General features: G+C 42.2%; 2 protein-coding genes and 1 long non-coding RNA gene across 5 annotated transcripts; 1 reads left to right on the forward strand and 2 right to left on the reverse strand.

The window, feature by feature from the left end:
• Positions 1-12,858: 12,858 nt before the first annotated feature.
• On the reverse strand, positions 12,859-21,169 carry LOC130874204 (uncharacterized). The gene is made up of 4 exons (XR_009057117.1): positions 21,087-21,169; positions 20,548-20,709; positions 13,177-13,357; positions 12,859-12,995 (listed from the first exon to the last, which is right to left on the reverse strand). It is a non-coding gene; the product is annotated as an uncharacterized LOC130874204 (long non-coding RNA).
• Positions 21,170-66,016: 44,847 nt separating this feature from the next.
• On the forward strand, positions 66,017-111,869 carry Lin9 (lin-9 DREAM MuvB core complex component). 2 transcript variants are annotated; one of them, XM_057769765.1, is made up of 15 exons: positions 66,017-66,250; positions 73,620-73,652; positions 76,273-76,367; positions 77,277-77,381; positions 83,855-83,988; positions 85,700-85,825; positions 89,485-89,642; positions 90,670-90,803; positions 92,040-92,159; positions 92,428-92,529; positions 96,753-96,833; positions 102,422-102,547; positions 109,081-109,260; positions 109,386-109,483; positions 110,462-111,869. In XM_057769765.1, exons 1-15 carry the CDS (start codon positions 66,172-66,174, stop codon positions 110,565-110,567), a joined length of 1,677 nt encoding a protein of 558 aa, XP_057625748.1. In that variant the 5' UTR covers positions 66,017-66,171; the 3' UTR covers positions 110,568-111,869. The 2 variants fall into 2 exon arrangements, with proteins under 2 accessions (XP_057625748.1, XP_057625749.1); XM_057769766.1 differs by lacking the exons at positions 66,017-66,250; positions 76,273-76,367 and having other exon boundaries at positions 73,630-73,652.
• Positions 111,870-116,643: 4,774 nt separating this feature from the next.
• Positions 116,644-119,918, reverse strand: Mixl1 (Mix paired-like homeobox). 2 transcript variants are annotated; one of them, XM_057770982.1, is made up of 2 exons: positions 119,526-119,918; positions 116,644-116,952 (listed from the first exon to the last, which is right to left on the reverse strand). In XM_057770982.1, the coding sequence occupies exons 1-2, from the start codon at positions 119,916-119,918 to the stop codon at positions 116,644-116,646; spliced, it is 702 nt and encodes a 233-aa protein (XP_057626965.1). The 2 variants fall into 2 exon arrangements, with proteins under 2 accessions (XP_057626965.1, XP_057626964.1); XM_057770981.1 differs by having other exon boundaries at positions 116,644-116,976.
• Between the last annotated feature and the right edge of the window lie 1,978 nt (positions 119,919-121,896).

Raw genomic sequence — 121,896 nt, forward strand, 5'->3', positions numbered from 1 at the left:
TTCAAATGGAAATCCGAAAACTACAAAAATAATTATGAATGTGTCCCCCCAAACCCTATAGCACAGACAAGAAAAGGAACTCACCCAGACTAAGCCGCTGTAGCCCAGAAGCCGGTATTGAACATGGCATACACAGCTGAAATTGCAGGCTAGGGGCCTTTCAACACGAGGCCTGCCACGTGGAAAGGACTTGCCCTAGCTTGGTGGGAAACTCCAAATATTAGGAATATTTCCTAAATGAGCTCTCTGGCGACACAAAAATTCCCCATCAAGCGAAATCAAAACCATACAAATTAATAAAGATACAGGTTTAAAGGTAGATATGCACTCTCAGGTGTCCCCGAATGGGAAACAGGAAGCCTCAGGAATGCAACCCGAGAGGAAGAAAGGGAGACAACGTGTTTCTGTTTGAGAGGGGGGGAATGACTCAAGGACCCTGGGGAGGGGTTAGGACCTGGCATTCTGGGATTTGAAGTACATAAAAAACGTGGTGGCTGGGATAGATGCTAAGGACTGGGGCCTAGGCTCCCAACATAACACTTTGGGTGACTTATTGTCTCCTAAGAACTAATAAATCATTACATCATTAATTCTATTATCAATTCTACTCTTCCACATCACAGTTTAGGAGCGGAGTGATACTATACACAGGAGAAACCATTTACAAGCCACACAAAATTAACTACACATGAATCCTAAACATAAATGTTAAAAGTGCAGAACTTCTTAAGACCCAGGAGAGACCTCAAGTCTCCGAGTTTGGCTCTGTGTATGTCATTTTTTTTTTTATTTGGTTTTTCAAGACAGGGTTTCTCTGAGGCTTTGGAGCCTGTCCTGAAACCAGCTCTGTAGACCAGGCTGGTCTCGAACTCACAGAGATCCGCCTGCGTCTGCCTCCCGAGTGCTGGGATTAAAGGCATGCTCTACCATCGCACGGCAATTATTTATTTATTTATTTATTATGTGTGCAATATTCTGTCTGTGTGTATGCCTGCAGGCCAGCAGAGGGAACCAGACCCCATTACAGATGGTTGTGAGCCACCATGTGGTTGCTGGGAATTGAACTCAGGACATTTGGATGAGCAGGCAATACTCTTAACCTATGAGCCATCTCTCCAGCCCATGTATGTCATTTTTTTAAGAGTCGGGTGGAGGCCCCACAAAAAGAAAAAACAACAACAGGTTTTATACTCACAGCTTCATGGCATGAAATCTCACAATCTCTTCACTGGGTTTCTGACTGTGCCAATCATGGATAACAGTAAAATACTGACTTGTAACCACAAACTAAGAGCCCAATACCTTAAATTTTGATTTTTTCTTGTTTCCAGGACCAGCCCATGATGAGTGTGGTCCTGAAAAGTTTAACTTCTTAATTGATAGACACTAACACACTTGCACCACAGGCATAACAGGTTTTGTATAAAGTCCCTTCCTAGGACTAGGAAGCACTGTGCTTACTACTTACATAAATTGAAGGTTTATGTGGATAGAGTCTTTCTCCTGGAGCATCTTGCCAGACTTCCATTCCATGGCAAGGCCCTTCTCTATAATAGTAATAAACTCCTTGAAAATCCCTGTTTATCCTAGTAATTGTTTGCCAACTGAAACTAACTTTTCATTTTCACTTATTTCTTTTTACTGTAGACCTGAATGAATCATCAGTCATAACCATCCAATAAATCCAATATTTCAATAGGAAGGAGAATGTGGATATGACATAATATCAAAAAAATTTTTTTGAGAAAAAATTATATTTTAGAGAAAAAGTTCAGGCATGAGCAGAGTAGAGCTTCTGGCCGCCTGATCTAAAAGACCACATTTCCCAGAAGCACCCAGAGTTAGACAAAGAGGCCATGCATGTGGCGAGTAGAACATCTGACCACCTGATTTAAGGGACCACATTTCCAAGAATCACCCAGAGTTACTCTAAAAGGACACACATGCGCAGTAGACCTCATTAGGCAAGTCAGGTCTATCCCTGTCTCTATCTTTAGCCAGCCTGACATGTGTATCCCTGCCTGGGACCAGACACTACCAGGGAACCAGCAGCCATCTATGCCTGAGAATGGCTGCTATCAGGGCCCACTGCCTGACACCACATGGCCTGACACCACCACTCAGGGACTGTCAGCCATTTTTTCCTGGGACTGGCTGCTCCCAAGGACCTCTGCCTGCCACCAGATGTCCTGCCACAACCGCTCAGGCCACCACTCTGGGAGCAGCAGCCATTTCTGCCTATGACTGGCTGTCATAGGGCCCGCTGTCTGCCACCACATGGCCTGCTACCACCATTTTGGGAACTACAGCTGCACACTGCCGCCAGGAATCTTGCAACATTTTTTTAAAAATTATTAAAAAAGCAAAGAACTTCTGAAAATACTGGAGAGACCAGTAGTCTCTGAGTCTGGCAAATTTGGTAATAGCTCTCCCCGTACGACAACAGAAGCGTGACAACATAAGGCACCACCGTTCATGTATCTTAGAATAGCCTTATTCTTGCCAGTCAGACAATAATTGGGGATTGATGAGATGGAGACTAAAGAGCTTTACATTCCTGGGGAGACTGCAAAATGGGGGCTGTAGAATACTGTCACTGACAGTTACATGAGAAGTGTAGACCCAGCAAACATTCAATCACCATCAATGGAAAAGATGAGATATTCCATGACAAAACCACATTTAAACAACATATAGCCACAAACACAGACTTACAGAAAAAGCTAGAAGGAAAACCCAAAACCAAGAAAGCTAACAAAACCCACAAAATCTCATAAAACAGATAAACCCGCATCAGCAAAACCAACCTGCAAAGACATTGTGTCCAAAAAACAAAAAGTTTTTCAAAGATTAACAGCAACAAAAAAATAAAAATAAGTAAATAAAGAAGCATAACTAATTTTGGGAAACGTAATAACTCAAAACAAATATGCTGTGTAAAGTTGAAGAATAAAATGAAAAGAATTCAATCACAATTTCCATAAATTTGTAACAGAAAAGCTGATTGCAAAGCTACATTCATAGTGGAAACAATAAGAGTGATCAATAAGATTATAAAAAAGTAGTAAACAGACTGACATAATATGACTTATGGCAGGAAAGTAGCGGTGTACATCTTTAATCACAGTGTTTGTGAGACAGACACAGGCAGAAACAGAGAAACCCAAACATCAAACAACAAATTATATCCATGCTATAATAATCGGGAAAGTGAATAATATTTAAGATAAATATTTAGAAACATATTTAGAAAAAAATACTTAAATTCTACTTTGTGTTACGAATATTTCCCAAGTGAGCTCTTCGACGAAGCAAAAATTACCAATCAAGCCCAATGTAAAAGATTTTTTTTTGTAAGAGGTTTACAGAGGAAAAAACAGACCTGGATTTTTTTTGGTAAGTGCCCAGTGTCCAGATAGGAACAGAACTCCGCCTAAGCCAACCTCTATCCCGCCAGACTGAACACAACCTGACTCGAATTCCCAGCATGAGCTCACGACTTCAATTAGAAAATCTAAAACGGAAAAAATAAGTACAAATGGGTCCCCCAAAACCCTATAGCATAGACAAGAAAAGGGACTCACCAAGAAGCCGGTTTTAAGCATGGTGTAGAGACCTCAAAATGCAGACTAGGGGCCTTTCAACACGAGGCCTGCCACGTGGAAAAGACCTGCCCTAGCTAAGTGGGAACCTCCAAATGTTAGGAACATTTCCTGAACAAGCTTTCTGACGACGCAAATTTCCCAATGAAGCAAAATAAAAACAATAAAAATTAAGAAATATCCAGGTTTAATGGGAGATCTATGCTCTCGGGTAGTCTCAAGGAAAGTGCCCAAAAGCCAGGAAGCCACATGGAAGACAAACCCAGGTAAGAAGAAAGGGAAACCACGTGCTTCTCTTTTGGGGCATCAATTAAGTACCTGAGGGAGGAGTCAGGACCTGGCATGCTGGGATTTGAAGTCCAGACCAAACATGGTGGCTAGGATAGAAGCAAAAGAATTGGGGAATGAATGTAGCTCAAACGAAAGAGGTAGGGAGTGTAGGCACGAAGGGGTAAGGGAGGGGCCAATGCCTCATGGAATATTGTGATGACTCTGGCTAAGGTGGGGGTGGACCTAGAGAACAAGAGACCAAAACACCGTGGAAAACCATATATATGTAAGTTTGGATCATTTGTATCAGGCAGGCTCAATTTAAATGATTTTTTTAAGAGCCTTACAAGGGCAAAAAAAAGACCTGGCTTTGAACTGTATGTGGCCATTTAGAGAATTTGAACAACCACGTGGCCTAAGTTCATTTCAGAGCATCCTCCAAAGTTGCTCTTAGGTAAAGAAGGGGTAGCAGAGATTGAATAACCGGCGTCCCAATACAAACAGATCTCCGCCTCAGCAAACCCAGATCCCGCAGGATTGGCCGCAACCTGACTCTAATTCCCAGCGTGAGCACATGATTTCAAATGGAAATCAGAAAACGACAAAAATAAGAACGAATGGGTCCCCACAAACACTATAGCATAGAAAAGGGACTCACCAGGACACAGCAGCTGTAGCCCAGAAGCAGTTTTTAAGCTTGGCATAGAGAGCTGAAACTGAAGACTAGGGGCCTTTCAACATGAGGCCTGCCACGTGGAAAGGACCTGCCCTAGCTAGGTGGGAACCTCCAAATGTTAGAAATATTTCCTAAGCGAGCTCTCTGAGGAAGCAAAAATTGACAGTCAAGCCAAATCAAAACCATACAAATTAACAAATATACAGGTTTAAAGAGAGATCTGTGCTCTCAGGTGGCCACAAGAGGGAAATGGGAAACCTCAGGAATGCAATACCTGGGAGGAAAAAAGGAAGACCACATGTTTCTCTTTGGGGAGTGGGGGTTGACTTAAGTATCCAGGGGAGGGGTCAGGACCTGGCATGCTGGGATTTGAAGTCAAGAACAGGCCTGTAACTGGGATAGATGCTAAGGTCTTGGGCCTAAGCTCCCAACCTAAATCTTTCTGTGTCTTAATGTCTCCTAAGAACTGGTACATCCTTATACCATTAATTCTATAATCAATTATACTCTTCTACATCACTGTTTAGCAGTGGAGTGCTACTCTACACAGGAGAAACATTTTACAGGCCCATGTAATAAATATTTTCTCAGCATATATATGACATATCAGCATATATAGCACAATATGCTACCATAACAGGACTGCAGAGTCTCCCTCTCCCCAGGAAATACATACACAGGGAGGCATGGTGGCTGGGACAGAAGCAAAGGACTAGGGAACAAATGTAGCTCGACTGGAAGAGGTAGGGAGTGTAGGCTTGAGGGGGTAGGGGAGGGGTCAGTGCCTCAGGCAGCATGGTGCTGACACTGGCTAAGGTGGGGGTCTACAGAGAGCACAGAGACCAAAAAACCCTGCACAGAAAACCATATATATGTAAGTTTTGCTCATTTGTATCAGACAGGCTCAATTTAAAAGATTTTTTTAAGAGGCTTACAGGGGCAAAAACAGACCTGGGCTTAAACTGTACGTGCCCATTTAGAAAATATGAACAACCACGTGACCTAAGTCCATTTCAGAGCATTGACAAAAGTGGCTCTTAGGTAAAAAAGTGATATCAGAGATTGAATGACCTGAAGATTGCTGGACCTGAAGACTAGGGGCCTTTCAACACGAGGGCTTCCACGTGGAAAGGACCTGTCCTAGCTAGGTGTGAAACTCCAAATGTTAGAAATATTTCCAAAGCGAGCTCTCTGACTATGCAAAAATTCCCAATCAAGCAAAATCAAAACCATGCCAATTTAGAAATATCCTGGCTTAAAGGGAGATTTGTGCTATCAGGTGGCCCCAAGAGGGAAACAGGAAGCTCCAGGAAAGCAACAAGCAGGAGGAAAAGAGGAAGACCACGTGTTTCTCTTTGGGAAGGGGATGACTTAAGTACCCTGGGTAGGGGTGCCAGCACCACCCCCAGGGAGGGGTCAGAAACTGGCATGATGGGATTTGAAGTCCACACCAGGCCTGGTGGCTGGGATAGATGCTAAGGATTAGGGCCTAAGCTCACAACCTAACTCTTTGTGTGATTTAATGTCTCCTAAGAACTGGTACATCCTTATACCATCAATTCTATTATCAATTATACTCTTCTACATCACAGTTTAGCAGTGGAGTGCTATTCTACACAGGATAAACCTTTTACAAGACCCACAAAATTAACTACAGACGAATCGTAAACATGAATGTTAAAAATGCAGAAGTTCAGAAAACCAAGGAGAGACCACAAGTCTCCAAGTTTGGCTCAGTGTATGTCGTTTTTTTGAGAACCAGGTGAAGGCCCTCCAAAAAGTAAAAACAACAAATACAGGTTTTATCGTCACAGCTTCATGGCATGAACTCTCACAATCTCTTCACTGGGTTTCTGACTCTGCCAATCATGGATACCAGTAACAATGAATGCTGAGTTGTAACCACAAACTCAAAACATAGTACCTTAAATTTTGATTTTTTTCTTGTTTGCAGGACCAGCACATGATGAGTGGTCCTGAAAAGTTTAACTTCTTAATTGAAAAACAATAACACACTTGGACCACAGGCATAGCAGGTTTTGTATGAAGTTGCTTCCTAGGACTAGGAATCATCTTGCTTACTATTTACATAAATGGAAGGTTTAAGTGGATGGAGTCTTACTCCTGGAGCATCTTGCTAGACTTCCATTCCATGGCAAGGGCCTTCTCTATAACAGTAATAAACTCCTTGAAAATCCCTGCTTATCCTAGTAATTGGTTGTCACCTGTAACTACCTTTCATTTTCATTTATTTCAGGCCTTGTTTTCTGCTTACTGTAGACATGAATGAATCATCAGTAATAAACATAAAACAGTTCCAATATTTAAATAGGAAAGAGAAAATGAATGTTATAATCTCAAAAAATTATTTTAAAAAGTTGAAACAGGATGGATGGTCATGTGCTTCAGTAACTAGGGATTTATATTAGAGAATATCAAAGATTTCTAAAACATTTTATCTAAAAGTGTATATTTAAAACCAGTGATAACAGTCCTGTTAGGCAGGGCCACATTTTACTCAGATCTATTTTGGTTGAACTACTGTAACTATAGCAATTTGGCTTTAAGACAAGATCAGTTTTTTACCCAGATTCTTGATTATACTGGCATGTTGACAAGAAATGGCCACCTGGGACATTTATGGAGCATCAAAAATTGATTACCTAATTACTAAGTATGTAATTAATACGTAGCTAATCACTGCCAATCTCAACTACTGCTGAAGTAGGAACCTTTTCCACCAATGTCCTGTCTCTCCCTTTCTGCACTGTGAATCTACTACCAGCTTCAAGCTGAACCTAAGTACTCAGTTCTTGCACAGATCAATCTTCATTTATGATAAACAATAACAGACAGACATACTGGAGGTCAATCATTAGCTGGTCTATTTTTCCTTCTCAAAAAACCAACAAGGTCCCGTCATGAAGGAGTTGCAGGACTACCTAACCAGCACTGGACAGCAGTGTTTAAAGCAATTTTCAATTACATAGCATGAGGAAACAACATTTTAAGTTCATGGTCTCCCATGCTAGTATGGCAAAGCCTCACCCTTGCCCAGGGAATTCAAACTCAACAAAGATCAGAGGACAAGGGCCACTAACAAGGTCACCACACAAACTAACAGAACATCTCTGGTTCATGGTCCATTGGTTTATAAGCAGCTAATAACTCAGCCAACCTGAACTTCCTGGTGATCCCTACAGCAGAAAAAGGGAATCCTTTAAAAAAAAACCAATAAGGTATCGGTAATCCTGATTGGCAAGTAAAGTCCTTCATTACCTAGGGTCACCCATCTGGGCTTCAAGACATTACCAGTTAACCTACTGGGTGAACAGAGATCAAATATCTCAGAAAGCAAAAGTCCTCCAGGTTTGTCCTTCCACGCTATGGTGAGATAAGACCCTAATTTGTAGTTTAATAAAATCTTCTATTCTACAGACAGCCACTGGAAGAATTGGACCAACAGAATAGAAAAGATGGAAGAGAGAATCTCAGGGGTTGAAGATATATGAAATAAATTCATCAGCCAATGAAAACATTATATCTAACAAATTGTTAACACAAAACATCCAGGAAATCTGGGAAAACATCAAAAGAAAAAAAAACTAAGAATGATAGGGATAGAAGGAAAATCTAGATAAATGAACAGAAACTATACAGAGGGAGGTATAAACCACCATAATAAAAGAGATGGAAGAGAGAATATCAGGAGTTGAAAAAAGATAGATAAAATAAATTCATCAGTCACAGAAAACATTAAATGTAACTAATTCTTAACACAAAACATCCGTGAAATCTGGAAAAACATAAAAATACAAAACCTAAGAATAATAGGAATGGAAGAAGAACAACTCCAGCTCAAAGGCAAAGAAACTATATTCAACAAAATCATACAAAAAAACTTTCCCAATTTAAAGACAAATATTCATACAAAGGGAGAAGCTTAAAATAGACAGGATCAAAAAAGTACTCTCACAATGACTCTAAATATGAATGAACTCAATCCACCTATAAAGAGACACAGGCTAAGAGAATGGATAGGAAACCAAGATCCAGACTTCTGTTGTATACAAGAAACACACCTCAACCTCAAAGACAGACATTACTTCAGAGTAAAGGGTTGGGAAAAGGTTTTCCAATCAAATGGACCTAAGAGACAAGCGGGTGTATCTATCATACTATCTAACATTAAATTTCAAACTAAAATTAGAAGGAGGACACTTTAGACTCATAGAAAGATGAATCTATCAAAATAAAATCTCAATCCTTAACATCTATGCATCTAATACAAGAGCACTCAAATATGTAAAAGAAACATTACTAAAGCTTAAAACACAAAACAAAAATCCACACACTAAGAGTAGGAGACTTCTACACTCCACTGTCCACAATGGACAGGTCAACCAGACAGAAACTTAACAGAGAAATAAGGAAACTAACAGATGCCATGAATAAAATGGACTTAACAGAGATGTACAGAACACTACACCTAAACTAAAAGGAATGTACCTTCTTCTCAACACATCATGGAACATCCTCGACAATCAAGCACATACTGAACAAAGCAAACATCCAGAGATACAAAAAAATTGGAGTAACCCTATGTATCTTAGTGGATCGCCAAAGTTTAAAGTTAGAACATAAGACAACAATACTCTAAGAAATCCTAAAAAATCATGGAAATTGAACAGTAACCTACTGTACCACCCATGGGTCAAGATAGAAATAAATTAAAGACTTCCTAAAATTAACAATGTTCCCAAACCTATGGGACACTATGAAAGGAGTACTAAGAGGAAAGTTCGTAGCACATACAGAAAGCTCACGCAAGTGACTTAACACCACATATGAAAGCTCTAGAACAAAAAAGCAAACATGCCCAGAAGGAGCAGAAAACAGAAAACAATCAAATTGAGGACTGAAATTAATTACATAGAAACAATTTACAAAATACAAAGAATCAATGAGACAAAGACCAGGTTCATTGAGAAAAATCAACAAGATAGACGAACCATTATCGGAACTAATAAAAAAGCAATGAAAGAAAATCAAAAATAATACAATTGAATGAAAAGGGGAACATAACAACATACACTAAGGAAATCCAGATAATCCTTACATAATACTACAAAAAATTGTACTCCACAAAATTAGAAAACATAAAAGAAATGGACAATTTTCTGGATAAGTACCATATAACAAAATTAAATCAAGAACAGGTGAGCAATTTAAATAGATGTTTAAACTGTAAGGAAATAGAAGCTCTCATCAAAAGCCTCACAAACAAAAATATCCCAGGGAAAAATGGTTTTAATGCAGAATTCTATACCAACTTCCTATTATCCTCAAAGTGTTCACCATAATAGAACCAGAAGGAACATTGCCAAACTCTTTTTATGAGACTACAATTAACGTGATACAAAAACCACACAAAGACTCAAACAAGAAAGAGAATTACAAACTAATCACACTTATGAACAAAGATGCAAAAATACTCAACAAAATGCATAACACAGAATCCAAGAACACATCAAAAAATCCACCATGATGAATTCAGCTTCATCCCAGAGATGCAGGGATGGTACAACATAAAAAAAATCTATGTAATCCATCATATAAATAAACTGAAAGAAAAAATCCCTATAACCAACTCATTAGATACTGTAAACGCATTTGACAAAACATAATACCTATTCATGACAAAGATCTTGGAGACAACAGGGATACAAGGAATATATCTAAACATAATTAAAGCAATATACATCAAACTGACAGTCAGCATCTAATTAAATGGGGAGAAAAAGTGATTCCCCTAAAATCAGGAAGAAGATGAGGCTGTCCACTACCTCCATATCTATTATACATTGTTCTTGAAGTTCTACCTAGAGTAATATAAAAACAAAAAAAGGAATCAAGGGAATTCAAATTGGAAAGGAAAAAGTCAAACATTTGTTATTTGCAGACACTATGATAGTATGTATAAGTGACCTTAAAAACACTACAGGGGAACTTCTACAGGTGATAAATACCTACGATAATAAGGCAGGATAGATACAAGATAAAATCAAAAAAAAAAAACAGTAGGCCTCCTATATACAAATGATAAAGGAGCTGAGAAAGAAATCAGAGAAACATTACCTTTCAAAATAGCCACAAATTAAATATCTTGGGGTACCACTAACCAAATAATTTAAGAACCTTTATGAAATGAAATTTAAGTTTTCGTAGAAAGAAATTGAAGAAAACACAAGGAAATGGAAAGATCTCCCATGTACTTGGATAGATAGGATTACAGTAATAAAAATGTCAATCTTACCAAAAGCATTCTATAGATTACAAGCAATTCACATCAAAATAACAACAAAATTCATCATGGACATTTAGAGAACAATAATAAACTTAATGCAGAAAAACTAAAAACCCGGGATACCAAAAAAAATCCGGTATGAGAATGGAACTTCCAGAGGCATCACAATCCATCAACATCAATTACAAAGCTACACTAATGAAAACAGCTTGGTATTGGCATAAAAACAGAGACGTTGAACATTGAAATAAAATCAAAGACCCAGATACTAATCCACAAACCTATGAACACCTGATTTTTGTCAAAGAAGCTAAAATTATACAATGGGGATAAAAGCATCTTCAAAAAAATAGTGTTGGCATAACTGGATGGCAACAGGTGGAAGAATAAAAATAGATCCATATCTATCCCCATGCACAGAACTTAAGTCCAAAAGGATTAGAGACCTCAATATAAATCTGACTACTGTAAACCTGATAAAAGAGATAGTGGGAAGTAGCCTTCAATGCATGGGGACAAGAGAACACTTTTTAAATATAACACCAGTAGCATAGACACTGAGAGCAACAATAAATAATAGAACGCCCTGTATTAGAGCACACCAAGTACAACTCACATTATTTCTCTCAGGGTATACAGTCATGTTAGGCAGGACCTACCACACCCTTTTACTTAGTTCTTCTAGTTTGCTTGAAATATTGTAATTACAGTAATTTAGTTTAATTATAAGTTTTTATATAGATTCTTGAATGCAAAGTTTGTGGTGTGTCACTACTCATTGCTAATGTCAACTACTGTCCCAGCAGGAAAACTTTCATACTCTTTCCTGCCCATCCATTTTTCCATTGTGACTATGTTTGCTTTACATTTGCTCAGTAAACTAAATTCTTACATCGGTCCTACTACACTTGTAAATTCACAATAAAATCTAGAGAAGTTGGAGTGTACTCATTCATTGATCTATTTCTCCTTTCCACAGACCAGTCAAGGTGCATCCTGGTTGGAGTTGCAGGACTATCTTTCCAGCACTGGGTAGCAGAGGCAGGATTAGGTGTTCAAAGAAATTCCCAATTAGATACTGTGAGGTAAGCCTGAGTTACAGGAGACACTGATATAAACCAGTTGTTGTCGATCTTCCTAATGTTGTGACCATTTAAAAGAGTTCATCCTGATGTGTTGAAACTCAACTAAAAACTTATTTTCATTGCTACTTCATAACTATATTTTTGCTACTGTTATGAATTATAATATAAAATATCCGTGCTTTCTGATGGTCTTAGGCCAGTCCTGTGATAGGATCATTTGATCCCCCATAAGAAGCTGTGACCACAAAAGTTAAGAAACCCTGCTCTAAACTGATATAAATAAACAAACAGCACTTAAGAAAAAATGGAATGAAATTCTTAAACTAGAAAACATCAAAAAATATACCAGTAATGCATCTAAATTAAATAAATGCTAAAAATGACACCAATAAATGATGCTTTAAAATTATAAAAAAATTTATAATAGAACACTTATCTATCCTAAATTTGAAATGGAGTAGTCCCTTCCCTGAGAGAAAGAATGACATTAATAAGAGACTATGACTTTGTTCCACTAAACAGCACTGAATCATGTCATTGTGGCTGGTGATAGCAAAAAGTTAGAAGCATTATAATTATGTATTGCTAAAAAGACAATAAACATCACCATAATACTACCAGCTTTGAAACATTTATAAGACAAACTTGAAAGTGAATGCAATATTCAAAAATTCTAGAAACCACACCATCATTTTCAAATCTCTCTTCCCACTGCACACCAAGAGCATGACTCTGTTTGTACACTGGACTGTGGTATTACAAGCATAATATCCAGGCTTACAGAGTCTCCCCTTCCTCTCCCCACGGTCGTCCAGGACACCGTGGGCATGGGCTCTGGCGCCCCCCCCCCCCCAGCAGCACCATCAGCACATACCTGAAGCCTCTCTGGGCACGGCCCAGGCCCCCGGTGGAGTCCTGGTCGCTATCTGGGCAGAGTCTGTGGACACTGGGGTGCACTGTGGCCCTATGTGCCCTATGTGGCCCTCTGGGAATCTTCCTGCAGCCTCCAGCGCAGCATCCCGGGGTCCGGGGTCGTCCTGAGTCCAGTCAGGGGCCTGCGGAGGGCACGGGGGAGACGTGGGGTCAGCGTCTGGGACGGGCAGAGGGGCCTGGCGGACTCTGGTCTCTGTCTGTGCAGAGTCTGGAGGCCTCCTGAGTGTCCTGTGTCTGCACAGGGGCGACCAGGACACCGTGGGCATGGGCTCTGCCCCCCACCCCAGCACCATCAGCACGTACCTGAAGCCTCTCTGGGCATGGCCCAGGCCCCCGGTGGAGTAATGGTCGCTGTCTGGGCAGAGTCTGTGGACACTGGGGCGCACTGTGGCCCTCTGTGCCCTATGTGGCCCTCTGGGAATCTTCCTGCAGCCTCCAGCGCGGCATCCCGGGGTCCGGGGGCATCCTGAGTTCAGTCAGGGGCCTGCGGAGGGCACGGGGGAGACGTGGGGTCAGCGTCTGGGACGGGCGGACTCTGGCCAGAGTCCGGGGGCCTCCCGAGTGTCCTGTGTCCTCCGGCCGCCACTGCTGGAGGGAAGCCGCGCGGATGGCTCGCTCCCTCCCCACTCCCTTCTCGCTCCCTCTGTTCGCCCGCCCGCACCGGTTCTGGCGGGAAGCCTCGCAGCGCGCTCCTTCCCACCCCACCCCCACCCGCGGCGACGGCTGGAGGCGGCGGAGGGGGGGGAGCGGTTTTTCTTCTTTTTTCTCCTTTCTCTGCTTCTCCCGCGTGACAGGAAGGAAGGAAGGAAGGAAGGAAGGAAGGAAGGAAGGAAGGAAGGAAGGAAGGAAGGAAGGAAGGAAGGACGGACGGACGGACCCCGGGATAAGGGGATCCTGGGAGACCGAGTCCGTCACAGACTGGTACCGGACTACAGGAAAAATGGCCGCCGAGAGGAATCATGGTAGACGTAGTCCTGGACCGGGAATCGGGTCCCGGAGCCCCGGGGGCCACGGAGAGCGGCGGGGCCGTCCACGCACGGCTCGGGGGAGTGTCCACGGTCCCGGACACGCACCGCGGGGACCCCACACCCCGCCCCCGGCACCCCAGTCAACACGAGTCCCCAGGGCCCCTCCCCGGCCCTGGCAACGCCCAACCCCCCGGCGCCACCAAACACTAGCGACGCCCCACCCCTAGCCAAGCCTCAGCCCTAGCCAGGCCATAACCACAGCCCCCCAGTCCCCCTAAGGGCCCGCTGACCCAGAGTGCCCGGTCACCCGGCCCCCACCCTGGGCCGTGGCAACGCCCCACCTACCCATAGCGCCGACCACCTCTACCAACGCCCCACCCCTAGCCCATTACAGAATTAGTGACCAGTATAATAAACCCTTTCCCTAATAGTGCAGGTAAGTTGAAGGACAATCATCTATTTTCCTTCTCACTGACCACTTAAGACCCAGCCTTGCAGCGGTTACAAGAATTTCTTTCGAGCACTGAGCAACAGAAGCAGGACTAAGTGTTCAAAACAATTCTAAACTACATAGTGTGAGAAAAGTTGGTCTATATAAACTCAAGGTCAGCCTGGTCTACAAAGCTAGTTTCAGGACAGCAAAAGCTACACAAAGAAACCTTGTCTTAAACAACAAAAATGTATTAATTTATTTGTCTGTGATGTGCCCAACTATAATTCAGGTACATTGGAGATAAGGTGGGCAAATAACGCTGATTTTCTACAAGATTCTAGTCTATACAGTGAGTTCAAGGACAGCCAGAGATTCATAATGAGGCTATTTTTTAAGATAAAAAGAAAAAATTATAAATAAAAGTAATAAACATGATATTTTTGGTATGACTAATTTGGAACACTGATGAAGATATAAGGTGATTAATTTATCCTTGAGGTCCTAACAGGTTTAGATAGATGGCAAGGGATATACACAACTAAGTTAACCCAGCCTTACAGAAAGTACTAGAAGAAAAACCCGAACAAAGTAAGCTCACTTCACCAACAAAAACTAAAGCAACAGATAACCTCACATCAGCAAAACCAAAGGAAGGGAAACACACAACAACTCCCACTGAAAAAGAACAGGAATTAACAACCACTGGTCATTAATAGCACTTGATATCAATGGTGTCAACTCACCTATAAAAGGACACAAACTAAGAAAATGGATAGGAATACAAGATCCAGACTTCTGTTGTATACAAGAAACACACCTCAACATCAAAGACAGACATTACATCAGAGTACAGGATAAGTTTTTCCGATTAAACGCACCTAAGAAAAAAGTAGGTGTAGCTATCCTAATATCTAACATAAAATAAATCAGAAGAGATGAAGAAAGACAGTTTATATTCATAACAAGATAAATCTATAAAACTGGAGTCTCAATCCTTAACATTTATGCCCCAAATACAAGAGCATTCACATATGTAAAAGAAACATTAAGAAAGCTTAAAATATACACAAAAATCCACACACTAATAGTAGGAGACTTCTATATTCCACTAACCACAATATTAGTTTGTTCTACAAGACAAAAAATTAATAGAGAAATAAGGAAACTAACAGATGTCATGAATGAAAAGGAGTTAACAGACATATACAGAACATTTCACCTAAACACAAATGAATAAACCTTCTTCTCAGCACCTCAGAACCTTCTCTGAAACTGACCACATACTGCATAGCAACGCAAATATCCACAGAAAAAAAAAACTGGAGTAACCCTATGTATCTTAGTGGATCAACAAGGTTTAAAGTTAGAACTTAAAAACAACAATACTATCAGAAATCATAGAAATTCATGGAAATAAAAGAGTAAACTATTGAACCACCCCTAGGTCAAGGAAAAAATAAAAAAAGAAATTAAAGAATTCCTAAAATTAAGCAAAAATGAAGCCACAAAGTACCCAAACATATGGGACACTATGAAAGCAATGATACGGGGAAAGTTCATAGCACATAAAGAAAGTGGAGGGGCTAGAGACAAGGCTCAGAGGTTAAGAGCATTGCCTGCTCTCCCAAAGGTCCTGAGTTCAATTCCCAGCATCCACATGGTGGCTCACAGGTATCTGTAATGGGGTCTGGTGCCCTCTTCTGGCCTGCAGGCATACACACAGACAGAATATTGTATACATAACAAATAAATAAATGTTTAAAAAAAGTGGAGGAAGGTCACTAGATAAACTCTTATCCAAACTAATAAAAAAAAAAGATAGAACATCCAAATTAACACAATCAGAAATGAAAAGGGATACCTAACAACAGACACTAAGAGAATTCTTAGATCATACTACAAAAACCTGTACTCCACAAAATTAGAAAACATAAAAGAAATGGACATTTTTCTGGTTAGGTACCATATACCAAAAATAAATAAAGACCAGGTGAACAATTTAAATAGACCTATAAACTATAAGGAAATAGAAGCTATCATCAAAAGCCTCACAAACAAAAATATCCCAGGGACAAACAGTTTTAATGCTGAATTATATCATATACTCCTCAAAGTGTTCCCCATCATAGAACAAGAAGGAACATTGCCAAAATCTTTTTTTATGAGACTAGTTACCATGATCCCCAAACCACACAAAGACTAAACCAAGAAAGAGAGTTAAAAAATAATCTCACTTGTGAACATAGATATCCAAAAATAATCAAGAAAATACTAGCAGACTGAATCGAAGAAAAAAATCAAAAAAATGCTTCATTTTCAAGTCAGCTTCATCCCAGAGATGAAAGAATGGTACAAAATAAAAAAATCTATTAATATAATATATCATGTAATAAAATGAAAGAAAAAAACATATGACAAACTCATTAGATGCTGAAAGAGCATTTGACAAAATATGATACCACATCATGATAAAGGTCTTGGAGAGATCAGGGGTACAAGAAAGATATGTAAAAAATATAAAAGCACATGTCAGAATGGCTAAGTCCAAAAACACCAATGATAACATAAGCTGAAGAGGATGTGAAGTAACTGTTGGGAATGCAAACTTGTGCAACCACTTTATAAATCACTATGGCTGTTTCACAGAAAACTGGCAATCAAAGTACCCCAAAATCCAAAAATGCCACTATTGGAATTATAACAAAAAGACGTGCAATCATACTACAAAGATATATGTTCAACTATGTTCATAGAAGCATTTTTTTGTAATAGTCAGAACCTGGTAACACACTGAATACCCCTCAACTGAAGAATGGATAAAGAAAATGTGGAACATTCACATAGATTACTACTCAGTGGTAAAACAAAAAGATATGTTAAATTCTACATGCAAATGGATGGAACTAGAAAACACCATCCTGAGTCAGGTAACTCTGACCCAAAAAGATGAATATGGTATTATGTACTCAATGATAAGTAGATATTAGCTATAAAAAGAGGATATTGACCCTATAGTTCATGATCATAGAAGTAACAATGTGAACCCTAAGAAAAACATATAAATCCACTTGGAAATTCAAAATATAAAAGATCAGCTGAAATAAAATGGGAACACAAGGATGGGGAAAAAGAAAGGTAGAAGAGAAGGGGGAAAGGGGAGGGGTGAAGAGAACTTGAGGAAATGGGATCATTGAGATAGAGGAAGGTCAGAGATGAGAGCAAGGAAAGAGATATCTTAATTGAGGGAGCCATTATGAGGTTAGCAAGAAACATGACTTTAGTAAATTCCTAGGAATCCACAAAGATGACCCAGATAAGACCCTAAGCAATAGAGAAGGGGGGACATGAGCTGGCCTTGTCTTGTAGTCAGAATGATGAATAACTTAAATATCACCAAAGTAAATACATCCAGCAACTGATGGAAGCAGAGGCAGAGACACACATCACAGCTCTGTACTGATCTTTCAAAGTTCAATTGAAGAGTGGAAGGAGTGAGAATATGAGCAAAGAGGTCAAGACCATGATGGGCTCACCCACTGAAACAGTTTAACTGAGCTAATGGGAGCTAACCAACACCAGTAAGACTGGGAAGGAACCAGCATAGGTACAAATTAATCATTTGGAATGTGGTTGATAGTGATATATGGCTCAGGAAGACTGATGGGTCACTGGGAGTGGAACCAGAATTTATCTCTACTGCTTGTACTGGCTTTTTGGGAAACTATTCTCTTTGGATGGATACCTTGTTCCATCCTACCTAGTAGAGAAGGCCTTGGACCTTCCACAAAGCAATGTGCCTTGCCTTCTGTAAGGATTGGATGGGTGGATGCTTGTTTGTTCCCAAGTGCTCAGACCTGAAATAATGACAAAGAAACCATATTATTTGTAATGCTGTTTTGTAACATGAACGGCCAGCATTGAAACAATTCAAAGAGAGCATAATAACATTTAGTAACAATATTCCCTGTGTATTTTCCATCTTTATGTGGCTTTACTGAACCTGTATTTCTTCTATTTTTACTTTTACTTATTAAGACAGGTTCTCTGTGTATCTTTGTCCTGGAATAACTCTGTGGTTGTCCTTGAACTCAAAGAGATCTGCCTTAGCAGTGCTGAGATTAAAGGTGTGTGCTACCTCACCTGGAACTCATGGAGACCTGTCTGTCCAAGCCTCCCAGGCACTGGGATTAAAGGTGTGTCCTGCCACACCTTGAAGTCACAAAGGTCAATCTTGCTCTGCCCCAAGTGAGACTGAAGTCTCACAGCCAATCTACTTCTGGCTCCCAAGTGTTGGGATTAAAGGTCTGTACCACCACAACCAACTAATCTTTTTTTTCCACTTTAAAAACTTTGAGCCGGGCAATGGTGGCGCACGCCTTTAATCCCAGCACTCGGGAGGCAGAGACAGGTGGATCTCTGGGAGTTCGAGACCAGCCTGGTGTACAGAGCTAGTTCCAGGACAGGCTCCAAAGCCACAGAGAAACCCTGTGTCGAAAAACCAAAAAAAAAAAAAAAAAATTTGACCTTTGCCCTGCATATATTTTAAACACACCATAAACCATTTAGTGGTTTTCTTCAGCTTTGAATCTCTCTTTACTGTATATATCTCTTTTTCTGACCACATGAGGATTTATGGAGCGAATTAGAGCAGTGGATTTGACAGCTGGATCTAGCACATTCCTTAGCTTTCTGTGATTCTAGCCTTGTGGCTGAGGTACCAGCCAGAGCAGCCTTCATTGCCACAACTCTACAGTGTTTCAAATTTCCAGACAGCAAGAAAGCAGCAGCATTCTGCTCAAAGACCATACTCAGGTGCTTTCCTGGCAGGAAGGCATAGAAAGCCAGCATTTTAAAATGGTGCAGCTTTTTTTCAGCTGCAGCTGAAAACAGAAAAGCACATGTTCAGCTTTTCATCAACACCATTTAAGTGTTTCAAAGTAGGACCTCTTAAAGAGCTGCAGGGTTTTGCAGCTAAAGCTGAGTCAGGAAGCTTCTCTCAGATGAGAGAGCTTGCTTGCCTCTAGGAAACAGACACAAGGAATTGCTGCTACCAAGAAAACATGCTAACTATATTCGTTCCAAACTTTCTCAAGCTTTCTGTAGATGCAGTTTACACCATAGACGCCATTCTGTAACATGACAGGGACCTGCATGTTGGGATTTCTTCAATGCCCGGTTCCCCACAACTGGCAAACCCTAAAGAAAATCACACAAAGATCTCCATAAAATATAAAACTGATTGGTAAATTAGCTCAGGCTACTTATTAGCTCTTGAGGCTTATATTAACCGATTACTCTGATCTATGTTAGCCACGTGGCTCAGTACCTTTCACAGCTGGGCAGATCACATGTTGCTTCTTAGGAGTCTGGACAGGAGTATGGGAAGAGCTTCCTTGTTCCCAGAATACTCCTGTCCTCATCACCCCACCTCTACTTCCTGTCTGGTTGACCCGCCTATACTTCATGCCTGGTCAATCAGCATTTATTTAAAATATGGTTGACAGAATACAGACAATTCTCCTGCACCACTGTTTGGCCAATAGCATAAGCGTGTTTCTGGCTAACTCACATCAAAGTGGTACTCCGCATCTTTAATCCCAGCACTTAAGAGGCAGACACCGGGAGATCTCTGTGAGTTCAAAGCCAGAGAAACCCAAAACTCAAACAAAAAAAAAAACTTACAACAAAGGTATAACAATCAAGAACGGGATAAATGTTAAGGATAAATATTTATAAAATTATTTAGGATGAATATTTATAAAAATATTTAGAAAATGGAATAATTAATTATGCTTCCTGTCACAAGGACTATAGCACAAGATATAGATTCTGCCCTATCTACCTCACCAACACCATGCACACCTGAGAAACCTTGGTAGCGGCTTTTGTCTACTGGAACTAAACAGCACTGAATCATGTCATTGTGGCTGATGATAGCAGAAAGTTAGAAGCATTCTAATTATGTATTGCTAAAAGACAATAAACATCACCATAATACTACCAGCTTTGAAACTATTTGAAACATTTATAAGACAAACTTGAAAGTGGAATGAAATTTTCAAAAATTCTAGAAACCACACCATCAATTTTCAAATCTCTCTTCCCATTGCACACCAGGAACATGACTCTGTTTGTACACTGGACAGTGGTATTACAAGCATAATATCCTACCATGCCAGGCCTGTAGAGTCTCCTCTTCCTCTCCCCATGGGGCGACCTGGACACCGTGGGCATGAGCTCTGCCGCCCCCCCCAGAGCACCGTCAGCGCGTACCTGAAGCCTCTCTGGGCACGGCCCAGGCCCCCGGTGGAGTCCTGGTCGCCGTCTGAGCAGAGTCTGTGGACACTGGGGCCCTCTGTGACCCTCTGGGAATCTTCCTGCAGCCTCCAGCGAGGGAGCTCGGGGTCTGGGGGCGTCCTGAGTCCGGTCAGGGGCCTACAGAGGGCACAGGGGAGACGTGGGGTCAGCGTCTGGGCCGGGCAGAGGGGCCTGGCGGACTCTGGGGCCTTCCGAGTGTCCTGTGTCCGCCCGGGTGGGGGAAGGGGGGCCGGACACCGTGGACGTCTGTCTAGACCTGGGCTGCTGGCTGCTCCCACTCCCGCCGCCGCCACCGCTGGAGGGAAGCCGCGCGGCTGGCTCGCTCCCTCCCCCCTCCCTCCTCGCTCCCCCCTCCTGCCCGCCCCCCCCCAAGCCCCACACACACCCCCGCGCCGGCCCGGGAGCCCCGGTCACCCCGGTTCCGGTGCCGGGAACCGGCGGGAAGCGGCCCCGGAGCTCCGCCCCCTCCCCCCTCCCCCGCTCCGAACAGGCACCTCGGATTCCCCCACGGCGATAGCTGCTCCATAAGCGGCGGTGGCGGCTGCAGGCGGCGGGGGCGAAAAGCGGCGGGTTTTCTTCTTTTTCCTTCTTTTTTCTCCTTTCTCTGCTTCTCCCGCGCGCTGGGAGCCGGCTCCCAGCGTGGCGGGAGCGGCGGACAGGCAGGAAGGAAAAAAGGAGCCCGGGCTTCCAACCCGGGGATCCTGGGAGACCGAGTCCGTCCCGGAACGGTCCGTGACTACAGGCAAAATGGCCGCCACGGGGAATCATGGGAGACGTAGTCCCTGACCGGGAACCGAGTCCTGGAGCCCCGGGGGAAGGGGGGGGGCCCGGGGAGCAGCGGGGCAGCCACCCTACCACCGGGGGGAGTGTCCACGGGCCCGGACACGCCCCGCGGGGACCCCACGCCCCACCCCTGGCCCCCCAGCAACCCCGAGTCCCCGTGTGCCAGGTCACCGAGGCCCCTCCCCGGCCCTGCCAACGCCCCAACCCTACAAAGGCCCCACCCCTAGCCCATTACAGAGTTAGTGACCAGTGTAATCAACCCTTTCCCTTATAGCTCAGATATTCTGAAGCCAAACCTAAGATTAAAACAGCAACTCTTGATAAAGCAAAATTAATGATTTTTATAATTTCTAGAAAGTCTTAGAGGCAAGAAGGTGATGATGTAAATGATGTAATTATAATCCACAAAAATTAATCTAAAAAGCTGAAACAGGTTTATGGTCATGTGCTCCAAAGTTTAGTGATTTATATTAGAGCACACCAAGGATTAGTAACACATTTTATCTCAGACTGTACATCTTAAATATGTAAAATAACAGTTCTTTTAGGAACGGGAACACCATTTTATCCAGTTCTATTTTGGTCAGACTAGTACAACTACTGTAATTTGGTTTCATAAGTTCAGTTCTTTATCCCGGTTCTTGATTCCTTACTCTGTGGATGCAAGAAATGGCCAGTCAGAACATTTAGCAATCATCTAAAATTGATTGACTCACTACCTACTTCTTATGTGAGCTATGGTCTAAGGGGGAATGCTTTCATGTTCCTTCATAACCTATATATGACAAAGAGGTAGTTTAAACACAGGCAATATGACCCAATTGTATAATTTAAATAAATTGTTTCTTTTCCATACATTTTAATATCCCATCATTAATTCCTGTTTCAGTCTGAGAGATGGCCTACCTTTATACTATTATTATAAGTCTGTTATGCATAGTTCATACAAATATCACTGTAAAATATTAACTGGTTTCATTACAATCTTTAAAACATATTTCCCTCTGAAAATTGGAATCTTATTACTATATTTTAATTTTTTTATATTTAATTATATATATATAATTTCTGCATATGTATTTTGCCTACGTGTATGTATGCATACTGATGATCCCTGAGTGAAGAAGAGAGCATCAAATACTATGAATCTGGAGTTATACTTGTAGGTGAGCTACCAAGTTGGTGCTGGAATCAAACCTCTGTTTTCTGTAAGAGAAACACATGTTTCAAATTGCTGAGACATTTCTTTAGCTCCTTTATTCACTTAATTATGTGGATTATTCTATTAACATCAAGTTATCATGTATATTTTCTCTTAATTTACCTTAACTAATATATAATTTATCCTTAATGCTTCTTCACAGAAAGATGCTATTTTGGCTTGCTACTGGATATCAAAATTCCCTTAAAATCCTCTAAATTGAAAAATGGAGACATCTTGATAGTAATATAAATTCATAGGTTCATGTGTTTCTAAGTAAGTTTGCATGCTAGGGAGGAATTTTATTTATTATTGTTCAACATGGAAGATAGAGTGACCATGATCTTGGCTAGATACCAGTGCTTGGTTATAAACAAGTTCAAGTCAATGGCTTGAAGTAACCTTGCCTCTTTGGTCTTTCTTGCAGATTGTATATCTAGTGAAAGAACCCTAGAGATTTGCAGGTAAGTAGCTTTGTACTTTTGTTGAGTTTTACTGTCTATTAAAAGGGCAATCAAAGTATCTTGTTTCTGTTTGTACATCATGATTTGGGCCCGAGTAATTTCTTTTTCAATTAATTATTGCCAGAAGTCTTGTTCTAGAACATCTTTTATTTATAAGCCCTTCTGATATTGTTGCCTCAGGAGGGAGATTTATTAGAAAAAGATTCAGCAAGGTATCTCTTTGAGGTGTTTGACAGATTGTGATATCTTTATTGAAATTTCATCCTGGTTGCCTTATATTTTAAAACATGTCTTCAGTGACATGGGGCTCTTAATAATGATGGAGATATTTTTAAATTTTTTGCTAATTAGTCTTGTTAAAAAACTGAGGCCAAAATGCAACTTAATGTAAAATGAGTTTGTGTCTCTGATGTGGTTCATTAGCTTATGCATTGATAAATAGGAGACTAGCAATAATCATAGATAGTGTTCTATATTCAAATATTACTTACTTATTTCTATTATTTATATTATATACATATTATGCACATGCTCCACATCAGTTCCCTAGCCCAAGAAACAAAGATCTGACATGCAATTTAATTTTCCTGACTTGAGCTACTATTTAATTACAATAATTCTAAATCATGGATTTAATGATGAGACTGCTTCATAAAAAATACTTAAAATTTAAGTAATATTTAAGTAATTTAATAAATAGAGCAATGTAGAAATGTGTTTGACACATAATAACCACACTGAGAATGTTGGTTCAACATACTATTAAATAACTCCTATCAATTTTTTTATTTACCAACATATTTCTTTTTTTCATTTTTATTGGTTATTTAAGGATTTCACATCATGCATTCTGATCCATTCATCTCCCCATCCCTCAACATCTGCCCTCTATCACTGCAATCTCCCTCTCTCTCTCGTGGGTGTATGTGTGTGATTCTAAATTACCAACTTTTACTTTCCTTCTATCTCTCTCTCTCTCTCTCTCTCTCGCTCGCTCGCTCACTCGCGCGTGTGTGTATGTGTGTGATTTTTTTATATTTCTAATGACATATGGATGAAAAATACCTGCAGTTTGGGCTACCCATACAGGGAACTCAATATATGAGGTTTTTTGTTTGCTTGTTTGTTTGTTTGTTTTTATTAAGGATTTCCTAAAGTCAAACAAATACTCTCATTTATCCAATGTGATTTATATTCCTGTGTCTTTACCTTTATATCTGTATGAATAGATCTTCAACTGAGATATACTTCAGTGTCACGCCTTACCTAACGTCCCCAGAATCACACAAGATAAACACAATAGGAATTAGTCCAAAGTAAAAACACCTCAGAGGCCTGTTTGCACAATTTCTCTTTATTTTAAACACAGTGCAACAAAGCTATGAAATATACATTGAGGTTAGTTTGTTACAATAAATAAAAACATGTGGAACAACAAAAATATTAAGTTGGTCCGATATGTTAACTAAGCATGCTATGTATCTTACTATATGCTTGAACCTCAAGATATTCACAAAAATATGTTAAAATAGTTACAGAAGCACATGAGGATACTAAAAGTCTTCATGTTTGTATGTTATGCTAGTTTAACTGGATGGGATGGCTGAAAAACTGAAAATTCTTCTAGTATTTCAGATTTTTTATTGCACCCATTTGTGTGCTGTCACTAATTTTTTACGAGTATTTCTTCTAGAGAAGATTTATGGTCCAAATGAGCAGCTGTGCCTGCCTACTCCTATAGCCTATACCGTATCACATCTTGACATCTAAAATCAGCAAATATGAAGTAAGGTAGAATTTCCTTTGAAGCTATTAGTGAAATGTTCTGTATCTTTTATTACCTTCTACTTCATATGTTTCAAATAACCAGAAACTACATAGTACATGAAAAGTAATTAAGGTACTTGCAATGTCACTGATATTTTAATATTGAGAGAAATTTAAAAATTAAAATTGCTACAGTGTTACTCCAAGTTTTTAATAAAATCTATTATGTTGTCTAGGAGGGTAGGTTTTAGATTTTTCTGAAATATAAGTATTAAATGCTGAACATGTGCTAATTTTACCAAATTGTACAAGTTAAGCTATCCAATAGCAAAAGTATACTTCAGTATAAACTGTTTTCAAAGAACTTACAATCTTTCTGCTTTTTTCTCTGCACACTAGTTGCCAGATTTTCATCCCCATGTTTTTACATTGATTCTTAATGCACTTTGAATTGTCCAGTGTCTTCTCTTCACATGGAAAGGATTTCTAGTTATTAATCTTGTCTGACTTAAGAGAACTATATCCCAGAAACATTTTCAGATGTTTCACGTGTTGGGTGGTATTTCTAAGCATTGCTTGAAACATTTTATAATTCCTAATATAACAGGACCCACGGAACTCTACAGCAGTTTCTTGCTTAATTTTCTACATTTCTATAATTTAAGAACATTGAAAGACACATGTTTACAATATGTGCTTATTCTGGGCACAATGCATAGTATACAAGTGTAAAATAAGGGTCTGAAATGAAACATAGGTAAATTCAAAGTTAAAATTACTTACAAAGTCATCAACAGATATGAACATGAAATTGCCCTTGTGTGTGCCACAAGATTTTTGAAAACTCAGTTCTTTAATTTTATGTTGCTCTAGGAAGAAATGTATCCTTTCACATGTGACTCTTGGAGTTTGAGTGATGCAGTAAATACAAGGAAGGTATAAGAGCTGCACTAGTTCCTGAGAGGAAATATTTCTGGATACTAACAGTAAAGCAACATGTTGACTCTTTCTTGCCATTATAGTAAAATCCTGTCACCAAATTGCCCCAGAATCATTTCTTCTTGGAAAAAAATTGTCCTGGAACTAGCTCTTATAAACCAGGCTCGCCTGGACCTCATTGAGATTCGCCTGCCTCTGACCGCTGGGATTATACGTGTGCACCACCACAGCTAAAAATATTGTTCTTAAGAATGATTTTGCCATTAGTGGTTGCCAAGAATTGAACTTTGGACCTTTGGTAGGGCAGACAGTGCTCTTAACCACTGAGCTATCTCTCCAGTTCTTCTTTCTGTAGCCAAAAGAGGGCACATGACCTCATTGGCGATGGGCGTGAGCCATTATGTGGTTGCCTGGAATTGAATTCAGGATGTTGCAAGAGCAGGCAATGCTCTTAATCACTGAGCCATCTCTCCAGCCCGCTTTTCCACTTTTTTAACTAAACCAGTTTGTTTTTTTTTTTTTTTTTTTTTTTTTTGGTTTTTCGAGATAGGGTTTCTCTGTGGTTTTGGAGCCTGTCCTGGAACTAGCTCTTGTAGACCAGGCTGGTCTCGAACTCACAGAGATCCGCCTGCCTCTGCCTCCCAAGTGCTGGGATTAAAGGCGTGCGCCACCACGCCCGGCTCTAACTAAACCAGTTTTACAGGATGTCATGTGTGGATCAAATCTGCATTCCCCTAATGTTGAGTACAGGGGTCTCCATGGACATATTGGTCGTTCGTGTACCTCATGGAGGAGGTCTAGATAAATTTTTTCTCTGGCTTTAAATTGGTTAACCTTTTGCTGGTGTTTGTAGTCTTTTGTATGTCTTGGATGTGAGTTCTTCTTCAGGCACATGAACATGCCAGTTTTTTCTACTTCTGGCCATTTTGCCTTATACTCTTTGGTGGTGTCTCTGAAGCACGCTGGCTCATGGTGATGGAGCTGTTAGGCTTTAATCTTCTAACACAAAGTTTTGCCTGATCCAGTCAAAACAACGTGTGCCCATGTCCTTTTCCTAGAATTTGCGCATCTCATTTCATACTTTTAATGTTGCATTCTGAGTGTATTTTATTGGTGGTGTTTCATAGTCACCAGCACTTGTGTTTTTCACGTGGGGATACCAAATTGCCCCAGAATCATTACTTGTTGGAAAAAAAATGTCCTGGAACTAGCTCTTATAAACCAGGCTCACCACGACCTTATTGAGATTCACCTGCCTCTGAGTGCTAGGATTATAAGTGTGCACCACCAGAGCAAAAAAAGGTTCTTAAAAATGATTTTGCCATTACATTGTTGCCAGGAATCGAACTTTTGACCTTTGGAAGGAATGACAGTGCTCTTACCCACTGAGCTATCTCTCCATCTCTTCTTTCTGTAGCCTAAAGAGGGCACAAGACCTCATTGCAGATGGTTGTGAGCCATTATATGGTTGCCTGGAATAGAATTCATGAAGTTGCAAGGCCAGGCAATGCTCTTAACCACTGAGCCAACTCTCCAGCTCCTTTTTCCACTTTTTTAACTAAACCAGGTTTACTAGATGTGGTATGGGGATCACATCTGCATTAGCCTAACATGTGGAGTACAGGGGTCTCCATGGACCTATTGGCCATTCATGTACCTCATAGAGGAGGTCTAGATAAATTTTTTCTCTGGCAATAAATTGGTTAACCTTTTGCTGGTGTTTGTAGTCTTTTGTATGTCTTGGATGTGAGTTCTTCTTCAGGCACATGAACATGCCAGGATTTTCTCCTTCTAGCCATCTTGCCTTATTCTCCTTGTTGGTGTCTCTGAAGCACGCTGGCTCATGGTGATGGAGCTGTTAGGCTTTAATCTTCTAACACAAAGTTTTGGCTGATCCAGTCAAAACAATGTGTGCCCATGTCCTTTTCCTAGAATTTGCGCATCTCATTTCATACTTTTAATGTTGCATACTGAATGTATTTTATTGGTGGTGTTTCATAGTCACCAGCACTTGTGTTTTTCACGTGGGGATACCAAATTGCCCCAGAATCATTTCTTGTTGGAAAAAAATGTCCTGGAACTAGCTCTTATAAACCAGGCTCGCCACGACCTTATTGAGATTCACCTGCCTCTGAGTGCTAGGATTATAAGTGTGCACCGCCACAGCAAAAAAAAGGTTCTTAAAAATGATTTTGCCACTATGTGGTTACCAGGAATCTAACTTTTGACCTTTGGAAGGGCAGACAGTGCCCTTAACCACTGAGCTATCTCTCCAGCTCTTCTTTATGTAGTCAAAAGAGGGCACAAGACCTCATTGCTGATGGTTATGTGCAATTATGTGGTTGCCTGGAATTGAATTCAGGATGTTGCACTGAGTCATCTCTCCAGCGCCCATTTCCTCTTCTTTAAACCAGGTTTACTACATGTGGTGTGTGCATCACATCTGTATTCCCCTAACAAGTGGAGTACAGGGGTCTCCAAGGACCTACTGGCTGTTCGTGTACCTCATACAGGACGTCTACGTAAATATTTTCTCTGGCTTTAAATTGCTTAACCTTTTGTTGGTGTTTGCAGTCCTTTGTATGTCTTGGATGTGAGTTCTTCTTCAGGCACGTGAACGTGCCAGTATTTTCTGCTTCTAGCCATCTTGCCTTACTCTCCTTGGGGGTGTCTCTAAAGCACGCTGGCTCATGGTGATTGAGCTGTTAGACTTTAATCTTCCAAAACAAAGATTTGCGTGGTCCAGTCACAATAACTTGTGCCCATGTCCTCTTCCTAGAATTTGCACATCTCATTGCATACTTTTAATGTTGCATTCTGAGTGAATTTTATTGGAGGTGTTTCATAGTTACCAGCACTTGTTTCTTTCACTTGGAGATAACAAATTGCCCCAGAATCATTTCCTATTGGAAAAAAAAGGCCTGGCCCTGGCCCTGGCCCATGTCTGCATTTGGCCTCATAGATCTCAGCAGGCAATGCTATTAACAACTGAGCCATTTCTCCTGCCTTTTCCTTCTCTTGCCAGTAGAGGGCAGCAGACCTCACTGCAGATGCTTGTGAGTCATTATGTGCTTGCCAGGAATCGAACTGCTGACCTTTGGCACGTCAGGCAATGCTCTTAAACACTGAGCTATCTCTCCAGCTCTTCTTTCTGGAGCCAAAAGAGGGCACAAGACCTCATTACACATGGTTGTGAGCCATTATCTGGTTGTCTGGAATTGAATTCATGAAGTAGCAAGGGCAGGCAATGCTCTTAACCACTGAGGCATCTCTCCAGCCCCCTTTTCCACTTCTTTAACTAAACCAGGTTTACTCGATGTGGTGTGTGCATCGCATCTGCCTTCCCCTAACATGTGGAGCACAGAGGTCTCCATGGACATACTGGCCATTCTTGTACCTCATAGAGGAAGTCTAGAGAATTTTTTCTCTGGCTTTAAATTGGTTAACCTTTTGCTTGTGTTTGTAGTCCTTTTTATGTCTTGCATGTGAGTTTGTCTTTAGGCACATGAACGTGTCGTTATTTTTTTCTTCTACCCATCTTACCTTACTTTCCTTGGTGGTTTATCTGAAGCACGATGGCTCATAGTGATGATTCTGTTAGGCTTTAATCTCCTAACACAACGTTTTGCCTGATCCAGTCACAACAACGTGTGCCCATGTCCTTTTCCTAGAATTTGCACATCTCATTTCATACTTTGAATGCTGAATTCTGAGTGAATTTTATTAGTGCTGGTTCATAGTCACCAGCACTTGTTCTTTTTTCACGAGGGGATACCAAATTGCCCCAGAACCATTTCTTCTTGGAAAAAATTGTCCTGGAACTAGTTCTTATAAACCAGGCTCGCATGGACCTCATTGAGATTCGCCTGCCTCTGAGTGCTGGGATTAAAAGTGTGCACCACCACAGCTAAAAATATTGTTCTTAAAAACGTTTTTGCCATTAGTGGTTGCCAAGAATTGAACTTCTGACCTTTGGTAGGGCAGACAGTACTCTTAACCACTGAGCTATCTCTCCAGCTTTTCTTTCTGTAGCCAAAAGAGAGCACAAGACCTCATTGCAGATAGCTGTGAGCCATTATGTGGTTGCTTGGAATTGAATTCAGGAGGTTGTAAGAGCAGGCAATGCTCTTAACCACTGAGCCATTTCTCCAGCCGCTTTTTCCACTTCATTCATTAAACCACGTTTACTCTTGTTTAGGTTTTTGTTGCTGTGAAATCACCATGAGCAGGGCAATTTAGAGAAAAGAAAGTCTAGTAGGGGCTGGCTTACTTCCAGAATAGGAAATGTTATAGGTCAGTCCCACTCCTCACCTACTTGCATTAGTCATCTACTTCTACTGCTTCCATTTGACTGATCACACTCCTAAACTGACCTAGTAGGACAGAGCCCAGCTCTTCTCAACCGCACAGACTGGAAAAAGGTCAGCAACAGACAGGCATCCAATTTGGGCTTTAATGTTTTAAAACTAGATTTCATTTCCCACAGAGGTTTTCAGAGTGGGAATTAGGGAGACCCGCGAGGGGTGAAGGGTTGAGAGATCACTTTGGCTGACCTCTAGTGGACTCTACACAACACTGCAGAGAAGGCTGTGATTATTCCTCCAGCTCAGATGCTGCAAGGGGGTAAACTGTTTCTGGCCAGAGTAAATACTCTCACTGGAAACTGAGGAACCCTGCTGAGAGCCTGCAATCAGCAGGAGTGTGCTGCATTCTAATAATATGAAGAATAGAAATTCCTCTCTAAATGTGATATTCTTGAAGGAAAATAAAGAGGCAGAGAACACCCTGTCCTTCACAATTGACCTCCCACTTCTAGGTTTGGGGATACCATGGGAATATTATGTGGGGAGACATAACCTAAGGAATGAGATACTTAGACTACACTAGAGATCCCTCGAAGACTAATAACCAAGCATATTGTTGCCTGGGCAATTCCTAGTGATTAACTAACTCGATACTCTGAACTTTCTTTCCCTGGCTGTGGTTGGGAGCCTTGCCAAATGAACAAAAATCCAAAGAGTTCAGAGATCCAGTTACTGGGGATCCACTAGACTGCTGTTCCCTTTCTTGGCTCCTACCTTATATGGGACATAGGCAAGTGATGCTATAGTTTGATTTCTATGTCCTTTGGCAGTTTCTTCAGCTTCAGTAGGGTCTGACGATATTCCTCCCGTCTTTGATGTTCCTAGTCATTAGAAGTGTTGTCTGCACCCATGTGCACGTGTGTGTATGCATGTACACAGATGATATAGATATGAATAATTTGCATTGGTGTGGATTTGAAGGTCAATTTTGGTATATGTATATGCATATTTCAGATCTTGATTAAGGTATTGTGATTGTGTAGTCCATTTAAAATGTAATGTATAATAGGAAATATAGGTTTCTAATGGATAATCATCGATAATAGTAAAGCTTATAGTCATGTTAGTTAGATTTTTTAGATATATAGAGATATATTTCAGTTAGATAGGCATTCTTCATATCTTTCAAAGACTACAGAATATGGCATTTAAATATTTTAATAACTTAGGGCTTTTCATGGCAATGAGACACGTCTGCTCCTAGCAGCACCAATCTACTTCAAGAGGAAGATGGGCATTGAAGAGGCTCCTTATGGAGTTTGATAGCCATTTGGGCAAGAAACTGCTCTTGCCTGGACTGTTGCATAAACTGGACACAGAGAACCCACAGAGAGAGGACTGCTGAACTTGCCTAAAGATGAGATGATCTTTTGGGGTTCCTGATTCATGAAAGAGTCTGCGAGACATTCTGCAGGACACAGCAAAAAGTGACTGAACTGTCTTTGGAATTTCCTGCTTGATAAAAATGTCTGCTGGATACTATGGGCCTGTAGGCTGAAGATGGATGCCCCAACAGTACAGAGGAACTTTGAGTGACTGTCCAGGCAGTGAGATGTCTCTGTCATTTCTAGAGTTTTGGATCTCTTGTTTACTTAGGTAATATTATATCCTTCTGGAGTCTTTGATGGAGTTGAAGAATGGTTAGTTATAGTTTTCCTTAATTATGATAAAAGATAAAATAGATATAAATATTGTAACTGTAATTCTTGCTTGATAACTATTTTGTTATATGTAATCTTACTATGTTAAAGTGAAAGCCATTTTTTGTTTAAACAGAAAAAGGGGAAATGATGGAGGTGGGTCATCTTTCTATCTGTTGTTTCATTGGTTAAGTAATAAAGAAACTGCCTTGGCCCCTTTAATAGGCCAGCCCTTAGGTGGGTGGAGTAAACAGACAGAATGCTGGGAGAAAGAAGCCGAGTAAGGGAGTCGCCATGATTCTCCCACTCCAGACAGACGCAGGTTAAGATCTTTCCTGGTAAGCCAGCTCGTGGTACTACACAGAATATTAGAAATGGGTTAGATCAATATGTAAGAGCTAGCCAATAAGAGGCTGGAGCTAATGGGCCAGGCAGTGATTAAAAGAATGCAGTTTCCGTGTAATTATTTCGGGGCATAAGTAAGCCATGCGGGCGGCCGGGTGCTGGGGACGCAGCCCCGCCATTCATATTACAACAGAGTGGCGCTCTTATTACAACACACAGACACACCCAAACACACACACAAGTACATGGATGCACACATACCAGCACAGTGCATTGCATCCACGTGTTTAGTTCCTAGCTAAACTAATTTAAGAAGAGATCTCCTGGGATACTATAGAGGAGAGGGTTAACTTTCATTTGCCCACACCCTCTCTACCCACATTCCAACCCAGGCAGAATGATGTGGTGAGGATTGTGCTTTTTTGGTCTCTTTTGATAAGTTTTCAACTTATTTCTTCTTTATATGTGCGGTATAATGTATTTAGCCTGCCTGTATTTCTATGAACCACATGCATGCCTGGTAATGTGGGAGAAGATCAGAGTGGACAGATCAGTCAATGTAGTGCTTGCCTTATAAACCCAAGATGCAAATTGTGGTTGCCAGGGTTCCTTGACAAGTTATCCCAGCTTGCATAGCAAGTTTTCCAGGCTGTACATTAAAGGCTTAGTTTCCTGGTACAAGACCACTGCATGATGGTAGACCAGCCCCTTGCTCTCACTCAGTGCTTCCCAGTGGCTCCAAGGAGGGCAGTGTCCCCTAAAAGGAGCTCTCTAAACCACAGGTTACCTCAATTTCAGCCTAATGTGCTCAAGCAATGAGCACAGAAAATCTCTACAATCAGGAATAAAATTTAAACCTTTCCATGCATTAGATGAATGTCTCAGAGATTTCTCTAAGTATCAGCAGGCTGACTAACACATGGTCAAATGAGTACATGTACTTCATGCTTAACAATATTCCATGGAAGGGCTGGACGTCATTGATTTTTTTACTCATGAGTGATGGGAATTTGAATATTTGCTGTTTTGGGGGTGCTCTTAGGAATGCTTCTATATTCTCTGTGGACACTTCTCATTCTGGGATCACTAGGTCATCTGGGAGCTGCTATTCAAGTTTCTGAAAGTTATACATAGCTTCTAACGGGGCTAGACAATGTTACACCATAGAAATATCTGAGGGTCCTCATTTCTTCCAATCCTCCATCAGGCCAATTTTAACTCAGTATAAAGAAGTTTGGAAAGAAAGCAGTTTCTGAGTGCTGCAGACACAACATGCAGTGAGTGCTTTAGACTAGGATGAGCCTAAGTGGGCTGCAAGAAGACAGCCTGTTCTCACACCTCAGCATGACTATGGAACTTCTGCTGGCTTGAGACACCTCTGCAGTTCAGAATATCTTAAAGGATAAAATCCAGGCTAAGATCCAAGGTCAAAGTTAACTGAGCCAAGGTTAAACAAAGGTTAAAGAATAAATGGCAGTTGGCAATGATGGCCACTATCAGCTGCTTCTCTTGGACAATAAATTTTTAGATCTCACAAAAGAACAACTGCTCCACAGTAAGGAATGGCATAGTAAGGAACACCAGGGCCCATTATTAGTAGGAGCAGCCCTATCAGGAAAGTACAAATGGCCTGCCACCCTTCCCCAACCTCAAAATTCAGCTGGAAAAAGTAAGAAAAATTTTGTTATGTTAAAATGCCGAAACGTGGCTAGTAAATATTTATTTTTAAATGTATCTAAATGTATATATTGACTTGGTTTGATGTGTCCTGTCTGCAACCATTACTGACCGCCCAACCTTAAAATTTACTACTGGATGTTCTGGTTATTGTGTCTGATATAATAAGCATTAAAATAGTATAATAATAATAATAATATCTTTAAACAATACTTTAAATTCTTATCTTAGGACTTACAGATTGTCCATGAGATATGGGTTAAAATCTATATAATTTATAACAAAATTTGACTTTCAGCAAATGAATAAAGACTTATACTAAAATTTCCATACGTGGGGATGGTTCAACTCCCATTTAAAATGCATATACACATGTATGATTTAAATTTAACTATATAAGAGCTTGATTTAATTACTCATATATGTGCTTATAATTAAGATGCAAATATTATTTTCCGTTTCTCTGATTTTTCATATCCACCTTTAATTTCAAATTCTCTCACAGTTAGCCACTCTCCATTGTTGGTCTTTATACTTTTCATATGGGTGTCAGTAAGATCAAGGTCAGCTAAAGAGCCAGCTATGAAAAAACATGCTCTTGCTCATAATATCCTGGATCTGGGGCTGAGAGTTAGGCTCAGGAGGATGTGCATTTCCTTCTCAGTTGTCAGAGGCCACACACCCATCCTAATAGGCAAGGACAGAGAATGACTACCACTGATGTTATCCTTTATGCTTTTCTTAAAAATAATTCGTCTATTTTCTGTGTATTGTTGTTTTGTCTGTCAGAGTGTCTGGTTAAACAATCTTTTCTTATTGTCCACACAATCCAGAAAAATGGCACTGAATCTCCTGGAACTGTAGGAATAGATGGTTGTGAGCCAAGTGTAGTTGCTGAAAATTGAACCTGGGTCCTCTGTCGTTAAGCACCCGGACTGTTCTTCCAAAGTGTTCTCTCCAGCATTTGACATTACCTTTAAAAGCATTCTACTGTAATGTTAAAAGATTGTCAAAAGGAATGACTCTAAAATGTGACCAGGATTCGTACTCTTTCTTTTACTGTGACCCAGTGTTGATCTACTTTGCATTTCAGAAATGTGAGTGAGGGCAGAAAAGTTCCTGCTGGAGTTACCAGTTTTAAGATCACTTTTGTTACAGATTTTTAATCATACTCGATTTTTTAAAGAATAGTTTGAAAAATATTTAAATTTGTGAGGCTGTGTGACTTTTGTGCTAATAAAATGTTTCATGTAGTAATGATAATAGATTTAAGTATTAATTTAAATTCTCATCTCAGGACTTACAGATTGTTCATGAGATATGGGTTAAAATCTCTATAATTTATAACAAAATTTGGCTTGAAGCAAATGAATAAAGACTTATACTAAAATTTCTATACATCATTGGTATATATATATATATTTCAACTCCTACTTAAAATGCATACACATATATGACTTAAATTTAACTATATAAGAGCTTATTTAATTACACATATATGTGGTTATAATTAAGATGCAAATATTTTTACAATTATATTTGTAAAGTATAAAGGGTCTGGGTACACCATCTGTGGGGGGGGTTGCAAGGATTGAGACATGGAGGGAGGCTGGAATGCTGAAGGAAGAACAACCTTTATGTTGCCCCAAGCTAGAGCCTTTTTATACCTTTAGGCTGGCCAGACATGCTGAGCAGCCACAAGTCAAGATCAGGGCAGAAGGCCAGAAGAACACAAACATCCTTGTTTATTTCAAGGAAGCTTAGCCATAGCTCAGGGGGAGGAGGGCAGCCAGATCACAACCTGTGTGTCCCATGAATCCTCAGTGTCTGTCCTCCTCAGCCGCACAGCCTTTACCTCATAGTCCCAAGGCATGTTTGGGCATCATTCAGCTGTGTCAGGGGCCCCCATGCTGCCAAAACATAGATGAAGAGAAACAGGTTACATTATAAGAGCTCGTGAGAAATGAGCCTAAGCTTAGGCTCAGTTACAACCAATCAGAAGGCATTTTGCGAGAGCAGTATTCATTTCCTGCTATATTCTAAATCTTACCGTCATCTTGTTTATGTTTTTGTTGCCATTAAAACACCATGAGCAGGGCAACTTAGAGACGAGAAAGTCTAGTAGGGGCTGGCTTACTTCCAGAATAGGAAATGTTAAAGGCCAGACCCAATCCTCACCTACTTGCATTAGTCATCTACTTCTACTGCTTCCATTTGATTGATCACACTCCTAAACTGACCTAGTAGGACAGAGCCCAGCTCTTCTCAACCGTACAGACTGGGAAAAGGTCAGCAACAGACAGGCATCCAATTTGGGCTTTAATGATTTAAAACTAGATTTCATTTCCCACAGAGGTTTTCAGAGTGGGAATTAGGGAGACCTGGGAGGGGTGAAGGGATGAGAGATCACTTTGGCTGACCTCTAGTGGACTCTACACAACACTGCAGAGAAGGCTGTGATTATTCCTCCAGCTCAGATGCTGCAAGGGGGTAAACTGTTTCTGGCCAGAGTGAATACTCTCACTGGAAACTGAGGAACCCTGCTGAGAGCCTGCAATCAGCAGGAGTGTGCTGCATTCTAATAATATGAAGAATAGAAATTCATCTCTAAATGTGATGTTCTTGAAGGAAAATAAAGAGGCAGAGAACACCCTGTCCTTCACAATTGACCTCCCACTTCTAGGTTTGGGGATACCATGGGAATATTATGTGGGGAGACATAACCTAAGGAATGAGATACTTAGACTACACTAGAGATCCCCAGAAGACTAATAACCAAGCATATTGTTGCCTGGACAATTCCTAGTGATTAACTAACTCGATACTCTGAACTTTCTTTCCCTGGCTGTGGTTGGGAGCCTTGCCAAATGAACAAAAACCCAAAGAGTTCAGAGATCCTGAACTTGTGGTTGCCAGGAATCAAACTTCTGACCTTTGGAAGGGTAGCCAATGCTCTTAACCACTGAGCATTCTCTCCAGCTCTTCTTTCTGTAGCCAAAAGAGGGCACAAGACCTCATTACACATGGTTGTGAGCTGTTGTGTGGTTACCTGGAATTAAATTCAGGACGTTGGAGGAGCAGGCAATGCTCTTAAACACTGATCCATCTATCCAGCCCCTTTTTCCACTTCTTTAACTAAACCAGGTTTACTCGATGTGGTGTGTGGATCACATCTATATTCCCCTAACATGTGGAGTACCGGGGTCTCCATGGACCTATTGACCATTTGTGTACCTCATAGAGGAGGTCTAGATAAATTTTTTTCTCCGGCTTTAAATTGGTTAACGTTTTGCTGGTGTTTGTAGTCCTTTGTATGTCTTGGATGTGAGTTCTTTTTCAGGCACATGAACATGCCAGTATTTTCTTCTTCTAGCCATCTTGCCTTATTCTCCTTGGTGGTGTCTCTGAAGCACACTGGCTCATGGAGATGGAGCTCTTAGGTTTTAATCTCCTAACACAAAATTTTGCCTGATCCAGTCACAACAACGTGTGCCCATGTCCTTTTCCTAGTATTTGCACATCTCATTTTATACTTTAATGTTGCATTCTGAGTGAATTTTATTGGAGGTGTTTCATAGTCACCAGCACTTGTTATTTTCACAAGTGGATACCAAATTGCCTCAGAGCCATTTCTTGTTGGAAAAAAATTGTCCTGGAACTAGCTCTTATGAACGAGGCTCGCCTGGACCTCATTGAGATTCGCCTGCCTCTGTGTGCTGGGATTAAAGGTGTGCACCAACACAGCTAAAAATATTGTTCTTAAAAATGGTTTTGCCATTATGTGGTTGCCAGGAATCAAACCTTTGACCTTTGGAAGGGCAGACAGTGGTCTTAACCACTGAGCTATCTCTCCAGCTCTTCTTTCTGTAGCCAAAAGAGGGCACAAGACCTCATTGCTGATGGTTGTGTGCAATTATGTGGTTTCCTGGAATTGAATTCAGGACGTTGGAGGAGCAGGCAATGCTCTTAAACACTGAGCCTTCTCTCCAGGCCCTTTTTCCTCTTCTTTAACTAAACCAGGTTTACACGATGTGGTGTGTGGATCACATCTCTATTCCCCTAACATGTGGAGTACCGGGGTCTCCATGGACCTATTGACCGTTTGTGTACCTCATAGAAGAAGTCTAGATAAATTTTTTCTCTGGCATTAAATTGGTTAACCTTTTGCTGGTGTTTGTAGTCTTTTGTATGTCTTGGATGTGAGTTCTTCTTCAGGCACATGAACATGCCAGTATTTTCTTCTTCTAGCCATCTTGCCTTATTCTCCTTGGTGGTGTCTCTAAAGCACGCTGGCTCATGATGATGGAGCTGTTAGACTTTAATCTTCTAACACAAAGTTTTGCGTGGTCCTGTCACAACAACATGTGCCCATGTCCTTTTCCTAGAATTTGCACATCTCATTGCATACTTTTAATGTTGCATTTTGAGTGAATTTTATTGGAGGTGTTTCATAGTCACCAGCACTTGTTTTTTTCACTTGGAGATAATCACATCTGTCTTTTTTTTTAAGAAAGAATCTATATTGGTACTGGGAGTGTGACTCAGTGCAGAGTGCTTGCCTAGCTTGTGTGACATCCTGATTTTTATTCCCAGTACAAAAATAAAAATAAAAATTTGCCCGGCGGTGGTGGCACAGGCCTTTTATCCCAGCACTAGGGAGGTAGAGGCAGGTGGATCTCTGTGAGTTCGAGACCAGCCTGGTCTACAAGAGCTAGTTCCAGGACAGGCTCCAAAACCACAGAGAAACTCTGTCTCGAAAAACCAAAAAAAAAAAAAAAAAAGAACTAAAAATAAAATAAAAATCTCATTGGGGAGACTGAGGCAGAAAGAGTATCTATTCAAAACCAACCTAGGCTACATAATAAAAAAAACTGTACTATATAGCACAATAAAAATCTGTGAGAGAAAAAAATATAGAAATGCACAGAAAGAAAACCCCAGGAGGTAAAGCTGCAATCTCACCTCTACATTAATTGAAAAAGGATTATTCTTTTCTGCTTGTTTGTTTTCAAGGCAGGGTGTCACTTGTAGCTCTGACTGTCCTGGAACTCCCTGTGTAGACCAGGATGACCTTGAACTCACAGACGTCCTCTGTCTCCCCAGTGCTGGGATTAAAGGCACGCACCACTACACTTGGCCAAGACGGTTGTCCTTTAGATGCTGGAATGGGATCCACAGCCTTGGATGCGCATGCTCACTCTCTGAGCTGCCCTCCCTCCCATCTTCTGAGCAATTCTCATTCTTTGGGTTTTTGTATTTTTCCACAATAAGCCCAAATAAGTGGGTGATGAAACAATAAATCTGCGGTGCGACAGAGAGGTTTCCTGTCACGCTCCCTGTGCTGCCACTGCAGAGAGGCATTGCCCTTGGGTTCCTCTACTGCTTCTGCCGTCTTCCCTGGTTATCCCCAGGAACAGGCATGTGGTAGGAAAAGCCTCCTCAGCCGGCTCTGGGCTGAGGTGGGCAAGCCTGGTGGGTCCCAGTCATCCTCAAGAAGTTCAAAACCTCTCCCCAAAGACAGAACTCTTTGCCTGAGAGAATCCTGTTAGCCTCAGTTTCTAAGGACATCGTGAGCGCCTTTTTCCTGGTCTGGTGTAATTACTTTTGTCGAGACAAAGGGATACTCACTTTTCTGCCTGAATCCCTTGCAGAAGACAGTATCATTCCCGACTGGGAAGCTGTGTTTTCTAGGGTGAAGTCGGAGGTGGTCAGAGCTGGACTCCTCGGAGGGAATGGTGAGCCCCGCGGCCGATTAAAGATCGACGTGGAGGAACCCTGCGAGGGCTGAAGAGGCTGCTGCGGGTTCGGGAATGCCCAGACTCTGACTTTGCTGCCTGCTCTCTGTGACAACTAGCAGGAAAACCTATTTATTTGCTTTTCATAGCAGAAAGAAAGAGAAAAGGGTGTGGGGGGAGGTGGACCATCCTCCCCAGTCTTCCAGACGCAGAACCAAGAGAGGCCATGCTCAGAGGCCTCTCCAGTACACTGAGGGCTCAGCTTGAGCAGGGGAGAATCTAGGGTGGTGTCCCAAATCTTTCATCTTACATGAGCCCCGAGATGGTTCGCTTACAGCCCAGATCTGTTGTTAAATGCTGTTTACTTGGCCTGTTGCATGGCCCTGCACCCGGCCCTGCCAGCCTAGCCCTGGCCTTTCTCAGGATACTGCAGGATGCGTGTAGGGTAAAGGTTCCTAACCCACTGCTGCGCTTGAAAACTTACCAAACCAACCAATCCCTAAACTCAAAATACCAATCCCTGGGCTTTTTTGAAATCTCATCAATCCCCACCCTGGAAATCTCCTCCCCCAAGAAACTCTATATAGGCCTGTCACTGGCTTAATTACTGTGGCTTCCCACCCAAGCAAGGTGAGAAGCCATCATCTTGTGTCTTTCCCAAATCTCTTGTGTGAGGCTTGTTGTGCAGTGTGACTTTGTGGTATGTGGTATTCCTTGGCTCTCGAATGCCAGGAGCCTTTCCTTTCAGAGCTGTAACATTTACACAGGGAAAACCTCTCCCCGCAGAGCTGTAACACTTAAAATAGCTACACTGCGTTTCAGGATTGGGGTGGAGGTGGGGACTTCCTGCCACACGCTCTGTCATCACATTCTGAGGTGGTGTCAGGAGGGAGACCCCTAGGACTGACCAACTGGCAGACCACCCAACAAACTCATGCCTTGGAGAACAGCATTGGCCCAGCCTAGAAGCTGCTTGCCAACCCCAGCTGTTTCCTAAGGGGATCAAAGAGCCCAAGAAGGCAGCCTGTCCACTGTGGGATAGGAAAAGCCAGGTTAGAAGACCTTTGCCCCATGGTATTTCACCTCAAGTCCTTGGAACACTCAGAAGTCAGATAAGCAAAGACGTTCATATATATATATATATATATATATATAATTATAATATGCAGCCTTCTGCCTCCATGTGTCTCTGCAGGCCAGAAGAGGGCGCCAGATCTCATTACAGATGGTTGTGAGCCACCATGTGGTTGGTAGAATTGAACTCTGGAGTTCTGAAAGAGCAGCCAGTGCTCTTAACCTCTAAGCCATTTCTCCAGTCCCAGCAAAGACATTCTTTTCCTCTTTCCTTTGAGCCAGCAGAGCCCTGGGTTGGGAACCATTTCACCTGCAGAAGCCTTCCATGCATTTCCTTGTCTCTGTGTAGCTTGGGCTGGCCACCAGTCACACACAGCTCTTCTGATCCTACCTCCTGAATGCTCGATTAAAGTCATTCACCACCACACCTGACCTCTCGCTGTGTGTTTCCTGGAGCTGCGAGCCAAACCCAGCGCCTGCTCTCACTAAGCAAAACTTCTACCACTGAACTAAATCCCTTACCCCTAAATCCCTTACCCCTCTTTTATTTTATTTTACTTTATTTTATTTATTTATTTTTTTTTGAGATGGATTTTCTCTGTGTAGCAGCCCTGGCTGTCCGGGAACTCACCGTGCAGACCAGGCTGGCCTTGAACTTGTAGAGATCCACCTGCCTGTTTTGTTTAGTATGAACCTGCATGTGCATCACATGCATGCAGGAGCACAGGGAGACCAGAAGAGGGTGTCATAATCCCTAGAACTGGAGTGACAGGTGGTTGTGAGCCTCCATGTAGGTGCTGGGAACTGAACCCAGAACCTCTGCAAGAGCAGTAAGTACTCTTACGTGTTGAGCCATGTCTCTAGTCCCTAATTTTTGTTTTCATTTTTATTTACTTTATTTATTTAGTTTTAATGTGCATTAGTGTTTTGCCATGGTGTCTGATCTCCTGGAACTAGAGTTACATACAGCTGTGAGTTGCCATGTGGGTGATGGGAATTGAACCTAGGTCCTTTGGAAATGTAGCTAGTGCTCTTAACCACTGAGCCATCTCTCCAGCCTCATTTTTGTTTTGAGACAGGATCTCACTATGTAGTTGTGACTGTCCTGGAACCCGCTATGTAGACGAGGCTGGCCTCACACTCACAGAGCTCCACCTGCCCCTACTGGGATTAAAGGCGTGTATCATCATACCCTGCCTGGACACTCTCTTTTGCTTTATTTTATTTAGATTTACTTATGTGTATGAATATATGTTTTGCCTGCATGTATGTAGTGTGTATGTGTGTGTGCATATGCACCATGTATGTGCCCCATGTCAAGTGAAGGTCAGAAGAGGCCATCAAGCTGAGAGGTGGTGGCACATGCCTTTAATCCCAGCACTTGGTAGACAGAGGCAGGTGACTCTCTGAGAGTTTGAAGCCAGACTGGTCAACATCATGAGTTCCCAGACAGCCAGGGCTATGTAGAGACCCAGCAGCAAAAAACAAAAACAAACCCTACAACAACAACAACGTATCTGGAACAGCCTTTCTCCCTTTCCAATCTGGAGAGATGGCTCCACAGTAAAGGTGCTTGATGACCTGAGTTCAACCCCTGGACCCACAGTGAAAAAGGGAGCAAGATCCTGAAAGGTGTCCTCTGTGGCACACACACACACATGCACACACATCTGCAAGTGCACACCCCGCCCCCCCGCACACACACGAGCAGAATTCTACCAATCTAGGGAGTCCTTCGCTCAGTACCTGAGCACTGACTAAATAGACACAGCTTGAATGTCTTCACCACACAGGACACCGACTCTGCTGTGAGAAAGAAAACTGGGGTGTCGTAATCCAAAATCTTCTGCCTGAGCCCCCGTCTGTGTGACAATTACTCTCCCTCCCCCCCAGAGAATTGAGTTATATCCTTGGTCCCCAGATGAGCATTTCTTTGCCCCCACCCCTGTGCTTCTACTTCTAAGCACTAAACAGAACGCCAACTGTTGCTTGCTGGCTCACACTTTCAAAGCCTTTGACAATCAGCTCTGTCAGGCCCCAGCTTGTTCACCGTGGCTCCCCCTCAGCCTCTCTCCCCAGGTTCTCAGAGGCCACAGCATGCTTGAGAACAGTTCTGCCTTGTGGTGCTATTGGGAGGTGCTAGACCCATGAAGGGGATCCTTCTCCTACACAGACACACTGCAGGCAAGAAACTCAAACAGACAATTTTTTTTGTTGTTGTTGTTTGTTTGCTTGCTTTTCTGAAACAGGGTTTCTCTATATAGATGCCCTGGCTGTCATGTAACTCACTCCGTAGACCAGGTTGGCCTCAGACTCACAGATCTGTCTGCTTCTGTCTCCCTAGTGCTGAGATTAAACCATGACTGGTTGCAAACACATAATTAAAAAAAAATGATTGGGAACCCTGGGGTTGAAGAGATGGTTCAGTGGTTAAGCACACTGACTGCTCTTCCAGAGGACCTGGGTTCAATTACCAGCACTCACAAGGCAGCTCACAACTGTCTGTAAGTCCAGGGGATCCAACACCCTCACACAGACATACAAGTAGGCAAAACACCAGTGTGCATAAAATAAAAATAAACTACATTTTTACGAAGGATGATGACCAGTTAGCAGTGGGACCTCAGGGAAGGTTCTTTGCAAACTGAGAGGCTTGCCCCAAGAGAATGTAGGGACTCTGGCCTTTCTGCTCTGGTTTGAGTTGTGAACAGTGTGTTCTGATACTTCCCTGTCGTAGCAGTAGAAATGCAAACTAATAGGACCATCTGATCTTGGATTTGAACCTCCAAACTATGAGTCAAATAATCTCCTCTTTACTTCCTAAATAGCTTTTGTCAGGTATTTCGTTATAGTGACAGAAAGCTAACATACTGAGGCTGAGGAAATGCTTGAGATATCCTTCACGGAGTTAGAGGAATTTCACCCATCCCCATGGACCATTTCCTTGAAAAGCTCTTACAGCCCTGCTGAAATTCAGCATCTTTTCCTTGCCTCTGGAAACATGCCCAGCTGTATTCCTCTAAAATTAGCCTTTGTGGGTCTTAACCATTTGCCAGACATAAAATAAGTGCAAAAGAAGGGCCACAACATGTGGAACCGTTATCTTTGGCAGAACTTCACCGAGGAGCATGAGTGAAACACGGAATGGCTGTTAGGTCTGTCTCACAGGAGACACCCGTGTGTGCACAGTGACTAGGGAGCGTTTCTGCTCTCACCTGTGACAGTGTGTGCTAACACTGTGGTGAGACGAGGGTAAAGAAAGATATTTAGATACCTAGGAAGAACTGTGTATTCATGCTGGGGCGGTGGTGGTGCACACCTTTAATCCAAGCACTCCGGAGGCAGAGAAGGAGGATCTTGAGATCAGTCTAGTCTGCAGAGAGAGAGTTCCGTGACTGGCTCTATAGCTACTAAGAAATCCTGCCTCGTAAAACAAAACAAGGAAGAAAGAAAGACAAAAAGAAAGAAAGAACATATGCTGTATATTTAAGTTTTTCTTGAATTGTCTTTATGTGTGTGCATATGTATGTACACTCATGTGCCACAGCATGTAGAAATTGCTCTCTATTAAGTAGGTCTCTGAGCTCAATCAGGTCATCAGGCTTGACAGGCAACAGGAGCCTTTACCCAATGAGTCATCATCTCACTAGCCAAAAAACAAAACCTGTATGACTTCTTAAAATAAATGTTTAGAGGGGGCTGGAGAGATGGCTCAGTGGTTAAGAGCATTGCCTGCTCTTCCAAAGGTCCTGAGTTTTCCCAGCAACCACATGGTGGCTCACAACCATCTGCAAAGAGGTCTGGCGCCCTCTTCTGGCCTTCAGGCATACAGACAGAATATTGTATACATAATAAATAAATAAATATTTAAAAATAAATAAATAAATGTTTAGAAACAATCTCATAGAGCATAGCTATGCTGGATGCCAATATATATGTGTGTATAATCTGCTCATTTGCTTAGAAAATAGCTACCAAAATAAAACTATTTGCTTTTTGCTTTCTGAGAAGTGGTAAAAATGTAATTTTCATAATTAGGTTTCATTTCTGTGATAAAACTCCATAACCAAAAGCAACTTGGGGAAGAAAGGGTTCATGTGCCTTCCATGCCCCGAATCAGATCACTGAAGGAAGCAGTGCAGCAACTGAGGCAGAGCATACAGATGAGCTCTGCTTGCTGCCTTGCCCCCATGGCGTCCCCAGCCTGCTTTATTGTACACCATTCAGGATCCACCTGCCCATGGGTGACACAGCCTATGGTTGCCTGGGCCCTTAACATCATTCGTTAACCAAGAAAATGCCCTACAGGCTTGCCTACAGGCCAATCTGAGAGAGGCATTTTCTCTATTAATATTCCCTCTTCCAAGATATATCTAGGTTGTGTCAACCAGAACAGTAATCTAGTGGTATAACTTGCCAGTGGTTATCACCCTTACAACAGGTTTTAAACAGCCCCAAACAGCTGTGCATTTCTTTGTCATTCTTTTGTCCTTTGTTCAGAGTATGGCGTCCTGACAGGCACAATTTTGTCTATTTTTGAATTCTTCCAGCTTCTGTGTCCAGTTAATGCATTTGTGCATTGTAAAAATAATGTCCAGCCAAGGGCTAAAATCTGGTCTGCCCTCCCATCATGCCCTGGGCCTGGCTGCCATGTATGCTTTTCCTGTTTCCCAACTCTCATTTCCATCTGGACCCTATGGAGCCCCACACATTTATTTTATTTTTTTCAAGACAACATTTCTCTGTGTAGTCTTGGCTATTCTGGAACTTGCTCTGTAGCCCAGGCTGGCCTCAAACTCAGAGCTCCACCTGCCTGCTGGGATTAAAGGCACGAGCCACAGAACAATGTTCTAATTTTATCTCTGCTGTGGTGATAAAATATCCTGGCGTGTCCACAGGCCAACATGATCTAGAAAACACTTTCCAAACTATGAGACAAATACTCTCCTCTTTACTTCCTACATAGCTTTTGTCAGGTATTTCATTATAGGAGATTCTAGGCTGTATTAAGTTGATGATTAAAACTAACCAACATGGGGCTAGAAAGATGGCTCCGTGGTTAAGAACACTGGTTGTTCTTCTAGAGGGCCCAGGTTTGAGTCCTAGCACCCACATGGGAGCTAATAACTATCTATAATTCATGTTTCAGGGAATCTGACATCCTCACACAAACATACTGTATGTATGGCAGAACACTAATGTACATAAAATACAAATAAAAACAATTTTAAACATTTAAAAAAACTAGCCAATGCAAACATGCAAGTGTGCTGTACAATAAAAGAACTTCTGGAGGCATCACAATCCCTGACTTCAAGCTCTACTATAGAGCTACAGTACTGAAAACAGCCTGGTACTGGCATAAAAACAGACAGGAGGACCAATGAACCAAATAAAAGACCTGGATATCAATCCACACATCTTCGAACACCTGATCTTTGATAAAAAAAAAAAAAGCAAAAAAAAATATCAAATGGAAAAAAGAAAGCATATTTAATAAATGATGCTGGCATAACTGGATATCAACATGTAGAAAAATGAAAATAGACCCATATCTATCACCATGCACAAAACTCAAGGCCAAATGGATCAAAGACCTCAACATAAAGCCAGCCATACTGAACCTTATAGAAGAGAAAGTGGGAAGTACACTTGAACGCATTGGTACAGGGAACCACTTCCTAAATAGAACGCCAGCAGCACAGACACTGAGAGAAACAATTAATAAATGGGACCTCCTGAAACTGTAAAGCAAAGGACATGGTCATCAAGACAAAACGACAGCCTACAGAATGGGAAAAGATCTTCACTGACCCCACATCAGACAGAGGTCTGATCTCTAAAATATACAAAGAACTCAAGATATTGGACACCAAAAGATCACATAATCCAATAAAAAATGGAGTACAGACCTAAACAGAGAACTCTCAACAGAGGAATCTAAAATGGCTGGCTGAAAGACACTTAAGGAAATTTTCAACATCCTTAGTCATCAGAGAAATGCAAATCAAAACAACTCTTAGATTCCATCTCACACCTGAAAGAATGGACGAGATCAAAAACACTAATGACAACTTATGCTGGAGAGGTTATGGGTGAAAGGGAACACTTCTGCATTGCTGGTGGGAATGCAAGCTGGTACAACCCCTTGGAAGTCAGTGGTGATTTTTCAGAAAATTAGGAAACAACCTTCCTCAAGACCCAGTAATACCACTTTTGGGTATATATCCAAAGGATGCTCAATTGTGCCACAAGGACATGTGTTCAACTATGTTCATAGCAGCTTTGTTTGTCATAGCCAGAACCTGGAAACAACCTAGATGCCCCTGGACCGAAGAAAGGATAAGGAAAATGTGGTACATTTACACAATGGAGTACTACACAGCAGAAAAAATAACGACATCTTGAATTTTTCAGGAAAATGGATAGAGCTAGAAAACATTGTTTTGAGTGAGGTAACCCAAACACAGAAAGACAATGATCACATGTACTCACTCATAGGTGGTTTTTAAACCTAAAGCAAAGAAAGTCAGCCTACAAACCACAATCCCAGAGACCTTAGACCACAATGAGGACACTAAGAGAGACTTACATAGATCTAATCTACATGAGAAGTAGAAAGTATAAAAAGACAAGATCTCCTGAGTAAATTGGGAGCATGGGGCCCTTGGGGGAGGATTGAAGGGTGGAGGAGAGAGGCAGGGAGGGGAGCAGAGAAAAATGTAGGCTCAATAAATATCAAGAAAAAATGTATACAAAAAATAAAGGGAAAAATGCTAAAAAAAAAAAAAAAAAAAAACCCAAAAAGCAAAAAACCTAACCAACATGGGGCTAGCGAGATGGCTCCGTGGTTAAGAACACTGGTTGTTCTTCTAGGGGGCCCAGGTTCAAGACCCAGCACCCACATGGGAGATCATAATTATCTATAATTTATGTTCCAGGGGATCTGACATCCTCACACAAACATACTGTATGTATGGCAGAACACTAATGTACATAAAACACAAATAAAAACTATTTTAAAATTTTTTTAAAAACTAACCAATGCAAATATGTGTGACTGATTGTACAATTTCACAAGTGGTAAGAAACTTGTGTAAATCAAATCATATTCTGAACAGAAGATGAGAGCTGCCATTAAAGACTTACAAGATAGGGCTAGAGAGATGGTTCAGGGGTTAAGAGCACTGTCTGTTCTTCCAAAGGCCCTGTGTTCAGTTCCCAGCATACATGCAGACAGAACATTATACATAATAAATAATCTAAAAGATGTCCTCTCAGATTTGATTTTTTTTTTCAAGACAGGGTTTCTCTGTGTAGCCCTGACTGTCATAGAACTTACTCTGTAGACCAGGCTGACCTGCAACTCACAGAGATATGTCTGCCTCTGCCTCCTGAGTGCTGGGATTAAAGGTGTGTGCTACTAACGCCTGGCATTCTGCCTCCCAAGTGCTCTCATCTTCCGTTCAGAATATGATCTGATTTTTTTTTGTTGTTCAAGGTCTTATTATCTATCCCCGGCTGAATTCCAACTCATTGGTCTCCTGCCTCAGCCTCCTGACTGGGATTGCAGACATGCATCACCGTGCTCAGCTTTTGATTGTTATTTATGTCTCTGGGGACAAAGGACAAGTTCCAGTGACTTCCATTTGCTCTTTAACCTTCTTGCAGTAGCTCTAGCCCACAGGTCCTTGGAGGAAATTAGTCCAAACGCCGAGGTCCACCTTAGGGAATCAGGAAGTGACTCTCAAGTATGTCAACAGACCCACAGTGAACCAGACTTTGGTCAAGATCCCATTCGTTGTCTTCCTCCTCCACCCCACTTGCTCCAACGCTAATGGGAGCCTGTGGTGGCTCCAGGCTTATGACTATTAGTGCCGACTCAGGCCCCATGTCCACAGCTCTTCATACATCTTACATTTCCCTTTGCTCCAAGTGGGTCCCTCTGGGGAATAACACGGAACAATTCCAGCAGACACTTGTCCTAGTGGCACAGTCTTTCCTTCTGGAGTCCTGGCTAGTTCTTCAGTAAGTTCCAGATCCAAAAGTTGGCTCAGGTCCCAGAACTGGACAGGGATCATGACTTTTTATTGGGGTGACTGCCCTCGGCCTCCTGCTCCTCCACTTTTGTCTCCCGTTGATGACAGATGTGACAACAGCCTTGTGGCTGCTCCTGTTTTGCTCCCCAGAGACTTCCTTATTCTATTAACCACTTCTATCTTCAAATGCTTCTGGGGATCAGTTTCCACTGGCTTTCCTAAAAGCCTGATGATTTTTATTTAAAAAAAACTAAAAAACAAAAGCTATAGCTGGTCTTAGTGGCACATACCTTTAATTCCAGCACTTGGGAGGCAGTGACAGCCAGAGCTCTGTGAGTTTGAGGCCAGCCTGGTCTATATAGTAAGTTTCAGCACAGCCTGAGCTACAGAGTGAGACCCTGTCTTGAAAATCAACAACAAGCTTGATAGTGGTGGCACATACCCTTAATCCCAGCACTCAGAAGGCAGAGGCAGGCAAATCTCTATGAGTTTGAGGCCAGCCTGGTCTACAGAGTGAATTCCAGGGCTGACTCCATAGCTACTGGAAAACTGTCTCGAAAACAAACAAACAAACAAACAAAGATAACAAAAAGATACCCCCGTCTTGTCATGCTACTTGGCCTCTAGTCCATTCAGGGACCCCTGCCATCCCCTCTCCCTGAAAGAGTCCAGCCTGTTAGTCCTCTCCCACCATCACTCTTTAACCTCAGGGAGGCACCATTGCAATGTCCCTTGACACTGCCTTCTCAAATGACCTTCTTGCTGGCCTTAGTGAATGCTATGGCTCTTTTTAAAAAATTACTATTATGGCTGGCTATGGTGGTGCACACCTTTAGTCCCAGCACTCAGGAGCAGAGGCAGGCAGATTTTTGTGAGTTCTAGGCCAGCCTGGTCTACAGAGTGAATTCCAGGACAATCAGGGCTACACACAGAAACCCTGTCTGAAGACGGCTTTCTAGGTGGTCAAGATCACAATCGACTTTTCCAGAGGACTTGGGTTTGGTTCCCAGCACATTTGACTGCTCACATCTGTCTGAACTCCAGTTTCAGAGGATCTGATGCCCTCTTCTGTCCTCTGTGGACATTGAAAGCGCTGTTGCACAGACATACATGCAGGCAAAACCTCAGACACATATAGTATTATTATCATCATCACCATTTATTATTAGTACTATTGTTTACTATTGTTATTATTGATATTATTGGCATACTCATGCCATGACATACAAGTAGAGATCAGAGCAGAACTTTTGTGGAGTCCAAATACATGTCTTGTAATTGTCCCTAGGTAACAAGTTAACACCCTCTCCCTTAGGAAGTCTTCTGCATCATAGTGTATATCCACAGCAGCCTGTCCATCTCCCAGAGTCTTTTTATTCTTTCTTTTACCATCTTTGTTGGGGAATATTTTTTTTTTTTTTTTTGGTTTTTCGAGACAGGGTTTCTCTGTGGTTTTGGAGCCTGTCCTGGAACTAGCTCTTGTAGACCAGGCTGGTCTCGAACTCACAGAGATCCGCCTGCCTCTGCCTCCCAAGTGCTGGGATTAAAGGCGCGCGCCACCACCGCCCGGCCTTTTGTTGGGGAATATTCTTTGAAGGTGTGTGACTTTTGTTTATGCTGCATTTGTTTAAATCTGTGAAGCTGTGATTCTTCTAAAACACCCGATGGTTTTAATTAAGAGCTGAATGACCAATAGTGGGGCAAGAGCAAGGATAGGCGGTGCTGGCAGGCAGAGTATAAAGAGGAGAAATGATAAACAAGGAGCAATAAGAGAACAAGGGGAGGAAGATGTTAAGGGCCACCCAGCCAGCCACGGAGTAAGATAAAAGTAAGATATACAGAAGGAAGAAAAGGAAAAAGGCCAGAGGCAGGCAAAAGGTAGCCAGGATAATTTAGGAAAAGCTGGCAAGAAACAAGACAAGCTAAGGCGGGGCCTTTTTTAAATTTATATATAAAACATATATATAAATATATATTAAAAACAAACTATATATATATATATATATATATATATAGTTTGTTTTTTGTGAGACAGGGTTTCTCTTTAGCTTTGGGACCTGTCCTGGACCTAGCTTTTGTAGACCAGGCTGGCCTCGAACTCACAGAGATCTGCTTGCCTCTGCCTTCTGAGTGTTGGGATTAAAGGTGTGTGCCACCTTCACCCAGCTTTTTTTTTCCGGGTTTTTATAATTAAAAATAAGCCTCCGTGTCATGATTTGGAAGCTGGGTGGATGGCCTGCCAAAAAACCTAACAACCTGCATGAGAAATTCAAGAATTTCCACTTAACCCAGTGCTGTGGCTCACACCTGTGATTTCAGCACCTGGGAGTCAGAAGTCAGCAGGGGACTGCTTCAAGTCCAAGGCTATTGTGGACAACAAACTGAAAACTCGTTTTTAATTTTTTTCTAGTTTTATTCATTGACTGTGGCTTCCTGTAAGCTTTGAGGATTCCCTTGATACCCTTATTGGGGCACAGAATCCTATTCCCCAAGGAAAAAGCACAGGCCAGGGAGTTCATCCAGTTTATACTCTGTCTTCTTGATCAACCGTCCTGAAGATCTAATTCCAAGTGTGTACTCCTGGTCCTGCCAGTACTTTCTAGGTGTGTATGTGTGTGTGTGTGTATACATGTGTACACGTATAGGGGCAGAGGTCAACCTAGAGCATTGTTCCTCAGGTTGTCAGGTGCTTTCTACCTTGTTTTTTGAGACAGAATCTCTCACTGGCCTGGAGTTCACCAGCTGGGGTAGATGGGCTGGCCAGTGAGCCCAGGAATTCACTTGTTTCTGCCTCCAGGGTGCTGGAGATTGAATTCAGGTTCTTGCTTGCATTGGAATCATTTTTATCAGCAGAGCAATCTCCTTAGCCCTCCTAGGGAAACCTTTTTATATATCTATTTATTTTGACTCAATTATAGTAATTGCACATGTTTATGGTATACATTGTGACATTGCAATGCATGGATACAATGTGCAATGATTGGCTCAGGGTCATTGGCATATCTGTCACCCCAGACAGTGTCATTTCTTTATGTTAGGAGCTGTCTTGTTAACTTTCCTACTGCTGTGATAAAACACCATGCTGCTTATAGAAGGAAAGGCTTATTGGGGGCTCACAGTTCTAGGGGGATAGGAGTCCATCTCTACCTTGACAGGGAGCCTGGCAGCAGGCAGGCATGGCTCTGGAGCAGCAGCTGAGAGCTCACAACTTGATTCACAAGCAGGAGGCCAAGAGGGGGTGGGGCTTTTGAAGCCTCAAAGCTCACCCCTATGACTCACTTTTCCCAGCAAGGCCACACCTCCTAATCCTTCCCAAGCAGTTCTACTGATGAGGACCAAGTATTTAAACATATAGCCCTATGGGGGACATTTTCATTTAAACCACCGCAGGACTGCTTGAGATTCCCCTCTACTAGTCAACTGTTATCAACTACAGATACTACCTATGGATCTGCAGCCCTGAGCCCATTAGCCAGCCCCCTCCCCCGCGTCTTCCTTACAGCTTTCCTTGTCTTTGATAACAACCATCCTCTTCTCTTCTATGAGAACAATTTATTGTTCTTACATATACGTGAGAACGTGTGGCATTTATCTGTTTGTACCCAACTACTTCACATAACACAAAGTCCAGTTCTTTTTGTTTTGAGATGGTGTCTCATTTTGTAGCTTATGTTTTCCTGGAACTCTCTGCAATTCAACTGAGATTACATATATGCATCACACCCTTAGGCCATAAGGTAATTCTTGAAGCTGCACAAGGGTGTAATACATCTTCTATTACTTTATTTTATTTTTGGTTTCAGAGACAGGGTTTCTCTGTGTAACAGCTCTAACTGTTCTGGAACTCACTCTGTAGACCAGGCTGACCTCAAACTCAGAGAGATCCACCTGCCTCTGCCTCCTGAGTGCTAGAATTAAAGGTGTGCGCCACCACTGCCCAGCGGTGCAATACGTCTTATTTTTCAGGCCCAATACATCTTCCAGGCAGGTTGTACTGCTATATAATCCTGGTCATTGGTCTAGTGGCCAAGAGAAGGTCTCCTGAAGGGGACCCCTGCCTGTTTTTAGAGAGCCACCACTGCAGGCCCTCTTGCATGGGAAAATGTTGGGCATCACTCCAACCTCCAGTTCTGCAGAGCTGAATCTATTGGGGGGATTTCCCACCCCCAGACACTTCCTTCCCATGAGTTAAGTCCTTAGGACTTCAAAGCAGGACTCTAGATAGCTGACTTAACTTGACTGAGCACTTGCTCTGGTTCTAGATCTCAGTACTGAGTTTGCTGCTCAGTGGGGACCACTCTTCACGGAGGTAGTAAGGGCCTCTTCATAAGCTAACAAAGGGACCTTGGCTCTGCACTCAGTTTTCAGGTGCATTCCTTGTTTACACACAGAATGTGGATGTGCTGCTGAGAATGACCTGCCCACTTCTCTGCCCTTTCATCATGATCATCTTCATCTTCTTCTTCATCATAATCATCTTCTTCATCATCATTATTTTTAGGAAAGGATTTCTCTGTGCAGTCCTGAAACTCACCAGGCTGGCCTTGAATTCAGGTTTCTGCCTGCCCCTCCCCCAGCCCTCAGTGCTAGGATTAAAGGCGTGTGTCACCAGGTTCTGATATTTTTCTTAATTTATTAATTTTATTAATTTGTATTATAAGTGTTCTGCCTTGCATGTCTGTCTTGCATGTACTATGTGTGTGGCTGGTGCCTATGGAGGTAAGAAGACAGTGTTAGATCCTCTGGGACTAGAGTTACAGACAATCATGGGCCTCCATGTGGGTGCTGGGAATAAACCCCAGTTCCTCTGCAAGAGCAGCAAGTGCTCTTAACCACTGTATAAACTCTCCAGCCCTCTCCATTGTCCTTTGAAGCACTGTTTCTCTATCTTGCAATACCTTCTCTTCCCAGGAAACCACTCTGGAGTATTAGGCAATCTGTACTACGCATCCTCAATACTCCACATCCTTGCTGGCCAGAGAAAGAGTTATCAGTCTGTAATCAACCATATTTCCAGCACTCCTGATCCCAAGTGCTTGGGTCAGTTTCTCTGAGGTACGAACTGTGAAGGAAACAGACATGTAGACAAGTGTAGGCAACACTTCTGAAGGACAGAGCAGAGGGAAGTCAGACTAGAAAGCAGCCTGACACCTGCCGAGGTGACACTGGCTTTGAGGTGCTTCCCAGGGAAGTCCTGGCCAGGCTGCTGAGGCGACCAACCACACCTTACTCACCTCTGTGTTTGCCGAAAGAGCTCACTGCTTTAAATTCCCAGTGCACCTTCTCCAGGCAGAGGATACAGTACTGACAGCAGAGCTGCAGTAGTAGTAGAGACTGAGGTCTCAGGCACAGACTCCTTGGTCCCCCCTATGACTAGGTTCCACATGGTGCACAGTAGTTGCACGTCTTGAACCACCATGGGCAAACATTTAAAACCTTGTTTATACCCCTTAAGTTGAGCTACGGAATATGTGGGCATATCCCATCTCCTGAGAAAAAGCCTTAGTTGTTCATTATCTCTAGGCTTCACTAAAGAAACAAGTGTTAGGGGACTGGAGAGAAGGCTCAGGAGTTAAAAGCAACTGATTGCTCTTCCAGAGGACCCGGGTTCAGTTCCCAGCACCCACTGGCTGCTCACACCTGTCTGTGACTCCAGTTCCAGGAGATCTGACACCTTCACACCAAGGCACATAAAATAAAGTTAAATAAATTAAAAAAAGAAGCAAGTGTAAACAATTCTGATTCATCCTGACCCCAAATGATCCACAGAGTGATGGCCACCGAGCATCATTTGACGTATTCCATGGTGATGGCCAAAAGAGCCATAGATTAGTGTACAGCCAGTCCAGATCACAACCTATAGAAATCCCATAGCACAGAGTACCTGTCACAGCTGTCACAAGAAGCAGGCCTAGCTCCATTAGCCCTGCCCTGATCAGTTACTGGCTTCAGGCAGCCAGGAAGAGCATGGCAGGGAGTGGACACTATGGCAGATTTGGCCAGGGTAGGGTGCTGGGCAGCTAAATGCATCCCTCACAGCTGACAACCTCCATGGCTATGGAAGCCTATTTCATCAAAGGCTTTTTGAAAGACCTGCCTCCCATGCTGGGCATGGCAGTGGTTCATACCTGTTAATCCCAGCTCTTGGGAGTAGAAGAGGGTCAGGCATTCAAGGCCAAGCCTGAGCTACATGAGACCCTGTCTCAAAAACAAATCAACACACAGGCTGGGGGATGGCTCTGGGAGTGAAGTGCCTGCTGCACAAGCATAAAAACCTAAATCTGGGGGCTGCAGAGATGGCTCAGAGGTTAAGAGCATTGCCTGCTCTTCCAAAGGTCCTGAGTTCAATTCCCAGCAACAACTATTTCTAGTGGGATCTCTTCTGACATGTAGGCATACATGGAGAGAGAGAGAGAGAGAGAGAGAGAGAGAGAGAGAGAGAGAGAGAGAGAGAGAAGAAGAAGGAGGAGGAGGAGGAGGAGGAGGAGGAGGAGGAGGGGGAAGGGAAGGGAAGGGAAGGGAAGGGAAGGGAAGGGAAGGGAAGGGAAGGGAAGGGAAGGAAAGGAAAGGAAAGGAAAGGAAAGGAAAGGAAAGGAAAGGAAAGGAAAGGAAAGAAGAAAAGATCTGGGCACAGTGCCACACACTTATTCCTGGGGCCCTGGGGCCAGTCAGGCTCACCTAATCATTGAGGTGCAGTCTTGTCGCGGTCCCCCTCGGCCAGCAAGAAGGACGCGCAACACCGGAGCTCTTCTTGCTAAGCAGTTTATTCAGGACCTTGTTAACAATTGTAAAATCTCTCTCTCTCTTTTCCTCTCTCTCCCTCTCTCTCCTCCTCTCTCATTCATTCATTCATTCGCTCACTCACTCACTCTCCCTCTCTCACTCTCTCCCTCTCTCTCTTCCTCTCTCCTCGGGCAAAACCTCCCAGCCCTTAAGTAGGCATGGGCAACCAACCCCGGATTGCCAGGTGGGCACTGCCCATAGGTCCACGCATATGCAAGCAGCTGACAATCATTGCGTGATAAGTCAGGGCTAGTTGATATTAGGAGTTGATTATCACAGAGAGCACTCGCTTTCAGGATCGCAGAGGGCGGGAGCCAGCACCATCAGGTGCGACTCCACGCAGCTCTCTACACATAGCCATCAGGTATGACTCCACACAGCTCTCTACACAGTCTAATGAGAGACCCTGTCTCAAAACAGAAAACAAAGACACCAAAGTGGATAGCGCCAAAAAAGGACACCTGAAGTGCTCCGCACACACATGAATACAAGAACACACACATGTGTACACACACACACACAACACACTATAGACTTGTGTGGATCTCGTTGCTCCTTCTAGTCTTACCTCTTACCTCATTTTCAACTCTCTAGCCACACCCTGACCTTAAATTGCCTGGAATGAGAGGCATGTCCTTCTCTCTTCTGGGCCTTTACACGTGACCCTCTGCCGGTCACACTTCTTAGTCTACTTGTCGTTTGTGGCTCAGTTAGCGACCACGCCTCTGGAAAGTCTTACTTACCCTTCCCCTACCACTAATGGGGGTCAGGTCATGTGACATCTTTGGCATTCGAGAGTATCGTAGGAACCCCCTCACCTGAAGCTGACAAGAAAGGTTTCCCTGTCCCCACAGAGAAGGTGTGTCCTCATCGCTGAAGACAGAGGACCCAAAGAGGAGTCTGAACGCGATGGTTTTGAGCATCCCTGCCTAGAGTACCATTGGGTCATAACTGTTTAGTCCAATCCAATTTTTTCATGTTGGTCCTCTTTCTCCATCAAACCTTACATAAAATCTACATGGGCTGCCTGTTTCCTTGGGTCTTCATTTCCTTATGAAGACTTATTACATAAAGCTTGAATAAATTCTCTCTTTGTCTTACTGATCTGTTTTTCTCATAGAAGGAACTCTTGTGTTACAGGTCCAGCCAGAAACCCTGAAAAAGTGTGAGAACAATTTATTATTTCCACTCCCTGGTGATAGGACTTGAACTACCACTTTGTACATGCCAAGCACATCCCCACTACTGAGCTATGCTTACAGACCCAGAATAAAATTTTTCCCTTATATCACCTATTCTATGCTACGATGGCATCTTGTCCTCAGCCTGGGGTGGTACTGCAATTGCACATAGTGTGTGTCTGTCTCAATTGGGCTACAATGGGCAGGCGCTACTTCACATGGGACTTTACAGCCCTAGTGCCTGCTGCATAGTAGATTTTTAATGAACACTTGCCAACCAACTCCTGGGTAATTGCCTTGAACACTGGGGTTAAAAAAGAGACTAAAATTCAGCCAGGCAGTGGTGGCGCATGCCTTTAATCCCGGCACCCGGGATGCAGAGGCAAGCGGATCTCTGTGAGTTAGAGGCCCAGCCTGGTCTAAAAGAGCTAGTTCCAAATAAGAGAGAGAGACTAAAATTCATGGTTATCCAACTCTTTATTATTTCTATAAATGTGCGTATGTATAGATGCCACAGCACACACGTGGAGGTCAGAGGACAGCTGTGGGGGTCAGTTCTCTACTTCTGTGCAGGCTCCAGGCCAGAGATTGAACTCAGGTCATCAGGATTGGCCGCAAGCACTTTTACAGGTTGAACTTTCTTGCTGGCCCCATGACTATCCAACTTTCTTTTTCTGTTTGCTTTTTTGAGATTCGGATTTTTCTGAATGCATTTTTATGTTCTTACCCAGCTTCTGGCCCAGTCTCTCCCTCTGTTTCCTGGTCCACTAAGATGTGAGAAGTCTGAAGCCACACACAGCTGCTGTCATGACTGGCAAGAGTTTTGCCATGTCTTCCCAGCCATATTAGACTGTACCCTCAAATCTTTCTTTCCCTAAGTTGCTAATGTAGCCATGGCTATCCTGGGAATCACTCTGTAGACCAGATTGGCCTCAAACTCAGAGATCCTCCCACCTCTGCCTCCAGAGTGCTGGTAAAGGCGTGCGCCCCCACGCCCAGTGATTATCCCACTCTAAATGTTTCCTTCCAGGATACTTTTCTCATCGCTGTGACCAAGTATCTGAGAAGAAGCAAAAAGCAAAAAAGAAGAGGCAGAAAGGATTTGGAGTACAACCCGTCATAGCTGGGAAGCCATGACAAAATTCTTGCCAGTCACGGCAGAAGCAGTGTATGACTTTGAACTTCTCAGATCTTGGTGGACCAGGAAACAGAGGGAGCTCCTGGACCAGAAGTTGGGTAGGAATGTAAGAACAAAAACCCATTTTCTGGGAATCCACTTCTCCAGCTAGGCTTTACCTCCTGAAGCTACCATAGTCTCCTAAAATGGTGCAGTCAGTCAGGGATCATGTGTTCAAATACATGAGCTTTACACCCCACAGCACATACATATCCTGAAGGCAATACCTCAGATGGGTCCAGTCTACCATGAACTGTCCAGTCTTTTGCTTGGATGAAGACTCTGCCTTCGGTGTCTATCCTGGCATGCTGTCTTCACTGATATTCTTTGATGTGTTTAGAAATTGACTCAGTGTGTTTTCCCCTCTCTGTTCTTTCATATAGAACATCTAACTTTTCAGACTATTACACGGGATGTCCTGGAGAAAGAGGTTGTGGCTATTATTCCCTGTCTTGGCTCCATTGCGAGTAGAGGAAAACATCCACCATTAACTAAGATGCACCAATAAATTTTGCTAAGAATAATGTTTTTTAGAAGCAGTGTCTTTAAAAAAGGGTATTTAGTACCTTCTGGACACAGTTAAGAAAGCAAGACAGAGCCAGCGATGGTGGCACATATCTTTAATCCCAGCACTCAGGAGGCAGAGACAGGCAGATTTCTGTGAGTTTGAGGCTGGCCTGGTCTACAGAGTGAGTTCCAGAACAGCCAGGGCTACACAGAGATACCCTGTCTCAAAAAAAAAAAAAAAAAAACAAAAAACAAACAAAAAAAAACCACATAGGAAAGAGTAGGAGGAGGCTGGGGTTTATGAGCTGGGGTGTGAGCTGAGAGTTTTAGATCTCCTTTAATTCTCACTATGGCCCTAGGAGATAGGCTAACTCTCTCTCTCTCCTTTTCCCTCTCCCTCCCCCCGTCTCTCTTTCCCCCTCCTTTGCTCTTTTAAGAAGCAGGTATCTAGATAATCTCCTAGAGTCATTTTTTAAATTACACTAATTAATTATGTACCACAGCACTCCGTGGAAATAAGAGGACAGCTTTTGGGAGTTGGTTCTCTCCTCCCACCATTTGGGTCCTAGGTATTGAACTTTGGTCGAGGTATGGATGCAAGCACCTTTTCCCTATGAGTCATTTTACCAGCATTCCTGGAATCATAATCATTAAAAAAAATAGATGTTATGAATCCAGTTTGCCTTTTCTTGTAGCCACTTGGCTCCAACAAGAAAAGCAGCTTCTCCAAAAAATATCAAATGGAAAAAAGAAAACATATTTAACAAGTGGTGCTGGCCTAACTGGATATCAACATGTAGAAAAATGAAAATAGACCCATATCTATCACCATGCACAAAACTCAAGGCCAAATGGATCAAAGACCTCAACATAAAGCCAGCCATACTGAACCTTAAAGAAGAGAAAGTGAACACATTGGTACAGGGAACCACTTCCTAAATAGAACGCCAGCAGCACAGACACTGAGAGAAACAATTAATAAATGGGACCTCCTGAAACTGAAAAGCTTCTGTAAAGCAAAGGACACGGTCAACAAAACAAAACAAAAGCCTACAGAATGGGAAACATTCTTCACTAACCCCACATCAGACAGAGTTCTGATCTCCAAAATATACAAAGAACTCAAGAAATTGGACACCAAAAGATCACATAATCCAATAAAAAATGGAGTACAGACCTAAACAGAGAACTCTCAACAGAGGAATCTAAAATGGCTGGCTGAAAGACACTTAAGGAAATGTTCAACATCCTTAGTCATCAGAGAAATGCAAATCAAAACAACTCTTAGATTCCATCTCACACCTGAAAGAATGGACGAGATCAAAAACACTGATGACAACTTATGTTGGAGAGGTTGTGGGGAAAAGGGAACACTCCTGCATTGCTGGTGGGAATGCAAGCTGGTACAACCCCTTTGGAAGTCAGTGTTGTGATTTCTCAGAAAATTAGGAAACAACCTTCCTCAAGACCTAGTAATACCACTTTTGGGTATATATCCAAAGGATGATCAACCATGCCACAAGGACATGTGCTCAACTATGTTCATAGCAGCTTTGTTTGTCATAGCCAGAACCTGGAAACAACCTAAGTGCCCCTTGATCAAAGAATGGATAAGGAAAATGTGGTACATTTACACAGTGGAGTACTACATAGCAGAAAAAAATATCAACAGCTTAAATTTTGCAGGAAAATGGATAGAGCTATAAAACATTATTTTGAGTGAGGTAACCCAGACACAGAGAGACAATGATCACATGTACTCACTCATAGGTGGTTTTTAAACCTAAAGCAGAGCAAGCCAGCCTACAAACCACAATCCCAGAGAACTTAGACAACAATACAGACACTAAGAGAGACATAAATGGATCTAATCTACATGGGAAGTAGAAAGTTTAAAAAGACAAGATCTCCTGAGTAAATTGGGAGCATGGGGACATTGTGGGAGGGTTGAAGGGTGGAGGGGAGAGGCAGGGAGGGGAGCAGAGAAAAATGTAGAGCTCAATAAATATCAATAAAAAAAAACCCTGATAGACATCAAGAGAAATGCCACCTCAAGAAGAAGAAGAAGAAGAAGAAGAAGAAGAAGAAGAAGAAGAAGAAGAAGAAGAAGAAGAAGAAGAAGAAGAAGAAGAAGAAGAAGAAGAAGACTGCTAGGGGAGATGCTTGACAGAGGGACAGGGTGGAAAGGGGAGCAGCCAGGCTTTCGTTTGCAGCTGTCATCCTACGGGGCCCTGAAGAACATCTCCTTGGCCTTTGGTTTAAAAGAAGAAATTTGGTACAACTGACTACCAGAGATTTGAAATTGAGATGTATCTTAAGTTCTGTGCCACTGGATCTTGAGTCTCTCCCAAAGAAAGGTCTATTTTGTTAAAGGCTTGATCCTCAAAGTTGCAATACAGCACTGGTTCTCAACATGTGGGTTGCAACCCCTCAGGACATCAAATGACAGCTGATTAACATAGTGTGGGAAAAACTTTCCAGTGACGGTTTTATTACTATATAACCCATATACGTAGCATACATGTCACCTATTTAAACCGTCTACTAAGTGGTTTTTAGTAGATGCGCAGTTCTGCAGCTGTCACTACCATTTCAGAACTTTTTGTCGCCCCACAAGAAATCCTATACCTTTCACTGGTTACTCATTTCCCACTCAGCCCAAGCAGCTGCTGGCCTCTTTTAATCTACTCTTTTTATAGATGTGCCTGTTCTGGACATTTCTCACTGATAGAAGCACACAATTCGTTCTTTTGGGACAGGCTGTAGTATAAGTTCATCCACACTGTGGTCATTATCAGAACATTTCTCTTACGGCTGAACGTTATTCTATTTCGTAGATATACTATTTTTGTTTGCTTTATTTTTTTTTTTTGAGACAGGGTTTTATTATGTAGCCCTGACTTGCCTGGAGCTTGCTATGTAGACCAAGCTATCCTAAAACTCAAAAATCTGCCTGCCTCTGCCCCTACCCCAACCCCCAAAGCTGGGAAGGTGTGTACTACCATGCCCAGCATTGTTGCCTTTTTAATAACTGTTTTTTTTTCTAATTATGTGTATGTGTGAAGGGAAGTCTGTGCATGAGTACAGTTTCCCTTGAGGCCAGAAGAGAGTGTCAAAGTCTCCATAACTGGCGGTAGAGGCAGTTGAGCTGATAAGGATGCTGGGAAATGAACTTGGGTTTTCTGCAATGCTACTATGTACTCTTAACTTCTGAGCTGTTCCTTCAGCACCTCTTATTATTCCAGAGGGTCTCAAGCAACCCAGCCAACCTTGCACTTGCTGTGAAGATTGGCCCTCAGTTCCTGACACTCATTTTCCCCTTTTAACTGCTAGGATGTATATTCCCCCACACCTGGCCAAGAGAGACTGGCTTGTCATGCTTGCTTATATTTTAAAATTATCTTTTTCTATAGAAAGGTTACATATACAGATATGAAGAAAATAAAAAAATCATCCATGATTCTACTATCTAAAGGGAGCTACTACTATCTAGAAGTAGCCACTATTAACATGAGTGTCTTTTCATTCTGGATATAATCTGTGTGTATATATTGGGAAATGGATTTTATTTTATGTGAAGGACAGAGAACAATTTGTGGGGGTCAGTTTTCTTTGCTACTATGTGGGTTCTAGAGAGCTGATTCAAGTCATTAGGTTTGGCAGCAAGCACACTCACCTGATGAGCCGTCCTCTCTGTTCTGTGATATAGTCTTGTGGGGGGGGGGAGAAGCCAGGGGACACCTACAATACCCCAGCTTATATCTAGGTGTTTTGTTTTTTAATGATTTAGTGTTCTTATCCAAATTTTAGTGGTTTTGTTGTTGTTTGAGACAGGGTCTCACTATCTAGCCATGATTGGCCTGAAACTCACTATGTAGTCCAGGCTGGTCTCAAACTCACAAAGATCTGCCTTTTCTGCCTCCCTGATTGTTGGTGACAGATTTTTTCCTGAGAAGTCATGAACAAATATCTATTCACCCTAAAGAGGGAATAAATGACAGACCAAAGCATGATACTACCAAAGTTCAACTTGGTAAACCAATACCTTTCATTGAAGTTACTTAGAAGAGCTTAAATGACTCAAAGACAGCTGTATCACTAAAGGTGACCCCTGCATGCATGATATTTGTGAGAGTTGGAAACCTTTACACTGTGTAAAGATGTATCACTGTGATTGGTTTAATAAAAAGCTAAACAGCCAATAGCTAGGCAGGATGTATAGGTGTGACTTCTGGACAGACAGAGCTCTGAGAAGGAGGGCAGAGTCACCAGCCAGATGTTGAGGAAGCAGAATGGGCTGTACAGAGTAAAGGTAACCGAGCCACGTAAAAGAACATAGAATAAAAGATATGAGTTGATTTGAGTTAAAAGAATTAATGGGAAGCCGGGTGGTGGTGGCACATGCCTTTAATCCCAGCACTTGGGAGGCAGAGGCAGGCGGATCTCTGGGAGTTCGAGGCCAGCCTGGTCTACAAGAGCTAGTTCTGGGACAGGCACCAAAGCTACAGAGAAACCTTGTCTCGAAAAACCAAAAAAAAAAAAAAAGAAAAAAAAAAGAAAAAAAAGAAAAAAAAAAGAATTAATGGGGTAAGCCTAAGCTAAGACCAAGCTTTCATAATTAATGATAAGTCTCCATGCCATTCACTATTTTGTGAGCTGGCAGCCCAAACAAAAATCCATCTACAGCACATTGCCGTCTGCAGGCAACTCAATAGGTTGCAGAGTCCTTTCCAAGTAGCTCAGTCGGTTTGAGCCTCTTCCAGGCAGCACAGCTGCCTTTGTTTCTTTTATCCAGTTTGGTAGGCCTCTTCTTTCAGGCTGCTTTGGTTGGTCTGTTTCAGGGGGACTTATCCCTGCTTGTACTCTCAGAGGAGGGAGTGGTCAAGAGAATCTAGTCAGTTTCAGAAACTTCCTGAAACTTTCTCTATAGCCCTGGCTGTCCTGGAACTAGCTCTGTAGACCAGGCTGGCTTCAAACTCACAGAGATCCACCTACTTCTGCCTCCCTAGTGCTGGGATTAAAGGCAGTGGCCACCACCATCTAACTCTGAAACTATTTGAGTTGTTAACTTTTTAAAGGAGCTTTTCCACAGTATTTCACCTCACCTCCCTATAGAATATCCTGTTATTTCACCTCCCTGAAAACATCACAAGACACATCCCTCTAAAATGAAGGTTTTAATCTCAGGAAACTGCTACACAACATGGAGTGTTGGGATTAAAGGAGTATACCATCAAACCCAATGTGTGTGTGTGTGTGTGTGTGTGTGTGTTTTAAAGCAAACAAGATAACTTACAAAATCATGTCATTTAAGTTGAATACACAATTGAAGGTAATTTATCCTATGGTTCATTTTCTATGGGTAGAATGATGGTATTCCCTTCAAAACTCATTTTGAAATTTAATCCCTCGTGCAATACTATTAAGAAGCTCTGGCTCGGGGCTGGAGAGATGGCTCAGCGGTTAAGAGCATTGATTGCTCTTCCAAAGGTCCTGAGTTCAATCCCCAGCAACCACATGGTGGCTCACAACCATCTGTAATAAGGTCTGATGCCCTCTTCTGGCCTGCAGGCATACACACAGAATATTGTATACATAATAAATAAACAAACAAACAAATAAATAAATAGAAGCTCTGGCTCAAGAGATTAGCATGCTTTTAGAATTCAGTATTGAAGGGGCACTCTTGTTCTTTTTCCTTCACCCCTGGAGATGTAGCAGCAAGATGGGCATTGTGGAAGAAGGAAGTCGTCCTCATCAACATTAGCACAACCACCTTGAAATTTCTAGAATCCAGAACCATGAGAAATGAATTTCTGTTGTTTAGAAATTACCAAGGCACAAGGGACTTTGTCATACCAGCATAAATGGATTAAGTTTGACCTCATTCTCAAATTGATGAGGACACCCAAGCCCCAAGAAGGATGAATTTATTCCACCTGTTAAAGACTGGCTGGTTAGAATGTGTTCAGAAGGTTCAGGAGGGGTCAGATGAACTAGAAGGCAAGGTTACTTTGTTAAAACAGGCCTTTTGGGGACTGGAGAGTTTGCTCAATGGTTAACAGAACTGGCTGCTCTTCCAGAGGACCTGGATTCAATTCCCAGTACCCACAAGGCAGCTCACAATTGTCTGGGACTCCAGTTCCAGGGGTTCCTACACCCTTTGACAGACACAAATGCTGACAAAACATCATACACATAAAAATAAATTTAACGGTGGTGGCGCACGCCTTTAATCCCAGCACTCCAGGAGGTAGAGGCAGGCAGATCTTTGTGAGTTTGAGGCCAGCCTGGTTTACAAGAGCTAGTTCCAGGACAGGCTCCAAAGATACAGAGAAATCCTGCCTCGAAAAACCAAGAAAAGAAAAAAAGAGAGAAAACTGGCCTTTCACTTTTTCCCCTCTCCTCACTCAGTCACCATAGGCCCAAAGCTGCTGTCACCAACGATGGTTCCTCTTCCTAAGCCTTTTTCCCTTACCTCTTGAGAGGCAGGATTCCACTGCCCCGCCCTTCACCCCATTCGGTGGTTGGTACGGTCGTAAGGGGTGGCAGGAGCAGCTAACCTAACCTCTGGGTGAAGGAGCCGTTTTAAGGTCCTTTGACTCATTGTTTTGTCCTGCATTTTACAGCTGAAAGTTAAACCACAAGAATTTACTTGCCTGGGATGATACAAAGAGCAGCCCAACTTCTACAGCCAGTAGAGCAGGCACCTGCTGCCTTTTTCCTTACCCCAGAAGTTGTTCTCTCTACCGATTCTCCTAGATTCTCATCCTGTCTTTCTCCAATATGTGTCTCACATTTTTGTTCTAGAACAGAAATGAAAACCTGTCATTCCTACTACTTAAAACTCCATTTATTGCTCTTTCCATGTCCAACTTAGCCCTGGCAGGCCCGTCTAGACCTGTTCTCGCCTCACTGCGCCATTTTTTAACTTTTTAGCTCTTGGAATTCACCCATCCACTCGGTTTTTTTTTTCTTTCCACTGCTTAACTGCTGGATCCTCCGACCACCCCCTCCTCCTAAAGTCTTGCAGAAAAGACCCGGGAGATCGACCACGCTTGTAAAAGGAACTGTTGAAAAGCAACCATGGTTTAATTCTGTAAAGTGTTACAGCCTGGAACCGTGACACCTTCCCCCGGGCTTCTTTCGGTATGGGAGGGATTCTCATCCAGTTTCATTACATTTGGTGAGTGTCCCTTGTATCTTCCCCGAGCATCCTTAGTCACTGCGAAGCTCCCAGCTCACTGCCGGCCTGGGGTGGAAGGCAGGAGAGAAAGATCGCAGGACAGTTCGCTAGCTGTCGGCCTACACCAACTTGGTGACCTCTCAAGGTCTCATCCCGGCCGCTCGCAGCTCAGGTTCCGGCCAGGCCGGCTCGGGACCCCGCATCTGTGACCTGCAGGCGCCGCGGCCGCCGCGGCCTGGGCACTTGGGGGTGGGGGGGCAGGGACGGACGGATGCGCCGGAGAAACGCGGTCCGGGGAGCCGAGCACACGTTACTTCGGGCACAGCACCCTCCGTGCAAAGCGACCAGACACCCAGGACTCGTCCGCCACGCCACCGGCCCGGGCCTCCCTCCCGCTCCCCTCAGGAAACAAACAGCCTGCAGTTCCCGCAGCCGCAGCGCGGGCCGTGCGCCGGGAGCGAGCGCAGGCAGGCGAGGGGGGTGGCGCGGGCGGGCGGGCGCATCGGGGCTGGCGCCGCGCCCCCCGCGCTCGGCCCCTACCGGGCCTCTCGGCGCGGCCTCCCCTGCCCTCCTTCCAGCCCGGTCCCGGGTGGAGGAGCATCCCCGGAGGCCCCCTCCGGGCAGGCTCGGGCGGAGCCGGACGGCCTGGCGGGAGCAGGCGCCGCGGGCCGCGAGCTCCTCATTCGAACCTCCCTCGCAGACAGTCTCCGCCCCACAATGCACCGGGGCGGGCAGCCTTTGAAAAAGCGGCGCGGCTCGTTCAAGATGGCGGAGCTCGACCAGTTGCCTGACGAGAGTAAGTAGCGTCTCGGAGCAGCCCTCCTTCCCGCCGGTTGCCTGTCCCGAGGTCGCACCGGCCGAGTCCGGTGACCGGGCAGGTGGGATGGCCGCCAGCCCACCGCGGTCCCCGCTCTTCCTACTCAGGCGCTGCCGCCGCGTCGCCGCCTTTGTTATGGTGTCTGTGTGTCTGTTTCTGGGGTTGGTGCGAGCGCCAGCGCCGGAAACCGAAAGCCCGGGAGTCCAGCCTGTCCTGACGGAGTCGGCGGCCGCTCTCCCGGAGCGACTGCGGGCCCCGGCTGAGGTGGGCGAAGAGCGGCCCCCAGTTGCGAGCGCCGTCCTCCCTGCCCGCCCGGTTATGTAACTCGCCGGTCGGGGGCCGGGAGGGCTCGGGCTGGGCACCTCGGACACAGCCCCTCTTCACTCCCGGGCCTCCGATCTGCTCCGGTGACAGCTCCTGCTTCTGCAGGCACCGGGGATCGCTGCCCCCCTCCCCCCCGCACCCCCGTGTCCATCCTGGAAGTGTTTCCTTCCGTGTCACAACGGGTTGGCCCCTTCCCTTGGGACTACAGGTGGCCGTGAACCTTTCCGGAGCCGATCCGGCTTGGCTACGGTGTTGAGGTAGCTCCATTCCCAGACTTCCTTCTTAGGGGATGTGTCTTAAGGATATGGGGTGTCACCCAAGGATGTGAGCACCGCGACATAGATGTTTGTTACCCGGCCTGACACCCACTCCCGTGCATTGCCTTACTTAAGCTTCCTTACTCAACCTCCAAAGCAGGATGCTCACCTGTCCACAGCCAGTAAAAGCACCAGTTCTGCGACTTAAGGGCAAGGGAACAGTTTTGTTATTTTCATATTGCACAAACTATTAAAAAGACAGATATTGTCATTACAAAATGGTCTGGAGTCAACACGCACTGCTTGGTACGTAGCAGAGTTTACAACAAAAGACTGGCGGGCGTGGTGGTGCACACCTTTGATCCCAGCACTCGGGAGGCAGAGGCAGGTGGATCTCCCAGTTCGATGCCAGCCAGATTTTCAGAACTAGTTCCAGGACAGCCAGGCCACATAGGAAAAACCCTTCTCTGAAAAACAAACAAACGAAACAAAATGAACAGTCAGTATTTAGAACGACTGTATTTTGTTTTTAACCATTTGGAGTTCCCCCGTAGGAAGTCAGGACAGAGGAAACCCGTCTCAAAAAGCCGAAAAAGTTCTATCGGTGGTCAGTGTATCTGTGCACAAGGCAGATACACCTTTAAAGGAGAGATTCAAGGTACTCCTGATTCTATTTCCTTGTATTCCTTGATATATTCTTGTCAAAAGTTGCGGTTGCCAAGCTGATGAAGACTTGTTTTCAAAGTGTCTTTTAACTCTGGTTTAGACCAGTGCTGTCTCAAAAGAACTTTCTCAGTGATGGAATGTTCCCTTTTCTGGTGTTCAATAGAAAGAGTAACCACTGGTCTCATGTCACTATGGAACACTTCACATGTGGCTGGAATGGTTGAGGTGCTGGCTTTTATTTTTATTTAATCTTGACATTAAATAGTTTGTGATTGCTGTATTGGCAGGGCATGTCTGTAGACCAGCTATGAGTTTTATTGTTTCTGTCTGGAGAATATGGTTGATTGTGACTTAGGATGCTTGCAACGAAGATAAGCCTAAGGAGCGGAATGTCACCTGCTGTCTGAAGAAAGTCTTCCAAATCCCAGCACAGGGACCTGGTTGTCAGTCTCACACTTCTGCTGAGACAAATGGATAGCTCTAAGTTTGAGGCCAGCCTAGGCTGTAATGTAAGATTTTTTTATCCTCTTTGAGTATGTTTCCATACCACCTTGTAACTTCTCAGGGGCTGTCTCAGGGGCCGTCACGCATTCATTGGTGTGATTGTTTGGTCAGCACCCACCAGAGCTGAGCCACCTAATGCTTTTCCTCACTCCTGCTGTGATGGTTGATTTTGGTAGCTTGACTGGATTGAGAAATACCTAGGAGATCAGTAAAGCACACCTCTAGTTATGTCTGTGAGCACACCTTTTGGAAAAAGGTTTTTCTTACTGTTGTTCTTTGAGGTTTATATTGAGGTTCAGATATCAGCTACACTGTTAAAATATGTATAACCTAATTGTTTATATTACCATGTAATGTCTCTGGTACTTTGATTGGGGGAGGTGTGTGTGTGTGTCTTTAGCTAATCTACAGCTTTGTCAAAAGCAGGAATTGCACTGGCTTTTTGGGATCCTGTTCTATTTGGATGCATACTTTCCTAAGCCTGGATGTAGTGGGGGAGGGCTTTGGACTTCCTACAGGGCAGGGTACCTTGCTCTCTTTCAGGACTGGAGGGGGAAGGAGGGAGAGTGTGTGGGGAATGGGAGGGGGGGAAGTGGAAATTTTGATTAGTATTATTTATAAAATAATAAAAAAAGCAGGAATTGCATATTTGATATGTTACACAATGACACAAACAAACTTAAAGACTTGGCTAAGATGGAACTGAATGCAGAATAATATTAATTAAATTTGATATGAAAAACACAAAGATTTTTGTTTTTCTTAAACCCGGTTAAGTTAGGGGAGCTATGTAGTTTATATTAGTTAATAGCCCCTGTAACACCAGTAATAAAAACTATCATTTCCTGAATACTTAATATGACAGGTGTAAAAAAAAAAGCTCCTGCTCCCCCATATATTTATTGTTGCTTTCTGCTCATTTGATCTTTATTTCAGTTGATATAAGTACATGATTTATTATTATTATTATTATTAATTATTTTTGTTTTTTGAGACAGGGTTTCTCTGTGTAGCTTTGGAACCTGTCCTGGAGTTCACTCTGTAGACCAGGCTGGCCTCGAACTCACAGAGATCCATCTGCCTCTGCCTCCCTAGTGCTGGTATTAAAGGCGTGCGCCACCACTGCCCGGCTAGCTATACCATGATTTTTATATGTGGGCAGATTCTTTCTTTGCTCGAAACCTCTATTCTTGAACTCTTGCTATTTCGCATCTCCTCTTAGATGTTGCAGAGAGATGTTGTATATCTTAGTAGATTCAAAATTTATTTCAGAAATTCCATCCTAGCAAGTAGGTGCTTCCAGTAGCTCCTGTCTTAATGAATGGTTACATTGTGTATTTCTGTGACTGAGCAGAAACCTAGTTACCTTTGGCACTTCTCACTTCCCATATTTGAGCATTTACTAAGTCTTGGAGCATTTCCCTTCTGTATTGTATGTGTTTCAAGTCTTACTTTTTACCATCACCTAGCCAAGGTTGTCACCATCTCAGTAACCCACTCCTTCCCCACATATGCAGGTCAGAGGGATCCTTTCACAGCAGAAATGTCTTCCTGCCATTATCTTGTGTTTTAAACCTGAGGCAGGGTCTCCATATATATCATCTCTGGCTGGCCTGACTCAATTGTAGATCAAACTGATCTTGACCTTCTGCTTCCTGGTTGCTAGGTTTGCAGGTGTGTGCCAGTCATTCCCAGCTGTCCTCTTGTTTAAAACCTTGTAGTGGCTAGCTCTAAGACCCCATGTTTCCTGGCTGTTTCCACTTCCCCATTTATTTTGGACCTCTCCTCATTCTATCTCTGAGTTAATTGGGCTCTTTTCATTCGCTGTGCTGCCAAGCTCCCTTTTCTCTGAGTCTTTGCGTGTGCTGTTTTCTGGACTGCTCTCCCCTCCCTTCACTCCCAGTTAACTTCTGCTTATTCTTTAAAGTACCATGTTGAGATTTTTAAATGTATTTTTGTTATTTTTATTATGTGTGTATGTGTGTCTGCATGTGGATATATGTATGGGGTACATGTAGAAGCCAGAGGCATTGGATGCCCCTGGAAGTAGAGTTAAAAGCATTTGTGGGCCACACAGCATGGTTGCTAGGAACCAAACTCCATTCCTCTGGAAGAGCAGAAAGTGCTCTCAAGATTTTTGTGGTTATTTTTTTGTCCTCTGTGACAAGTATGTCTTATAGAAGTATTTCCCTCCCACTGTGTAACTTCTCAGGGGCTGTCTCGCGCATTCATTGGTGTGATTGTTTGGTCAGCAGCTCCCAGAGCTGAGCCACTTAATGCTTTTCCTCACTCCTGCTGTGATGGTTGGTTTTGATAGCTTGATTGGATTGAGAAATACCTAGGAGATCAGTAAAGCACACCTGTGTATTCATGAGCATACCTCCAAAAACAATTAGATTATGAGCCACTGACCTAATAAATGGATTCATCCCTTGGTGGAGTCATATGATAGCATTATTGTAGGTGGTGAAAGGAAGGAGGTAGTACCTATTTAGAGAAAGTAGGTTGGGGGGGGGCCTGCCTTGGTAGTTATGTGTTACCCTGACATCTTCCTGTCTTCCCTTCTCTCTTCCTGGCCGTCACATCAGCTCTCTGCTTTTCCATACCCTCTATACCATGATGAAGTCAACAAACCCTTTGGAACCTTGAGCAAACTAAATCTCCCCAGTTTTAAGTCATTTAGTCAGATTCTTCTGTCACAGGAATTGAGAAATAACTAGGAATACACTTACAGTCCCACCTCAAAGCACAGCCCTGCTTTCATCTTTCTGTTTAACTCTTCCCACTCCCAAGCACAATGGCCATTTTCTCCATCAGATATTCAGTCTAAACTAGTTTCTCAGGGTTTTTTTTTCTCTTCTGCTTGGCCTCCCTGTTGTGACCTGGTTTTTGGGGTGGGGGTAGGGGTGGTTCTTCCTGATTTTATGGCTAGTTCTTTTCAGATGTTATCTCTCTGGAAAGTTTCTCTAACTCCAGTTTAAGTTCTTTTTAGTAACTTTCATGAAGTATAATTACTGTTTTATGTAGTTATTTGTTGTCTGTCCCTTTCCACTAGAATACAAACTCTCAGAGTGGAGGCTCTTGGTGGAGGCCTCAGCTCTCAACCTGCTCATGGCAAGCATTAGTACATACTGGTGGACTGTTGTATAAATGAAACTGGTTAAGGCAAGATTCTAACTTAACCAACTTCACCTGCCTGTAAAATTCATACTTTTAAACTGATAGGTAATTTGGGCAGTTAATGTAATGTGAGCCCATCTGAATTAGCTATGTGTTGTATACATTGTCCTAAGCACTTTTGCTTATATTTGCATGTTTACTGTTTTACACATGTAGAAGCAAGAGCATAGTGAGTTGAGACACTTTTCAGAAAATAACATAGCAGGGAAGTGACAGAGCCAAGATCTAAACAGGAGCCAGCCTCAATGTTCTAGAGCTTATGCTCTCATTTTAAACAGTTTCTCTGTGTAGCCCTGGCTGGCTGCCCTGGAACTGGCTCTGTAGACCAGGTTGGCCTCGAACTCACAGAGGTCAACCTGCCTCTGCCTCCTGAGTGCTCGGATTAAAGAAAGGCATGCACCACCACCGCCTGGCTGGAGTCTCAGATGTTTAAGAGCTGCCCAACACAGACATGGGACCTGAACTTGCTTCCTCTGCAAAAGTAGTGCAGACTCTTAGCTGCACCGCCATCTCTGCTGTTGTTGCTACACTGCCTCATATAACAAGGTGAAGGGAGTTAAAGGCAGTAAGAGAATACTCAAGGTCTGATTCCCACCTTTGTGGGATAGCAACCGTGCCTTTGTGACTTAGACCTCTTCCTCAGAGCCCTGTTCAAACGACCCTTACAGAGAAGCTAATCCATAAGATTATATGTATCCATAGTTTGTCCTCCCACACTCCTCTCTCTGTCATCTGCTCGCTTTTTCCATAGCTCATCTTCACCTGGCTTGTACCTGTTTGTCCCCCTAACTGCAGCAGAAGCTCAGGCAGGCAGGGACTTTGACTTATTTCCTTGCTGTGGTGCTTCTACTGCCTGAGCAGGAGCTACCACTCAGCAGCACGTAGTATATACCTATGTTTTCATGGAATTAACTGGTTTTTTCCGTGGTATCTTGGTGACTTTATGTTCTGTTCACCTTACTGTTTCTTGGTTGCATTTTGTTTGAAGCTTCCTAGTAGAATTTTTATTTATTTTGTGTTAGTAGAGACTGAACATAATAGGCAGGTACTCAACCCAGCTGTGTCCTTAGTCCTTTTAGCAAAATTTTATGACTTTCTCCCCCTACTCCCTTACCCATGATTAATGCCTTTGAACATTCAACTTCAAAAAACTCTCTTCCCTATTGAATCTCCCACCTCTACCACTCATCGATCCTGCCTTCACTGTTAACAGATCCTGTAGCTCTGTTTCTCACAGTGGGTTACCTGCCACAGATCTCCTAAGGAGCTTTATTAATAATAGATTCTGTGTGTAGGAGGAGCTGGTTATTCTATTATAATCATATCTAGTGACTCCCTCTACATTTATGCTAGTCCTCTTTTGGGTGTTCAGAATCCCATTTTCCTGTATAGATCTTTAAGTGTTGCACATATCCGCATTCTAGACTTTCAAGAGACTTATGTTTGACTATGACACTCTGGTTCATGCTTGTTTTCTCTTTTTCTCTGTTCCAATAATGTGAATGTTCTTTCTCTTTTCCTCCAGTGCTAGAGTACTTTTGAATGAAGTTGCAAAACTACTTCTGTCCTTACCATTTTTTCTTCTTTTTGTACATTTTCCTCTCTTAGAATGATTTCCAGCTGCTGTCAGAATTTCCACAGGCCGGCTGAGTCTCTTATCTTGCGTCCCAGGCTACTCATTCCTTTCGTTTTCTAGACAGGGTTGGGCTTTCCTGGAGCACACCGTGGAGCCCAGGCTTGCCTTGAACCCAGGACAGTCCTTTCATGTGCTGGACTGCAGACAGAGCCGCCGTGAGTTCTGCACTCTGCATGTCTAACCATTGTGTCGAGCTCAGTGTTGCTCAAACCAAATGGACCGCTCTTATGCCTAAACCAAGTTTTTTAACTTTGATTGGAAAATGATTATTGATTTGATTTAGTTTGCTTGTTTTATTTTTATTTTATTTTTTTTAATATTTATTTATTTATTATGTATACAATATTCTGTCTGTGTGTATGTCTGCAGGCCAGAAGAGGGCACCAGACATCATTACAGATGGTTGTGAGCCACCATGTGGTTGCCGGGAATTGAACTCAGGACCTTTGGAAGAGCAGGCAATGCTCTTAACCACTGAGCCATCTCTCCAGCCCTGCTTGTTTTATTTTTGAGACAAGGTCTTACTTTGTAGCCTTGGCTGGCCTGAAACTCAGAGACCCACTTTTTTTTTTTTTTTTTTTTTTTTTTTTTTTTTTTTTTTTTTGGTTTTTCGAGATAGGGTTTCTCTGTGGTTTTGGAGCCTGTCCTGGAACTAGCTCTTGTAGACCAGGCTGGTCTCGAACTCACAGAGATCCACCTGCCTCTGCCTCCCGAGTGTGAGACTCACTTTTAAAGGCATACACCACCAAGCCCAGCTGATTTGTTTTATTTTTAATTTCAGGCTCCTCAGCAAAAGCCCTTGTCAGTTTAAAAGGTAAGAATTATGCTTTTCTAGAAATGTATAGCAATTTGACTATATTTTTTTTCCTTCTGTTATTATATGTGACTCCTTGCATTGACTCAAGTATTGACTCTTGGCTGATAATTTTAAATTCACTTGCTTTTAGATACTTTCTCTTTATTTGCTAGTAATTAAGAAAAATTTCCTAAAAGTATTGCTTAAAGAATATCTTTTTTGTGGTGGCGCACACCTTTAATCCCAGCACTCGGGAGGCAGAGGCAGGCGGATCTCTGGGAGTTCGAAGCCAGCCTGGTATACAAGAGCTAGTTCCAGGACTGGCACCAAAGCTACAGAGAAACCCTGTCTCGAAAAACCAAAAAAAAAAAAAAGAAAGAAAAAAAGATTATCTTTTTTGGGCTGGAGAGATGGCTCAGCGGTTAAGAGCATTGCGTGCTCTTCCAAAGGACCCGAGTTCGATTCCCAGCAACCATCTGTAATGAGGTCTGGTGTCCTCTTCTAGCAGGCATATATGCAAACAGAATATTGTATCCATAATAAATAAATAAATAAATATTTTTTTTAAAACAAAGAATATCTTTTTTTTGTTTTTGTTTTTTGAGATAGCTTGACACTCACTATGTTGACCAAGCTGGGCTAGAACTCACAGAGATCCACCCATCTCTGCTTCCTTTTTAAAGTCACCGTGCCTCATCTAAAGAATCTCTTGATTGCCGAGTGATGGTGGCGGATGCCTTTAATCCCAGCACTCAGGAGGCAGAGGCAGGCGGATCTCTGTGACTTCGAGATCAGCCTGGTTCAGAAGAACTAGTTCCAGAACAGGCTCCAAAGCTACAGAGAAACCCTGTGGTGAAAAAACAAAACAAAACAAACAACAAAACCAAAAAAAAAAAAACCCAAAAATCTCTTAATTAGAGCTGGGGTGGAGCTCAACTGTAGAGTGCTTACCTAAACTCTCAATTCAGTATCACTGCTGTAAAAACATTCTACACATTCAAGAAACCTGTGCTGGGCTTATGTGAACCTTTACTAATCTTTCTGCCTCAGGCTTCCTAGTGCTAGGATTACAGAACACTATCACACCTGCTCCAACTAACATATTTCTTAGGGAAAAAAAATTAGAGAGTACTGGTAAGCAATTGTGCAAAAATAAGAACCATATATATATATATATATATATATATATCAGTTTTATTGTATCTATAATTAAATATATGTCTGCATTTAAGCATGATTCTTTACAAAAATCAAACTCATTCTCCTTTATTTCATATATCTGATCATTTAATTGTTAGGACTTTTTCTGATTTTTTGCACGATTCTAAAGACATTTCTTTGAATTAAGAAAAACAACTGAACATGGTAACTCATGCCTTTAATCCCAGCTATTTTGGAGGCTAAGGCAGGAAGATTGCTGTGACTAAGTCAGTCTGGGGCATAGGAATATGCTACACCACCATATCATACTATATTAATTTTTCCATGTCATGTTTCACATATTGAAGCAAAAATCACTTAGAAAATTCTTCTAGGTGTGTAGCCTAAGCTGTAGTCTCAGTACTTGGGAAGCATAGAGCAAAAGGATCATGCCAGGTTCAAGGACAGACTTGCTCCACGGTGCATTCCAGGCCACCCTGGGAAGTATAGTGAGAACATGTCTCAAAACAAAAACAAACAGAATTAGGAATTTTTTAATTCTTTATTTTCCATTGTCCTACTTTTGGTAATAATTTACAAAAAATATGAAATTATTCTTAACAGAGTAAAAGAATTATTTAAAACCAAAACAAAAATCTATATGTTTCATCTAGAAATGCAATACTTTTAAGATGCATTGTTTTACCATATTGTTAAAAGAATGGACAGAAAACACAGGTGAGGCTTTTGGTATTGTTTTATAAATTTTTTTTTAAAGTAATTGTGTGGGGCTGGAGAGATGACTCAGTGGTCAGGAGCACTGACTATTCTTCCCAGCGACCCCAACTCAATTCCCTACAAGACAGCTTGGCACCCAACAGTAATTCCAGATCTGAGGATCTGGTTGCCTTCTTTGGCTTCTGCGGGTGCACAGAAATACAGGCAGGGAAAAACACGATGCACATCCAATATAAGATTCTTAGAAATGGATTGTGTGAGTGTGCATGTGTGCTCCAGAGTGTTCAGTGGAGGTCGGGGACAGCTTCAGGAGTTAGTTGTCTCCTTCCACTGTGGATTCTAGGGCTCGAACTCACACTCGGGTCACCAGATATCTCTGCAAATACCTTTCCCCTAAGCCATCTCTCTGGCCTGAGATGTTTCTTTTGTTTCTAGTAAACTAAAATTATTACAGTCACATTGTAATTTTTCTCATTACTATATCATATATTTAATTATTCATGTTTTTGTTTTATGTGCCTTGGTGTTTTGCTTACATGTAGGTCTGTGTGAGGGCACCAAATTCCCTGGAACCAGAGTTATAGACAGTTGTGAGCTGTCATGTGGGTGCTAGGAATTGAACCTGGGTCCTTTGGAAGAGCAACCAGTGTTATTACCCCCCCCCCCCATATATTTACCACTGTTACTAAAGAATAATGTTTGTGATATAAAATCCTTTGAGCTAACCTTAAATTTTATCAGTATTAATTATTCATTACAGAGGGAAGTTTATCTAACACATGGAATGAAAAGTACAGTTCTTTACAGAAAACTCCTGTTTGGAAAGGCAGGAGTGCAGGCCCTGCTGTGGAAATGGTAAGGAGAGCTTTCCTGTAAGCTAGAGGAATTTGCATTGAACTGTATGGTTGCGGTGTATGGGTTCATGTAGCACAAAAATATTTCTGCAAGGTTCTCCCCGCACAGCTATAAGTATTTTTATTTTAACTTGTCATTAAGCAGTACTTGATTTTATTTAGGTAAGTGATTGGTAACCAGATTATCTAACCAACATTAAGCATTTGTAATATACATACACACTTAAAAATTTTATTATTATTTTATTATTATATATTTTTTTAACAGACAGTCTCATTATGAGGCCCTGACTGACCTGGAACTCACTATGTAGACCAGATTGACCTCTAACTCACAGAGATCTGCCTGCCTCTGCCTCTGGCTCCTGAGTGCTAGGATAGTATTATATACTTTTGATACTTACAGAGTTTTTAGTTCTAAAGGTAGTTATCAGTTATCTCATATGTATCATGGATTTTTACTTAGAGTTAGAAATTTGATAAACTTTTGACATCAGATCTAGTATAATACTAAAGCCATTTAGGCATACTCTTCTCAAGTGATTTAGTGTCCTTGTCTAACTCAGCCCTCTGCAACAGACATCATGTAATAGCCACTTAATATTAACCAACATAATTTGAGTTGGAATCCCAGAACATATTTTCCTGTCTTCACCATGCAAGATTACCAGTGTGCTACAGAGATGTGGACTCTAGTTTTAGGTCTCAAGTCACTGTAGAAATGTATATTTAAATACATTGCTGATTTAAGATGTTTATTTTGGCTTTGTGTACTTGGTGTTACTCATTTATTTGTTACTCATACTCAGTCCTATACTACTGATAATGTAGAGTTAGCTGTGTTTTCTAGATTCAATTTGCATTTGGAACACAAACAAGAAACATTCTTTAAACTAAAATTCTATCATAGCCTTTCAGAAATTCAAAAAGAAGTCGACTCTTTTCTGATGAAGATGACAGACAAATAAACACAAAGTCACCTAAAAGAAACCAGAGAGTCGCAATGATCCCACAGGTATGTTGTAGTGAAGTTTGCTGCGCTTAAAGGATGTGCGTAATTGTGCACTGTGATAAAGGTCATATTTATTCTGTTACACTTTGAAGAACATCCTTTAAGTCAGTATTGCTGCTCAGCAATTGATTTTACTAACCTAGAAAAATCAGTGTCTTATTGATTTACTTAAACTAGATAGGAAGCCAGTTGTGATTCTGTAAGCATGAAGGTAATGGGTATTAAGTAAAATAGACTTGATAATATGGATTTAGTTTTGAGTTTTGCACCAAAATAAGTGAGAGGAAAATGTTTAACTCTATCAAGAGAAATATGATGAAGACTTTTGAGAAGAGGAGAATGAAAGAGGGTTTCCTTTTCGTATTTTTTATGTATTATTTGGGGGGGTGTTGTGGATTAAACCTAGGGTGTCTCATACGCTAGGCAAGTACTCTTCCACTTGAGTTATTTTATTTTATTTATCCTATTTTATTTTTTGACACTTTAAAAAAGTTTTGGCTGGTGAGTTGCTCAGGGTAAAAACTCTTGCCATGAAGCCAGATAACGTGATTTCCGTCACCAGAGCTCACATGGTGGAAAAGGAGAACTGATATCTGCAGGTTGTCCTCTGGCTAGCATATGCACAATGTGGCACATGCACACGTGCGCGCACACACTCAGAAAGTAAACAAAATAATTTTACAAAGTTAAAGTCACAATGGACATGTAATAAAGGAATGAAACTTAGCTAAGAAAATGTAGCCTTTAGCAATTAATGTGGTTTTTCTCAGACCAGCTTTATAACTTCTCATATATCTCCTGTTTTTCTCTCATTATTTTATAAAGTGTTATAAAACGAGATTTTTCAATACAGTGTTTAAAACTCAGCATTTAGCCTAGGCTGGCCTCAGACTCAATCTTCCTTGCTTCAGACTCCCAGTACTGGGATTACAAGAGAGTACCACCATGACCAACTTTATGATGATTATAATGATGAAATATGATGTTCCATAGAATGAACGAAATGCACATTGAAAACATCAAGGACAAATGGACATAAGTACCTGATAAGCAAATAAAACATGAATTCATTAAAAGTAAAATGCAAGCTGGGTGGTGGTATATGCTTTTAATCCTAGCACTTGGGAGGCAGAGGCAGGCAGATCTCTGTGAGTTCGAGATCAGCTTGGTCTACAAAGTGAGTTCCAGGCCAGCTTGGGCTGTTATACAGAGAAACCCCATCTTTGGGCGAGGGAAGACATTGGAACATGTTATCTAATTGTAGTAATTTATATTTCTACTAACAGTCTGGATATATTTTCTCCCATCTGCAGAGATTTTTTTTAGATTTGTTTATTTATTTATTGTGTATGAGTGCTCTATCTGCATGTACACATGTATGGTAGAAGAGAGCATCAGATCCCACTATAGATGGTTGTGTGCCACCATGTGGTTGCTGGGAATTAAACTCTGGAAGGGCAGCCAGTGCTCTTAACTACTGAGCCACCTCTCCAGCCCGAGTTATATATATTTATTTTTTTTTCAAGAAAGAAACAACAGTTTGTAATGGACTTTGCTTTGTGGGACTGCCAGCTCCCCAATAATGACATGGAGACTTATTATTAATTATGAAAGCTTAGCCTTTAGCTTAGGTTTGTTTCCAACTAGCTCTTATAATCTGTTTCTGTTAATCTGCATTCTGCCATGGGGCTTTTTAACCCCTCCCATTCACCCATTCAGTATGTCTGAGTTTCTCCTGTCTTGGGCATCTCGTGCAGCTAGATTCCCTCTCGTGCAGCCAGTTCCCCTTTCTCCCCCAGAAGTCCCACCTATTCTCTCCTGCCTAGCTATTGGCCTTTCAGCTCTTTATTAAACCAACCAGAAAGTGCCTTTCACACAGTGTGATCAAATATCCCACAACAGCAGGGTTTTTTTGTTGTTGTTGTTATTTATTGAGCTCAAAATTTTCCCTGCTCCCTTCCCTGCCTCTCCCCTCCACCCTTCAGCCCTCCTCCAAGGTCCCTATGCTCCCAATTTACTCAGGAGATCTTGTCTTTTTAATACTTTCTACTTCTCATGTAGATTAGATCTATGTAAGTCTCTCTTAGTGTCCTCATTGTTGTCTAAGGTCTCTGGGATTGTAGTTTGTAGGCTGGCTTTCTTTGCTTTAGGTTTCAAAACCACCTATGAGTGAATACATGTGATAATCGTCTTTCTGTGTCTGGATTACCTCACTCAAAATAATATTTTCTAGCTCCATCCATTTTCCTGCAAAATTCAAGATGTTATTTTTTTCTGCTGTGTAGTACTCCGTTGTGTAAATGTACCACATTTTCCTTATCCATTCTTCGGTCAAGGGACATTTAGGTTGTTTTTTAGGTTATGGCTATGACAAACAAAGCTGCTATGAACATAGTTGAACACATGTCCTTGTGACACAATTGAGCATCCTTTGGATATATACCCAAAAGTGGTATTACTGGGTCTTGAGGAAGGTTGTTTCCTAATTTTCTGAGAAATCACCACGCTGACTTCCAAAGGGGTTGTACCAGCTTGCATTCCCACCAGCAATGCAGGAGTGTTCCCTTTTCCCCACAACCTCTTCAACATAAGTTGTCATCAGTGTTTTTGATCTTGGCCATTCTTTCAGATGTAAGATGGAATCTCAGAGTTGTTTTGATTTGCATTTCTCTGATGACTAAGGATGTTGAACATTTCCTTAAGTGTCTTTCAGGCATTTTAGATTCCTCTGTTGAGAGTTGTCTGTTAAGGTCTTTACTCCCCTTTTTTTTTTTTTTTTTTTTTTTTTTTTTTTTTTTTTTAATTGGATTATGTGATCTTTTGGTGTCCAATTTCTTGAGTTCTTTGTATATTTTGGAGATCAGACCTCTGTCTGATGTGAGGTTAGTAAAGATCTTTTCCTATTAACAGAAGGGTTTTTATTTTATTTTTTATTTTTGTGCTTTTTGAGACAGGATTTCGCTCTAGCTATCGAGCCTGTCCTGGATCTAGCTCTTGTAAATCAGGTTGTCTGCAGACTCACAGTGATCTGCCAGCCTCTGCCTTACAAATGCTGGGACTAAAGGCATGCACGACCACTGCCCAGTGTAGCAGTTTTTATGGTTAGAGTAGTGAGATGGATGGCTTAGCAGGAAATGTGCCTGTCACAGAAGCCTGTGGCCTGCGTTCAATCCCAGGTCCCACAGTGAAAGGAGACGACTGACTTGCTGATAATTGTCCTCTGACTTCCATGAACATGTTGCACACATGCCCACAATGACATATGCATTGTATGTTTGTACACAATACAAATAGATAAATTTCCTTGAAAATATTTTTGTTTTTACATTAAAAAATTAATTTTCTAAGGTTAGTATGGTTTTATATGTTTGTAATTCCAATACTAGGGAGGCCAAAGTAGGAAGGTTCAAGACCAGCTAGGGCTTTAGAGGTAGATTATTTTCTCCCTGTCTCTTAAAAAAAAAAAAAAAAAAAAAAAAAAAGATAAAAAGTGTTTCATCTTTCTAGAACAGAAAAGGAAACTGATTTTGACAAATACATCTTGGTTACCTAAGATGAGTTTATCACAGAAAGCTGGATGAAGAATATTTGCGAATTCTTTCTTTTTTCTTTTTCTTTTTTTTATTTTGGACTTATTTATTATGTACACAGTATTCTGCCTGAGTGTATGCCTGCAGGCCAGAAGAGGGCACCAGATCTTATTACAGATGGTTGTGAGTCACCATATGGTTGCTGGGAATTGAACTCAGGACCTTTGGAAGACCACTGAGTCACCTCTCCAGCCCCAAGAGAATTCTTTTTGTTTGTTTGTTTTGGTTTGGTTTTGGTTTTTGAGACAGGGTTTTGCTGTAGTTTTAGAGCCTGTCCTGAAACTAGCTCTTGTAGACCAGGCCGGCCTTGAACTTACAGAGATCCACCTGTCTCTGCCTCCCGAGTGCTGGGATTAAAGGCATGCGCCACCGTTGCCCAGCTGCAAATTCTTTACTATTTTTGCATCTAGTCTTTGGATACAACAGTTTTTTCTTTCTTTCTTTTTTCTTTCTTTTTTTTTTGAGACAGGGTTTCTCTGTAGCTTTTGGTGCCTGTCCTGGAACTAGCTCTTGTAGACCAGGCTGGCCTCGAACTCACAGAGATCTGCCTGCCTCTGCCTCCCGAGTGCTGCCTCCCGAGTGTCACCACCGCCCAGCTCACAATTTTTTTTTTTTTAAATGAAGAGTTTACAGTAGTGTAGTGGCTCATATCTTTAATCTTAGCACCCAGGGAGGAGAGGCAAGTAGATCTCTGTGGGTTCAAGACTAACCTCATCTCTTTGACCTTAATTCACTATTTTACTTTTCTCATCCAGTTAGGGAGACAGTTTGATTATCCTTTTAAAATATACTTTTAAAACCTTACATGTTGGAGCCGGTGAGATGGTTGAGCAAGTAAGGCACCTGCTGCCAAGCCTGACTCCCTGAGTTCAATCCTTAGGACGGATGTAGTGGAACAAACTCCCTAAGGTGACTTCTGAGCTCTACATATGTGCCCTTCCCATATATGATAAGTAAGGAAGTATAATTTTAAAAGTTAAGAAAATTAACAACTTTACATATTGCATGCCTGCTATATTGGGAGGCACAGGCAGAACGATTGACTTAAGATCAGGGCCAGTCTGATCTATACACAGATTCTAGGCCAGCCAAGACCACATAGCAAGACCCTGTCTCAGAAACAATTCAATCTGTCTCGAAAAACCAAAAAAAAAAAAAAAAGAAACAATTCAAAACAGAACTTTAAATGTTTTTATAGAAATAGATAATTAGCCACACTTGGGAGGCAGAGGCAGGCCTAACTCTCTGAGTTCAAGGTCAGTAAGTTCCAGAACAGCAAGGGCTACACAAAAAAACCCTATCTCAGACCAAACAAACAAACAAATTGTGATAGAGAAGCTGAAGCGTGGCTCGGCTCAGTTGATGGCTTTCGACTGGGGTGCAGGAGGAGTCAGCTCTCCTTAGGGACCATGCTCTAGTGAGTATATGGACAACACAAAATTAACTAGTTCTTTTCTTTCCTTTTTCCCCCATTTCTTCTTTTTCTGTGGGGTATAGGGATCAAAAGGAAGGGGGAACGGACATGGGAGGACTGGGAAATGAGCTTAATCAGGGTGCATGATGTGAAATTCCCAAATAATCAATGAAAATTTTTTTTTTTTTTTTTTTTTTTTTTTTTTTTTTTGGTTTTTCGAGACAGGGTTTCTCTGTGGCTTTGGAGCCTGTCCTGGAACTAGCTCTTGTAGACCAGGCTGGTCTCGAACTCACAGAGATCCGCCTGCCTCTGCCTCCCAAGTGCTGGGATTAAAGGCGTGCGCCACCACCGCCCAGCTCAATGAAAATATTAATGTTGGAAAAAAGTTACAGGAGTTTGTGTGTTTTTGTTAGACAGGGTATCACTGTGTAATCATGGCTGGCCTGGAACTCACTATATTGAGAAGTCTGACCTTGACTTGTGTACCTCACACCTGACTTTGCTTTGTTTTTAATGATTATTGTTCTGACATCTTTATCATCAGTGGAGACAATCATATGACTGCTCTTGCTTTGCTTTACTAATAATCGTGGAATTATATTAATAATTTCCTAATTCTGATCCTTTCTGGCATTGCTAGTGTTGTATTGTGATTGACTTTTTTTTTTAATGTTCTACTGATGCTTGACTGTGCCCACCACCCGTCACTGGTTGTGTGGACCATGTTGGCATTGAACCTGACTCTGCCTAGGTGCTAGAATTGCAGGCACACACTACCATGCCTAGTGGTGCTGTAGAATAAACGTTTTATCCATAATTTGACAGATTTTGTTATTTTATACTGACTTCATATGGCCCTACTGTGTACTTGCATTTGCACGCATGTTCCCTCTCTTGGTCTTCTCAACAGTGTTTTGATGATTTTTGTTGTTGTTGTTGTTTTTGTTTGTTGGTAGGGATAGAACCCAGACAAGCACTCTAACACTGAACTGTACCCCAAACACACAGGAGTTCTTACCAGTCTTTTCTGACCCATGAAATCTAGAAGTATTTCACTTGTATCTGTTTTTCCTGCAATAATAAACTGAAATTATATTATAGTTCAAATGTAGTGGAAGCAAGTATTTCACTTCCTTTTCAGAATATAATACTTGAGGCTTTAACTTTTTTAAAGTGTGTGTGTGTGTGTGTGTGTGTGTGTGTGTGTGTGTGTGTGTATACATAACTGTGAGAGTCACAGTTCCTTCCACCATGTGCTGACCCATGAGCTCAGGTCATCGGGTTTAGCAGCAAGAGTCTTTACCTGTTGAGCCACATTGCCAGACTGAGATTTTACCTTTGTATCAGGAGGTTTGTTTGTTAACGAATCCTTTTGAGTACTTAAATATGCTCTATCTTTTTAAAAATGCATTCAGTATTCCAAATGTTCATTTTTATTTAATGAAGCATAATTTATCCTTTTTTTAATGTAGAAATTTACAGCAACAATGTCAACACCAGATAAGAAAGCATCACAGAAGATTGGTTTTCGATTACGGAACTTACTCAAGCTTCCCAAAGCACATAAATGGTGCATATATGAGTGGTTCTATTCAAATATAGACAAGTATGTATCATTGCACTTATCATTAGTGTTGCTTGAACTGATAATTAACTTTTCCCAATTATAAGCTGTCACCTCTTCTGTAAGTCTACTTTGCTCTCTTTTTAAAAATTTATTATTTACTATGTGTATATATGCATGCCTGCATGACTTTCTGTATGTCATGTGTGTACAGGTACCCACAGAACTCAGGATGTAGGATCTTCTAGAACTACAGTAATAGGCAGTTGTGAGCCGCCATGTGTGGGAACTGAACCCAGACCCTCTACAAGAGCAGTACGCGCTCTAACTGATGACCCAGTGCTCTAGCCACCCCATCCCCCCTTAAACCTTTTGCTTGTTTTAGGAACTAGGACAAGATCTTATGTTGCTCAGGCTTGTCTTCAACTCTTGGGTTCCATTGTTTTTCTTTTGTTTTGTTTTTTAAAGCTCTGGCTGGCCTGGTAGAGCTGGCAGTAGATCTGCCTGCCTCCCATTGTGGCTTCAACTGACCCTCTTTCTCAGTCTCCCAAACAGCTGACCACAGACGTATGCCACTATACCCAATATAGTCCATTTCTCTATTCCTTAGTCCAGTTTCATTAATTTCTATTTTTATTACAGTTTTCTCTCTCTCTCTCTTTCCTGCCCCTGTAAGAAGTTATACATTTTGTGAGATTTTTTAAATGAAAGCATAACTAGCAACTACTATAGAATGAAGATACCCCAAATCAAAGCACCATTACTTGAAGCAAATAAGATTTGTCTTATAAATCCGGAGAAATGGACAGATCATTTGTAGGAGAGTCATCTTTTCATTTACAGTAGTATTTAGACACTTTATATGGGAATTTTTGAATAGCATATAGAGATTGGCTGAAATCCAATTACTATACAATAGGCTTATTGAAGAATATCTTTGATTCTAATCTGTGTCCTGCGCCCATTATTGGTGCTTGCTTGGTTGGCTGTTGATCTGTACTTCCCTTCTGTTCTCCAGAACTAGTTAGTTGCTTAGAAGCTTGTGAAGTTCATGGATATTTATGTTCATGTGTCATTATTAAAACTGAACCTTTCATTTCTCAAACTTATAAATATAATTTCTGATGTTTTTAAGAGAATTTCATGGTGTCTTGGTGTTCTTATTTGGGAGTCACCAAAACTACCCCAACCCTCTAGAGTGTTCAGTGTTCTAAGACTTGGCTAATCCCACAGAGGAGAGAACTCCTTGGTGATAGCTTTTCCTTTGGGGCAAAGATACTTTCTAGTTAATATTGTTTGTCTTTATCAGTTGTAATGCCAGAGGCTAGTCCCAGACAGAGATCTGAGCAAAATACATGGTCTCCTGGAGCCTCGGATCTAGACTGATTCCTGAGTGCCTTAACATTTTAGATGTTTCATCTGCTAAGTACCTTTCCCAACCCTTTGAATTTCACCTGCCTATGATTTAGAAGTGATTAGTATGATGTAAAAAATGAGAGTGTGTGTTTTGTTTCTTGAGGCAGGGTTTCATGTAATCCAGGTTGATCTTAGACTTGCTTTGTCGCTCTGTAACTGCGGACAGTGATGTAGCTGAGGCTGGCCTCTGGCTTCCGATTCTCCTGCCTCTTCTGCCCAAGGACTGGAATTAGAGGCATGGACCACTGTACCTGACTTTGAAGCTATATTTTAGATTTTATTTAAGAAAATAACACATTAAGTATTAACTGATAAAAAAATTTGTTTTGTTTTACAGGCCACTTTTTGAAGGAGATAATGACTTCTGTGTATGCCTAAAGGAATCTTTTCCTAATTTGAAAACAAGAAAATTAACAAGAGTGGAATGGGGAAAAATCAGGCGACTAATGGGGAAACCACGAAGGTAAAAATAACTTTTTTGTTTAAAGTTAATAGTTAATAGTATCAGTACTACCGGGGATAGTACTCACTGTGTAGTCTGACTTGCCTGGAATTCACTATATAGACTAGACTGGCCTTGAACATACAAAGATCCACTTTGCCTTTGCCTCCCAAGTGCTGGGATATAAAACATGTTCAACCACATGCAGTACCTTAATTTTTTAAATCTTCAAATGACTAGTACCAAAACATAACTTTTCAGAATAATTGATTATATGTTAATAATGTTACTAAACTATGATTGTAAGTGCATGTATTCTTAGAATGAAATTTCATCTTTTCCGATCACAGATTTTTTAACATATTACTGTTGTAAAGATTTCTTTTTTTTTTCGGTTGTGAGCCACTATGTAGTTGCTGGGAATTGAACTTAGGACCTCTCTGGAAGAGCAGCCAGTGCTCTTAACCTCTGAGTCATCCCTCTAGCCCCAAAGAGCTCTTATTTTAATGTATATATTTTTTTCTTTCCAGTTCCAATGTTACTGTGTTAAATTACTTATTTCCTTTGCATCCATCCCCCCTTACCAATTTTACCCATCAATCCGTCTGCAGAGTATCATATTGTCTCTGCCTGGCCTCAGACTCAAACTGGTTTGTATAACCAAAGGTAACATATTTGTACACGCACACACATGGATGCTATGGTACACTTGTGAACGTCAGAATAATATGTGGGAGTTGGTTTCAGTTATCTTCTACCATCATGCAGGCCCTGGGGTTCAGACTCAGGTGGTCAGACTTTTTGGCATCCTTTACTTGCTAAACCATCTCATCACACCCCTTTAATAGATTTTTTTTAATTCTTTGAGAATTTCATACATGTATACAATAGAATGAAGTCATTGTAAAAGTTTGTAAGATTTTTTTCTTCCTTAAGAAAGTCAAGGAATGTATAGTTGGGTGGTAGTGGCACATGTCTTTTATCCCAGCATTCTGGAGGCAGAGGCAGGCAGATCTCTGGAGTTCTGGTCTACAAGAGCTGGTTCCAGGATAGGCTTCAAAGCTACAGAGAAACCCTGTTTTGAAAAAACAAACCAAAAAAAAAAAAAGAGAGAGAGAGAGAAAGTCAAGTTATAATACAGATTATTAATGTAATAAGCTTTCAGAAATACCCTAATTTCAAAACTCAATTGAGAGCTGGGCGTGGTGGCTCATACCTTTAATCCCAGCACTCAGGAAGCACAGGCAGGCAAATTTCTGTGAGTTCGAGGCCATCCTGGTCTACAAAGTGGGTTCCAGGACAGCCAGAGAAACACTGTCTCAAAAAAACCAAAAAACTAAAAAACAAACAAACAAAAAAAAAACAACCTCAGTTGAGGGGCTGGAGAGATGGTTCATTGTGAAGCGCACCTACAGACAACCAGATTTCATTTCAGCACCATGTGGTAGCTTATAACAACCTGTAACTTCCGGTTTCAGAAGGTGTGTTACCTCCTCCTCTGGATTCCTTGGAAACACACTATAAACACATATGTGTATGATTGTATGTTTGTGTATACACATGTTGCAGTGAGGGACTGAGGGCTGCTTGTTTATCCTGGCTGCCCCATCTAGCTTACACCCGAAATAACCACACAGAAACTGTATTAATTAAAACACTGCTTGGTCATTAGCTCTAACTTCTTATTGGCTAACTCTTACATATTAGTTTAACCTATTTCCATTAATCTGTTTATCACCACGTGGTTGTGGCTTACTGCAGATTCTAACTGGCGTCCATCTTAGGCAGAGGATCCATGGCTTCTCTCACTCTACCCTTCTTCCCAGCATTTAGTTCTGTTTTCTCCGCCTACCTAAGTTCCGCCCTATTAACTAGGCCAAGGCAGTTTGTTCATTAACTAGTAAAAGCAATACATGAACAGAAGAACCTCCTACACCATACACATACACACATGAGTTGATGCAAGCCAGGAAGATGGCTCAGCAGGTAAGGAACTTGCTGCCAACCTGATAACCTGATTTCAATCCTGGGGGCAAGGTGAAAGGTGAGAACAGACCTCCATGAGTTGTGCTCTGATTTCCACTTGCACACCATGCTGTACCTTTCACATGCACACACTCTGAAATAAATAAATGTAAAAACTTTTTAAAGAATCAATGGTGAAATTGCATTTAGTCACAATATAAAAAGGGAAAGAAAAAAGTGAAACTACCAGGAAGAAACTCAAAAGTAAACATGTGCTATTCATGAACAAATGTGAAGACACATAGTCTTGGGAAGGAAGATTCAACATCTGAAATTAATCTGTAAATTAAAACGGCACTGTAAAACTATCAGTCCCCTCTTTCAGCCTCCATGCTTGAGATCAAACTTAGGTCTTAGAGCGTATTAGACAAATACAAGGCATTCTGCATCAATATACATTCCAAGCCCCTCGCCACATTTGTTTTTATAATGAGTTCATCCTAAATTTTATATTTGCACAAAAGGTGTGAGAGCAGATCTCTGAGTTCACAGCAAGCATGGGTTGGTTATATAGTGAGTTCCAGGCCAGCGAGGGTGACATAGTGAAAACCATGTCTCCCACCCCAAAGTCAAGAGAAGTCAAGTGAAGAAGCATGAGCAAGGAACTCAGGACCGCGAGGGGTGCACCCACACACTGAGACCATGGGGATGTTCTATCAGGAACTCACCAAGGCCAGCTGGACTGGGTCTGAAAAAACATGGGATAAAACCGGACTCACTGAACATAGCGGACAATGAGGACTGCTGAGAAGTCAAGAACAATGGCACTGGGTTTTGATCCTACTGCACGTACTGGCTTTGTGGGAGCCTAGGCTGTTTGGATGTTCACCTTAATAGACCTGGAAGGAAGTGGGAGGTCCTTGGACTTCCCACAGGGCAGGGAACCCTGACTGCTCTTCGGGGCTGACAAGAGAGGGAGAGTTGATTGGGGGAGGGAAATGGGAGGCGGTGGTGGGGAGGAGACAGAAATCTTTAATAAATAAATAAATTAATTAAAAAAAAACAAAGAAATGAAGGACAACTTTTATCAGGTATCAGCTTAAGTATTAAAATAGTCATTAAGATTAACAGTACCTGCCTTGAACTGACAGAGGTCCACCTGCTTCTACCTCAGCATGCTGGGATTAAAGGCGTACGCCACCACACTCAGCCTTACCTTATTCCTTGAGACTCTAGTTAGTTTGTTATAGGGATCCCATCTCAGCCTTCCTAGGTACTTAAAGGCAGGCCATGCCCAACTAGCATTTACACAGGTTCTGGGGGTCCAAATTCTTGTCTTTCTTGCATAGCAAGTACTTTAACCACTGAGCCATCTCCCCAGCCCCTCAAAATTTATCTGATTATACACTTCAAACATAATTTATTATATTTATACACCTACTATAAATACAGTAGGTGGGCTGGAGAGATGGCTCAGTGGTTAAGAGCATTGCCTGTTCTTCCAAAGGTCCTGAGTTCAATTCCCAGCAACCACATGGTGGCTCACAACCATCTGTAATGATGTCTGGTGCCCTCTTCTGGCCTGCAGACATACACACAGACAGAATATTGTATACAAAATAAATAAATAAATATTTTAAATAAATAAATATAGTAGGTGTGTACTATAACGCCTGGCCTGGCTTGGTTTATATGATGTCTGTAATTTATTCTAGATGTTCTTCTGCATTTTTTGAGGAAGAGAGATCAGCATTAAAACAGAAACGGCAGAAAATCCGACTCTTACAACAAAGGAAAGTTGCAGATGTTTCACAATTCAAAGATCTCCCTGATGAAATTCCTCTGCCCCTGGTAATTGGAACCAAAGTTACAGGTAAGTGAAAGCAGGTGGTTGAGTCACCTGCCAGTTGCAGCCAAAGCTGCATCTGTTAGAAATTTAGGGCGTGCATCTGACTCTGCAGCAGTTCACTACAGTAAAGGAACACTAGTCTGAAGAGCTGGCTCAGCGATTAAAAGCACTAGCGCTCTTCCAGAGGACCCAAGTCCAATTCCCAGAACCCACATGGCAACTCACAATTGTCTGTAACTCCTGTTCCAGGGGATCTGATACCCTCACACAGATATACCTGCAGACAAACACCAACGCACAAAAAATAAAAATAAATAAATTATAAAATAAAATCTAGTTGAAAATAAACTACTCTTAATGTGTTACTTAAAAGTATAATATCCAGGGGGCTGGAGAGATGGCTCAGAGGTTAAGAGCATTGCCTGCTCTTCCAAAGGTCCTGAGTTCAATTCCCGGCAACCACATGGTGGCTCACAACCATCTATAATGGGGTCTGGTGCCCTCTTCTGGCCTTCAGGCATACACACAAGACAGAATATTGTATACATAATAAATAAATAAATATTTTAAAAAAGTATAATATCCAGCCAGGTGTGGTGGTGCACACCTTTAATCTTAGTACTCAGGAGGTGGAGGCAGGTAGATCTCTGTGAGTTCAAGGCCACCCTGATCTACAGAGGGAGTCCAGACAACCAGAGCTATATAGAGAAACCCTGTCTCAAAACAAACAAAAAGTATGCTATCCAGAGTTCCTTTGTTAGTTTTTTACAGGTTCATCCTCTAAATGGTGATCTTTTTGGTAGCTATCTGATTTCATTTATGTGTCAAATTAATAATCAAAAAAGCTTTGTTAATTCTCCAATCCTAAAATAAAGTACACAGTCATGTTAGTGCTGGGATTAAAGGAGTGCGCCACCACTGCCTGGCTCATGTTAAATCTAGTAGATAGTGATACTGTATTTTTTATGGTTTAATCGACATCTTTAAAACAGTTCATTTGACAATTCTTTGCATGTACTAAATATGATAATGTGTTTGTTTCTTTTCTCAGCACGTTTGCGTGGTGTTCATGATGGTCTGTTCACTGGTCAGATAGACGCTGTGGACACTCTAAATGCTACTTACAGAGTAACTTTCGATAGAACAGGGCTTGGGACTCACACCATTCCTGACTATGAAGTACTTGTGAGTAATGTTTTATTAAACTTAACTACAGTATTTTATAGTATATTTGTATTTTGTGCCTTTCAATTATTTTAGTGTTTTCTTATAAATTGTCTTTTATTAGAGAATCGAGGTTTCAATTCAAAGATGCTTGTGATTCCCCAACCCTGTGTACTAGATCTCTGGAGAACTGTACTTTTGGCCCATTTCCAAAAACTAGGACCCTCCCTTGTGCTTTATGCACACAGTGTCTTACTGTAACAGAATGATTGTTGCTGACCAAGTAATCTTGGAATCTACACATTTTCATTCTAGCCATTAGGGTAAGGTATAGTCAGTCCTAAATTTAAAATAGGAAGTAACTTCTTGGACTTTCAGTATTTTTCTCCTGTTCTATTCTCACATTTATGTAGGGTCAGTATCTTCACTTTTTAAAATTATATTTTTATAGACAGGCAGTGGTGGTGCACACTTTTAATGCCAGCACTCGAGAGGCAAGCTGTGAGTTTGAGCCAACCTGGTCTACAAGAGCTTGTTCCAGGACAACTTCCAAAGCTACAGAGAAACCCTGTCTCGAAAAACAAAAAACAAAACAAAAATTACATTTACATTTTTATTTATTTTGTGTGTGTATGTGCGTGTGCGTGCTTGTACTCACACATACCACAACACTTGTTTTGAGGTCAAAGTACAACTTGTGGGAGTCTGCTGTCCTTCCACCATTTGGGCCCTAAGAATTTAACTCAGGTCATCATGCTTGGTGGCAGGTGCCTGTACCCACTGAGCAGCCCAGTGCCTTCACTTTTCGCATAATAAAAATGCCATAATATTCATCAACTTATTTAAGGCTCTGAAACTGGGTTTTGTTTCTCAGTCAAATGAGACTAGAATCTAGGTCCTTTGATACTCTAATACGCATTAACCTGCTGAACTTCTTATCAGTCTTGTTTTGTAATGTTGTGGAAATTGTGTGTGTGTGTGTGTTCGTGTTCACATTCTCGAGTGTACTTTGGATTGAATCCAGGGCTTAGTGATCACTGAACTACATACCCAGTCTTACATGTTTTTTAGTATAGTAATTGCTGAAGATACAGCTTAGTGGTAGTACTTGCCTAGCATGTGAAAGCCCCTAAAAACTGCTAAATAAATTAATTTTAAGACTATAACTACAACCAGATTAGTGAGATGCTATATCTTAAGTTGATATACAATGTTTACAAAGTCTCCAAGTTTTATGCATTATTCTCTTTTCCAAAGAGTAATGAGCCTCATGATACAATGCCAATTGCTGCCTTTGGACAAAAACAGCGGCCTTCTCGGTTTTTTATGACCCCTCCACGGTTACATTATACCCCTCCTCTCCAGTCACCAATTACGGTAAGTGTTATAGAAATGCCCTCAGTAATGTAACTATTGCAATTATAAACTGTTCTCATGAAGCACATATTACAACTACTTCAGGACTTGAGAAGCTACCACTATCTATATTATTTTAGCTGATTGACAGATACTAAAATAAGTAAATAGTTCCTTCAATTCTGGAATTATTTTGTTTGTTATTGATTTAATGTAATTTTAATTAAACAGAATTTTTACTTTATCTAAAGATACTGTCAGTGATTAGATGATTCTTTCTGTCCCACAGGATAGTGATCCTTTATTAGGACAGTCACCTTGGAGAAGTAAAATTTCTGGCTCTGACACGGAGACGTTAGGAGGCTTTCCAGTAGAATTCCTTATCCAGGTGGTGAGTCAAGACTCGTCCCTTGCAGCAATCTTTGAAAGAAATACTCAAGGAGAACTGTAAGCCAGGGGGAGCCTCAGTATACATTGCCCTACTGTCTGCTAGACTGCTAGCATTATTGGTGTTTGTGTATTTGATTTTTTTTTTTGTAGGTATTTTTATTTTGTTTTGGGGCTTTTTTCTGGGGTGAGCAGTTTTAGGTTCATAACAAAGTTAGGATGACTATAAAGATATTTCCCATAACCTCCTCTCACATGTGTAATGTCCTTCACCAGAGTGTGCATTCATTACAGTCAGTGAGCCTTTGTTGTTATCCTCATCACCCAAACAAAATAAAAGGAAACAAATTGATGAAGGAAATATATGGGTTTATTTATACTTTGGGCAAACCTGGGAAAGATTCCTACTTTCTTTCTGCCTTTCCAGAAGCAGTTTTACAGTTCTATAGAAAAGATGAAACTAGCCGGACAGTGGTGGCGCACGCCTTTAATCCCAGTACTCAGGAGGCAGAGACAGGCTGATCTCTGTGAGTTCAAGGACAGCCAGAGATACACAGAGAAACCCTATCTCGAAAAAAAAACAAAAACAAAAACGAAAAGATGAAACTAAAGCCAGGGAAATTGTGCATGGTGGTTTTACTGTGAGGTCAGCCACCAGGGCTAATCCCCTGCCTGGCCCGCTGGCACCAGATCATCTTGGACTTTCCCTTTCTCCAGCGTGCTGGTTCCTGTGGAAGTTCTAACAGTCCATTGTTTTATTGTCTCTAGATCAGTAGTCCGGTAGGCGAAGGGATGGTTACAAGTATCTCCCTGGAGTATTTGAAACTGCCAGGACTCTATCTCGCCGACTCAGCTCAGGAGCACAGTGATACCCCCACCCCTTTTAACAGCCTAGTTTTAAGGGGTTTGGTATATTGTGCCATCTATTTAGTGCTGGGATTGTGTTTCATTTTCCTGTAATGAGTTAGTCATTGATTCATTATATTGCTGATAGGTCTCAAACCCCAGGACAAATGGCTGAGATGCCCATTAACATCAAAGTGAACCTGACCACCAGGTTCTCCTAGCACCTCTTGGTCTTTACCTGTAATGGGGTATGCCAGCCAGAAGGACTCTGTAACAGGTAGGAACTATGGGAGGCAGGGAGAACCTGGCAGTCAGTGTCCCCTTTGATATGTTAAATAGTCACCTCAGCCTTTCATCCCAGGGTTTTGAAACTTAACAGTTGCAAATATGAGGTCTAGAGAGATGGTTAAGAGCACTCAGTGCTTCTGCAGAGGACCAGGGTTCAATTCCCAGACCTACCTGGAGACTCAGCCATCTGTAACTCCCGTTCCAGGGATTCCAACATCCTCTTCTGGCCTCTACAGGCACTGCATGCATGTGAAACATAGACATACATATAGGCAAAACACTGGTACATACAATAAAAGTTTTTAAAATTAAAAATAAATTACAGATCTTAAAGATTGTTGAGATGCTCATTTCATCCTATTTTTCTTTTGTTTTTCTTTTTTGTTTTTTCGACACAGGGTTTCTCTGTAGCTTTGGAGCCTGTCCTGGAACTAGGTCTTGTAGATCAGGCTGGCCTCGAACTCACAGAGATCCGCCTGCCTCTGCCTCCCGAATGCTGGGATTAAAGGCGTGCGCCACTACCGCCCGGCTTTTCTATTTTTCTTTCTTTGCTGGTTAGCTGAAATAATTGGATAAGGAAAAGCATCACCAGGCATGGACCAGCACTCAGGAGGCATAGGCAGGAGCATCACTGAAAATTTGAAGTCAGGGGGGCTGGAGAGATGGCTCAGAGGTTAAGCGCATTGCCTGCTCTTCCAAAGGTCCTGAGTTCAATTCCCAGAAAACCACGTGGTGGCTCACAACCATCTGTATTGGGGGTCTCGTGCCCTCTTCTGGCTTGCAGGCATACACACAGACAGAGTATTGTATACAGGACAATTTTTTTTTTTTTTTGGTTTTTTCGAGACAGGGTTTCTCTGTGGTTTTGGAGCCTGTCCTGAAACTAGCTCTTGTAGACCAGGCTGGTCTCGAACTCACAGAGATCCGCCTGCCTCTGCCTCCCGAGTGCTGGGATTAAAGGCGTGCACCACCACTGCCCGGCTTCCTAATATGTTTTTTTGGTTACTTTATGGTGTAATTTGCAGAGATAAATGTTTGATGCTTTCTCTTTGCTTCCTAGTTCAACAAAATGAGTTTGGTGATTAAAATTATCTAGTTCTAGGGGATCTGACACCCTCTTCTGACCTTCCTGAGCACCAGGCATGACACGACATACATGCCACAGCAGTAGAGCAACTGAAGACTATAGTGCTGCTTACTTAACTGCTTAATTTTTTAAAAAATATCACTGTGAATTTAAGGATTTTTAACTTTAAGAACTTTTTTTTCCTTCTTAGCAGTTTTGTAGCAATTTGGTCTACAAATTGCTCATTTTGAGCTGTGAAAGCTTGTTAAGATTGGCTCTTTTCTTAATTTTTTATTAGATTTTATTTAATTTTATGAATGAGTGCTCTGCATGTGTACCTGTGTGCCAGAAGAGGGCATCAGATCCCGTTGTAGACGGTCATGAGCCACCATGGGGGTGCTGGGAATTGAACTCAGGACCTCTGGAAGAACAGCCAGTGGTGCTCTTAACTGCTGAGCCATCTCTCCAGCCCTTCAGATTGACTTTTTTACAAACTTTTTATACTATTTTATGTTTTCTACCAGTGTATAAAATAGTCATGTTTGTGAAGTAGAAACTCATACAGAGAAGTAGCAGAAGTGGAAAGTTGTTACCAGGAAGGCTTAGACAGGCTTTGTATGTAGTTTGCTTAAACACTTCCTGGTTCAGGCAAAGAGGTTTGAGAAATGTCTGAAAGACTTGACTGCACAGAGGAATAGAAATTAGGTCTGAAGGGGTTTGTAATTACTCACTGTTGTCTTGGAGTCATGTTGAACCTTACAGACCGATTATTTCAAATCTTTATCTTGCCTGGGAAACCCTCACACAGTTGAACATAGCAGCTGGAGCTGTTCAACTGCCTTCATTGCAGCAGAGGCACTAGGGAACCAGATAGGTACACTTCCAGAGCCTGACCCACCATCTGTCCTAGGTGGGCAGGTGCTGGTCTGAGGAACCAGATGGATGGTATGTGAGTGTGTCCCAGGTTAACTTCTTAATCCTTTTTAACATATCCTAATTATAGTAGACTTTAAATTATTTACCATTACTTTTTTGTTTATTTTGTGTGTACTAGAGGTGGGTAGATGAGTACACTGTGTCTCACAGTGCGGAATAACTGTGAAGTCGGTTCTCTCATTCCACTGTATGGGTTCTGGGGATTGAGCTCTAGTCCCCAGGTTTGTTAGCAGGCATCTTTACCCACTGAGTCATCTCAATGGCCCAATTATTTTAACTTTAAAGTAGACACATGGCTATAAACATGTGCAGAATTCAGTGCCTGTGGCAGAGCCCATCCACATTTTGTCTCACTATCATTTTGGTTTGTTACTAGTGCTCTCTCTCCTCCCCTCCCCTTTCCTTCACAAAGCCCTTCTTTTACAAAGTCACTTCTCTCTCTCAGGGAGTGGGCACATGTGCATGGTCTGCTTCTAGGAATCAGAAAGCCACTGTGAAGAGCTGGGTTTTTGTCAGGTGGTGGCACGTGCTTTGCCTTTAATCCCAGCACCAGACAGCAGAAACAGGCAGATTTCTGAGTTTGGTGTTAGCCTGGTCTGCAGAGTGATTTCCAGGACAGCCAGGAATACACAAAGAAACCCTGTTTTGAAAACAAAACCAAAAACAAAAAAAAAGAATTAGTTCTCTCCTTCCACTATGTGGGTACAGGGAGTCAAACTTAGGTGGTCAGCCTTGGTAGCACAGCTCACCACCTCTAATTACAGTAGACTTTAAAATATTTTCTTTCCTAAGTCAGGTTATCATTATGTAGACTAGGCTGTCCTGGAACTTGTTATGTAGCCTCAGATGGCCTAAATTTATGGTCCTCCTGCTTCAGGATACTATGGTATCCTGAGTGCTGAATTTGAATGTATGTTCTATGCTGAGTTTAAACTATTACTTTTGCTTACTGTGTGCATGTGTAAAGTAAAATGCTTTGTCATAATTATATTGAGACTAAAATATATCATTAGAGCATATTAGTGAAAACTGGAAATTTGATATACCTAAATGTTTCTATTTATTCTAAAACATTTCTTTTTTGTCTACAGACTAAATTATCAAAAATTCTCATGATTAAAAAAGAACATATCAAGAAATTAAGGGAGATGAACACAGAAGCAGAAAAACTGGTAAGGATTTAAGAATTTGTTTTACTTTGTTTACTTGTCTCATCTTAAAATGGTGAGGCCTTCTAATCTTTTCTTTTTTTTTTTAAATAACCTTCTAGTGGGGGATAAAAAAACTTTGAGGCATCTTTCTTTGTTTTTGTTTTGAGACCAGGTCTTGCTATGTTTCCCTGGCTGGCCTGAAATGTATGGTATAGACCAGGCTGGCTTCCAACTTATGGCAAGCCTCCTGCATTTGCCTCCTGATGCTGGGACTATAGGCATGTGCCACTACACTGGCTTGCAATAAATATTACTCCTTTTAAAAAATATTTATTTATTTATTATGTATACAATATTCTTTCTGCCTGTATGCCTGCAGGACAGAAGAGGGCACCAGACCTCATTACAGATGGTTGTGAGCCACCATGTGGTTGCTGGGAATTGAACTCAGGACCTTTGGAAGAGCAGGCAATGCTCTTAACCGCTGAGCCATCTATCCAGCCCTAAATATTACTTTAAATCATTATTTGATTTCACTTTTTCTTACTATATTCAATACATGTTGGTAAATCAGCAGTGTGATACAGTGCCTTACCCATTAGATCACTGACAACAGTTGCATAGGATTAATGGATTAGCTTCATGAACAATTTACACGAGTGTAGAATTCCTAGGGCTGATTAATACATCTTACTTAGGAAGATTTAATGACAGGTTTTTTTTTTTTTTTTTTTTGGTTTTTTTTCGAGACAGGGTTTCTCTGTGGTTTTGGAGCCTGTCCTGGAACTAGCTCTTGTAGACCAGGCTGGTCTTGAACTCACAGAGATAATGACATCTTTTTTAGTGCTTCAGAATGAGTGCTTCAGAATAAGGTAGCTAAATTGTCATATTTAAGTTAACTTGACAAAGATTTTATTAATCAGATAAGTCCAAAAAATCAAGTCAATTTTATTTGTAAGAAAGAATGAGTAGAAGTGTTGTTCTCCGCCCCCCCCACCCCCCCCCCCCCCGCGCCCACAGGGTTTCTTTGTAGTTTTAGAACCTGTCCTGGAACTAGCTCTTATAGACTAGACTGGCCTCAAACTCACAGAGATGTGCCTGCGTCTGCCTCCCGAGTGCTGGATTAAAGGTGTGTGCCACCACCGCCTGGCGTGTTGGGTTTTATGAGATTGTCTGTGTCTATGTGTCTATACTGTGTGCATACAGACATTCCTGGAGTCTAGCACAGGTTGTAAGATTTCCTGGGGCTGCCTAACATAGGTGCTCAGAACTGAACTCAGGTAAACTGCTTACATAAAAATACTCTCTAAATGTAACTCATCATATACCAGGCTGGCCTCAAACTCACAGATATTCATCTGCCTCTGCCTCCCAAGTGCTGGGATTAAAGATATGAGCAACCACAGCCAGCAAGATTATTTTAAGATTATTTTCTTATCAAGGGATTGAAAATAAAATTAAAATGGGACTCGGGTATAGCTCAGTGAGACCTAGGTTCAAACCAAAACAGAAATAGGTGGGTGGATGGGTGAATGAATGGTAGTGGTGGTAGTGGTGGCGCACACCTTTAATCCCAACACTCAGGAGGCGAAGGCAGGAGGATCTCATGAGTTCGAGGTCAGCCTAGTCTACAAAACGAGTTCCAGGACAGCCATGGCTATACAGAGAGACCCTGTCTCAAGAACCTAGAGGGAGGGAGGGAGGGAGGGAGGGAGGGAGGGAGGGAGGGAGGGAGGGAGGGAGGGAGGGAGGGAGGGAGGGAGATGTTCAGCCCAGTAGACAACAGGAAGGAGGGTTGAACAGACAGGAATTTTTACACAGAAAAATATTAAAATGTACTTCCAAAATGTCTTTAAAAATACTCAGCTTTGGGCTGGAGAGATGGCTCAGTGGTTAAGAGCATTGCCTGCTCTTCCAAAGGTCCTGAGTTCAATTCCCAGCAACCACATGGTGGCTCACAACCATCTGTAATGAGGTCTGGTGCCCTCTTCTGGCTGCTGACATACACACAGAATATTGAACACATAATAAATAAATATTAAAAAAAATGTTTAAAAAAAAAAGAAAATATCAATTCTATGAAAATTAAAAAAAAAATACTCAGCTTTGCAGTTAGGTGTGATAGCACACTCCTATAATGATAGCACAGAGATAGAGGCTGGAAGATTGTGGTTTATAAGAGAGACTTTTCCCAAAAACCTGATGCTCGACTATGTTATTGATCAGAGTAATGGGAGTACACAGATACCATCCATCATACTCTTAAAGATTTCATTTATTTTATTTTAAAACTTTGTTTTTACTTTATGTGTATGGGTGCTTTGTTAGCAAGTGTATCTATTAAAGACCAAAGATGGGTGAAAATTCAACAAGTTAAAACTTCCTATTCCACAACTCAGGATGATTTGTCCATTAAAACTCTCCATATTTGTTAGGTGTTCACAGCAGCCGTGTAATGGCTTATATTAGAAGCAGCCCAGATAACCAGCAAGGAGAGCATAGCATGACTGTAGATCGCTGGTTTCTAAAGAGTATTCTATAGCAACAGATGAACTGATATGCATATTTGAAGTGGGGGATAAATCTCACCAATGGTGGCTCAGCCCGAACTAGTGCTTGGGACGGGGAGGGAGAAGATCACTGCAGATCACAGGACAACCTGCTTCCTATAATGCTCCTCACTACCCAGGGCTACATATCAAGATGCCTTCTCAAAAAATGAAAAAAGCAAATAATATATTCTGTTTTGCCATACTTTATCAAGTAAACTTGATACAAAACTGTGAATTTATGGTAATGTGATAATGGCTCCTTTGGAGAGAAAAGATACAATAACAACATGGTAGGACTATAGGAGGTCAGTGTTCTCTTAATTGACCTAGGTGGGTTTCCCTATTATTAGGTCCCTAATTTTTGTTTGTTTGTTGTTGTTTGGTTTTTGAGACAGTGTTTCTTTGTGTAGCCTTGGCTGTCCTGAACTCACAGAGATCCACCTGCCTCTGCCTCCCAAGTTCTGGAATTAAGGTGTGCGCCAGCACCACCTGGCTAGTTTCCCTAATTTTATTGAGGTAGAATTGATGCGCAGTCAGGTGTACTTGCTTGAAATTTACATTTGATCATGTGAACCATTACCATATGCTCTGCTAAAGAGGAAATTGTTTACTGCTACTCTAAAATGTCCTTTGCTAATATCACCCTTATTTCTAGGCAGCCATTGACATACTACTGCCTATCATCGTGGGTGAAGACTAGCTTATATTTTCTAGAATTTTGTATAAATAGAATCATACAGTATGCCTAAGCTCTTTTCATGCCTGGTTTCAGCATTACAAATTTGAGATACACGTACTTAGTGACAGGATCTGAAATAAACAGTTGCTTTTTCCTTTCAATGCTAGTAATCAAATCCAGGGCCGTACACTTGTACCACTGAGCTGCACCTTCCTTTATGAGTATCCCACAATTTATCCACTCGTCTACGGATGAGCACTTGGAGTTTTTCCAATTTTCAGTTTCTCTAAAATTGCTGTGAACATTTGTGTACAAGCCTTTGCATAATAGGTGTTTTTATTTCACTTGTCATGTTTATGAGAAGTGAGCATGTTTTTACACAGGTATGATTACTATGCAGTAATTCATTAAGTTGTATGTTTGTGCAATTTTATATTAAAACTTCAGTTAAAACAGAAGCATTAAAAAACAAGATGATAATGTCGGCCATGATAGCACATGCCTTTAATTCCAGCCCTCAGGAGGCAGAGGCAGGCAAATTTCTTTGAGTTCAAAACCAGCCTAGTGTATGTAGCATATTCTAGGCCATCCAACGTTACAATTTTCCCCCTGTACTGGGGACTGAACCCAGGCCCTCACATATGCTAGCCAGCACTCTGTTGTTGAGCTGTACCCCAGCCCTATGACATTAAACTTTCCAGCATGAAGTTACAGCTGTGTGACTTTATTCTAGTATTTAGGAAGTTCATACAGAGTCTGTCAGAACTCCTTCCCACTCTCTCTAAAGCATAACCTGTCAGTTGACATGTTACATTAAAGTGGAGCCCCTTATTCTCTGGTTCTCTTTTCTGGCTTCTATGGGGACTTCCACACATAGTGCAGAGACATAACACCACAGTCAAAACACCCATACACAAAAAAATAAAAATCTTAAAAGTTTACAGTGTGTGAAGACTGACCATATAACTCTCCATCTTCATGTGTAGAGTATTGGTTAGTGTGCAAGGAAGTGTTCATACATTCTTCAATGAGAAGATAAGCTACTGGTCTTCCTAGAACGCAGCTGGTCATTGATAGCCACAATCCTACTTCTGGATTATCTGTATTAGTGCTTCTCTGTGACTGATAAAGCATCATGACCAAGGTAACTTACAGAAGAAGGTGTTTATTTGGGCTCATGGTTCTGGAGGATTAAGAGTCCATCTTGGTGACTGGAGCATGAAGCTCAACAATCACATCCTCAACCATAAACTCGAAGTAGAGAAAGCTAACTGGAAGTGGCATGGAGTTTGAAACTCTCAAAGCCCACCCCCAGTGTCATATTTCTTCCATCAAAGCTTTACCGCCTACATTTCCCTAATCAGTGCCACCAGCTAAGGACCAAACATTCAAATATCTGAGCCTGTGGGAGCTTTTCATTCAAACTACTACATTCCATTCTCCCCGCCCCAGTTAGTTTGTGGCCATTATTGTACTACAAAATTACTTTAGACCAACTTTAAAAGTCCCCATAGTCTGTCTTCAACACTATTTCAAAGTCCAACATATCTTCTGAAACTACATACAATCTCTTAATTGTAACCCCTTGTTAAATTAAAAAGCAAACTACACATTTACAACTTAGCATTCCTAAAGAGAAGGAATGGGATACAGTGTGGAAATACTGGATCAAAGCAAGACTGGAACCTAGAGGGCACCACCAGATCCTACTCCATCTCTGATGTCAATGAGGTGTTTGCTTCATATAAGTTCTCTGTATATAAAATCTCCGTTAAATGAAGTAAATGGGGGCTGGAGAGATGACTCAGAGATTAAGAGCACTGACTGCTCTTCCAGAGGTACTGACTTCCAATTCCCAGCAAACACATGGTGGCTAACAACTATATTCAATGAGATCCAGTGCCCTCTTTTAGCTTACAGGCATGCATATAGGCAGAACACATTTATGTACATAATAAATAAATAAAAGTCAATGAGCAAGAGAGATGATTGAGTCATTAAGAGTGCATTTTTTTTTTTTTTTTGAGTGCATACTATTCTTGCAGAGGATCCAAGTACAATTCCTGGCATCAACGTTGAGCATCTCACAACCACCTGCAGCTCCAGCTCCAGGAAGATCTATGGATGCCGGCATTTACATGTGCATATACACACTCACATAATTTAAAGCAACCAAATAAATATAAAAGAGAGAGAAGAGTAAATGGCAGACATCATGCATTCCTAAGAACAAGGACAATCTCCTAATAACACACTGTTACCCCATAAGAATGGTGTCACTGACTATAGGCTGATGTAATGGCCTGCTGGTTGTTTTAGATTATTGAAATTGCATTAACAAGACAAAATCTTATTCAGATCTGTTTTTTTCTTCTTAGAAATCATATTCCATGTCCATTGGTATTGAATTTCAGCGGAGATATGCAACCATTGTTCTAGAACTTGAGCAGCTGAACAAGGACCTGAACAAAGTTCTGCATAAAGTTCAGCAGTATTGCTATGAGGTCAGTGCTTTGTATGGCTTGTTTGTTTGATTGATTGTTTTGGTTTTGGGTTTGGTTTGGTTTGGTTTGGTTTTTTTGGAACAGAGTGTCGGTTTATAGCTATGACTGACCTGAAACTTACTGTGTCTGCCTTCCAAGTGCTGGGATTAAATGTGTACTATCATGCCCAGCCTGATTTTTATTACTTTCCCTCCACGTTTTATTATTTAAAGTTTAATGTTTTTACCTTCACCTTTTACAGGCTCTAAATTAAGCCAGGATCTTTAACTGGTCTTTTAGCAGAACTATATTTTACTGATATATTATTCATATCAGCATTCCGAGTATTTTATATTCAGTAAACTATCTATTTTAATTACTAAATTACAAATGATATTACTCTACCAAAAAAAATAGACTTAGAATTCAGAATCCAGAAAAATATCTTTTGTGTTTTGATAGTGCTATCTGTGTGTGTGTATTTGTTGGAGGCAGTGACAAATGGGTGCCAGAGTCAGTCAGTTTCAGGTGTCATTCCTCAGGCACTATCTACCTTGTTTATCAAACAGGCTCTCCCTGGGATCCAGGACTCACTAATTAGTCATCTCTCTCTGCCTCCCAACACCAGGATTACAAGCACATACTGTCAAGCCTGCTTTTCATGGGTTCTGAGGACCACACTCAGGCATTCATGTTTGTACTGCTAGCACTTCATTGACTGTGCCATCTCCCCAGTCCCTTGTTTTTTTTGGGGGAGGAGTTGTGTGTGTGTGTGTGTGTGTGTGTGTGTGTGTGTGTGTGTGTGTGTGTGGTTTTGGTTTTTTTGTTTTTGTTGGTTTTTTTTTTTTTTGAGACAGTATCTTGCTACATAATCTAGGTTAGCCTTGAACTCATAATTCTTCTACCTCAGCCTCCTCTAGCCCAAGTGCTGGAATTATAGACAGACATGCATCACCGTGTCTGCCAGAACAATTACTCTTAATTCCACTATTCCAGAAACCCTATTTTTGTTTACTATGATTTTTTTTAACTGTATGGGTGTTTTGCCTGTGCATATGCTTCTGCATCATGTGTGTGCCTGGGGCCATTGGATGCCAGAGAAGGTATCAAATCTTCTGGAACTGGAATTATAGACTGTTATTAGCCACCATGGAGTTCCAGGAACTGAAATTTAATAATACAGTATTACTTTATAACCCAGGCTGGACTTGAACTCACAGTCTTTGCACCTCCACTTCCTCAGTGCTGGGATTGCAGTGCATGCCGCTGTGCTTAGCTGCATCGTTATTTATTTCTAATTTTTTAGTAGTTGTCTGCTACCTGTCCATCAGTGACTTGTTCTAGTAAATAGACTTCCTGCCCTGACCAGCCACTATCCGGAGGTGTAGCCCACAGGGTTTAAGAGACTTCCATAGCAGAATGGCACATAAAGACAGGGCTCACACATCGGTCTCTGTGCCGTCCCCAGGGCCCCACTCAAGTGAAATGAATTGATTTCCACAAAGCTCTTGAAGTAGAGCATCAATTTAAAGAAATAATAAACCAGAGCTCTATGACTTGGCAGTTTTACTCCTTAATATACACAGACAGTTGAACACATATTTACCAAAAGGAATATACTAGAATGTTTGTTCATTCCTTGTTACCACCCAGAATCAGAAACTGGGTGCCAAAATAAATAGATAAAATTTAAAATTCAGAAACTTGGAGTTGCAGTGATGGCTCAATAGTTAAAAGCACTATTCGCTGTTCTAGAGGACCCACAATCATCTACAACACAAGTTCCAAGCGATCAGACCCCCTCATCTGTATCAGGCACACATGCTGAACATACACACCTGTAGCCAAAACATGCACATAAATTACAATACTAAAATACTTTTTGTTTGTTTTGTTTTATTTTATTTTATTTTATTTTATTTTTTGACACAGAGTTTCTCTGTAGCTTTGGAGTCTGTCCAGGAACTCACTCTGTAGACCAGGCTGGCCTCAAATTCACAGAGATCCACCTGCCTCTGTCTCCCAAATGCTGAGATTAAAAGTGTGCGCCACCACTGCCTGGTCATAAAATAATTTTTTAAAAAATCAGGAAAAGAAAAAACTGGGTGGTGGTGGTGCACATCTTGAGTCCCAGCACTTGAGAGGCAGAGGTAGGCAACTCTAGTTTAAGACCAGCCTGGTCTACAGATCAAGTCCCAGGCCAGCCAGGGCTACATAGAAAAACCGTGTCTTGAAAAACCAAAACCAAACCCAAACCAAAATAAAAACACCCCCACACACACAAAAAAAAACTGCAAGTACCCATAAATACTAGAATAGGTCAATAAATGTGTTATTATTACACAGTGGAATGCTACCTGCAATGAGAATTAAAGAATTCAATTACTGTGCAACTCTTTGAACAGTGTCAGACACAAAAGAATAAAAAATTGTATGATTCTATTTTGCAGTGAGCAAACACCAGCAAAAGCTGGCCTATGAGGCTGGAAGTCAGGTGGGGATGCCCTCTGCCAGGCAACGCTGGAAGTTGCTGATCACCAATCACTCATTTCTCAGGCATATTTAACTTGGAAAAACTCAGTAACTTTCATGTTTTATGATTTGATACTTTTGTGTATTTATATATACTTCAGCTACAAATGTTTAAGGTGTTAAGAGTGTAAGATTATTCACTGCAGCATTATTAATAACTGCACACATTTAAAAAACACTTAAATTCCAACTCTTAGGACGTTGATCAAATAATTTATGGGATCCTTCACATAGTCCTATGCTTCCATAAGAAGGACCAAAGACGAGCTGGAGTTTGACTCAGTGGTTACAAGAGCACTTACTGCAGCTGGGCATGGTGGCACACACCTTTAATCCCAGCACTTGGGAGGCAGAAGCAGGCAGATCTCTGAGTTTGAGGCCAGCCTGATCTATAGTACCAGTTCTAGGACAGCCAGGACTACACAGAAAAACCCTGTCTCAAAATAAAGCAGAATGGGCTGGGGAGATGGCTCAGAGGTTAAGAGCACTGGCTGCTCTTCCAGAGGTCCTGAGTTCAATTCCCAGCACCCAGCTCACAACCATCTGTAATGAGATCTGGTGCCCTCTTCTGGCCTGCAGAGATACATGCAGGCAGAACACTGCATAATAAATATTTTAAAAAATAAATAAAACAAAACAAATAATCACATTTTGCTCATGCAAGAGACCTAATTTCAATCCCCAGCCCCACATGATGGTTCAAAAACATCTTTAAGGGATCCAGTGTTCTCTCTGACCTTCACAGGCACCAGGCATGCACATGGTACACAGATATACATGTAGGCAAAAACGTTCATGCACATAAAATAAAAACTAAAAAGAAAGAGAGAGAAAAGAAACCATCTTCCTGATATAAAGTAACTTGCAGGATATTTTTAGTTTTATTGTCATCAGAATTGTGTGTATGCATGTATGTGGACATGCAGACCCACATGCTATGAAGTTAGAGGACAACTTTCCAGTTTTCTCCTTTTACCATGGGTTCTGGCATTGAACTCAGGTCATCATCTTGAGGGGCAAGCCATCTCATTGGTTCTCTAGGATTTATTAAGTTTAAAGAAAAAAAGTAAAGCACACAAGCTAGGTGTGACGACACAGCCCTGCAGTCCAAGCTGTTCTAGAGACTGAGGCAAGAAGATCAAGCATGGGCCCAGCAGCTTGAAGCTCACCTGGGTAACACAGTGAAGATGATGAGGACACGTCTCAATAAAAAAGCAGAGTAAAATCTCTCTCTCTCTCTCTCTCTCTCTCTCTCTCTCTCTCTCTCTCTCTCTCTCTGTGTGTGTGTGTGTGTGTGATGGGGAACTTTGTGGAGCAGGGGTGAGCACTTGACTTTTGGAATAGGAAATGTGTGAAAATAAAATTCATGTTTCCTGCTTACTATTTCTGCAGACTAGTTCGAGTACAGGATAGTATTAGAGAGTAGCATGTATTTGAATGTTTCCCCAGCAACTCTAAGTAAACTGTGATTGTGGTGTAGCTCGGTAGCAGAATGCTTGCATAGCTTGCTCAAGGCCCTGAGTTTGATCCATAGCACCACAAAACCAGAACAGAGCAAAACAAGGGGTGAGGACGCTTTTTTGGTAAAGTAGTTACTGTACAAGCGTGCAGACTGTGTTGACACTCAGCACCATGGGGGAAAGCCATGCTTGTCATTTCAGTGTTTGGGAAGCAGAAACAGGTGGGCTCCTGGGCCACTGTAGCCAGTCAGTCCAGATGAGTCAGCAAGCTTCAGGTTCAGGGATAGACTGGCTCAGGAGATAAGGTGGAAACAACTGAGGTGGATGCCTGGTGTTGGTTTCTGGCCTCTACATACATGTGCACACATAGAAACATTTACACAAAGAGTAAACTCTACAAGTAACTGCAATGTGAGAGAAACCAGCTATATTTCAATAGTAAAACAACCCTAAAGAAGGCAGAGATGGATCAAGATGGCAGAGACTCAGTGTGTTTACCATATGCCTTTAGTCTAAACCAAACTCTAAACTCACTAGTAAGGCTGTATTCTCATAGTGGCATGAAGTAGCAATCCTGAAACTTGTGTGTATTCTAGGGCTGAGCAAGTGAGTATATTGGGGTAATGGGAGCCAAGTTTCTCACTGTGGGTGAACCAAGTTATGAGAGGAGAAACTAGATCCTGAGGTGTTAGATTGGCAAAGGAAGATATTTGTGGCTTGTTCATACTAGAGGCATAAGGAATGTGTGTGTACTTAGCCTCGGAGCGGTGCTATCCTAGCAGCAAAGAACACACCTCACAGCCAGATTTGTTGCCAACATTATCTCCAGTAAAGGAAAAGGGATGCTTGAAGACAGGCAGTCTTGGGACCTAAGACAGAAAGAGCAGAAGATAAATAGGGACCATTTACTATGCCAGGAAAACAGACCCCAGACTATGTGGTCACTTCAAAAGGAGTCATCACAGAGTTCTGCTGGCCTGATCTGAGCCTCAGAATAAAGAACTTAGAGTCCATGGAATCAACAGAATTGATGCATACTGATACGCATCCATTTTTAAGGGAAAGTTCTTCTAAAGGTGCCAACTTTGGTTGAGGAGATGGCTCAGTCGGTAAAGTGCCTGCCACTCAAGCATAAGGACCTGAGTTCAAATCTTCAGTACCCACTTAAAAGTCAGGAATAGTGGTATAAACCTGTAATCCTATTACTGGGAAAGTGGTGGGCACAGAGCCAGGTGAGGTCCTGTCATTGACCAGCCAGCCTGGCCAAGTTGATGAGGTTCAGGGTTAATGAGAGACCTTGTCTCAAAAAGTAAAGACAGAGAATGATCAGGGAAAAACACATGAACTGAGCTGTGGTGATGCACACCTCTAATCCCAGCATTCAGGAGGCAGAGGCAGGCAGATCTCGGTGAGTTTGAGGTCAGTCTGGTCTACAGAGTGAGTTCCAGGACAGCTAGAGCTATATAGTGAAACTTTGTCTCAAAAAAAAAAAAAAAAAAAAAAAAACACCAAACCTACAGAGAAACCCTGTCCCCCAAGAAAAAGAAAAAAGACACATGGAGCTGGAGAGGTGGCCCAGTGGTTAAAAGCACTCTCGTGCAAAGGACCTGAGTTCAGTTCTCAGCACCCAGTTCAGCAGCTCACAGCTACCTGTTACTCCAGTTCCAGGTCATATGATGCCTCTGGCCTCTTTAGGCACATGTATGCATATGGCGCATATAACACACACACATAAACACACTCATACAGTAATGATAACAACAAATTTAAAATTATGGGGCGGGAGAGATGGCTCAGCAGTTAGGAGTGCTTGTTGCTCTTCCTGAGAATCTGGGTTCAATTCCTAGCACCTACAGGGTAGCTCACAACTGTCTGTAACTCTAGAATCCAACATCCTCACATAGACAGACATGCAGGCAAAACACCAATGCACATAAAAATAAATTATTAAAAATAAATATCAGGTGGTTGTGATGTACACTTTTAATCCCAGCACTTGGGACACAGAGGCAGACAGATCTCTGTGAATTCGAGGTCAGCCTGGTCTACAGAGTGAGTTCCAAGACAGTCAGGGCTACACAGAGAAACTCTGTCTCAAAAAACCAAAATAAATAAACATAACATTTGACAACAACCATAGTAATGATTGACATAAACAAGTCTCATTATTGGATGCCCAAACTGGAAAGAAAAGTGTGATGTCAAATAAGAGCTTTATGTAGCCTCGGAGTCTTTTTGTAAATATTAATTACAAAGGGGAAGTCTGGCAGATAGCTCACTACATAACAGCAGAGAAACATCTCACGTAGTGAGACAGAAGAACACTGGTGTCTCCCAGCCATGATGCATCATCACATTGCTACTCCTGCCAGAAACATGCAAGTGCAGTCTAATGACAGCTCACGCAGCAAACCTACATGGAGGGCATTACTCCAGGTGGTAGAAGGAAACAGCTGATTCCCCAGTTGTCCTTGACCTCCGCATGTGTGCCGTGGTACATCTGCGCCCCCACACACATAGTCTTGTCAGAACGTATCTCATGTCTTACTCCTCCATGTTCAGCTTGCACCAGACCAGGGACTCCAGCCTGCTGATCAGCCAACAGACTTGAGACGCAGGTGTGAAGAAGAAGCCCAGGAAATCGTCCGGCAAGCCAACTCCTCCTCAGGACAACCCTGTGTTGAAAATGAAAATCTGACAGACTTAATTGCCAGGCTTACAGCTATTTTACTACAAATTAAGGTAAATTTCAGAGAAAATAGGTTTATGGGTTTTTTTAATACTAAGCAAACTACTAGTTTGTCTCTATTTGTGTCTATATTTAAGATAAAATTTAATTAAATTTTGAAACATTTTTTTCCCTGTAGTGTCTAGCAGAGGGAGGAGACCTGAATTCCTTTGAATTCAAATCACTTACAGATTCATTAAATGACATCAAGAATACAATAGATGCTTCTAATATCAGGTAATTTATTAGGTATACAGTAATCGTTTTGTGTTAAAATCGTAGTGATTTTTTGGTAGAGGTTTTAAGAATTTTGCTTATTTGTGTAGTTGTTTATCCTTTCAATGTATTGAAAAGTTTTCACTTATGTTCATTCTGCTGACAAAACAGACATTTCACATAAGCTGTCTGTATGAAGGCATCAGGACATAATGTTTGGTTCTGGTTTGTTGTAGAGCTTATCAGTGTCTCCTTGGCTTCAGCAGCGCTGACCCTTCTTTGCTCCTGAGTAGACTTTCCCACAACCACGGAAACAGACCTGTTCTTACCCGGGAGGCATTTTCTTAGCTGTTTTCTAAGAAACAGCTATTTACTAACTAAAACTAAGCCTCCCTTTGGAGAAAAGAAAAAAAAAGCTTTCCTTGAGTTCACGAGCTGTCTCAGCCGGTAAAGCACTTGCCTCGCTAGTCTGGCCCCCTGAGTTCAGTCCCCAGAACCCACATACAAATGGATAGAGAGAGCCAACTTAACAGAGTTGTCTTCTGACCTCTATGTGTGCCGAGGTATGCATGCGCACACACAGTAAAAAATGAATATGCTTAGGGCAGTCAAGGTAGCTCCGTGGGTAAAAGCATTTGTCACCCAAGCCTGGAGACCTGAGCTCGATCCCCAGAACCCAAATGAAAGCAGATAAAAAGAACAGACTCTACCAGGTGGTGGTGGCGCACACCTCTAATCCCAGCATTAGGGAGGCAGAGGCAGGCAAATCTCTGAGTTCAAGGCCAGCCTGGTCTACAAAGTGAGTTCCAGGACAACCAGAGTTTATTACACAAAGAAACCCTGTCTCAAAAAAGAAAAAAGAAAAAAAAAAAAAAACCACCCCACAGATTTATCCTCTGCCTACTACATTTATGCCTGGAACACACATAATAATAATGAATTTAATTTTTTTGTTTTTTTTAATTTTGTAAGAGTTAACCTTGTTTCTTCTTTCTTTAGTTGTTTCCAGAATAATGTAGAAATCCATGTTGCACATATCCAGAGTGGCCTGAGCCAGATGGGAAACTTACATGCCTTTGCAGCCAACAACACCAATAGAGACTGAGCACAAGAGATCTGGTACCCAGCTGCACAAGACCTCGGTCTGAGGAGTCTTTTTCTTTAATCTAAGCTTCTAACACCAGATAACCTAGTGCTGGAAAACCAGGGAACTGTCCATCCAGATAGGGCTTTTTAATACACTGTACTGCTTCTTAAACCAGCATTGTGCCGACCAGCATTTATTTATTGTGCTTTTATTATCCAGATGCAGTAGTGTTGCTTATATTTCATGTTTATCAGCAAATATTTTTAACCTGAAACTATCTGAATATACTATTTCATGGAGGAGCGTGCTCACCATTTTTATACATGCATGAATTCTGCTCAGCACACGCAAACGACTCCTGTGACAGAGAACACAAAGAAACATGTTCTTTTCCGTGCAGGATGGAATTCGTCTGAAAATCACTGACTGGTCCAGTGGATTTAGTTGACCGTTATGTCTCAGGCTTCAAAATATACATCGTGAGTGTGGGAAGCCGTCCTAGTCTTAAGGAAGCCTCTGGAATATGGATGGGAAATACGGACTTAAGTATATGGTACATATACTGACAGTATGACATGGTTCTATAGATCAATTTATAATAATATTTTAATTTATCATAATTTATAAAAACTTCATTGCTTATCAGTAGAAGAAAATGAAGGAGCGGGAAGAACTGTATTCTGGAATGCTGGATTTCGGCAAGCGGACTTGGCATGCCTTTCCATGATTCAGGGCAAAAAGTGCTATTGTTAGATTTATTTTAAAAAAGACTGATTATACACTATTTTCATATTTTTTGTTTATTTGCACAACTTTAAACCAGATTACTGGTTAAAATCCAACAGTACACAATTTATAAAGTAAAAATATTTTATAAGGAAAGCATATGACCGGTTTGAATTACAGAGAGAGGTTTTGTTTTAGTTTTTTCTTGTTTTGTTTTTTCTTTTTTTAAGAAAAAATCCTGCCTAAAATAATCTTGTAAAAAGTATGTATTTTAAAATTTTTGTTTTAATATAGAATATTATAAAGCCAAAATATAATTGTTTTCAAATTTGGAGTTTAAAATATAACTATAGAGGTGATTCTGATTCTTTGATGTCTCATAAAATGAGGCTTTTTGTATATTGATGTACAATAAAACTGAAATAAGATTATTTTCCATTTGAAATTTTTGTATAGTTTAAAAGCGCTTCCGTGTTCTTTGTTGGTATTGGGCCACTGCAGATCTTTAGTGCAGAGTTTATATTTAGCTAAACTGTTATGTTAATTAAGAAATGCATAAATCTTTTATTCTTAATATTTGTAATTCTAAATAAATCGATCTATGAAATTTAATATCTGCATTCTCATTTTATTACACGTTGATCATTAATTCTATTTAAAATGTTTCAGAGGGCTGGTGAGATAGATAGCTCAGCAGGTGAGAAGTGCTTAGTGCCAGTCTGGCAATCTGAGTTTGATCCCTGGGACCCACATGGTGCCAGGAAAGAAGTGATTTCTGTTAGTTGTCCTGTGATCCTGTGACTGGTGCAGACACACACACAGAGAGACACATAAATAAATAAATAAATAAATAAATAAATAAATAAATAAATAAATAAGTAAGTAAGTAAGTAAGTAAGTAAATAAAAATAATATTGTTTTTTAATATCCAAATGTGGTGGTGCACTCCATTAATCCCAGCACTTGGGACCCAGTGGAGGCAGGTGCATTTCTGTGAGTTCAAGGCTACCCTGTCCTATGTGGAGAGAACTTGTCTCAAAAAGCAATTTTTAAAAAATATTTTCAAGAATTACAGTTTCCGCTCAGTTTTAGGAGATAATGCTACAGATCAGTTACCAGGCCTTTTATGTTTTTGTTGATGTTGCTTATTTTAAGACAGATCTTCACTATGTTGCCCAAGCACGCTTTGCCGCTAGAACTCAAGACACACCCCACCATGCCCAGCACTACTTGAAAAACAACACCATCCAGTGTTACTTCAGGGAGAGGTGGTTTGCTTTGGTTTTTGTCTGTTAGTAAGTCACTGTGGAAACACTAAGCAAGTAAATTATTTCTCCTATGCTATGAACCTAGCAGAAGACTGAATGTATATGTCTTGCCTAGAAGTAGGTAAATGGTTTTGACATGTTTGTTATACGTTGTTTAAAGCTCACTTGTCACTTAAGTCAGAGCTCATAGCACTGTGTGTCCTTCAGTGCTGGAGGACTGCAGAGTCTGTGCCTGAGAATATCGCTGGATTTGTTTCTGTTAGCACTGTCTAATTTGAGGAGTCGTTTTGAACTGTGCTGAGCACACATTTGCAGCTTTACAGCAGCTCCCGGGGCCAGATGGAGCCAACCGAGAATGTAAAAGCAGATATACCTATTAAGTTTTCTTTATTGAGCTGGCCTGGTGAGGGTAGGCCCATAATCCCAGCTCCTTGGGAGGCTGAGGCAGAAGGATCATAAGTTCATGGCCAGCCCGGGCTACAGAGTGAATTCAAGACCAGTCTGGGCAACTTGGTGAAACCCTGTCTCAAAGAGTTAAATAGGGGGCCTCAGGATTGCTTGGAGACAGAGTGCTTGCCCGGCATGTATGAGGAGGCCCAAGGCTCAGACACAGAGTGCTGGCCCAGTGTGTGTCAGGCCCAAGGCTCAGACACAGAGTGCTGGCCCACGTGTGTGAGGCCCAAGGCTCGGACACAGGGTGCTTGTGAGGGGCACGGTACCAGCACCACACATGAAACAAATTTCTCCCTCTTCGGGTCTCATGTAGCCAGGCTGGCCTCAAACTTGCTTATAACTGAAAACGGCCTTGAACTTTTTGATCCTCCTGCTTCCACTTCCTGAGTGCTGGGATTACAGACGTGGCCTCCGCAACAGCTTTGACTCTACATCACTATCACTGTCTGCAGCTGGGACGTCACAGCCATCTCTTCCTCCACTTAGCTCTCAGCACCTACTCACCTTTTCCACATTCAGCCAGGGTGGCTTCTTAAAATGCAGAGTTGGCCATGTTATCCCTGTCTAGGAATACCTTAAAGTCTACGACCCCCCAGGACAAATTCAGAAGTCTTAGCAGACCTACAAAGCCATGCCCAGTCCAGCCTCCACTTCACTGCCTCTCCACTGGGTCCTTCGGCCACAGACAGCGCCTTTGTTCCCCTTCACCATAACTTCCATCCATTCTAACTGATCTTTCCAGAGGGGGAGTTCTTGACCACAACACAGCCAGAAGTGCCTCAGACAACCTACCTCTCCCAAAATGAGCAGTAACTCTGATTTTATATCTCACAACATGTGTGTGTATACATACATATACACACATAGCTATATCTGCTGTGAAATAAATACACACACACACACACACATATTTGCCTCTGCTCCATAAAGGGGGCACTATTTTGGGCTTTACTGTCTATTTTATTCCTAAATCTTATGACACTCTGAGTCCTTGCCTGCCCACAGGCACTAAATAGCATGTGTGTGATGAATTAGCCAGTAAGAGTCTAAGCACCATTGTCAATGGAATGAATGGAATGAATGTATATCTTTCCATGACAACTTTGAAAGATAATAGCTTGCATATGGAAATTCTGATTAGGGACCTTCTTTTAAATGGGTTCCATTTCTTAGTCCTAACTAAAAGGATCAACGTGACAAAGGAGACGAGAAGGTTGAGTGGACTGAAGTCATTCTATCTTTGAATCATGATCATTGCTGTGTTTAAGTTCTGTGACCATGAACCATTCTTATTTTCTCTCTTTTTTGTGTGCATGGCTGTTTTGCCTGTATGTTTACATATGCATCGTTTGTTTGCCTGGTGCCCAAGGAGGCCAGAAAACATCAGATTTGAAACTGGAACTAAGGACAGTGAGCCACCATGAGGATGCTGGGGACCAAACCTCTGCAATAGGAGCAAGTGTTCTGAGCTGCTGCACCATCTCTCCAGCCCCTGATTACACGACTTCTCTTTTTCAGGGATTCTGACTGTACCATAAAGTGTTCGGAGAGCTCTTCCATCCTGTCACTGGATTTGCGTCGTCTCGATTGGGCTAAGCTGTCATCTAAATTGTCACAGTTTTAGGTGTGAGGCTCTGATGGTGAGCCCTCCAACTAGTATATCAATATTTGAACAGATCTTAACTTAGTCATTTACAAATACTGGGAATACAAAGCTAGAAAGAAATCTGAAACCACAATGAAACTCATGAGGGTTACCTACTTTGAACAAGCAAAACTAAGTGTGGTGGCCTGAACCCCTTATAGCTCATATGTTGATCCCCAGTTGGTGGGAAGGATTAGGAGGTGTGGTCTTGTGAAGGATGTGTTTTCTGGCTTTGAGGCCATCCCCAGGACTCTACCTCCTTATTTTCAGGTGTGAGCTCTTCCTGCCATCATGCCTTCCATCCCCAATCACAGACACTAACCTGAAACTGAAAGGCAGGCCAATTGAACACTTCGCTTTTTGGGCTGCCCTGCACATGGTGTTTTATCACAGCAATAGAAAAGTAACAATACAAAAAGCTTTTTAAAAGTTTTTTTCTTACATTTATTTACTGATTTTGCATATGTGTGTGGGTGGAAGTCAGAAGCCAGCTTGAGGAATCACGTCTCTCCTTCCACAGTAGACACTGGGGATCTAACTGGGGTCGTCAGGCTTGGTGGCAAACATGTTTACCCCTGCTGAGCCACCTCAACAGCCCAGCAAATAAGCTTTTAACTTAAATTCTCAATGCACTGTACTTGCAAAAACTTCCCTTGGAAATGTTTTCACAGCCATTCAGTATGTGCTCAGCAGCTGTGCACCGAGGCACGATGATTAAGAGCTGCCCAAAACAGGGTTCATTTCTACGTGAGGACACTAGTGAGAAACGTTTAGTGATCCACTGCTGTTGCACCGGAAACATAATAACAAGTGCTAAGAAAAATGGTGGTCAAAGTAACCGGTACAAACATCAATACTGGTTAGAGAAAGGTTAGGTTTCCAAAAGGGAGGAGTCTGCGCTGTTTTGAAAAAGGAACTTTTTTCACTGAGTCCCAACCAGAAGGGAATGAGTGAGACGGAGAAGCATACTGTGGGTGAACTATCTTAAGGTTCGCATAAGCTAAGGATGGTGCGTTTATTGCTTGAAAGGATTCTACTATTTGATAACTGGAGGCTACCACAGACTTCTAAATAGAGCCATTTCTTTTCTGAGTGAGTGGGGAATGAGAGACATAGGGCTCCTTAAAGAACTTGAATGTAGTGTCCTTCCTGATGAGGGTAAAGATGGCAGGCCAGATGAAAAACCAGTCAAGTGAGGGGCAGGGGACACTGGTTAGGATGCAGAGTTTCAGGTAGAAAGAATAAGTTGAAGAAATCTATGGTAATGGCTATAATTAGCAACAACATGTCATATACTTGAAAGTGGCTAAAATAATGGATTCTAAGTGTCATCACAGAAAAAGGTCATACATGTAAGTGAGGTCATACGTGTTTCAAACAGCTGGATTTGGATATATCTGTTGTATATCATACAATTTTAAACAAAAACAGCAGCCTCCAGTCATGGTGGCACACACTAGCAATCCCAGTGCTCAGAAGATGAAGGAAGGAGGACAGGAGCTCAGGGTCCTCCTTACCTACATAGCAAGGTCAAGAACAAAACAAAAAGGACTCCATAAAAAGGTGATAAATCTGGGTGATCAGTTAGAGTTAGGATGTGGGGATGTGGTAGAATGAGTGACTAGATTGAAGGTCCTGGAGGGGCCATGAGAAGACAGCAACTGCCAAGGAAAGGGGGAAATTGAGTCAAGCTGAAGGTTCTGACGAAGAAAAGAAGTTCTGAACGATCAATCTGAACAATTAGAATAGACCAGGGGGTTATGGACCAAACTGAACGCGCAGACTTAGAGATTTGCAGGTACGACCCAAAGTGCTTAGGTGGAAGGATGGGTGGCTACTGAGAACAAGCCACGGGTAAAGGCTCACAGTGAAGAGGAGAAACCTCCAAGAGAAATAATCCAGAAGCATCATCAACAAGGCCATGGCGAGTCAGGGTTGGGGTAGCGTTCTGGTCCGTATCTCCCGGACCCCTCTGAGTACATTGTGAACTCTCCCAGAATCCTCAAAAATTACCTAAGGCAGAAAAGATATGTTCTTCCCACGAGTCCAACTTTGAGCCGATATCTTCGGAGAGAGGGGAATAGGTGTCAAAATTCTGACCTTGAGAACCAGAGGCACAGAGGCCTCCTCCAGCCCTGCTGGCGTCGGGAAGGCAGTTCATAGCTGCCTCCAGAGGCAGCTGGGGCTTCAAACATCTCGCTTCAGTCCCAGGAGCAGAGCGCTGAAGTAACACTTCCCGCCTTGATGATAAGGGCTGCAATGACTTCCCACTCTGGCGCCTGGACTTGGCTCGTCTGTTCTGGAACCACACCTGGGAGACAGGAGGACAACATGACTCGGCTGCTCTGAGTTGGAGTTTTTGTTGTTGGTTGGGGGACAGTTTTATTGAGATAGTATCCTGGGTGGTAGTAGCCAAGGATGACCTTGACCTTGACCTTCTGATTCTCCTTCCTCCACTTCCCCAGAGCTGTGGTTACAGGCACGTGCCACCACACCTGGTTTCTATGGTGCTGTGATAGTACCCTGCATGCTAGACAAGCACTCTACAAAGTGTCTGTATCCCCAGACCAGCTTGACCTTCTGGCGCTAACACTGCTCACAACTAACAATGTAAATTCCAGCTATTATTAGCCACACTCTCTTCTAAGAGCCTGCGGTTTACAGAAAGCATTTCAGCTGGTGTTTGATGGTCAAGCACCAGATCTTCTCGGCCATTCTCAGATGCAAAGCTGGAATGGTGCTGGTTCTATCTGCGACTAACTATATTGGTTTGTTTGTTTTTCATTTTACGCATTTAAAAAAAAAAACCAAAGCCAGGCTGTGGTGGTGCATGCCTTTAATCCCAGAACTTGGGAGTAGGAGGCAGGTGGATCTATGTGAGTTCGAAGCCAGCCTGGTCTACAGAGCGAGTTCCAGGACAGGTTCCAAAGCTACACAGAGAAACCCTATCTCCAAAAACCAAAAACCAAAGCAAAATAAAACCAGGATTTTTGGAGCCTAGGCTAGCCTCAAGCTGGATATACAGGCAAGGAAGACATTGAATTTCTTGATCCTTTTGCCTCTAGCTCGTAAATGCTGCGATTTCAGGCATGTGCCACCCATAGCTTCTGTCTTCACTTTATTTGGGACATTTCTGATGAGAAAAGAGGTCACAAAATACAGGCACCCAAAGTGCTTAGGCAACAAGGTTTCAGTGACAGACGTTTAAATTATTTAGAGTCCAAGGGCTGGAGAGATGGCTCTGAGGTTAAGAGCATTGCCTACTCTTCCAAAGGTCCTGAGTTCAATTCCCAGCAACCACATGGTGGCTCACCACCATCTGTAATGAGATCTGGTGCCCTCTTCTGGCCTGCAGGCATACATACAGACAGAATATTGTATACATAATAAATAAATAATTTTTAAAAAATTATTTAGAGTCCATTTTTGAATGTCTGGACTCCCCTATCAAAGCAAGTAGGTATTTTTCCTTAATAAATCTCAATTCCGTGTGTAAATTTCTTAGCCAGTTCTCTACGAATACTGAAGGTGTCCTGCTTAGGAAGCCTCTGGTGTCAACTGTTGAAAGCAGTTGAAGTTGGGTGGTGGTGGTGGTGCACACCTTTAATTCCAGGACTCCTGAGAAGCAGAGGCAGGTGAGTCTCTGAATTGAGGCCAGCCTGGTACACAGAGGGAGTTCCAGAATGTCCATGGCTACACAGAGAAATGCTGTCTGGGAGAGAGAGAGAGAGAGAGAGAGAGAGAGAGAGAGAGAGAGAATGACAGTTGAATAATTACCCAAAGTACAAGGGGAAAAGGGGGCCCACATGCTCCTGGGATTAAATGAGGCCTCCCACGTAAAACTGCATTTGGGCATAGACTAACAGATAAGAAGGCAAGCTTCTAATCCGGGTATGGGGAGACACACCTGTAATCCAAGCAGCCAGGAAGCTGAGACAGGAGGATTGTGAATGCAAATGCAGCCTGACTACCCAGCATGAACCTGTCTGACTACCCGGCATGAACCTGTCTCAGTCATACACACACACACACACACACACACACACACACATGTAGCACGATTAATAAAGACCCAGAGACCAGAGACAGATATTTAGGTTCAACCTGAAGGTCAGAAAAGCAAAACAGTCACTCACTGGCTCTTACCTTTACCTCAGTCCGAAAATGGTGATCCTGCCTTCAGGAATCCTCAGAATGAGACTGAGAGCTGTCTCCTCCTGTCTTATATTCCTCTCTAGGGCTGGGATTAAAGGCGTGCACCACTACCTCCCGGTTTCTTTGACCAACTAGTGTGGCTACTGGGATTAAGGGTGTTTGTCACCACTCCCTGGTCTATAAGGCTGACAAGGGTGGCTGTTTTACTCTCTGATCTTCAGACAAGCTTTATTAAAATACAAATGAAATATCACTACACACAAAGAGGGAGGCAGCTTCTTCCAGCAACCTCAGGATTCTGAACCTAAATGACTTCGGGCAATAAACTCACTTTTATTGCACTGATTTTTCAAAGTTACAAGAAGTCCCTTGCTTGTCTTAAAGTACCTTGTGACCCAACCCTGCTCTACTACTTAAAATCAAAGCCAGAGGAAGGCTCACGACCACGCCCCCTTCTTTGTCTTCTTACTGGACACTGGAAAAAGTACTCAACTACTTCCCATCGCCTTCCTGCGGGTACCTTTCGAGGGGGTCAGTAATCGTCCTAGCAGCCCATATTACACGGTAACAAGGCCGTTACTGGCATCCCTATTTAGTAGTCTAGTACCATAAGATTCAAAGAGAGTAAGAGAGTAACTTGTCCACCCCCCTACCCCGAAAAAAATGACTCAACAAGCCTGTGACTCCGCAGGACCTCCACTCTAGCACGCACCTGCAAACGCGACTCACCTGGATCCTGGACTCGGGGAGCAGCGTGAGCGCGGCTAGGCGCTCCCGCAAGTGGATGTCGGGGTACATGGTCTGGCGGAAGACGAGTTCCAGCAGCTGCAGTTGCTCGGAGCTGAACGACGTGCGCTTGCGGCGCTGGGGCGCCGACGGGGCAGCTGCGCCTTTGGGGGGCCCGGGAGAATCCAGGCCGGCGGGGGTCTGCGCTGCGGGTCCAGGGCTTCCGCTTGGAAAGCACGGCGTGGCCGCTGGAGCGCGGGGGCCCTGGGGTGCAGGGGGCAGCCCGGCGGCAGGGCGCGTGGATGGAAGCAGCGGTCCTCCGAGGTGCGCCGCCGGGAAGGCGGGGAAAGCAGCACCCTCGGCAAACTGGAGTTGTTGGGACCCTGCTGCGGCCATGGCTCCCGGACACCTCCCGTGACCCCCGTGCTCCTTCAGTTATAGCCACCCGGGGCCGGGGAGGGGGCGGCGGCGCCATCAAAGGCGTGGGCGCGGGGAGGCCACGTCTCCTTGGGGTGCGAGCCCGCCCCAGCCCCGCCAGACGCCGCGGGAATAATCGCTTCCGCTGACCTGGGGACGGAGGGAGGGAGGCGCGAACTTGAGCCTGGCCACTCCGTCCCTTCCCCGCCCATCCGCTAGCCAACCCGACCACCAATCCACATACCTAGAACCGATATGCTTCGGAGGGGACGCCCAAAGTGAGGGCCACATTTGAACAGAGCACCTTCTTCTGGGTCGGAAAGCCCCCTCAAGAGCTCCCGGATCACTCCAGGGGCCGGGTTCTCAGGTCCCAGCCCTGAGCCTGGCCTGCTATCCCCTGTCACCATCAAAGGTACTGTTTACCACCCCTGCTATGTGCTAGACCTTACTCCAGGTTGGTCAAACAGCCTGGCCCTGCCCTCTGCCAAACCATCCTAACACATCCTGAATCCGAGGGGGGTGAAGATAACGAGACCTCAAAGCCGGCAGGCATCCTGAGCAGAAACGATGCTCCTGCCTGGAATATCTGTGACATGTCAAGAAGGCTGCTGTAAACTGGGCAGGTTGAATTGGACCAGGTTAGCGCTCCTAGAGAGTAGGACAGTGCTCAGAAGCGGAAAATAAAACCGTATCTTGAAGTTTCTGCGCCTTCTAATGCCATTACGGTTTCCTTTGTCTCCTGAGGCTCATTTGAAGTTCCCGTTTTGTTTAATGCTGGTTTGTAGTTTGTGACTTCTCCATGCATCCATGTATTCACATAAGTCTCCCTCACTCCTCTGGTCCCGAGGCTAGAACCTAGAACCTGGAATAATAGTCTAAACAAGTCCTCCACTGAGATATCGAGATATATATCCGCTGCCTTCTTTTGGCTTTTGTTTGGAAGTGTGTGTGTGTGTCAGAAAGAGAGAGAGAGACTGGGGGGGGGGGATTTCGCTAGGCAGTGCTCTCCCACCTTGAGCATCTACCTCATACAACACTGCAAAAGCTTTGGCCAGACTCTCAGTGAACATCTGTCGAATCAGAAACCAAGTTGCTCAGTAGAGAAATCAGAGGCCTGTCACAGAAGGGCAGAGAGAGGCCCAGAGGGCTGCTTCTACCGTCTCAAAGGGGCTCTCCACCGAGGGAGGGGTGTTCCACAGCCCAGGATTGCTCCTGCTGGTTCTACAATGTTAATAGGAGGTCTCAGAGGAAAGGGCATCTCCTCTTATGTGCGAGTCGTTGAGTACATGGTGTTTGCTCACGTGCATGTGGGTCCCCATGGAGGCCAAGAGAGGACAATGGGTCCACTGTAACCAAGATACTGAACATATGCCACCTGACATGGTGCTGAGAACTAAACCCCTGTCCTCTGGAAGAGCAGCACATGGGCATATCTTCACGATGGGCAATTATTCCAGGTGCCAAAGCACAGAGTGATCTGGCAGCTGCTCAAAGTTCTAGGCTTGAGTTGTCCATCAGTCGGGTAGCAATAGGAAAATGTCCTGGTCTCCTGCATTACATAGATCCTGAGACCCCCCCCCCCCCCAGACCTGCTTTTCCATCTAATCTCAACCTTTTTTTGGTGGCAAGGGGGATTCAAGACATGATTTCACTGTGTAGCCTTGGCTGTCCTGGAACTCACTTTGTAGACCAGGCTGGCCTCAACCTCACAGAGATGCCTCTGCCTTCTTACTGAGTGCTGGGATTAAAGGTATGCACCATCACTGCTTGACTGGCTCTCAATCTTCTTAAAGCTGTGACCTTTCATACAGTTCCTCATGTTGTGATGACCCTCAGCCAAAAAATTATTTTTGTTGTTACTTCATAACTGTAATTTGCTACTGATATAAATTGTAATGTAAATATCTGACATTCAAGATATCAGACCCTGTGAAAGGGTCCTTCAGTCCCCCAAAGT

This window comes from Chionomys nivalis, chromosome 5, assembly GCF_950005125.1.
Source record: "Chionomys nivalis chromosome 5, mChiNiv1.1, whole genome shotgun sequence".
In the NCBI taxonomy this organism is placed as follows: Eukaryota; Metazoa; Chordata; class Mammalia; order Rodentia; family Cricetidae; genus Chionomys; species Chionomys nivalis.

Bases quoted from the DNA above. Each gene is read 5' to 3' on its own strand.
- Lin9 (XM_057769765.1), top strand. From the start codon at position 66,172: ATGCACCGGGGCGGGCAGCCTTTGAAAAAGCGGCGCGGCTCGTTCAAG. The intron at 76,368-77,276 runs GTAAGGAGAGCT...ATTCTATCATAG, and splicing joins CAGGCCCTGCTGTGGAAATG to CCTTTCAGAAATTCAAAAAG. The intron at 77,382-83,854 runs GTATGTTGTAGT...TTTTTAATGTAG, and splicing joins GAGTCGCAATGATCCCACAG to AAATTTACAGCAACAATGTC.
- Mixl1 (XM_057770981.1), bottom strand. From the start codon at position 119,918: ATGGCCGCAGCAGGGTCCCAACAACTCCAGTTTGCCGAGGGTGCTGCT. The intron at 116,977-119,525 runs GTGAGTCGCGTT...AGAGCAGCCGAG, and splicing joins TCCCCGAGTCCAGGATCCAG to TCATGTTGTCCTCCTGTCTC.